The following is a 144,179-nucleotide window of genomic DNA, read 5'->3' on the forward strand; positions in this document are numbered from 1 at the left end:
ATACACAGCAAACCTGCTTAGGCCAAGATTTACTGGGTGATATATAAGACAATGTCTATTGTTGCTAAGATTTTATTTGATTACTTCAGAACATGCTCTATGTCAGTCATAACTCCCCCAAAAAATGGTATTGGGGTTTACTTTTTTTCTCTTTCTATACTATAGGCCTCTTCTCTTGTGGAACAGTGATAGGACTAGAGGGAATGGCCTCAAGTTGTACCAGGGGAGACTCAGGCTGGGCATTAGGAAATGCTGCTTTTCCAAAAGAGTGGTCAGGCACTGGAACGGGCTGCCCAGGGAGTTGGTGGAGTCACTGACCCTAGAGGTGTTCAAGGAACATTTAGACATGTTGAGGGACTTGGTTTAGTGAGATCTGTTGGTGATAGGTGGGCAGTTGGACTGGATGATCTTGATGGTCTTTTCCAACCTTAGTTATTCTATAATCCTCGGCTATAGAAGTAAAGTTAGGTAACTAGTAATTAATTGCCTAAGTGTAAGATCAAACTGCTTGAAAGACAGGGCACATGCACAAAACCTATGACAATGCAATGAATACTTGTGTATATATGCATACATACAATGTATAATTATATGGATTTTAAAAAGTATTTTTCTGGCTAGATACCTGTGCTCAGAGTATTGTATGGAAAAACAAACAAACTAACCTACCACCTCCATGAAGTTTTGCAGAATATTGGGTAGATGAGGACAAAGACCAGATGCAAAAATGCTGAGGTAAAAAGTAACTGTTTTCAGTCTTTGCAGGAACATGGCCAGATTCTCAGGATTTAAAGCAAATCATGAGAGAGATACAGATGATGACAGGAAAAATGAAAAGTAAGAAGAATCTTTATAACAGAGATATGAAGATGGAATTCTCTTAGTTAAAACTGTCTCCTTAAGAACAAACTCATTAACAAGTGGCTGTGTATATGTAAATGAAAGTTACTCTCCACAAAATATGAAAAAAAATACATAAAAAGACTATTGCTTCCACCTGCAGACTGGAAAACTAATATGGGGCAAAGACATGGTGCAAGTTTTCCAATAATTTTTTTTTAATATCAAACCTTAGCAGCATTAGATACCACATTACATAATACCAAAGATGAGTCTGAGAGCAAATGTTTTAAATATATTTTTCACACTTAGAAACATTCCTGTAGTTTTTCAGTTTGTAGTTTCACAAAAACCTGGGTAAATCATGGCTTATAACTGTATAACAAATGATTAAGGACCTTTTACTTGCAAATTTACCATTAAAAACATAACCCGACATAAGTTTCAGTCTCCTTGTTGTTTCAAAAGGGAGAAAAAACAAAATAATAAAAATAATAATGATAATGATAATAATAATAACAATAATAATAAGTCTTCCAGTGTTAAGTTTTTTTAAAGAAAACATTTTATAAGAAAAAGAAAATTAATTCTTCCCAAGGAGGAATAAAATATTTTGAAGGAATGTAACTTATGGGTTTTTGGTAATGAAATAATGTCATGGAGCAAGAGGATAGTCAGATAGTGAGGCACGGCTCAGTAAATTTTATTTAGGGGACAAAAAAGTGGGATAGGCTGTATCAAATAAAAAAATTACACTTGGGCACATGCACATGCAAACATACAATATTAATATATGTAGTTACGTGCATGATTCCCCTCAGTTTCTCATGTCAGATAGTTCAGGTAGCAGAAAAAGCTCTGTCTGGGCACCAGTGCTTCAAGTTACACCTCAGATCCTCTGTTTCTAAACGTGTCAGACGTCCACAAACATGCCAGCTTTCGCCAGTATCTCCTACTGGAGCATTTCACAGCCAGGTGCTGTCTCACGAAGCTCGACAATACCACACTCTGCCTGTTCAGCAGTTTCAGATGTTGTTTTCCTGTCATTTGTTATATCATAGGCCATATGAAGGGTTATCACATTCAGTTCTAGCTTGCATTGTCCTGTTGGCTCTGGCTCATTATGCTCAGTCACCCACTCCTGATCAAGGCAAAGATTATAATGCTCCCATGGCAAATAAAACAGATATTGAAGATGAAAAGGAAATAAAAAATAAATTTTAAAAAGTTGGAAAAGGATGATTAATATAACTTGTGAAAAGGATTTGCTTTCACGCCTCACAAGATATTTTGCCACGACAGCTGTGTAAATTTGCCATAGCACAGAACATGTGAATAATTTGGAGTCTAGTCTTCAGGCGCTTTAGGATTGTCGACACAGGGGTTATAGCCTTAAGAAATACTCTAAGGTCTTCAGGAAAATAGGTATCTGCTGAAGCAAGAGCTAAATCAACTGATGGTGCTTTGAAAGGACACAGTAATAAAGACAGCAAAGATGATTGGTTGCTGGAAGGGATTCTCCAGAGCTCATCAACAAAAAGCTTTCTAATTGCAAGTTCAAGATACTTGCGGGAACTGTATTGATGCTGTCGTGCCTGCAGGACAGCTTGTACGCCTTTCCTAGGACAGAGGTATGCCGGTGGAAGCAGTAGCATATATTCATGAAGTTTTAGTCTCCTTTTAATTTTTTTATCAGCCTCTTTTTGCTTTCTTTTTAACCCATTCTAAAGAGTCAAAATGATAGCTATCACTGGAAAAGATGTCTTTGTTAGACTGGGAAAAAAAAATGCATTTCATCACTGGAACTGCTGATAACTTTGCCACTTCAGTGGAGTCATACAGGAGCATGTATACAATGTTTTAGTGTCATTGCTCCTGTCTCTATGACACTCTAAGTAGCTTCTGTCTCAACTATGCCAATCCCATAATGCCTCAGGTTATCATCCTTTTACCCCACAGATTGTTTGCTCTTGCAGGATGATATGTATGATGGGGGTAGTTTAAAAAACTGTTTTTGAGTCTGGTTTTAAGATTTCACAACGAAGAATACTTTTTTTTTCCAGCATCTCAACAAGTGCTTTTTTAGCTTAGCTGCTTACCAATATGTATAACTATCAGAATGTCTGAGGAGGACACCCCTGTACTGCTTAGAATCAAGCCGCCAATTAATTACATTATTTTATTAGTTCCCTCAACCTCCCCATCTCTCCTTACAAGTCTTACATTGTTAGAGAAACAAACAAAATACATTTGATGTCATGCTAAGTTTACAGTGAAGTGCAACAAAGGACCGAAACAACTACTTCAAGATATGCTCTGGAAGAGGTTGGCCTCAAGGGCCCATATGTAAAATGGTATACTAAAAAGGATTTTGCTATAAGAAGGGACCTCAATTAATATGCATGAATTATTTGGAGAACTTCAGATGAAAGGTGGTATGAATGGTCAAAGCATTCATATTCTAATACATTCCCTGAGACAGTTTGGCCCAAAGTAGGCTTAGCTCTCCTTTTAGCTAGAGGCTGACAGATGCATTTCATGATGAATAATTTGTGCTCGAATAAGCAATTTCAGAAGTGATTCTGATTTTTTAATGTCTTCTGAAGGTGAGCATCTGCAATTCTATTATTATATGGGCGGAGGGGAGAAAAAGTTATATGCATGCATGTGTGTGTCTGACTGAAATTACAAAGCTCTATACTGGAAGGATCTGTAGCTAGGAGACAGCTAAAAATAACTTTATTCAGGACAGATGGGTAATGTAGATGTACGGGTGCTGTTCAACAGTTTTACTGGACTTTTCAACCCTTTGATATGTTTCATTAATCCACTGTCTTTGTTTGTTACAGCATCAAATTTTGTTTGTTATAGCTTCAAATCTCAGAGAGGAAATGTACCTATTTAATGGTTAAAAACATTAAAATTAAATGCCAGAGTGCCCTCTACTGGCCCCCAATATTAAAACCGAGCTAATAAAAAGTATTTGCAACCTGGAATAATAATAATAATAATAATAATAATAATAATAATAATAATAATAATAATAATAATAATAATAATAATAATAATAATAATAATAATAATAATAATAATAATTTATGAAAAGTTTACTAGTTGGGTTTAATTAGAAACATGCTGGACTTGTTAAAAACAAGTCTCTCCCACGTCTTGAAAAGATGGTGGAAACATTCAATGTATGGAGCTTGACTGTCTTTTCCAGTTGCTGCCAACTGCATACTGGTAGAATAAACCACACTCATAATCAAAGAAAGATCTGTATTTATATGTCACTGCCTTAAAAAATACTCTGTGGGGTATGCAAATAGAAAAAAAAAATATGCCTGATTACATTATCTACAGACAGCAGAAGACTATAAGTTCAATAGGGACTGTGAGATTCCTGCAGTCCCTCTCTGCTATTGTTTCCCACACTAGCAATGGCAAGAGAGCTGCTGTCCTATGCTAGGATTAGAAAACAGAGCAATAATTGCTCACTATCAAGAGGGATCTCCTCACTGCAGAGATCGATAAGAAGTTTCTTGCACAAACTGGAAATACTTTCTTAGAGGCAGCAGCAGGTGATTGCTGATTGTCAGGAGGAGATGACTCACATAGGAATAGTAGGGATTTTAACACCTGATTTTACTTAAAGCATCACCTCATGGCAATTTCCAGAAGTGTGTATACAGTGCTACAAGGCAGACCAGCAGACTTATTTCTTCATATGTCTCCAGACTCCATTATTGTAGAGAACAGCAGATATGCATGGGCACTTGTTAAATAAAGCACTGCAGAATTCCAAGAACTTTCCTTTAGACATAAAAAAAGAGAAAAACATGTAAGCTGATGGGAGTATTTTTTACTTTGTGGGCCCAGAAAAATAAAATAAAAATAAGGCTGTAAGTTGGACTAAATTCTGCTTGCAGTACTGTGATATTGCCACGTTGCTTGTCAGTTGCAAAGAGCTGGGTTTTCTCAAGGTTTCTGGGTAAGAAATTCAGGCACTTGAGGAACTTTACAAACAAAACCTGTTATCACCATCAGGTTAAGTGGAAACTCAATGAGCACTTTGAGAAACCAAAGTTAATATACAGGCACTTAAAACAGGTATTAAATCCTTGAAATCTAGCCTAAGCATTTGTGGAATTTTCCTAATGCAATTAACTCAGTGTGACCATGCAATTTGAGTATTGTCATTTCCACCATTAAATACCTCATTGTCCTTCAAGTACTTCATGTTGTCAAGCACTGTACCTCTAACCATTGCACAGAGCCATTACTAGTCTTCATCTCACTAAACTTTGGAAGCAAGCAATAAAGGCCTGTGAACATACGAATATTTTGATGCATAGCATATAGCAGTTAGAGTTCTGTGAATTCATTAATTTCAGTAGATAATAAAAATGTTCTGTCTATCTGTAGCAGGAAAAAAAAGTTTGGAGAATCCACAGCTACAACTTTGATATGTTCAGGACTTCATTGTACATGGCCCTGTATGAACTAATCAAACATCTTCAAAGCAGAAGGTTGGACTAGCCTCCTAGATAACTCTCCAAATCTGTTTTTTTCTTTGTTTCTATGATTTTTTTTTTTTCCAAAAAACTATCATGAAAATAGATGTCAGATGTAAAATTTAAGAAATAGATGTCAAATGTAATATTTAAGAAACCCGCAATAAAGCACTTCTGCAGAGTACATTCAGCTATACATATATAGACAAGTGCTACAGATATACATGTAATTTATTATTTTCTAACCATTCTCAGTCATACAGTGTCTGCAATTTAGCATCCTCATGGGTAAGCTGTTAATATATGTGGATGTGAAAACTAGCTGAATGACTGAATCTACCCCATTGTGAATCAATGGCACAAAGACCAGTAGAAGGCCAGCCAGAAGTGATATACCTCAGCAGTCAAAATTAGGTCCAAGCATGTTCAACATCTTCCCTAGTGGTCTGGGCAATTAGGCAGAGCGCAACCTCTACAACTTCACTAGTGATAAAATGTGGTGAAGAGTGGCTAATATACCAAAGGACTTTGCATCCAGCTAGAAGGGCCTATACAGGCTGGAGAAACTGGCCAATAGAAAATTAACAGGTTTCAACAAAGGGAAATGTCAAGTAATGCTGTCATGCTGTCATGTCTAAAAGGAATATTACCAGCTAAACTCCACCACACTGCTCTCTCATTCTCAATGAGCAAAAAGAAAGAGAAAAAATAAAATGGAAAAGGGCTCAAGGGTCAAGATAAGGACAGGGAGATCACTCAACAATTACTGTTATGGGTAAAACAGACTAAATATAGGGAGACTAATGTAATTTATTACCTATTACTGATAACATAGAGAAGTGAGAACTAAAAGAAATCTAAAAAAAAATGTCCCCCCATTCATCCTATTCTGCCTCCTTCCCCAGTGAAGTACAGGTGGAACTGGAAATGGGAGCTGCAGTCAGAACAGAACACTACATCTCTGCTGCTCCTCCATGGTCACTCTGGCACTGCGGCAAGTGGACTTCCACCATAGGATGATGTGCTTCCCAAACTGATCTCACATGGGCTTCCCACAGGCTGCAACAATCCAAATACTGCTTCAGCACTGCTCCATAACATGTTTCCCCATCCTCCACAAAGTTGCTGCTGCTGCAGAGCATTTTTCTCCATTTCTTATATATGCTCTCCCAGAAGCACAAATGTGTCTCTCACTGTCTAGCAGTGAGTTTTCTAGACAGCTGGAACTGGCTTTTATCTAATATAGGGCAGTTACTGGACTCTTCTCACAGAAGTCACCACTGCAGCTCCTCTGCTACCAAAACCTTGGCACATAAACCCCATATAGTCACTTTGTCAGTGATGGTAACAAGCAAATTACCTCCCTGTATTTATCTTGGCTCACAAGCTTTCTCTTCCCATTTTTCCCCCCAGCCCAAGAGAAGAGACCAAGAGCAAGCCGTTGGGTAGGTGCCTGGTTCTTTGCCAAGGCTAACCCATGATCATATCTGTACAACAAGGAATATAAACCCTATGTAACTCTAATATAAAACCCTCAAAATACTATTACAAGTATGTCTAAGCATTACTTGGTGTTTTTTTTTGAAACACAGCATACTTGAACAGGAACTATCCTGTCTCCACAAGACTGCATGCTGGTCATAATGACATTAACTTTATGTGCTTGATGTTCAGCCTACCCTATTTATGAAGATCATTTTACATATATGGGTTTCAATTCAGAGAAGCCATGCAACAATATAAAAATCTTTTTTTTTTCCACATTTTCAAGTCAGGCTTGAGAAACACATTTTCCAAAACAAAATTCTTGTTAGTCAAAGTTAAGCACAAGAGATTTTTAAAGAATAAAATAATAATTCACAAAATTATTCCAGTTATTCTCTCAGCATTTATTTGAAATATCAATATTCCATGATACAGTTTATATATTAAGCAGTAGGGAATTGTCATCATTTCACATCATCCAGTACTGAAGTGGCACGTTCAAAGCAGCACATTAAACTTCTGAAAGAGAGTCTCTATAGTTTAGATAAATAGAACTCTGGATTACTAAACTAACAGAACTTTTGCATCTGAAAGAAGGCTGAGAAGCTAGGCACAGCACTGTACACACCAAGTGCAGTAAGGAGGAAAAAAAAAGAGTGAACTAAACATATGGGGAAATGTTTTTGCATATACAGCCACATGTCTTTAATTGCTCAACACAAAAAGAAATAAGTTTTATTTAGTCCTCATTGAGGGCAGAATACACACAAATGATGTTCGAAGAACACATGGTAGACAGAAATAAAAGCAGGGAAGATAGTATTTTGGTTGGTTTTCCTCCACAGTGAATGAGTTTAAAAAGACTATCTGGTGCTTAAGCAGCATGATTTTGTGCCAAAACTTGACAACAAACAGTTAACACTAATAACAGTTTTATCCCCCATCTTGCCCTTCTACCGGCATTTTATTGAGCATGCTCAAAGTTTATGAAGGGCAAATTCATGTAGTTTGTGGTTCAAGCTCTTTACTATAGGAATCCCCTTTTTATGGTTCGAAGTTTACCTACAGATGGAAATAGGTCTTTTAATAACAATCAAAAATACAAAAATGAGCAGAGACCAGAAGGGCACGCAGTACAGTGGTTCGCTTTCTGAGAAACCAGAGCGTCTATATTTATACCGTCTCTGTGAGAATAGCAAGCCATTTTGGTCAGAAGATACAATTCTTGTTAGTCATGGTTAGACTCATGTGAACTGTATCATCAGGAAGGGAAAGATGGAATGGCAAGAACTTTTCCCTCTTTTTACAAAGAACTAAGACTGAAAAGTAATACAGTGGTGATAGGCATTATCTTCCCAGTACCACCTTCACTTCCTGCTACTTCACCATGAGTCACCTGTTTGGCTTGCCATCATCTTCCCAACATCATCTCAGCAGTACTCTGGTTACCACGAGGTCAGTGTGGCCAAGTGGTCTAACCCACACTATGTTGGCTCAGAAGATACCACGCATCACCACTACGCAGTATGACAACACATAAACCAAAGATGCTCAGTGGGACTTGACGATTCTAACCACTGCAGTTTGCACTTGTAAGGTGTAAGAAGCAGCATTTTGAAAGCAGTGGTACTGACATTACTATCTGGAACAGAGGTGGTGGATCAGCTATCTTAATTGGGTAAAGGAACTAGAATATCGACATAATTGATGGGGAAGAATCCTGACTGGCCATGAAGCATCCCTTCATACCAGTTTTCATCAATCTGGTTAGTGAGGGTAATGATATCACCCTCTTTAAATCCCAGCTCTCCTTCATTTTCTGGTTCAAAGTCATACAGAGCTCGGCAGCATGGCTGATCCATGTGAGCACCTATGGATAAGAAAGAAAAAGAAATAACATTTTAAAATCTCAGCAGTTATGCTATCATTTTAAACTTTTTACTTCATTTAGATTTTGCTGTTTCCAGTGTATTTCATATGGTGATGGCAGTCCTCTGACAGCATCTAAATCTAGGCAGCTAAACTGTATTAGAAGATAGTTAGCAACTTTTGGAAATTGAGAATACTAAAAGATCTAAACTACATTCAAGCCTACACTTAAAAGAATAACTACTACCAGTCTGGGATCTAATTTTTATCTGTTTACAAAACACAAAAAATGAAGCAAAAGCCCAAACATAGTTCCAGTTTTACTGGCACAGATATGCTTTGCCTGTGTCTCAAGGAAACAGCAAAATGATATCTTAAAACAGCAATGAAAATAAAACTGTGTCTTTATTTGAAATCTTCATTGGTACAACTATTGTGTAAACTGTCCTATATGCTCCTGACCTCATGAATTTTTGTACAAGCTTTCCAAAGAAAACCTTCCTATTCCCATGAAACAACTGATGATTAGAGCAGCATCAGAATTGTTTTGGCACAGTCTGAAATGCAAATCTTTCTAATATGATATTTCATGAATATCTAACCATAAATCATTTAGCATGGTTAACGGGTATTATTATAATTATTAGATTAGATTTTACTTGGTCATATGAAATCTAGAAAAATTATTTCCTCCTTGTGCTCACATCCTTCCCTCAATCCCCAAAGATTCTATAGAGTTAAGCCTACCAAAAGCAGTTCATAGTCAAAATATTTAAGATTTATCAGCATTTATTAAACTTATATCCCTATCTGATTTTCCATTGTAAAAGACTGTGCACTTCTACTGGTCAGAATGAAATGACACATGCATCTAAATCGTGCCAATTCTGGGAATATGTGTGTTTCAGCTTTTTTACATGTACCAGTTCCAGGATGAACTGATTTCACATTCAGACTTTTTAAATATTCATTTGAACTGCTCCCCATAGCTAGAAGATCCATGCTTGAGCTATTTTAGGATAAGAATATTCCTTTTCTATAGATGTCAGTAGAGCAGGATTTAGTGAAAAGAGGAAATCTTTGAATGAATTAGCACAAATCTACATTAAGGAATTTTAAAAGAAGATGTTTCTGTAAAAATAATGAGCCCCTCAAAAGAAAGAACTCCTACTGACGAAAATGTTACATATTGCTCTCTGAGAGAGACAGGAATATCAGTTTGTACAATCTCATCACAAAGAAGTCTTCACAACACCACAAAAATATGAGTGAAGAAGGAAATTGTGGTGGTGTGACATGGAGATTTTTACTGTACAGGACTGAAGCTACACTCGTGCACAAGGAATCCCCAATTTAACCCCCATTCTTTGTGTGCATAATCACAAAATTCCTAGTTTACAAGACCATTTCCACTTGCCAAACAAAGATAAGGTTGCCGCATATATCTGGGAGAATTTTAAACATTCACACTGGGATACTATGAGAAGGAAGAAAATCTGATCCAGTGAAAAGCATTTAATCTTGCAACATAGAGTGTGCAAGCCATTGTCATTGAGGTCAGTTGGAATAGTTGAGGTCAGGGTCTGGGAAGAGGACAACTGTCATGATAATACATATTAGCAGACTGTTACTGTGATGAACAAAAGATAAAGCTTTCATAGTACATGCTGATAGGAAATAAAATACATCTTGAAGATACTAATGATGTACAGTCATGTAAATGTTTCACCTTGTTTATGCTGCTCAGCATTGAACAGACATCATACCTCATTTGCCGCTGTTTCTGGTTTTAGTGATATTTAATTTCAAGTTATACGTACCATAATGCCTGTTTTTTAAAAAGTAGGGTTTGGGGATTACTGAGATTTTCAGTGTTGCAGACTTCTGTATTTCATTGAAAACCTGCAGTCGATCTCTGAGTTTTCTAAATGCCTGTTCTATGATCTGTATTTCAAGAGGAGTTCAGTATGGCAGCAAGTCTTTATAGCTCTAGCACTAAGGACATTTTTGACCCAAAAATGGATGATCCATCTATGTTTTTCTGCCTGAAGAAATTAGTGTTTTACGAAAAATTCTGTACTATGCTTTGCAACCAGCCTAGGTCCTTCAATAGAACAATGTAGTTAATTCAAACAGTTCAAATAGTTCTTCTGCACTATCCTCATTCTCATTTTCCTTACTAAGAAAGAACTACCCTCTAGAAAGAATGTTTGCACTATAGAAAAATTCTGCTAGATTTGGCCTTTTTTAAAATTTTCTCTCACTGCTCCTGCTGTTACCTGCTGGTTTTGGAGTGGTGGCATGGGATATTCCTCCATTGTGCTGGGTATTGTCACCACCAGTTGTGAAATCCAGGCTCATACGAGGTTTGGGCTGGTATTCTCTTTTAGGCTGAGATGATGCCTCTTTTATTCTGTCAAAACATGAAATTAGTCAAATGTCAAGTCTTACTTCTTTGAACAGATGAGATGCACCAAACAACATTTCCAAGGGTAAAACTTAATCTTTGTTAATCAGCCACTCTAAACAAGTTTTGGCACTTTGAGTAATTGTTATTTAACCCATTTATTTAAATTATTACCTGACATGACTATGCCGTTAATTTACTCATTTTTCTTTTCCCTGAATTAGCATTTTGGCCAAGATCCTCTTAACAATAATAAGAGCTCCTAATAAAGAAAACTTTGTGATATGATCTAGCAATACTTAGGGAATAACTCTAATAGATTTTTATCTTGACTGACAGGAGTTATTTTGCTGCTATTGCTGTCAGTCCTTAATCATTCAGCAGTTTAATGCCAACACTTGCCATTTTATGAGGAGATCATGTGAGAACCTATTGACTTCTGCTGCAGACTTTTTCACGTGTAATTGGGACTACTTGCTTCATAGAGACACACATATCCAGTTTTCCTGTCTCTCAGGATAAAAATGTTATGCAACATTCACTTCAATTAACTCTTCAAATTGAGAAATCAATAATTTCTAGCAAAGAGAACCTTTTCAGATTCTTGGATAGATAGAATTCTAGCAATTTATGCAGAACGACTTTCTAATATCATGCAGGTAAGAATACCTGAGTCAAGACCCCTACATTCAAAGTGCAGATTGGCTTGTAAACTGTAGCCAGAAGTAGACTATCCACTTGTAATCTCAAAGAAACTTCAAGAGTTAAAACTGGATCAGGTTTACAGACTACATACTCTGAGAAAATAAATACCAGCAGATCCAGTAGCACCAGAAACAACATATACAGAAGTGACAGAAAGCAGCAAAGAACTATCTGCAACCAAAGTGTGGCTTTCATATAGAATACAAACATAGGGAATCATGGCTAGCTTTTAGGAGTAGCCCTTCAGAAACACAAGGAACCTACATCATGTTTCCTTGAAGGATGTGTAGGAGACTGGTGAACTTTTAAAAAATGTTACTTTCCTCATCTCAAGGACATACAATCTACTTTGTGCTGATAGAAACAAAGCAAAAGAAAACAAAAAAAAAAAAGAAAAGAAAAGAAAAGAAAAGAAAAGAAAATTTAAAAGATACATAAATTCGGCATTCCTAGTTAAGTGGATGGAAGAGGTAAACTCAGTTATGTCTCATCTCAAGAGTGATTTGACTGAAAAAAACAAAACAAAACAAAACAAAACAACCCCTGAAGATTAATTAAAAAGATGGCAATTACACTGTACTGGGAGATCCCCTTCAGGTGAAACAGAATCTACTCTTTTCCTAGCAGTCATTAACATCTCTGAAAAGACCACTTCAGAATTAACATCGGAATGGAAAGGAGAATAAAGTTATATGTACAGCTGGCATCCAGTGCATCTAAACACAAGTATTCAATTAAATTTAATTAATAGCCTTAGTGAACTGAGTTTCTGCCTTCAGCTCAGATCTCACTCAGTCATACTCAGTTGTATTTCTATTTTCAAAATACATAAATCTCAATTTGCAGTTACCTACTCAGGTAGTTTTTTTTTTATACATACAATTAACACATTCAAAAAAACCCCACATTTTTTGCATTCGATTCATAGATTTTCTCCCTCTGCAATGCATAAAAGCCAGTTCAATAAATTAAGAAAAAGAGCATTACCTGTCTTCCAGCTTAGAAGTAACTCGCTGAAGGATCTGTGTGGCCTGCTTGTGGTACTCCAGTTGGGCTTGTACAAGAGCAGAAAGCTGGCTCACTTGTTCAATCTGACGATTGACATGAAAACATATCTTAGGTCACATCATTACACATCAGCAATAGAAAGCAAACACTGTCACACTGAAACTGCAAAGGCAGCTTTACTTTTTTCTCTAGAAATTTTAGTTCTCCTTGCAGTTCATGAATAGTCACATATCAGCTTTATGCATTACCACGTCTGGTTATGACCGGATCAGGGATGATGATCGAAGCTCTTCTCCGTGGATCATCTCTAGTGTCTATCTGCACAAACAAGAGCCTACAGATCTGCTCAATTACAAAAATACTTTCACTTAAAAAGCCAGAATGAGACTAAAATTTTAAGCATAATACAACTTCCCCACTGCAACTTCCTTTGGTGTCTTTGAGGGGCACAAAACCATATGGATCACAGACATGCTTCTTTTGTATTCTGGCCTGTGGAGCTGGCCAAAACTGGAAGATGCAATGCATGTTTGTATATAGGATATCTGTAGTGAAGACAGACAGCATTCTACTTCATAAAGAACAAATCAGCGAAAACTCTTGTGAGGTTGAGCACCGCTCCAATGAACAAAGGCCAAAGGAGATGAGGTTGTTCAGGCTAGAGAAGAGAAGGCCCACGGGAAACCTCACTGTGGTATTTCAGTAAAGGGAGCTTACAAGAACTATGTTGAGAGATTTTTTACAGTTTGATAATGATTAGGCAAAGCGGAACACTTTTAAGCTGAAAGATGATAGATGTAAATAAGATTCTAGGAAGAAATTTTTCACTGTGGAAGCAGTAAGGCATTGGAACAGGTTGTCCAGAGAAACTGTGGTTCCACCATCCCTGGAGGCATTCAAGTTCTGGTTGGATGGGGTCCCATGCGGTGCAATCTGGTGGGTAGAAACTCTGCCTACGGCATGGGGCTTGTAACTGGATGGTCTTTAAGGACCTTCCAACCCAAACCATTCTATGATTTTACTATTTTACAATTCCATGAATGTATTGCTCCATTTGCTGCTGAAACTAGCTTCAGAGTAAGACTGCACTGGGCAAGGGATCTGGAGTAAAAAAGGTCGACATAAAAAAGCTATTTTTCAGGTTTTTTTTTTGAAGCAGCAACAATGCTATGCTTGTGCTGAGGATCTAACAGCTTGTGGGCAGGTTCCTGAGTCAGCAAGGGTGGAGCTAGCACATTAGCAGCACAGTTTAAACACCTACCCTTAGCCTTCACACCTGATAATAGGGTTTAACTAGCTTCAGGGAAGGCAGAAGTTAGCCCTCATAGAGCACACCTGGTGAGTAACCACTGTTGCTGCCCACTAAAAATGGGGAGGTTCAATGAGTAAGCACAGCCTACATTGATAACATGGTGCTGCAGCTATGGAGGGAGGGTAAAGTGGTGAGAATCTTTCCTCTTGGCAGTCTTTGAGACTGCAGGCCTAAATGTGGTCTCCACCAGACAGTGGGTTTATTCCAAGAAGACCATGGTGACCCAGATTGGAGGGGGGGGGGGGGGGGGGGCAATCATTTACTTATACTGAAATATTGAAATTGAGATTCAGTTAACCAGATATCCTGCGCAACAAACTTCAGCTATAATGTTTGTTTGTTTTGTTTTTTTTCTCTCCAGAAGAGGTAGACGTTACATTACTTACAAAGAGAGAATTTAAAAACCCGATACATGTAAAATCCTAAACCAGTTTCTAAGCAAAAATTGAAAAAAAAAAAAAAAAAAAGAAATTTAAAAAAAAAAAAAGAAAAAAAGAAAGCTTCAGAGTCAGGATTCCACAGTCATATTAACTCTGGCTTTCCTAATTGTTATTGCATATGATGAGGGCAGAGATCATGAGGGTTGTGCATTTATCATCTCTGATCTTTACAAGTCTTCTCAGCAGCATACATATTTGAACAAAAGCCTCAGATGTAACTCCATAACTACAGCTAAGTAAAAACCATTATTTACATTTATGTCATTCTAAGAAGGAAGACACTTTGTCTTTCTAAATAATACTGTTTAATTAGGAAGCACAATGGTGTTATAGGGGATTTATCTTCTTTATCACTTATCTATCAAATACCTATTAAATTAGTCTTGCATGTGCGTACTGTATGCTAATATAGCTTCTGAACCTCTCACTGAGTGTAATGAAGTAGGAAGTGCTTTCTCATTTTCAGGTTATTAGAATCTATGGCATCACAGAATTAGAAGATTTAGACAGCTTTAAATTGCCTTCATTGCTGAACCAGCACACTTCCATTCTAAGATTTAGGTCAGAGCATAAACAAGAGGTATCTCACATCCATCTCCAGAAGGTTGAACATGCTTGACTCAGCAATTTCTTTTGATTCATCAAATTTCTCCAGAGCTTGGCGAAGCTCTTCATCAGGGAGCTTGCCCTGTCTTTTCTTCTTGTAATCAAAATCCAGACGTCGACCTTCCATTTTCTTTAGGTGATGCTGAAAAACAAAAATACAAAAGAATAAATAAGAATAAAAAGTGTTTCCCAACTTCTCTTGCTTTTCTCTACCAGGGGCTCTCTGTAATTTAACCGATACACCATGCAAGTTTACAAATATGTGCTGTTTGCTGTACGTCATCCTTTTCTGAGACAGGAAAAGCAGAACAATGAGCTGGTTTTACATCTCTTGAAAGATGCACTGGTGTCCAAATGTGAAAGCTGTTCAGCACCAAAACAGGCCACATACAATGAATAAATACTGTTGATGCTTTAATTAAAGATATGAGAGTTTCTGACATATAACTGCCTTTGGTTTGTGAAACACTTTCATGTGCAAAACAACGTGGAATACACTTTTAATCACTTTCATCAGATCATCAAAGTATCTTAATGCTATCTTTTATTGAAAATTTTCTGATTTAGTAATTGACAGATCACTCTTGACATTCTATTTAGCAGTTGCCATGCGATGCTGGCCAAAAAGTAATGTTGCTAGCCAGAATACTTGTCTTTACTAGTTTAAAAAAAAAACAATTTGTCATCTATTACGATTAACTTTATCAATTTTGTAAATTGTATCAGACTGCCTAAGACATTTTTGTTCTTTCTATATTTAACCATGTGAAAGAATTGTTGATCTCAGAATAGTTATTTATACAGATAAACATTTGCTGAATTAGGAAGCACTTGTACATTCACCGTTATAATATTAGCCTGTGTACATACAAGAATTTGTCCAATGAGATTTTTCTGTGAATAGATTCCGGGTGATCCTTGGACTATGAACCACACAATTTATGCATTTGTGCTCCAAATTCCTGGGAATATTTTGGGCACAATTTTTACACAGACAAAAGAGTTGTGCAAGTCTAGAGGCAACTATCAAAATACATCTGCTTATTTATACACTAGAAAACTGAATGCAAACATCTCTTCATCTAATTACGTGACTTACATGAAACATATTTTCAGATGGTATAATTACAGTACTGTGTTAATGCCTACCAAGGTTATGCTATTCTCAAAAAATTACAGTTTTGGTCTTTCTGATTCTAAAAAAAGGGACAGATGTGAAAAATAATATTCAAAGAAAAAGAGATTAAGTCAGATCATTTGTGAATCTAAGAGTTCTTTTTAAAGTACACAAATAACAGTTTTCATATATATGCACACAGAGTAAATATACAAATACATATATATTTTTAAAGTTGGCATTATGAAAATGCCACATTGTAGGCAGTACCTGTATTTCTCTCAGATCTTTGTCATGGAGATTCTGAAGTGGGTCAATGAAGTTTTGTTTAACTTCCATGTCTAAAGAGTCTTTGACCTCAGAGAGCTCTTTCATTGCTTCTCCCACATCTGCAAGTGCTGGTCCTGAAAAAAGACATCCACTTTATCTTAAAATAACTTGGTTCCCATGCACAAAACTGACTCATGGATACAGTTAGCATTCCATTTTCACCTTCAAGTGAGTATGATGCACCATGTGAAAGGGTAACAAGTATTTTACACTTGTACAGCCCCCAGAACTTATGCTTTGTGACACAGCTGAACTTGAAAACTCGTGTTGCATACAGTCAGTCTGCCTCCACACAAATCTCTTTGTGCATTCATTTGTTGCTGTATTGAAGGAAGTTTTTGAAAATAATCATCTTTATTTTCTCCAGTATGGTCTCAACATTAGGTTTCATATAGAAGTAGTATTAACACAAGTCAAAATCTTCCTATTTGTATCAGTTAAAATGTTGTCAATTTCAAATGTGAAAATAGCTGACCACTGTTTTCTTTTTATTTGATGAAAGATTAATTTGATGAAACTCTCAAGTTCATACACTTAGAAAAGTTCATAAAAGTCAGTAAGAATTAGCAGTCTGAGGTCCACAAAAATTACCGTTCTGGTTTATTTCCTCTAAAAGAAAATAAAATAAAAGCAAGATAAGATAAAAATATACTCTCCTGATTTGAGATGCAAGTTGGTGGAAGAAAGTCTACTTTCAAAGAATACTAAGGGACTGAAAACTTAAAAATGCAAGGAATCAGGAAGAGCTTTGTTTCCCAAGCAGGGGATGGATGCCAGGGATGCTCAGCAAAACTAAAGAGCCTGCCAGATTTGGATGAAGAGTGACAAACATTTATAATATAAGTGATTGGTTAAGAAAGTAAAAATAATTCCTATATCTATTTTTCTGCGTGCTATTGTAATCATTGGAGAATGTAGAGCAATTTGCAGAAATTAAATTCTATTAGTTTTTCATTTTTCCCTTTAAGGATGTATTTGAAAATTAGCAAGTAAGAGGCAACCAATTAAAACAAAACAATTAAGTATCTTTAGTACAAGTAAGTCTACATCTGCCAAGACAGCCAGCTCCTAGTCAACAAGCAAGAAAGTGCCTTTTCTATTGTAGATGTTTTTAAGCTGGAAACAACTTACTATGAAGATTCAAATAGGAAATAATAGAATTTTCAGGATCCTCTTTGTGAGTTCTGAGTGTTATTAAATGAAAATAGCAAGAGAGAAGCCTGCAAAATTATGACAGAGTGATAAGGGAACCGGCTGGAAATGTTACCTCTTCTACTTTGACCCCTACTGTGGATGAACACAATATAAAATCTTGGTATAACATGTCTCACTCAGGCAGCCGTAAACTCATTTGAAGCTTGTGGAAGGGCTTTGCAGATAATTGGTAACTAGTGCCTTAATATATATTAAGATATAATTATATGAAGAGGGCCAGGAAAAAAAAAAAGCCAGAATAATCTGTTAGCCTTAATTCTTCACATGTAATGGAGACAGTAACGAATAATAATTTTTTTCTCTGAGGACAAAAAACATAGGTCACACTGAAAGTAAGGCCTCCTATTTATTTTCATGAAAACTACAATAGATAGCAACGCTATCTGATAGAGAAAATTCTCAGCTACAAAACATTGTTTTTCAAATTAGAAACCACCATTAACTGTGCAGTTTTGCCAGTGATGTACAAGCATCTGCTGTTTAGAACATGGGTTGTCTTTCATGTTGCTGTTGCCACTGCTGAAATATACCATTCACTGCACCACTGTTCTCACATACACTGGCCTCTGCAAACGTTCAACATCAGGGAATGTCAGTGGGTGCCATTTTTTTCCATGTGGAAGAACTCAGTTCCACACCTTTGCTTCAAATGCACTCCCATGTCAGACATCATTTTGTCAGACTGCTGCCATCTATCACATGGCAACAACATGGAATACTGGTGGGAATGTTTAATCTCTACTGCCGTACCACCAACATCCACCTCTGATGCTGTGGGTCATTGTATCAATATAAGAGGCATTATTTTCAGAGCAGCCCTTGTAATTCACAGACAGTAATACAATTTCTGAACATATATATTCTCCATCACAATACAGTCCCTGTAGCATAATCAACAGCAAAGCCTAAAGCTTCAGTATGGTCCTAAGTGGAAACAATTTGATTTTCATCTGTAAGAAAATATCTCTAGTCCAAATCCACAGAGAATACTGGATCCACATAATTTCAACAGACCTAGACCAACCTCAGAAAAGAAGTCTGATGGAGCGGAACATGAGTTTCTTACATAATTTCTTCCTTTATAAAACCATAAGGCTTTAATGATGAAAATTACATTTAATTTTATTATCATTTTTATTTTGGTGTAATGGAAAGAGAAGAGATCAAATTACCGAAGTTGCATTCTTCTCCAAGTTCACGGCCAAATTTCAGCATTGCATCTGCCAGCAAGGCTTCAGCCTGAGGGTAACCCGGTCCCTTTTCCTGTCCTCGAATTTTTGACATAGTGTTGATCATACTGAGTTTAGCTCTGGAAGCTGCAACAGGAAAGTGACAGAGGTTACGCGATATTTTGAGTCCATAGATAGAAATGCTTCAGTTACCTGAAACGTTACCGTGTATATAACTCTTCACCAGCACTCTAAATTTACTTAAGCTTCCTACAATATGTTTGAAAGACATTATCCAAATTTGGGATCAAGTACTGTTTTTCAGGAATGATCTTTGGAGCAAGGAATCAAAATATTGTCAGTCACTGACTTTTTCTTTTGCTAGTAGTCCACAGAAGAGGCTCAGCCCTTGACTTTAATTCAAACAACACAGATAGAAGAACCCCAGATATGATGTCCAAAACCTTGCGAAATATATACATATATTAATGAGATCTTGGATAAATTCCCACATTAATGAATTTTTGAACTCAGTTTAGTTTACCTTTTATTTCTGATAAACAACTACAGATCAGAAGAAAGTACACAGTCATCAACTAATGAAAACAAAGAGAGAAAAAAATAATTTACCTGAATAAAAGCTTTTTTTTTTTTTTTTTTTTTTTTGGTTCAGCTACAGAATGTGAATAGCCTGCAGAGATTAAATTAAGTTGAATTTTACTATAGTTTTTGCCACCTGACTGAAAGCGTGTTTTTCTATCTACAGTATTGTTTTTAGTAAAGAAGGGCTCCTATGAATGCCTCTGCCTTCCTCGTTGAAAGTATTTGTCTTTGGCAGCAGCTCTGATAAGTTAGCATTTCTATTGACAAAGTGTCAAATAGCTAATGTAATTGCTCAAAACTTGCCCTTGGGCACATTTCTGCAACAAAGCAAACCATTAGCAGGGTGCAGTCAACAAGTGTTTTGCTCTTAATTTATTGTTTATTATTTAAAGACTGTTTATTAAGAGACAGTTCTTGCCATTGAATATATTTCACTTAGTGGTATATACATTTATGCACAGATATAGAGATGGTCCATGCACAGAGACAGCAAAATCAGACAAGTCATAGTACTTATTTTGGCCAGGAAACAGCTAGGAAAGGTTAGTATGTTTTTAACAGATACTAACTATGCTTTTGTAAGCTGTCTCAGTACACTTCAGTGCTACCAGATCACACATTTCTGCATTTGAATTTCTTGATGCTTTCTGTTGCCAACCATTGCAAAACAACAGTTGGCAGACTGACTAATAACTATGAGAAACTGAATATTAATGAAGTGTGTGACCATTAAAAATCACATTGAAAGAATAGTGGTAATGGGGAAAAAACACAAGCTCAAGAAAAAAGCTTTGGTATAAACAAAATCAGTAGACTGGGAAATGGAGGAATGGATGCAGTAAGCTGAAATAAAACAGGAACAAATGTGAATATTTTCAGAAACTAAAGCAAAAATATAAGAGGAAAAGTTAAAAAAGGATGTGGCTATGTCCTAGACAGGCTACTAGGAGTAGAAAGGGAAAGAATTAAGAGAATTAAGCAGATTTAAAACAAACAAACAAACAAACAAGAAACAATAGAAACAATAAGGAAAAGGGAAGATAAAGGTAAGAATGAAAAAAATAATATTTCAATGATTCATTTAATCATTAGTACCAAATCCGGTTTCTATACTTAACTTAATTGGAAAGTTTGAGTCCCAGATAATCTAGTTTTAGTAGGAAGTCTTAGAATATATCCACCAGCGGCTTAATTTCTCTGCTTTTAAAGTTGATTCCATTAGCTTCCATGGGAGCTAAGGTAAGTCACTGCTTAGTTGCTCTAAAAATCCCACCCTGACATAAGTTCTATTGCTTTACTATGTTAGTGCCACGTGCTTTCTTTTCTAATTTATGTCTCAGCCTGCATGAAGACTGGCAAAAATTTACAAAACAACACATGCAAATATCTTGATTCTCTTCCCAGCTGCGCTCCTTCTCCTTTGCATTGACATTCCTGGTGTCACTATTGATTTCTCTTAATATCAAGTGTTAACTGACCAACTGCAAAATATACGAATTATTTATTTTCATTCTTTATACTGTCAGTGTCTGATTCTTTTTCTTTTCAAGTTACAGCAATTTACATTTATGTGAAATGTATATGATTTTCCTGATGAGACCCCATCATGATCAATTTTAGCCATTTTTAGATAGCCTTCCCCCCCCCCCCTTTTTTTTTTTCTCCATAATTGGTGAGTCTACAATGCTAATTTTAGCATTCACATAACTTTAGCCCAATAAAGTCAATAAACTTTTCTTCATTCCTTTTCTTTTCCTTCCAGCAACACTCCATTAAGTGTTTAGTGAAGTTGGGCCATGCTTCAGGTCTCCAGTGTTGATCCCTCAGAATCCCATGATTCTGTTTATCTCTATTAGGGCTGTAAATTTATCTCTAATAGGGATGTAAATTATTATCCAAACATACTGCTGTTTTCAGGGTATACTCTACTTCTCAAGGATCATGTGCTGCGCCCCAAATCCTCTTTGTCTTATGAGAAACAGGTAAACTTCTAAACAAAATCATCTGTTAAGTATTGCTGTTATTTTTTTTCACTCTTTTCCAACCCACTCTCTCCAATGTAATGTTTCTATTCTTTATAAAAATGAGAAAGCAATTAGGAAATAGGTTGTTTTGGTGTCCCAAATAACATTTTAGTCAATAGTAACACAGTTGTACAGAGAATCTTTAAAGATCCCCCCCCCTTTTTTTTCCTTTTATTGAATAAAAATGTTATTTTTCCATGAAATTCGTATTGCTAAAGGGAGATTTTCCCCCCCAATTTTGCAATTGACATAAACCAATCTAAGATCAAGTGAAAGCTGAAAGAGGCAGTCCTTCGTTCCTCTTATTCTATCTGCTGCCTTTAGCAAGCTGTGGTATGAACAATGTGATCTCATTTGATATGCAAAAGTATAAATCTTTCTCCTGCCTGTTAGAATTTTAATTTTCTGATATTACTCACATATTCCACAAGCAGATGAAAAAAAAATGGATTGTTAGAATATGGGAACCGCTGTAGCAGCACAATATTACAGTATTATTATTAATCAGCCTCTGGTGGTTGAAATCACACCCTGAGATAATTACAAAGATTTTGCCCTCCACTGTGGTCGTGACCCTCTTTTGTAATTCACAGAAATCATAATCATGCAGATGTATCAGGATGAGAAGCACAAAACAGCCAAAGCTTATTACTCAGTCTATATGATGTTGCACAACAGCAGCTTGACAGTAGTTAAAAATTTTATCACTAACTCCATAATGCCTGTCAATCCTATTTCTTTTCCTGAATAGAGCTTGTTGATGATGAGCAATGAAGCTGTGGACTTGAGTCATAAACAGTATTCCATCTGTTGATATTGAAACTGTTTGACTCATCATTCTTTTCTTTTTAATAGTTCTCATGAATATTCTTCCTCCTTTTTTCAACCCACTGACAGCATCATCATACTGTCCTCCTTTCCTCTGCAGTCTAACACATAAATATCACAAAGTAAGCTATACCAGCAGCAGTCCTTCATCCTACCACACTGGTGGTGAAATACCTCACAGCAGTTTGAATTTGTGTCTAGCTCTTAAAAGATACTGAATGGATTTTGTCTGTACCCCTAAGAAACTCCAAAATACTAATGACAGGCATGCAGCATAGTTTTGCTTTCAGACTAATCTTGCAGTTGCATCACTCCATTGACTCTGTTGGTGAAGCAGGCATTGACACAACCCCCTTACATTCCCATGTTCTGAGTGAGGCCTTGCTCTGCCTTCCTTGTGAAGACCTGCACCTCCAGTTCCAGGGAGCCCCCAATCTCATATGAAGACTGGCAGATAAACACACTCCATTTCTAAGCACATGTTGTATCCTTACCTAAAGTAATAATATAACAGTAAAATCTCCTGAAGCGATCTTCCATTTCCCTGGTAACATAGAACAGAAGCCCATACTCACCTTTGTCTTTTCAACCAATGGAAACCTCTCACTGATTTGGCTTTAATCTCAGCTCTAACATAAGGATGAGATCTGTCAGACTACGCAATGCTGAGAAAAAGCATATTTTCAAAATGTGCTCCAAGTACTGTAAGGTTATAAAATTATATTACCTGGATTGGGCTGAAGATACTCTATTGTCTTCGCCATTATTTCCATAACTGCCCTGCTGGTAACATCCACTTTCTAAAGGACAGAGAGTCAAACAAAAAGAAACATGAAAAGAGATGTCAGATGAGAGGAAAACGTTTTTGTCTCTTCTTTTTGCTCTCGTGAATGCTTTTAACTGTTCTCATCATTATAGTTTTGTGTCCCTGTGAACAACTGTGGAGCAAACCCAGCCCTGGCTCCAGAATGGTGATAATGCCTGAAAAACTACCACAATAAAAGCCCACCATTTCTGCTTGTAGTAGAACCACTCTTTAAGTGAAACTATGACTACAGCATATCTCAAGATAATCCATCAGGAATTCAATGCAATTCATTGTGCTATGCTGATGTTTTTCATTACCCTGGAGAATGTCCATAATAAGGAAATCTATTTGATAGAAAGGTCATTGAAAACTATCTAAAGAATTATTAATCTTCAATCCCATAATAAGTGGCAAACTAATAGAAAACAAATAGATGTAAATCAAAACCAACCACTAAAGAGAAAATGAGCTGTCCACCTCTTTCAGAGGGAGTTCCACTAAAACAGGGATAGAAGTATCCCTCAGTCATTTCTAGAACATTAGCAGCTAGAAGGCATCCACAGTTTATTTCTCCTGCTCACTTCATGAAGAAATATTTTACATTTAGGAACTTAAATAAGGACAACCTTATAGACCCACATATCATTACTTTCTTCTACTGTAGAAGGAATTATTGCTTTCTTAAGTAGTTGGCATCAGTTTATTGGTGCTTATAGGAAAAAATACAACTACACTGTCTCAGAATTAGTCCTCAAAGAAAATGCTGTTTTGGCAGATCTGGGGCTCACCATAATCTATCTTATACTCTGCATTTGAGAAAACACATTGCTCTTCTTTGCAGGGTGGCATGTGTCTTACAGAGTGAGCTTCTTTACTATAATGGTGAATTCCTATTTTTAAAAAGAACACCTGAGATAATTTGTTTGCACCATGCTGTGACTGACCTCCTTCCTGTTTGTTTGGTTTTTTTGTTTTGTTCTGTTTTTATTGCTACTGCCATCTGCCAGGTCTTGCTCTATGCTTTTCACAAAGAAGCAGCAGAGGTCTGCCAGCCCTGGGTGAACAAGTAGCTGAACTGCCTGGTAGGGAGCCCAGAAATGGCAAGAAGGCTGCAGAGAAGTGCGGGGGGGATGGAACAGAAGGCCATGGACAGGCAGAAGGAGCATGTCCAAGTGCCTACAGAAAAGCTGGCAAGGGATCTGGGACCATGGGGAGTTGGGGGGTAGCCAGTGAGTTTACTCTGTTCTGTTCTCAACTCTCTGTGCTCTCATCTTCTAGGCTGCCAACGCATATCTCCCACAAGCACCCTGTGGGACTCCCAGCTGTTGCAGCGTCCTATTTCCAGCTCTAAAGCTAACGTTGGGTTTCTGAATCTTCTTTAACAAATTCCAGTTTTGATGGCAAGGCCTATGGTTGTAGCACCTTCAAAAGGAAGCTGGGGCAAGGTGGAGAAATTCCTTCTCTAATACTTTGTGATGAAGTGCAAAGGATATGCCCTCCTCCTTTGATTTTCATACACAGCTTTTTTCCTCATCTTCCCATACAAATGCACATGTATTTATCTGTTTCTTTTCTATTTCTCTTGATCTGATATCTATTAGATAAAGACTCGACAACCCAAATATCAGTAGTTAGTCTTACAAGATTTGATGGCAACTCCCAACAATGTTAGGGAAAAAAAACACCTGACTAACTATGACAACTAACATATTCTTACTACTACACTGAGCTGTGGCTCTCCTTCTTTCTATGAAGAAGTGCTTCCCAGTGCTACCACTGCCAGCTTCCCTGAGCAGTCCACTGGGGGAAGTTATCTCTAGTCTCCCAAGACACTCTGCCAGCAGAGGATGCATAAGGATATCTCAGAATCTGTGAATGAATATCCCAGCACTACTGCCAACCCTCTTCCTCAGACAGCTGTTGCTCCTTGAGTGATGCTCAAGTGTCTGAGAATCACAGTGGCACATTTTCCACCAAAATAATCATACTTACAGATAGACGCTCTGCTTACAGTGTCCCTCTACAATGATTTAACTGATGGTAATTTGTAGCTGGCATCAGCTCCAATCTCTGAATGAAATCCTGACAGTGTAAATAGTGTCATGTATTATGTACTCCTCCATCAAAAGATAAAAAGGGACAAGAATCAGGAAATTCAGTCTTACTGAACAGAATTTGAGACATTCAAAACTATTCAAATTAGTCAGACATGGAAGCTTTGAAAATCCATCACTAGAAAGGAAAAATTAACAGTAAGAATGAGTGTGTATATCTGTATTAAGACTTACCCTTTCCATTTCTTTGAAGTCATCATCTAGCTTGGTTCCTTCTGCGCCTCCTACTTTTTCACTCACTTTCTGCAGTTAAAAAAGAAAACATTCAGCATTAATAGGGAAGTGTTTCACCATAAGTTGGTACAATGTTCAGACACACTTTTTCTGAAAAATAAATAAATAATCACATTTTACCACAGACAATCAGAAAAAGGAGGAAAAAATGGCTACTTTGTAAGTCTTAGAGACCCAATCCTTTGCTGGTATCAGAAGAGATACATACTAGCACAACTTTGCACTGTCACACCGTTTCTTGTCTGTAAAGTAGACGCCTGCATCTTGAACTTACCAAGCAACTAATCAACAATGTCAGAACTGTATTCAGCAGACAGAAACACCCATGACCATTTGTGCTAGCAAAAAACAAGTTACTTGACAGACTGAACTGAGGAAGGAATCAATGCATAAAAAGCTTTCTAATCACAGCTAAAAAATGGCCCCCAGCTGCATTGTTCAGTACATAAGAATGCAGCACCTAGAATAATTATCATGTATAAACCCAGTCATCCAGAACCCAACAGGCACCTGCACCCTTTAACTCTTAAACACGTTTTGACACAAGCCACAATCAAGCCTTCTGTATTTAAAATCAGGTTTATTAATAAAAGTTACCAAACAAAATGAAACAAAACAAAACTCACACTAAGCAAGAATTTGGGGACCATATGAGTTGCATACGGCCTTTTCAACCTGGCAAAGACCCTGGGGGCCCTTGTCACAATATTCCAGTACACCCAACGGCAGCTAGAAAGAGGATGAAAACACTCTCTTTGCAAGAAGCCACTCTGAGGAGAAAGGGTAGTAATTACAAGTTGCACTGGGAGAAATACTAAATATAGAAAGATATTTTTAAGGTGAGAATAATCACTGAAAAAGCCTCCTCAGCATGGTGGTAGAATCCTCAACACTGGAGGTTTTCAAGATGTGATTAGGCAGGGCTCCCTTTTCCCACTAGAGATCAGACCTGATTACATTTTGAAGGTCCTTCCCACCACAGTCATTGTGTCTGATTCTCTGATTCTGTCATTCCATATACATTACTTAGTTGACAGACCAAAGAACAAAACATTGAACTTTGGCATCATTTTTTTTTTTAGCAAATGTTCTGTTTTGGTTTGTTTGGTTTTTTTAATTGCATCAAATAGTCATCTGGAAAATTAACTGGAAAATAAAACAATGTTATCATTTCATTTCCCTGACTGAAGCTGGAAGACATTCAAGAGAGTTTCCCTCCAAAGTGAGTAGATGAGACAGTAGCGGATTTGAATGATGACTGCTGCACAGTACCAGTCAAAATGGATTTTAGCAATTGTACTGTGACAGATGTATGTTAGTGCTGTAACTCTACAAGTCAGCTTGATGCATGTGACCCAGCGAACATAGCAACCTACTCTTGCAGTATGTTGCTATTTGTCATATAAAATTCATCAGACATATTAGTTTCTGTTTTCTGTGCATTTTCAGTTCTTTGCGCTGAACACTGTTTAATTTTATGAACTTTCCTAGGAGCTTCTGAATCTTCTTTGTGAAGAAGTGTCACAAAGTAAAGTGGTTTCAGCAATACACGGGCAGAAATCAAAGAAAAAACAAACTTTTTTTCTCTTTGTTTCAAATCATGCTAACATAGGTTGAAAGACAACCCACAACAGATAATTTACCTGCTATTAATAAATTACAGACATGATTATTTTTATCATCACTATAGTTCACTCCTAGAAAGCTGCAAGCACAGCGTCATGAAGCAGTTATTGACGTAGACTATTATTATGTTTAGAATAGAAAATGGCTATCAGTTTTGTTTGTTTTCTGTCAGCTCACTGCTAATTAGTACCCAAAATAGTAAGATAGTACTAATTATCACTATAAAAAGTCCCCCTCACCCCCCAAAAAACAAAACAAAACAAAAAAAAGACTACACTTACCCATTCTTCTATATACAATTCAGATAATTCTCTGTGGCCTGTATTACTGAAGTTACCCTTAACAGAGATCAGTGACGTACAGCAAAAACCAAATATTTTAAACTCAGTGCTGTTAGAAACATATCTATGAACAACAAACAGATTAAATAACTGAAAAGGTACTATTCATCAGTAGCATCTACAACAAATAGTAACAAAGAAAGTTTAAAAAAAGACAGAAATTTTCCTCACCAGGCTATGAATAAGTCTTTTGAGAACAGACATCATACTACAGCTGAAATGGCAAAATCTGGACAGAAGCTGCTATCTACCCCAAGGCTTTTAGGTCTCTGAAAATATCAGGCTGCAAATATGCTAGTACTTAAATATTCAAAGCAGATTTTGAATAGATTATATTCATCTCTAAGGATAGAAAGCACCTGAAGGTAATTAAAGCTCCAGCCTCATTTAGGTGTAGCTTTACCTTTAATACCTTCAGAGCTCTTCATAGCTGGGGAGGTTTTGCAAACAAGCTTTATCATCCCCAATGATCCCCTGAAGATCCCATTTCACATCTACAAACATTAGCAACTTCTCTCACTTCATATTCAGCTGAGAAGTGCATGACACTTAACAGTGCAGCTCTGTAGTCAGCTACATTGTATATTTGATAGATTGCAAAGAGGCAGTTTGCCCCCTTCTTCTCAACATGCTTTCCACTTTTGATCCCTTTGTCAAAATCAGTCTCACAGTCCACATAGAAGTCACTCATTTAATGTGGCAAACAAAAGAACCATGTTGGGAGCAGAAAAAAAAAGTTCTAAAGTTCTGGGTAAAGTGCAATTAAAGACAACAGGGACGAGTCACAGGTGAGAAACAAGCCATGTAGCCCTCCTGGAGCTGGGTAACTCTTCTCGTAGGGTTACTTACATCACAGACTTTCAGGGAAGCACTTTCACCTCCATGATCCAGACCAAAATCTAATTTGGAAAAGCACTGTCAGACCATAGGAAAAGAGGAGCTGAACCACAATCCCCTTTGAAAATTTAAATACTGTGTTTTCTTGAAAAGCCAAAATGCTCAGTAGTCAGAGACAGGAAATCAAGTCAGGGATTGAAATTTAAGAGAAAGAAAACCCAAATAGTTCTTCTCTCTTATAGCAGAAGGTTGCAGTTTGCTCAGAAGAAGATATTATGCTTCCATTTCAAGATCATAATCTAAAGTGGTCCTGTGTGAACATGAGAAAGGTAACTGAAACATTTGCAACTGAAGTCACATATATGTCAGCCCATTTGTATCCATCCTCCTAATCAGTTCTTTAAGCATTTAATTACAGCTGTTGTTCCACAGATGCGATAACACTAGACAGGAATCTACGGCAGTTTGCATCAGCTAAGGATCTGCTTGTGCAAGGGATTCAGAAACAGTCAGATACCTGCAAGTTTTCATCTTCTGGAAGCACAGAGGCAGAAGTATCTTCAGGTTTATTAAGGATTTTCAAACAGGTTCTAAAATGCTGTGATACTTTGTTAGCATTGCAAACAAAAGGAAGACATAGCTGGCTTGCAAATTAGTGATAAACATACATTTCAGTGGAAAGATGTCTATGTACACATGCTGATGGTCTGCCAATGCTGTGGGCCTTTCAGGAGAAAACATTTGAAAAAGTACATTTATAAAAAGCACAGTCTCTAATCAAGAGTTTTTTAAATTTATTCTGTCATTTCACATTCTGTTGAGTGTGAAGATACTTGTAGGTTAATATTTCTGCCTGTTTGATTCCCATGCAGGTTTGTACATCAGAATTTGTTACTACTGAAAATGTGATGCTCGAAATTCAAATTTATGGCAACAGTTCTGGTTTTCTGCACTCAGTATGGGATACATCTTGTGGCAAATCACACCCAGCCTTAGCAAGAAGCAAGAGAGAATATTTTCTTGTAATTTCAGTTTAACTATAATATAGAGAAAAGAAAGAATGTATCTAAGAAGAGCAAACAGACCAGCTCTACTTGAGACTTCTCCTTTTCCAAATATCACTGAAATAGAAAAGAGACACCTTTTCCAGGTTAGCTATCTCCAGTGAAACAGGGATGGTTTATATTCAGAAATTCTGTAAGGCTATAGAAAATATCACTGCTGGTGCTCAGTGCCTGATTTTGGACCAGAAAGGAAATCAATATATGATTTCAACTGAGGATGTATTACATTGCTCAAGCCCTTCAGAAACAGCCACCTAGGTGAAGGAATTTCCAGCTTACAAGCCAAATGATCCAAAACCATTGGTCCTGGAAAGCTTCAGGAAACTTAACAGATCTGAAATAGCTCATCAGAAGCCAGAAATGACTGTTTTCCCTAACAAACTATGCCACTCCTTTGTTGGAAAAAAAAATGAGCAAAAACCCCTATATTTTTGTCAAACACAGAAGATTCACAGGAATGGAAAATTTATCACCCTTTCCCTTGCATTTAATAGTACTTGCATTTTATTCTTTTTTTTTTTTCAATATGTAAAAATATATTGTACAAAAGAGGGATTGTCAATAGAACATGGCAAGACAACTTATAACAGCCCACCTCAGTGGTGAAATGCAAACAGGATCCCAACATAATGTATATTTAACACTAACGAGGACAATAAAGCCTATTTACATCGTATTAGCAAATTTCTCAGCTCTGGCAGCCAGAAGAGCAGTCCACAATGCCAGCTGGAGTTCGTCAGCACAGGATCCTCTCTGTGCAAAACTGAGAAGCACAGTGACTCCACCATTACAGCAGAAGCTGTGAGGAACCAAGAAGACAGTGTGAAAAAGGCAAAAGGGTAGAAAAAGAGATATCCAAGAATCTCCAGGAAACTTCTCTGTTTCTGTTCTGTTTGCACTGAGACACTGGTTGCACCACTGGAGCTTTGCTTTCTCCCTGGTAAGAAGAAATGCACTTGCCAACCACAAGGTAAAACTGTGAGAATTAATTGGCACCTGTTACTGCTTGTCAGCACGAGCATATCTAGCAGAAATGCTAGTGATGTAGTTAAGGTAAGCATCTGCCAGGCAAGTCTGAGATTCTCTCTTCTACAATTTGACAGATGTCTTTAATCAGGAAATAATATGACTTCCCTAGTAGCACTGCAGTCACTTTCTCTCTCTACTAAGAGTCTTTTTTCATGGATTTGTTCCACCCAGCAGCACATCATCACAGCTGGGTATATTTACCCTCTCTTAACATTTCCCTCAACTTGATGATTTTAGACACAAAATGAAAACAAAAAGTACACTACCGAAAGATCAGGAACTGAACTGAATTTGGGAGCCACAACAAGAAAAGAGGAGACTAAGACCAGGTCACAAGAAGGCTGCCTTGGCCTTCCACAAAGCAATTCATAAGTACTCTTTAGAAATATGTAATAGCTTGGCCTTGCTGGTGCTCACAGCTGCTTGTAGTAGGTCCCATAGCCTTGCAAAGAGCCCTAAGTGCAGAGATAAGTTAGAACTCCTAGGAAAGAGAAGTAACTCCTGGGAAATAGGCTGTAACATGATGTGCGGAAGAGACAGTAGTTGGCAGTGCCACTGGTGAAGCTTGTCGTGTCACAAGGGAAAATCTTTACAGGACAAGTTTTCCAGCAAGAATCTGGAGCAATGGCAATGTGGCTCCCCAAAACTTCCTCTGAAAGATATCCAGCAAAAGAAACACCCATAGTGAATCTATGCATTTAATCTCATCATTCAAAATCAATTCTTAAATTGGTCTTTTTTTCATTTTCAGTTAAAGCTGAAGGGAGATGGGGATGTCTGAATCAGTGATTACTTTGTCCATTCTAATACAGTGTTTTTCTTTCTGAATGCTGGTAATGGCCACACGGTAGAATTCTGCTAAAGAGTTGTTCGACACTAGCGCACAATATGAAAGTATGCCTGCATCTGTTCAAGCTTCTGCACTGACTGCAGTTACTGCAGAGCTTCTGCTGCAATGCCAGTGCATTATATTGGAGACTGTCCACTGGTGAGAGAAATAAAGCAGTATGAGAGCAAGCGCAGAGCCGTTGAGAAAATGCTGCAGAGTAGCAGCCAGGCTGTATCCCTGCGGCACAAAGGCACCCACAGCAAGACAGCATGTAAGTAATACCACAGGAAAGACACAAAGCGATATCAGTATTACACATTCTAGAGCCAGATGTGTACTTACAACTGAGATGCTGCCACATACCCATGGCAAGTACTGGAATCCATTTCACATACATTTCTGAAGTTTCACATTTGCCCTACACAGGCCTCAGAAATTCAGTTCTCTGTGTGTTAGTGTTCAGCCAGAAAGCTGGTCACAACCTCAGCACCTTTGCTATTCAGGGTGAGCTCAGGAGCTGGCAAAGAGGAGCTGAGAAGCTGGCAAATGCTGCCAGAGAGCTGAGGGCAGTCAGAACACTGTGTGCTTTTTCAGCACTACCTCTCTGTCCCCAGCAGGACACTAGTACCAGCAGCAGAGAAGAAACTGGCATAAAAAAGGTTGTTGTATCAGCTATTTCTATTTATTTATTTATTTATTTTTGCAGTAAGCAGAAGGGACAGAGAATCTACTCCCATATGATATTCCCACTTCTGATGTCAACAGTGTAAGATCTAGGACCTGTAATAGACCTGCAGGCAATAATGTGCTCATGCACTTTCCGCACTTGTGCAAAGCAACCTGGACTCAGACCCACAATCCTTATGAGCTCTCCCCAGAGCAGCAGTAAGAGCTCTGCTGTACACTGTACTGTCATGCAGAAAGCAGACCTCTGTTCCTTATTTCTCAGAGTGCCAAAAAGTATGTTAGCACTGCTTTTTCAAGGTATGTGGTTCATTCAAACTGGCTGGTGATAATGAAACTGTAAGGTAAGGACAAAAATAAAACAAGAATATAGTGGTTTTTGGATTCTGAAATTTATTTCCTGCAGAGGAGAGCATTGCCAGCTTTCTTAAGAAATGTTATCAGCAGGAAGTTCCTGACCCATCATGCTCTGTTAACATAAATAAACAATGTTTTTGTATTTTAGGAGAATGTGAACAACAAAATTATACATTCATTCAATCTGTCATACTTCTTTCATGTCTCCATAGCAACTTTCATGGATTTATAAGGCGAAGATCACAGAACCACAGAATTGTTTGAGCTGGAAAAGACCTTTATAGGTCATCTAGTTGTAGACCTTTATATGTCACCTAGTCTACCTCCGCAGCAATGAAAAGAGACACAGCTTGATCAGGGTGTTCAGAGCCCTGTCCAGCCACTCCAGGGACAGGGCATCCACCACTCCAGACAACCTGTTCCAGTGCCTCACCACACGTATTGTAAAATACTATTTCCTTTTGTCCAGTCTAAATCTCCCCTCTTTTAGTTTAAAACCATTTCCCCTTGTCCTGTCACAAACAGACCCTGCTAAAGAGTCTGTCTTCTTAGTTATATCTCCCTTTTAGACACTGAGAGGCCTCTGTCAAATCTCCAGTGCTCCTTATAAAATTCTTCTGCAGGCAGAATCTAGAATTGCAGCTTTAAATTTTGTTGCTGCATTTTCAGACAGTGGAGCTATGGACAATAAAACTATTACAAAGGCATAAGACAGTACACTGAGCAAAAAAGAGGCTAAGAGAAACAGATCATGTATCTATCCAGTAAGCTGCATTATCTGGAGCTCAGGTACATCATGTTTATGGATCACCTTCTACATCCTCTCAGCTGCACACATTAACACATGCCTGCCCCATCTACATAACTTCTGACTGCAAAAGAAGCAATGATTTCTTCCTTCTCCATGTTTCATTTGACATATGCTTACCTTCCCAAATAGCATACCTCAGATGTACAGGTGACAGGTGAATTAAACCAAGACACCAGATCGCTTGAGCACATCTACTCCATTTCAGTACAAAACTGTGAATAAGTTCCCAATAGTAGTAGATCACATACTGCAATAAAATTGCAGAAATGTAAAGAAATTCTTTACTCAGAGGGTGGTGAGGTACTAACACGTGCTGCCCAGAGAAGCTGTGGGTGCCCCATTCCTGGAGGCCTACATGGTCAGGTTGGATGGGCTCCAGGCAGCTGAGCTTGTGGGTAGCAGTCAATTCACAGCAGGGTGTTGGAACTGGTCCCTTTCAACTCAAGCTGTTCCACAACTCTATGAAATAAGTACTACTGCAGCTCAAGAAGTACCTCTGAACTCCAGGCAGTTGAACAGACATATCTGCACTAAGCACAACTAAGCTGGATCTGCTGCTCTTATGTGGAAATTCTAAGAGATACCAAGGCACACAGAAAAATGCCCATTATATTCCCCTGGAAACAGCTTACAGTACAGCAATGATTTCAGTAACTGGTTCATCGCCACAACTAAGATTCATTGTAAGACAACACAGTTCAGTACAGCAAACTGTGGTTTACATGTGTATAGCAAATACCTAAAGTCAGTTCTTTTGTTTTTCACAGCTCAAAGTATCATGATCACAAAGATAGGCAGCACCTTTTAAAAAGTGGACTACCAAAATAAAATCACTGGTATAAGAAGGGAGTAATTTTCACAGTTCAGAGAGCAGAAATACATGCATGGGAATATATTTCTTAGAACTAAGCACACCTGATGCTTTCAGTAAGTTCATGCAGGTGAAGAGGCATCCTAATTGTGTCCTAGACAGATAGCTGCATACACTTGCCAACTACAGGCAGAGAGCATAGTTTAATTCTGCCTCATCCTGTTCAGAAAGACAGACCACAGCTGTGTTCCACAGGTGATGGAAGTCACCCCAGTGTCCACAGAAGCTGGCTGCCTACAAATCCACAGCCACCCCACTGGAACCTGTTTTCTCCTGACTGAATCAATTTTGCAGTATATAGCTGTCATAAGGCAGCCTGTACAGTCCTTGACACGTGCTCAGGGGCTTTCCAACTACTGTAAAGTAATTGGAGGTTTCTGCCTGCCATCTGCAAAATGAGCAGAAAGGGGATGTGGAAAGAGCAAAACCAGAGAGAGAAATAAAGCAGGTATAGTTTTCAGCTGGTGTTAACAAACAGATCTGCTTCCACTTCACCAGATGTCATCCTAAGTGAAGCTCTATGCTGTCCCTGCTGCTGAAAAGCCCATATCCTTTCTTCTGTTTTATTAAAAACATTTACATCATTGTCATGTGCTGATCTGTTTTCTGCCAGTTTTTATCCCAGAGATACCACATTTCAACACAAGATATCTGCATATTTTGTAAAGTATATTTAAGGGAAATATTGGAAAAAAAAAAAAAAAGTAAAAAAAAAAAAAAGTGTTCAAATGTGTAGGATTTCTCTTCCATTTGAAATAAATATTCAAGTTCCAATTGAAATGCAAAGTGTTTTTAAGAACAGTCACTTTACACAGCAGGTGAAAATAACAGCTTTTCTTCCGTTCTTCCTTGCCATGTTTTCCATAATAGCAACCTTAAAATTTATCTTGGATTTTAATATTTAAATTTCTTGTAGTCTGAGTGGAATTTTTAAGCACGTACGATCATTTACGGGAATCTACTAATTAAATTAATTAGAACATTTATATTCAATACGCAATCTACTATAAATTATTATATAGTGGTAAAAAAGAAAATAAGCAATAGCAAATACAGATTAGGTGAGTTTTTTCCAGTGTCTAAATTCAAACATCAGAATGAACAATAAAAATATAGCACTAGCCTCTTCATGTCGTTTACTTAATTGGCCAGATCATCTGACCTATCCACATGCTCTGTCCTCTGTACAGACAATTACTGCAGTAACATCTTCATTAAAGCCGTACAGTTTTATCTTTTGAGGACATACAGAATAAGTTGATCTGTATTCTTTTACATCCTTCAGATCTGTACTTAGCTATAAAAGAAGAAACACAGCAACAGATAGAATTCTAAATACTTCATTGCCTTAGTCTGCATTATGATCTTCGCAGTGTGACTTAGTCTGAGGAAAGAAATAATTTCTAAAAAATTCTAATCTCAAATGTAATCATTTCTTGCTCTAAAATGCCATGTTTGAATCAGTTTCCATGGGCAACATGCAAGTAGAAATCTTACACTGAGGCTGTTGGTTTGAAGTATGTCAATATACTGTGGTAGACTTGAGCTGTCTTAATGCAGCTTCAAATCTGGAGAAGATCCCAGATTAGCTGGGACAAAAAGGTTGGTGACAGGCAGAAATTCCTGGCATTTGTAACAGTACCACCTATAGGTTATGGGGACACTCAGTGTTCTCAGCTTCTTCAGTTACCTGCTTATGATGATATCTGATATTTTTGTAGCTTTAAAAAATATCTTAAATTAACTTATGCTCACAGAAAGCAAGTAAACAAGGAAGGCATTACAACAAAAACAGCACCTCTACCAACAACTTCAGACACTGCTTTTGCTCATAGGTAGGTCCCAGTTATGCTACAGGCTTTACAGCTTTTTTCCAGCAAAAAAGCATGGCCTATGCCGAGTCATTTAATCCACTTGTGCTCAGATTTCATCCCTCTCTATACCACATCAGTAGCAGGGTGGATTACAGGACTAGGATCACAGTTTCCACAACATTTTTTTTTTTTTTTTTTGCAAAATGCAAATGTTCTTAATGAGCAGGGAGCATAACTTTTTTCTTAGCAAACATACCATAGCGCCCAGAGCTGACCTTTATCCATAGGGACAGGTAGGAAAACTCCCTCTGATCTTACTGACACAGGATCAAGCAAAACAGCAGAAGTGATGGGATTTAAAGCTAACCATTGATACAGTCTGCCCATCAATAATCTAATTTCTAAAACAATCTTAACAATGTCAAAATTCTTCTCATAAGCCACTGATCATTCAAATTTTTCTTCCATGATTCTTGAGTCTTCTGCATTAAAAAAAGACAACTGGAGTTGATAGCATGGTGCTATCCAGATTTCAGAATTACCAGCTCAAAATGGAACAGCAGTGTTTGACATATTTGTAAAGATAAACTTGTACAGAAACTTTGATCTTGTAATGGTTTTACATTTCATTAGTATGAAATTAGTTTGAATCTATATAAGACAATCAATATTAAACAACCATAATGCAATAGCCTACTGTTAAAACCATTATTCCCTTTGTTTTAAGCACTATTTTAACTGATTCATAAGGATACATAAAAGCTTTGCCTACTTTAGGGAGTCTTTTCCAAAAACACCTCCTTTATGGCTAGGAGTATTCAGGCACAGGCATTCAAATCCTGGCAGTATATTGCCGGCAGTCCAAACACAACTACTAACCCTGTTCCGGTTTTCACTATGCAAAGCCAGGTGACCTACCCACATTGGAACTGCCAATCCAATTAGAAACAGTGGAACTCAACCAGGTTCTCAATTACAAGTTATAATACAGCAAGGGTGTCTGAGACTTAAAAGATGGCTGCTGAAATTCAGAAAGCAAAAATGCACAATAACATAGCATAATTCATCATGCTGAATTACACCCATCTTTGCACCCATGGAAGGTGTGAAAAAAGGAATGAGTGAAAATATACCTATATTTTAACTAACAAGATCTTAAACACATGAATGGAAGCATTTTGACCTGTATGCAGGTTGGGTGCAAATGTGGAAGCTGAGAAATTATTTACACAGATTCCAGTGATAACAAGCACCATAACAGCATGCCACCTGCTTCCTAGATGATTCATCCTTAATTCTTAGCTCTACATGATAAAAACATGACAGCATCCAAAAAGGAAAATTTTGTCCTTGTCTTTAAGAATAAGTTACTGTTTGTATCTTAAGCTTCTACACTGCCAGTAATAATTTACTGCTAAATTTGCATTGCAATTGTCCATCGTGAAGTCACATCCAAAACATGAAATATATATGAATACAGGTGAGGTTTTAAATTGTATTGAATTTTGGAAGTCTCTAGGTAAATGCAGAAGTGTAAATATTTTTCACCGTTTGTTAATGGCAATGCATAACAGGATTTTAGATGTGGAAAAGTACCTTGAATTGAAGGTAGGGTGTATGGAGACTGAGAAATTGCAGTGGGTTTTGCAAGATCTCATTTTTCATTCTTCATTTATGCAGAATATGTCACTCATTCTGAAGTTGTGTAGTCTGCTGGACAGTAAATAAGCCATATTTTGAATATTCATTAATCTGTGAATAACATTTTCTGCGTCCCAGTTTTTTAGCTGCCATGTGAGATGATAATACCCAGAATAAACCATTTTTACATCTTTTCCTTAAAGTGTGCATAGGCTGTGATAGCATCCACAAATCAGTTGTGTCTTCTATTTATGATCTGATTAAGTCATATTCTAGCTGCTCCATGCCAATGCAAGCATCAGTAAATGATTTACAAGAGCTCTGAATAGGTAAGATTTGTTAAATATACATTTTTCAAAAGGGAAAAAAATTCATCACACGTCTTAGGACAGACAACAACAGGATCACAGAATGATCAAGGTTGGAAAAGCTGTCTTTATCTTAACCTGTGAGTTCTCTTATCTTTCTGATTCTTTCCCCCATCACAGCTCAGGAGAGTGGGGAAATGAGTGAGTGGCTGTGACAGTGGCTGTAACTCTGCCTACTTTCCAGGGTTAATCCATAAGGGAGACAATAGGAAAAACACCCACAGCTGCTCTTTTTTAAGATGCTAGAAGCATCTCCTGCTTTTCACCAAGAATATGAGGCACTGTCTAGTGGTGGTGATGTCAGAAAAATGGTTTCAAGTTCACACAGCCTCCTGACCACCCAGACATTTACTTTCATTTCCAGTCGACTGGTACCAAACTATAATCTGTCTGTGCATCAGTTCTGCCACAAACTACTCTGATTCAGTATTTTTGTTTGTTTGTTTGTTTCAGCATCAGTGTAACTGGTGTCTTTTACTAAGATAATCCAGCAGCACAATCAATTCTCATGATCACCACCCTATTTCTGTTAGCAGAAAATGAAGAAATTAAAAGCCTTTGCTCCTGAGCAGTTTCAATTTCAACTTCAAGCTTATCTTACCACAGCACAACTAGTCTGAAGGATAATGCAGCTTTAAATTACTGAGGAAATTGGAAAGAACTACCATGCTTAATGCAAAACAGCATTTTGCTCTTGTAATTTGCTCTTGTAATAGACGTTGTCCTAATCTTTTGGAGTAGCTGATAAAGTTTCTACTTCTTTGACAAAGAGAATTGTTTTGTGAAGTTGGTGCTCTTTCAGTTCACTTTAACAAATGAAACTGATTCTGTCAAACAGAGCAAAATAAACAACTAGAATTGCAAATTAGTGTTTCCCTCTCTTGTACTGTAGGGACATCAGTGGAAAAAAAACAACAAACAAACAAAAAAACCAAACCAACAAAGACAACATTTTAAAATAATGACATTTTCAAAAGGTTATTGTATCCTGAATATTTTATCAGCAATAAATTTTACAATCATCACGAAATTTGAAACTGAAAAACCAGACCTAAAACAATGACCCTAAACCAAATCTATTGACAGCAAAACAATTGCTGACCTGACACAGGAAAGTGGACAAAAATTACCTCCAGAGGACTGCAAGGCTGGCAGCAGATGCACTACCCATATAAGCTGACAAAGCTACCAAAGTTTTGAAATGAAGCTGGTTACACTTCTTTGTCACTGATCTTTGCATAAATTGTAGTATCTCCCTTTTCCACTCCTTTTTTCTTCCTTGCCTACTTGAGCTGTATATCTGCCTGGGTAAAATTGGGGTTATTTGTATGCAGAGTACATATACATCATTAAGATGGCTCAGTCAAGACTATGGGCTTGACATTCCCTAGACACTAGTGCTGAGGAGATTTACCTACATTTTGAGATACAAAATTAAATGAAACCTTTCCCCAACCAAACTACCCAAGGAGAAGCCTAAAAGTTCTCACATTCCTCATTACATGAGCTTTATAGCCTCATGAAAACTGCATGCAAACCAATAAAACTGAAGGTATGATGACACATAGGACAGTCAAGCTCTGTTAAAACAGCTCAGATGATGCAGTATGATGATCTCTCATTGTTTCTTGAGATCTCTTCTCTGTAATAGATTCTGATGACTCAGATGCTCTGTGTGAAAACAGTCAGGAACCCAAATGATCAGCATGTTAAATAACTGCAGAAGGACTTCTATAGTTTAGGGCATGGAAATGGTAATCATAAATAGTAATTCTGACAATATGCTCTAGAGTAACTTCAGAGATGCTACACGTTTCTCAGTTTGACAGTTAATGTCACTTGGCCAAGTCGAATATTTTCTCGGCAGAGTTTTAGTGGTTTCAGTATGACTTCAGAAATGATTTCTGCATGAATAGACAGCTATTCTGTTCAAAACCATGCAGAATAAGTCACTCTGGAAAACTTTCTAACTGAAGCTACTAAAATGTGGGTTTCTGACATCTCGAAGACTTATCTGTTCAGCGACAGAAATCATGCTGGCCTAGTTAACATTTGGAGGCAAGGTCTGTTGAGAAGGATCTCACACAATGTGGAGGAGGTCCAAAGGTAGAGAATAAGATCATACTGCTCACAGTCAACTCTCAAATGGACAGTGTGTATATAAGCAAACTACTCTCTGCTTTTTACACAAAAATTCCTCTGCTATCTCAGAACTGTTTTCAGCATCATACATGTTAGCAGATTTTCTGTTGTCTCTAAAAGATTTACGAGATAAATAAATCATACTTTCCGAATCTGATCACTTTGTATCTTATAGAGTTTTTAGGTTCACTGTGTTTTTAACAGACTCTGTGGAAGATACTTCTCTCTGGAGGTCAGTGACAAGTTAGCTGGCCAACTCCATTTCATTCAGGATATTGATGGGGCTGACAACCATTACAGTGCTCCTTACTACATAAGGTAGGAAATGAAGAAGATAGCAGCATAAATACAGAATGTGTGAACTCTCTATTTGTGTAAATCGTAAAACATCAGGCTTGGTTTTCCCTGTGGTGTCAACAGTGAAACTTCTTTAATGTAACTTCTGCTTTAAAAAGACCAGAAATGCTACAATAACTACATGCAAAGGAGAAAAACATCCTTTTCCTCCCCCACCCCCCCACCCCCTTTTTTTTTTTCCACAGCAAATATATCAAGGAAAATTCTTTGTGATCTGTGAATTTAATTATATAACATTGCTTAATTTAATAACCCATTAAAATCCATTATCTATAGCTCTTGAAAAGGGAAATGATCAACTGTACTTGCTCAGGGAAAGGCATTCAGGCAGTCATTACGGAGTTAGCTGCTATAAGACTCAGTAAATCTTTCATTCTTTTTTTATGTAACCACAAGTTATAATCTATGTATTTCTATTGCACGGTAATGAGATGTTTGAATCATTTCATGGTAGCCTGCTGAACCTAATAAAAGGTTTTACTGCATCAGCGTTCACAAGGGATGAAATATGTGCCAATTATTCACAGCAGAATGATCATTTTCCTTTACCTTTGTCATTCTTTCCAGCAGAGAAAATGGTTAGAGTTTTCATACAGGCTTTGCTACTTCGTAGAGGTTTTAGACAAAATACACCAAAATAGTGCACAGAATTGCAAAGGTTTTACCCCAGGTGGTAGATGTAAAATAACTAAGGAAGCAAAACCTCCACTGGTGCCTAAGCATCCTGCTCATGTTTAACCTTCAATTCCATATGCCTAATTACCTCAGGGAAATACAGAGGCACCAAAACTTGCTGATTTTAAGCAAGTTGACAGGGCTGCAAAATCTGTGATTTAGAGTCGTAACAATTCCACTGCAGTGAGAGAGATCATCATTAGTCCTTCTGAGCAGTAGTTGTCCTAGCTCCTCAGAAGTTCAAATTTGATCCTCAAAAGATTGGGACTTGTGCTGAAGTCATTTTCAGAGATAAGATTTGGAGCCCCCATGTCAAAAAGGTTTTGCTACAGTGAGTGTAACTGTGCTTAAATTCTACAGAAATCTGTGCTTCAAGTTTTGTGTCACAGTATGTCCATTTCCCATGCCTTTAGTTGAGTTTATGGATGACTAGCCTTGTTCTTAGGACTACTGAAATTTCTGTAATCTAGGAGTGCTTAGATTTACTGAACAGTGGAAACATCAGTATTTGTAAAACAAGGATGGTGAAGTCCTGGTTTTGAACAAAGAATCACCAAAGTTGTAAGACTTCCAAGATATCCAGTCCAACTGTCCACCTACCACCAGTATTTCTCCACTAAACCATGTCCCTCAGTACAACATGCAAATGTTTCCTGAACACCTGCAGGGATGGTGACTCCACCTCCTTAGGCAGCCTATTCCAGCAACTGGACAGTCTTTTGGAGATCATTATTTTGAAGAAAGATCCTACCAGACTGGATGCACTAGACAGTCTCTGACTAAAACTGGAATAGGATGCATCAGCATCAGAAGAAAGCTCAGGGAAGCTTAAGTAGAGAATACAAACTGGAAAGATCTGAATGTAAAGACATAAGTAGTGCAAATTTACTGTTGTTTATTTATTAAGATAATGTTATAGCTGGATAGCTGTTTTTCTGGGCAAGAAGAAATTACAGCTAGGAGTACGTACATATACCAACTGAAGTCTTTTAACTGAAATTTGCATTTGAGATGTATAAATAATGTATCTGCATCCCTAAATCAATTTTTCTTCATACAGCCATGGAAAGAGAACAAGACTTTCCACATTAAAACAAAGTTTTGATCAACACAATAAATTTGTAAGCTGCAAAGGCAACAGCTTTTGGGGCTAACACATAGTAAACTATATCAGCATAGATGGATGCTCTCTTTATGATAAGTATGCTGGCCATTGCAGAAAACATAACAGAAATATGTACTTAAGCTTCACTCTTTTCCCAGTAGGGAGTTCAGTTGAACACTGTGCAGAAATGCAGCATACCAGATCATATTTGGTTTTATACAATATGAGATAGAATTATTACTTGTTGCTTTCCTTTGGTTTGTGCCTGAATGTAAGAAGAACAGCATGAATATATAAATGCAACCTTAGACTGCACACATTTATAACCATTTTTCTTTTTAAAAATGATCACTAAAGAGATGAAGAATAATGTTCTCATTGTTTTAACTTTTAATTGCTTTCTGCTAAGATGAAAGTTATATCAATATAAGGTGATTCCTGTCAGGTGAGCAGCTGTTACATGCAAATAATGCAAAAACAGATCTAATTTCTTGTCTTCGGCCTCATTAAGCTGACTTCCACAGTAGGCCAATTCAGTAGCAATGCCAGTGGCACAGGTTTCCTAAATTAGCTCTGCTCAAATTAAATATTTAAAGAAGAAAAGCTTCTAAGGCAGCAGGGTATCATTAAGCCACAACTGCCACGCAGAGCTACAGAAGTGTCATCTCAAAATACATGCAGGAAAGAAAATTTGCTGGCTTCAAGGCAGATAATTACCAAAATCCAAAGGCTAATTTTAAGGATTCTAAAACACAGTGCATCATGTTGCACTGACTTACAAACTGTGGATATGTATTTCCTCAAAAATCTCAAATTATGCACATTTAAAGGCTAAGAGAAAGCAAAACAATAACAACAAAATCCACCATGTTTTTAACACTTCACTCACCAATAGTGATGTCTGTTGAAAAATACGGGAGACAACACAGGTCTCTCAAAGCAGTGTATAGAGAACTTCTATGTTGTTTTTCTTAAAGAAGCACTAGTTGTTCCAATAAATGATTACTTCTTACCAAGTAAGGTCACTAAGGCACGTAAATTCACTTATTCAAGGAAAGTAATGGATGTATACTTTACTGTGGAAATCCACGCCACTGATTTCACATACTGAAAACATTTCTGTGTTAGACCTACATTAGAATTCTATATAGAGGAAACAGCATTCACCATGCAGAGGTTTTGTACTATGTCTTTAATATCCATTACTGCACAGAAGTTTGCATAGACAGTTTTGTTTGTAACAACTCAGAAGTAAAATTCCTTTTCATTCAAAACTGATCTTACTTTTTTTCATTACAATTGTATCCTTACTAAAAATTCTCTTTCAGGAAAGAAAAATACTACCAAAATAGTGGAAATGACAGTCCACGTGAAAACAGTTCTCCTTTTGTTCTTTGTTATGCTTTGTTTTGCGAGCACTGTCAGTGGCAGCCAAAAGCAGAAACTTCTCAGTTATGCTACCACTTTTATGACTTTCTGCCCCGTGTTTTAACTTTGAGGGGCATTCTCTGAGGTATTATTTCTCAACCTGAAACAATCTCTCACTTCCTACACAACTAGCATTTATTACTAGCTTTTACAGTCTGTTATCATGCCAGTCATCACTGTTTTATCTGTCATGTTTTTTGTGCACTAATCTACCCACTACTGAAGTAACTGCTGTCCAATTGCAGTACCTGTAACTGCTGTAGTAGTAGGTACTGATGCTTTTAAGAACTCTATGGTAAAATGGAAGACACCAGATAGCAGGTATTATAGTACTATTCAACATTCAGTTCTGTCTATGCCTAAAAAATTCAGCTTTATGTTTGTCCTGGTTCTGTCCATACTGTACCACTAGCCTACAGTTACTTAACAGTCCAGTGTCCAATGACTGTTGAACCCAGTTCTTTCCCCTGAGTTTTTCCTCCTTTTTTACTGCCAAGAATGCTCTTTACAGCCATTGCACTTGCTTCCATTTCCTTTTTGAATCCCAGCATCTTCACTTCTCTATAATTCAGAGGTAATTCTCCCACTCTTCTCCCTTAAATATCTGTAGAGAGATGAGAAACTGTCTGACAGTGATCCCTACTACTGAAATATTTTACTAACTACACCTCTGGTGAACAATCTGCTTCCTGTAGGAAGGAACTCTTAAGAAAGAGATGTCATGTACACTGAAGTTCAACAGGAAATAAATCAATATTTCTAGGGCATAAAAGATGTAGCATGTTAGTCTGATGAGATAAAAGGCTGAACACCTCAGATTGTTCTGCTGTACAGCTTAATAATGTTTAGATATTGTCTGTGTCGTAATAAGTTGCGGAGACACAAGACAATACTTTTTACCAAGTGAGAACTCAAAAGTGAGAGAGCTTTCACAGAAAAGGAAGAATAAATAAGTAAACACTCAAGTGTATATAATCGGTGTAACATCTGAAGCTTTTATATTTTCAATAGGAAACATACTGTAACCAGCAGCCTGAACTATATGGTATATGGTCTATTTTGTATATAGCATAACACTGCAGTTGTTTGCTTCAAACATATCATACTTATCAAAGAATCATAAAAGCTGTAAAAGACCACTAAGATCATCAAGTCCAACAATAAACCCATCACCACCAAACCTACTAAAACATATCTGAGTGCCACATTAACCCTTGTCTTAACCTCCAGGGACAGTGACTCCACCACTTCTCTGGGCAGACTGTTCAGTGCCTAAATACTCTTTCCGAGAATAAATTTTTCCAAACATCCAACCTGAACCTCCACTGGTGCAACTCAAGGCCACTACCTCTCATCCTATTGTTGGTAACCCAGGAGAAGAGGCTGACCTCCATCTCACCACCATCTCTTTTCAGGTTATTGTAGAGAGTGATAAAGTTTCTCCTGAACTTTCTCCAGACAAGATGGCTTCCTCAGCTGCTCCCCATAAGACTTGCACTCTAGGTCCTTCACAGCTTTGTTGCCCTTCTCTAGACACACTCCAGGGCCTCAATATATTTCTGGTAGAGAGGAGCCAAACCTGAACACAGAGCTGGATATACTGCCTCACCAGTTCTCAGTACAGGGGGATGATCACCTCCCTGCTTCTGCTGGCTACACTATTTCTGATACAGTTGAGGATGTCACTGGCCTTCTTGGCCACCTGGGCACACTGCTGTCTCATGTGAACATAGAGGAAAATCAAGAAAGGTACTGTAACATGACAGTGAAAAATTGAATGCCTATTTCTATTCTCAGCCAGTCACTTGCTTTCACTACTTTTCACATATTACTCCTCTCATCTCTCTTGGAATGAGAAATAATACAGCTCCTTTGTACAGTATGTATTCATTTTTAGTGAATTTCTTCTTTGATCTAAGGATCACTATCTACTCTTTGAGAAACAAAAATGCTTTAAAGAATTATACAGAATCACAGAAAATTCTACATGTATTCAGAATTATTCCCAATTTTATAAATTAATGATAAAAGGAAAGTTTCAAATAAAGGCTTTCTCTCTTTTTTACACCATCTTCAGATAGTTTCCTCCCATCTCTACAGGTGCAGTATTACCAGGAAACTGCCAGTACTATAGACTGTTCCTCAAATAACTCTATGTTGATTAAACTTTAAGTCACATAATTCTGGTATGCAGTCTGTGTTGTTGTCATTTTATCTAATTACTATCTACAGGAATATCTCTTAACTATTCACTGATACTCAAAATGATGACACCGAAGATCTATTTTCATAGAATCATAGAATCCTGAATGTTAGACTAGATGACCTTTAGAGGTCCCTGCAATGGACAGGGACACACACAACTAGATCAGGTTGCTAAGAGCCCTGTGCAGCCTTGCCTTGAAAGCCTCCAGGGACAGGGCATCAACCACATCTCTGGCAACTTATTTCAATGCCTCACCATTCTCAATGTAAAAGACCTTTTCCTTATATCTAACCTAAATCAACCCTCTTTAAACTGAAACCATTTCCTCTTGTTGTGTCACAGCAGACTGTGCTGAAGAGTTTGTCCCCTTCTTTCCCGTATTTCCCCTTTAGATACTAAAAGGCTGCTCTCAGGTCAGTTCACTGCCTTCTCTTCTCCAGACTGAACAGCTACAGAGCACTCAGTCTGTCCTCGTAGGAGAGGTGTTATATCCTTTGGATCATTTGTGTGGCCCATTTTCTTAGAGAATGCTACTGTTATGTTAAATTATACATTGTAATTTTAAAGAAACACAGCCATGTTATGCTATTGTTTGCTGCAGATATTAAGAGACATTTTAAAACTTACTGTGTTTCTCTGAAAACTTTCCAAGATGTACCATCTCCCAGTTTCATTTTGCAAAGAACTGCATTCGTATCTGTATTAAGATAATTCTTCAACTGAAAAATTATAAAATCTGCCCCGGAAAGGCAGCTGAGCTTCAGCGACATCAGCAATATGAGCAGTGTTGCTACGACTCGGTGTTTCATAGCCAGGACATAGCTTTCTGCTCATTACAGATGGTGTGTTCTTTCTTTTCTCTCTCTCTCTTTTTTTTTTTTTTTTTTTTTTCCTCTTAGACATTATAATGATTTATTGCTAACATCTATTGCTACAAAACTGAAAACTTTTTTAGAACCTTCTATGGGCTATATAAAGACTTTTCAGAGATCAGCTATTGAACATTAATTAAAACCAGCAGTAGTTACTTAATGTTTGTTCTGTAATAGACAACCAGAGAGCATTTGCAGACTGTGCATGAAAAGACTTCTCCCTGGTTACAGCTTTTTCATAGTTCAGGTGTTTGTGTGCTACACTTTCATTTCAGTGTATAATGTCATATCTTGTTTGACTTACAAAGGAAAATGTGCTTGGTTTCAAGCTTATTTTTGGAGATCACTCACTTAAATCATGAAACTGTTATACAAAGTTAACAATCTCTGTCTAGGAAAAGACCTAAGCTTAGATAGATACGCTGCTGGTGTTGATCATAATCCGGTGCTATCAATCACAGAGGATTCCAAACAAAGACTTCATATGATCTGATTAATGCTCACACTGTCCTTGACGTAGCAATTGTGATCTGAAAGCTCAAAGGCTTTGCAAGAAAAAAGATTTTCAGGTCACTGTTATTAATTGCTAAGCTGCCAAATATTATTATGCTTTTCCCACATGGTAGCCCTTAAAAAAGTAAAAAGTGAGATAAAAGAAAAACCCACAACAAAACAAAAACAAAACAAAACAGAGAGAAAGGAAGAAAAAGTAGAAAGTCAACTTGAAGGTGCAAGAGGTATGAAGCAGCCAGCAAGCTAAAAGCAGTCAGGCAGTAGGACAGATCAGACTCCAACACACACTGAAACAAAGCATGTATTCATTTGTGCGAGAATTACTATTCTTCTAATGCTTCCTCCCTTTCTCCTTTTTTTCTCCACCACAGATTACAATTGCACTTTAGTCTCACTTCTGGAGAAAATGAAGTAGGTCAGAAAAGTTCTCTGTAACTCTTCCTTTCAGATGCTTCAACACTTTGCTCAGTATTGTCTTTGTCAGTTCTCTAAGCAATGTCCCAGGTTAGGTTTAAGGACAGTTCTACAATAGTGTCATACCATAGTGTCATTCTACAAATCTCAAATTGTCAATAAGGTTGCAAACAACAGTGCTTAAGACAAATAGACTTTACTTCTTTCAGGCTTCTCAAATGAAAGACAAATATTGAAAAGCACACATGAAAAACGTGGAACAAAAGAACTGTAAAGTCAAGAAAACATAATATTCAAAGATAAAGATAAAGGTAAAGAAAAACAACTAGTGCCAATCTAATTGATATCATGGAAACAGAAAAATGATGAGAAATTGATAGGTGCAAGAACAAAACAACTTGAACACTTAAATGGAGCACAAGAGATACAAGCAGAGATTTTTCAGCTATACAAATCTGAAATGGAAAATGATACTGCAAACAGCAATGTAAGCATGAAGCTGGCTAGCCTGTATTCAACAGCATCAGAAAAGCCATGACAGATGGTTTGTGCAAGAGGGAGAAGGGAACCAAAACAAGTTAAAAATTACAGCCAACAACAGGTGGTTTTCAGGTAAGGAGGGAATACAAGCAATGCCTCCAATAGTTGAAGAGAATATGCATAACCATCCTTCCAGTGTGGTCTAAATTTGCTTCAGCGACTTCAGTTTTCATTTTGTGACTATGTTAAGGTTCCAGATAGGCACCATCTGAATTAACATAACTTTGTTTGAAATTACATAAGGAAAGGATGTATTCCAATGGGCCATCCTTTATGATATCCTGAATATCCATCTCTTTGATTCACTCTCATTAGTAATCACTGATAACCGCCTACACCAATTTAAATCTAAGCAGTAGCTAAAGTTACTAACCAAGACCTTCAGATAGGTTACTTAATAACCTTAATGAATAATGTGAAAATTTATTCACACATTTTATGTTAACATAGGTTACAGTATTGTTTGATATATATACCTGTTGCTCTTTAGAATCCAAGATCGTCCTTTTAACACAGCTTTCATGACATAATTTTTCCAAATACGTTATCATCTGTTCAATTTAAAGGACCAACTTTACATTCTTGTCCTGTATACAGTTTGCACCTGTTGGTTTTTCAGTGGTGTAAGAATTAGAACAACTGAGCTTTCTTGAAGAAGAAAATAAAGAACAACTCAAATTTGTTCTTACCATTACCTGCATAAAAGAAATAACTTTATGACCATATTCTATTCGGGAAGACCTCTGCCTGCAGACACAAACAGTAACAGTTGATTACATTAAAAATCATTAAAAGGAAAAAAAATATATATATATATATCTTCTACTTTTTCTTTTCCTTTCTCTTCTCTTCTCTTCTCTTCTCTTCTCTTCTCTTCTCTTCTCTTCTCTTCTCTTCTCTTCTCTTCTCTTCTCTTCTCTTCTCTTCTCTTCTCTTCTCTTCTCTTCTCTTCTTTTCTTTTTTCCTTTTTTTTTTTTTTTTAAATAAAAACAGAATTTTGCTTCAGGAAACTATGAGTTTTTGTTCTTGCCTTACAAAATCTTTTTGATGGGTAATAATAACACCATATTCACAATGTCTTTATACTTTGCTTTTTTTCTGGAAAAAAAGTAGGTGATTTTTCATAGCCTGTCTAACTGCACTGAACAAAATACTTCAATCAATTGTGGAGTGCTTTCAAGCTGAGATTCCTGTTTGAAAGGAAAGTCCTGAGACAGCAATTGAAGTCTGGCTATTTCTCAGAATTACTATTGTGATTCATTATTTCCGAGGCTCAGAGTGACCTCCATAAATTCCACTTACACAGAATAGGACTCATCAGTTTCTCACCAGGACCATGAAGTCAGCTCTGATCTCCTCTCTCTCCTGCTGAAGTTCTGAATTAACTTTAAAAGTTGATTGTTTTGTAAGATTATCAGTTGTTTATGTTCCAGATCATGCTTATTTCTTTGCCTGGTTCAAAAGCTTCATACATGGTACATGACAATGTATTAGAATAAACAAATAAAATCTCATTAAGCCAAATTAGCTCAGGCACTGTAACTCCGTGCATTGTGAAAAAAGGAACTTGGATCAAAAAGATAAAAAATTAACACCCCAGGCCTGAACCTACAGTGCACCTCCCAGGCGCTGCAGCACCCCACAAATGGTTAAGCCATTATGAGTCTCAGAAGCAAATCTAAGGACAGATGCTTCATACTTTCAAAGTCAGCATGATGGCAACCAGAGACCACAAGAAGGCAGCTAGCTTTATTGACAAATGTCCCTTAATTTTTAGTTAAGTTGCAATTTCAAAAAATTAAAACCATTTAGCCAGATAATTTTACCTGAATGTTTCAGAAAAGATAACGTGATATACTTGAGACTGTTACTTGTACCACATTGCATATTTCTAGAACAATAGGCAGTTTTTAAAAATGGGTTTTTTAACTCATAACTGATAATCAGTCAATTTCTTATATTCACTATATGGCTTCATAATGAGCATTGAGCAAAGTAGAATATGAAAATATATATATATATAAAACGCAGGCAAATACTTCCAGGAGTAAAGAAGAAAGTATTCCCAAGCAGCTGTAAACTGAAAATAATAATAATAATAATAATAATAATAATAATAATAATAATAATAAATAATGATAATAATAATAAAAGATTAGTGGATATTTTGTGTTACCATAGAATGGCTTGGGTTGGAAGGGATCTCCAGGATCACCAAGTCCCAACCTCCACCACAGGCAGGGCTGCCAGTCGCTAGATCAAGCACCAGATCAGACTGCCCAGGGCCCCATCCAACCTAGCCTTTAACCTCCATGGACAGGGCATCCGCAGCCTCTCTAGGCAGCCTCTTCCAGCACCTCACCACCCTCCCAGAAAAAAAATTCTCCCTGACTTCTAATCTAAGTTTTCCGTCCTTTAGTTTAAAACCTTCCTCCTCATCCTACCATTGTCTACTCACGTAAAAAAGTTGATTTCCTTCCTGTTTATAAACTCCCTTCAAATACTGGAAGACTGAAGCAAGAATTCCCTGCATCCTTCTCTTATCTCTCTTTCTCTTTCAAAAAAGAAGAAGGAAAAAAAAGAGAGAGAGAGAGAGATGCAGTAAAGCTAATCTTCAACATCTGAAGGCCATTCTGGACTGAAATTTATCAGAAATTTCAGAAAAACAAACAAACAAACAAAAATAACACAAAAAGACACAAAAGGATGCTGGTAGTCCTGACAGCTGGTAGTCCTGATTTGAAGTGATCACTGTATTGTGAGCAGTATAGAACATCATGTATTTGCAGAAATATAACAGTGCCAAAGGAAAAGGAACACTTAAATCACAACTGCTACAATTCAAAAGAAAAATCAAAAACTACTATCCTCTGTGACATTAATGCAGCTTTAATATATTCAGTGCTCACCTTATGTATGCCCACATACTGTATGCTAAAACAACTTATTCAAAATTTTCTTCAAATACAGAAATTGTTGATCTGTTCTGCTGGTGTGAAATCAAATGTGTAGAAAAACTTGGCTGTGTACAAGTTCAGTAAAGAAATAAAGGTTATTGCATAAATAAAATATTTATAAATATATTTATAAATATATAATATATTATAAATATATTTATAAATATATAATATAAATAAAATATTTTAAAACTCTATGTTTTAAAATAAGCTTGTTAGTCTGTTGGCACTGTCAAACATAATGCAGCATGTAAATGACTGGCAAGCTCTATAAGGAGGTTCTCCTGATAACAAGGAGTTCTCTCAGGGCCAGATTTCTCTTGTCTAATATTTTGCATGAATAGCTAAAGGGAAAAGAAAACTTTAGTTGAATATGCTGTACCACCAGCAGGATTTTTACCTCTGTGGCTCTTCCTCACAAGAACACAGTTGGATCTGGCTAACAAATAAGCTGGCACTGATGGCTCTTAGTGCAGCCTCACTGCTCCCTCAGTTTCCTTGGGAAGAGGTGTTGGACCTGGGCTCATTTTCTAATATCAGCAAACCTTGCTCCTCTCCAAATCCTTGCCCCAACACCCAAATTTCTGAGGGGCTCTGTCATGGTGCAGGGTGCTTTACCACCCATTATTAGATACTTTTAATTTGGCTTTCTGCATTATTGCATTATGATACAAGGGAAGCTTAGACTGGTTATCAGGAAAACCTTCCTCAGTGAGAGGGTGGTTAAATATTGAGTTGGACTGCTCAGGGAAATGGTGAAGTCTCATCCCTGGAGGCATTTAAGTGCTGTGTGGACATAGCACTGTGGGACATGGAACACTGTTCAGTGACAGCCCTTATGATGCTGAGTTAATGGCTGTAATAGATGATCTTGGAGGCAATTTCATAATTCTTTTATAATCCTCCGCTAGCTTTACACTAGTTACAGCTTCATTATGTTTTTCTCATTGAAGTGTACAAAATGTGCAGCATTATTGTAAAAACATAGCTTTTTAATTTATTCTAGCTCTGTTGTGCAATCTATGGACCATTGGCCTGCTGTAAAACTCTATCCTGCTTTAAAACTAAATTCCTCATAATGGTTCCTTTCCAATCACACTAGATTACAAACTTCTCCCCAATTCTCGCACTCCTCCCCCCCCCTTTTTTTTTTACACTTGCTAATTACAGTTTCTGACATTCTTTTAATCCAGCATTTATAGGTTGAGAGGTTATAATGACTATAAGCCCTAAGCTTACAAGGCTTAAACTCTACTTAAAAAACTAAATATATATATATCCCACTACAGTGGACAGGTGCTTTATAGAAGTTTGACTCAGCCATTTCTAGCTGCTGCTCAGCCATTTCTAACTGCAGAAGGTGCCTGAAAGAACAATATCCATCTAAAGATAGCAAAGGTGAACCACCACAACCTCTTCAATCCTTTCAGAAAACGTGTCCTATTTTAATTCCGAAGTAATGAAAGATGTGCTCTGCAAGATATCTGAATTATTCCAACTGACTTAAGTAGGAATAAAGAAAGAAAGCAATTCAGCAGGAATTAAGCAGCTAAGTGCTAATAATGCAATTATAAAAGCATTTTCATCGCCCAAGCAAGGCTTTTTTATTTATTTATTTTTAAGAGGTTTATTTGTACAGTTTTCACTTAGACTTTAAAATTCACAGGACTGTTTGAAATGCTATCAGTGATGGAAGAAATGTCTTCTTGTGACTCCTATGTAGGACTGAAAATACAGAAGGTACCGTATGTCTTTAAATACAAGACCTACCATTGTACCCTAGCAAGTCCGCTGAAAAAACAACATCAAATTAAGAATTAATTGCATTATGAATTTTTAACTGCAGCAAATTTACCAGTTTCTGGCTTCATGTAATTCCCAATCAGTCTCAACTAAGGAAAACAAACAAACAAACAAAAAACACCCACAAACAAAAGGAGGAAAATAAGAAAGGGAGGCAGAGTGTAATACTCCTTCCAGCATTATTTTCTCAAAGGAAAGAGATGGCAGGTCTTTACCAACCATTTAAATGACTTATAGAACAAACACAGCAGCTTCCTCTTGTTTCCTGAATTGCAGTTTTCTGCTTATTTGTTGCATAACCTGGAAAAAGTCAATCCATTAATGAAATCACAATTATTTTTATTATGTTGAGTAACATTTCATCTAGCTCTCTCCCTATTCTGTCCAGTCACGTACTGAATTACCTTGTACTCCGCTCATTGGAATGAAAGTTGTCATGACAACTACTACTTCAAAAGTCTTGACTTTTTAAGACTAACATTTTATGTTTTAAAATAATGTTACAACAAAGCATAGAACAGAAAAAAAAAAAAACAAAAAACAAAAAAACCCCACCCACTTCTCTATGTAAGGTACTGTACAAAAACAGTTAAAACGCCCTTTTCACTAAATCATTTTAAAATCATACTTTATAAAAGCTAAGCAAATTACTTGAATTTCTTCAGCATGCATTTAGCAAAAGCACTCTTTAATGACTCTAAAAAGACATTTTCTATAATATGAGGAAACTCAGGGTCCAGTTTTAACAAAATGCGGGAAATAGAGAAATTGTCACATTTTTTAAAGATTAAAAGTACTGCACAGCAACTGAGAAAGGCAAGAGCAAGAAAATGTGAGTAAAACAGCTCTACGGACAAGGTCAGTGAAGAAAGAAGGCAGGAATTGCCCCCAAGGCACTGGAGCTAAAGTTCCCGCACAGCGCATGGAAAAACCCATAGTGGAGAAGATGAACACATACAAAGGGAACTACATCACAAAGACTGCAATCCATGGATGTTCCACACAGGAGCAAGCTGGCCAAAACTGCAGCCAGTGAGAAGGAGTTTACTAGAACACTACTCTTGATGGACTATACTCTGTGGAAAGGACAAATGCTAGAATAGTTCTTGAAGGACTGCAGCCCACAGTATCCACAGATCCACACTTGAGCAGCTTGTGAAGAGTATACTATGGTAGGGACTCCCAAATGGAGCAGAAGAATAGCGTGAGAAGGAGTAACAGAGATGAAGTGTTCTGTGCTGACTGCAATTCCCACACCTCATCGCTCTTTGCTGTTTTGAAAAGAAGGAGTAGAAGAGTCAGGAATGAAATCGTGACAAGAAGAAACTTAGGTAGAAGGTAACTTTGCCTTGCTTTTGTTACCCCCTATCCTACTTTGTTAATAATTGGTTATAAACTCCCCAGATTGAATCTGTTTCACCTGTGTCACTAACTAGTGAGCAATATCCTCAACCCACAAGCTTCTAATCCTTTATTTTCCCCATGTCTTGCTAAGGAGGAGGAGTGAGAGAGAAGCTTAGGGGGCACGTGGCAATCATCCATGGTATGTAATGTAATTTTAAATCAACTTAGTTATAATTAATTATAACAAAATGAAAGACACCTTGCTTAAGAAAGAATGTATTCCAGAAACATTATTGTTCTATGGAAAGTTTTTTAAATTTTCTTTTTAATGTTTAACATAATTTGCAGCAAATATCATAATTTTTACTTAGTGTCCCCATATCACAGATACAGATTAGGATATGGAAGTTGCTAGATATCTGCAATAAAGCTGTTATTTTTTTAAGGAAGATGTTAATGGCAGGACAAAATATCAAAGAAAGAGGATTCCCATTTTAAGATGAAAACATGTCATGTGGGGTTAGGATTTTTTAAAATGTGCTAGGTGCATTTTGTTCCTGCTGCGTTTATCTGGTGGTAATGTCAGCTTCAGTCAGCAGGTCCCTCAAGCAGGTAAGACTACTTGTTGACTTTACAGGAAGTCCTATAGACCTCTCTAACTTCAGAGTTAAAACGCTGGAGAGTCAGCTACCCTTCCAAATTTGCAAGGTATAATCTGATGATGCAATATACTTCTTAAAAATGTTTGTATTAGTTGCTTTTTAAACAGGAGTTTGAAGCCATTTTCTCTCCTTTTCTGTGATTTTAGATTAGGGATAAATGTCTCCAAGCACAGAATTAGAGATACATGAAATAAATTATAGAACATCCTGAGTTGGAAGGATAAATAAAGTCCAGCTCCTGGCTCCCCACAGCACAGCCCAAAGCTCAGACTATATGCCTGACAGTACAAATCCTCCTTGAACCCTAGCCATTTGGGGATTTGACCATTGCCCTGGGGAGGTGATCCAGTGCCTCAGCACCCTAAGGTGAAGAACCTTTTCCTCCAACCTGATTCTCCCCTAACGTAGCTCCACCTGGCTCTGGTGAGACTATCCTCATTACAAAGCCCAGACTGGCCTGGTGAACAGAATGGTAAGGTGATGTCTGAGAAACTAGGTCTTGTCCCAGGTGTTCTACTGAAGCATTAAAATACCAGCTGCATTACAAAGCCAACAGGAATGTGGAGAAATTAGGTTCCTCGGGAATTAATAAGTATTTGGCCTATGATGTGCCAAAGGTGGGACTCATATAATCATGAGCAAAGCACTCATAGCCAAACCCACATCTTTGGGATGCAGAATATGACCCGGATGAATAACACTATCACACTATCATCATTTGGAGTAAAGTTTCTGTGTATGAATGAAATACAGAAAATTCACATGGTGATTCTGCAATGGAGATTGATCCTTATGATTCACAATAAAGACCAGTCTTTTTGGTCACACTTTCTGAGCAAAACTGAAAAAAGGGAGGGGAAAAAAAAAATAAAAAAATTAAAAGACACAATTTTAAATTTCTTGTGACCTAATGCTCTTCCTCCTACTGATATTTAAAGAAATCTGCGCTTTTGCCAGTTTAGACTCAAATTATTTCATTTCAAATGTCTTATGAAGACAGAGTGTGCCTTCTCTTAAGTTTTACCTAGTCTCATGACTAAACTATCAATTTTAGCTACCTGTCTATCTACTAGTTTCCTTCTTTGATTTATGTGCACTATGATTTTCCTAGCACACATGCAGTACATAAACAGGTTAGCATACTGCCTCACTGTATTTAATATTTACATGTTAATTACAGGGCACTGCTGCCACATCAATGAGGGACACATATTCTGCTTATGTATACCCACACACCTTGTTTAGGCAGCACTCAGTTCCTGATTCCCCAGAGATATCTATTATACAGTTCCCTCATGTTCTGGTAATAGAGAACTCTAATTTTCTGCAGCCTCTCAGAGATTTAAAAGTATCATGTAACAGATATTAAGAGTTTACATTTAACTGGCTATGAAATCTTTAAAGAGATAAGATAACTAACAAAAAATTAGTTCTACTAATCAACTTCTAAGCAATCACTACAATGACCATGTCAGCTCATAACTGCCGAGGCTGCTGTGAAGCTGGTGGTGGGGTGGGAGTGGGAGAACTGACCACATTTAGTCCATTAAATGTGCATTTTCATTATATACACAGAACTTTCCTTTGGAATGCCTAAATATGTCACTTAGGAGTGACAGTCTAGTTATTTTCCTTATTGAAGGAAAACATCACTTCAAAGCAAAGCAAGGCAGCAGCTTGCATTCACTGCCGGGGGCGGGAAGAGTGCTGTGCAGGGTCATCTAGCAACCCGTAGCCCAGGCAAACTGCTGTCCTCCAAATTTAAATACAGTGTCAGCTTCAAGGGTGCTGACTAACATTCAGCTGAGTTTTTATACAGTCAGCCATTTAAAACACATACTAAGATGTTTCCTGACTATTCTAGTATGCCATCTGCAGCCTGCAGGTCCAAAGCATTGTCTCTCACAGCTACACGGAGACATTACACTGGCATAATTTAGCTACCAGGCATGTTTCACTCTGTTTGGAGAAAAGAATATTGGAATTCATCCCCTCCTCCTTGAAGGAAAAATGATTGAACACAAAAATATCCAATCCGTGATTACTTTTCCTTTGTGCATCCGTATAGAAATACACCATTGATCCTATGGTCAATGTTACCGTAGTTAACTGTAATCAAAGCCAATGCTATACATTTGAACAAAATAATGCACAAAGTAGTGAACTCCCATGTTTGAGAATGATTTAAAACATCAACAAAGTAAGGATACAATTCTTAATTTTGTGGCACACACAAAACCTGTACAAAGTACTTCTCTCTTCATCAGAGAGAGTAGAGATAAGATAAGGGGTAATGCTTTAAAGAAGGATATGTTTAGATTAGATACAAAGAAAGAGTTCTTCACCATGAGCATGGTAAGACACCTGGGGATGTTCAAAACCAGGCTGGATGGGGCTTTGGGCAACATAGTCTAGAGAGAGGTATTGCTGATGTTTAAGGTCCCTTCCAGTCCAAGCCACTCTATGATGGCAAGGTAAAGCAGCAGATGCTCCTTCTGTATTTATTCGCTTACATTTAAAGACAGGGTGAAATATACTTTTACAACTTCCCATTTAACTGTTCAAATTTTCTTTTTTTTCCTTTTCAGTGATCTTTTTCTTTGATTCTGAAATTACACAATCAAAAAACACAAATTAGAAGAAAAATGAGTGTATTCAAGGAAGCACAGTATTACAGCATTAAGTTATTAATATTTTTAGAAGACATATATTTTAATTTTTATTTGGGGAAAAAGAAAAAAAAAAAAAAGCAGATGCAAACTGTTTCTAAGGTCAGGTCCAAAAGAAACAATAGTTCTCAAGTTTCCCTGTCTGCATAACATTAGCTACACACTCCATTCTTCTGCAATATTCTGTGTGCTAGTTACTACATAGAGGGGTTGTTTGTTTGTTTGTTTGTTTTTTAATACTCATCCTTAGAAAAATAAAGTAAAATTTATTTCTGATTACAAGTGTTGATACTGTCATCATCTGAAAAGATTCAGATAATCTTTAGCTACATAGTACGATGCCTCCATCATAAGGTAATTCCTATGATCACTATCTATTGTCACCATGTTTAACAAAAACAGTGCAGTATCTTTAAGGGTAATTATTAATGCTTAACTTGTAAATGACTGCTTTACTAGTGAGTTTTCAGTATCATCATATAGTCAATCTGAGTCCCACTGTTACAGTTGCTGATAACAGAGGGAAAACAGAAGAAAAGGAACAGAGGTCCTCCTGTCACTTCTTGAATAATTGTTTTCATAATACTTTAAGATAAGAATCTACTTCTTTAGCTGTAAATATTGCAAAAAATAATCATAACTGGAGATGATTTACTGCTCCTGTTTGTTATGGATGATACATGAATAGAAAAATAAAAGTCAAGTGCTTTTTTCAACACCAGATATGGAGATACCCAAATGTCAAGAGTCACTCACTGCTCTGGGTCTGTCACAGACCTGGAGTTCTACAAGTACATTTCTTTTTTGCAAGATACTTACGGGGACTACATTCCCTAAGTGATTAAATGTAATAAATGTGAAAACTAATGCAGAGTTTAATTAGCAGACTGATGTTCTTCACACAAGCTGTTCACTTACACACAGCATCTGTTTATCTGGAAGGAGAGCAAGTGCATCTGGAGAGTCTACTGGGGATTTTAACTAATACAGATATAAGTAGCTGTGACATAATCGCACCTCCATTTTTTGTCCTTACATCTCTGTCTCATTCCTCCACAAATAGATTTTATCATGCCTACAAGAGTTTTAAAATAAACTTCAGTTAAAAAGATTCTGACTGGTGTTAATTCCATGCCATTTCACTGAAACACTGACAAATGTGAAGGTGTCTATATGATTATGACAACAGTATTAAAATAGAAAAACAGAAATTAGTATGAGGGAATTAGCATTCTTTATTTCTCTTTCTCAAAATATCACCTTTTCAAACTAAAGGTAGAAACTGTAGACAGAAGTAACTCTTCTTTTTTTTTTTTTTTTCTTTTTTTCTTTTTTTTCTTTTTTTCTTAAGGTTTCACCAATCCAACCTGTACGTGATGGAACTGTTCTACTTTTTAGCTCTGCAGATGAAGCTGTAAGAGCAATAAACACATAAGGTTTTTCTTTGCCCATGTAAGTAAGTAATGCATCATAAGCAATGATATGATGCATCCTTGCCTAGCAAAGGTTGCTTGTTAGAGCTGAAGATTTCTCCTTGCACAGATGGATCTGAGTAATGCTGCATCCAGAACCCTCATAGGAACCTTCATGACCCATTCTCCCACTGCAATCAACAGCAAAACATCACAGTCACAGTATCATAGTCTCGTGCAGGTTGGAAGGGACCTTAGAGATCATCGAGTCCAACCCCCCGGAATTTGAGCCCCTGTGTATCAGAGCGGCACTTCTACCACTTGTGCCACAGGGGGGATTCAAACCCAGGCCTACCGGTGTTGCAACAAGGCATTCCTACCACTGCGCCACCGGGGCACACATGATTTCACTAATGTAAGATGCATGTGCTGTATAAGAGATATTTGCAAAGGATAACTATCCTAGAATTTTACCCATGTTGCCTAGTTTATTACCACAGTTTTCAGACCTCTTACAAAGAGACAAATATATCTGGGATGGTAGTGTAAGAGTGCATGAAAGGATTTGTTAGGATTTGTTCAGCTGCATCTCCCTGTCTAATGCAAAGCCCTTCTCTTTCTCTACAAGCTTTTCTCCTTTCTGAAAGCAACTTTTACAGGAATAATTACATTTTCTAGAAGAGTTTCATATCCACAAATTTTCATGGAAGCAGTGGAAATTATAGGCAGCTTCTTAGTGTAAAGCAAAATGTGGGTGAAGTTAGACTCAACAAATGCTATGCCACAGACATTCCCCTCTGAAAAAGATGAACAGCTGTTGAGTTCTGCTTTGTAGGGCCTAGCTGTAGCAGCATGATGAAAATGTAGCACAGGAATTTCATGCTTGAAGGCATATGAAAAACAGTCAGAGTATCCTTTTAGTCATGATACCTGGATACATCGATGCATATTCTGTAAATCTTTCTCCTACATTTCAGCAGATGTCTCCAAAACATATTTGACCCAGTTACTCAAAATGCACAGAGTTAATTGTAACCAACTGACATAGTAGACATTCAAATACCTTGTGAGGAAGCCAAAACATTAGACTTTTTTTTTTTTTTTTTTTTTTTTTTAATTCTCTCTTCTCTTCTTGTCTTACTGCCATTACTGCTAAAACATGTTTTGCTCTTACAGATGTCAGCAGGTTCTGGTGTCAGGCAGAATGAATTAATGTTCATGATGTTTTGCTGAAAACGCAAACATGCCCATCAACTCATCTGGAGACCATTTAAAGTTCCACTAACATACACACGCACCACAGTGAGCTCAGTTTTCAGTCTTGTTTGTTCTTCATGTTTCACCTTCCTTCCACAGACAGAGTTAGTTCCATTAGCAGTGTTCCAAGTCCTCAGAGAATGGTTAGGGGAAAGGAATAGAGAAAGAAAAGCTTCAATAGCAGCACTTTTCAATGGCTTCAGTTAGGTTCTTGTTACAATGCTAAATTTGAAACTCTTTGGAGAATGTTGGTTAGCATTAAATAAAATTTCAGTATAACAAAAATGATACGGAAGACTTTCAAGCAGAAGCTGTTACAAAGGTTGACTCCCTCACTTTCCCTTTTTCTCTAGATACAAACCTTTCAAATTCCATACAGTAACATAAGGAAGGGGAAAATTGCATCTTAGAGTCATGTTTCCAGTCACTCAGATTAAATCTTCATTTGAAACATCTGTTTTTCAAATTACGTATAGCATCTAAATTTTGGTGACTGAGAAATTTTTAAGTAAAATAGGAGATGGGATACTGAGTCTTAGAAGCCTCAAGAAGAAATCGCCCATTTTCTGGATGAGTGTCTTAAGGCAGGAAGAGGAAGGTGCCTTAAGAGGAATGGTACAATCAATTGACCACAAAAAGAAAGATGTCCATTCCTGCACTGGGTGTGAAATAAAATCTCACCGTGTGGAAAGCAGGAAGCACTGATCTCCTTATGGAAAGCAGAGGAATGAACATCAAATTCCTCAACCCCAGTCTTCCTGTAGAATAAGCAAGGTACTCAATTGCTCCACTGTCTAGAAGCTAAGATTCAGCTGGTTATCCACAAAAACAGAACTAAAGACATAGGGAGATTTTTAAAGTCTATAAAAGTTGGGACACATTCTGGGCTAGGGGCAAGGTAAACAGGATTTGGAACTTTAGAAACAGATTTCAGCTAAATCTTCTTTCAGATCCAAGTGTAAGGACATATGGACTATAAGACATAGATCATTAAAATTTGTATTATAGAAAGGAAACTGCCTAATTTTTATTTCTCGGTTAAGCTTGAAACCTGATATTGTTAAGAAGGATTTGAGATTAAAACAAATAAATAAAAAATAAACATGTAATAAAAGATGTAATTTTGGCTGACTTCCATAGTGAAACTATATGATTGCATAAGCACAGCACTGAAATACAGTACTTCCAACAAGATTTTACTAATTGAGAAGTCATATTATATACAGATAAAATTATGTAGATGAAAAAGACAGTGTACTAAATAATTAACACTTACTAAGTTGTTTTCAAAAATAAAAAATACTAATCAGATGTTGTTGTCTCTCCCTGAGCAAAATGTTCTCCTGTTAATGAAAATATGATAGGCTCAGAAAAATACTAACACTGGTTGTCAGGGAACTCTCACTGACAATTCAGTCTGAAGGAAATAAAAGTAACAGATTTCTACCCAAATGCAGCAACTGCTTGCTGTCTATGAGAAGTGCATTCTGCATTCAAACAGACCAGGAAGAATCAGGGAAATTGAGCTAGTGACTGAGACATACCTATTGTTCTTATATCTTAATATCAGAATGAGATATTTTTCTACCGTAGCTGTATGTATTTCAGGCAAAACTGGACTTACAGTATAGAGCACTCTGTAACTATAAAAATTTTGTTAATCCAACTCAAACTTGACCATTAAGGAGCACTAGGCATGCTCCTTGTAAACCACTAAAAAGTATTCTTTGTACTACTTTCATTTGTCCCTAAAAAGGACTAACATACAACTTTTTTTTTTACTTTTTTTTTTTCATGGCCATGACAATACATCTTCAAGAAAGAAATTCAAACTGCAAAAAGGAGGATATAATAAGCAGAAGAGTGCCAATACAGGTAGGTGATGACTAGGTAAAACAAATTTTAGGTAACATTCAGAGCACATGATTACAAATTGCTTAATATAGCTCTTAGTAAGAAAACTTAATAATTTATAGTGGAAAATTGTTTTCATGTTTTTTATATTTCTTTGTTTTTTATTACATTTCATTGCATTCACCAAACCGCAACCAGATCACTTTCTCTATATCATATATATATATATTGTTAAAACATAGTGTCTTAGAAATCAACTTTGTCTCAGTCTACAGAAAATCAAACTTTGCATAAGAAAACATGGATCCTCTAGTAGAACTGAAATGCGTGGTAAATCACAAAATCAGTTCACAGAGATGCCACTGAGAAAGATTTCTCGTTTTGAAGCACAGAAATCTGATCTGAATGATCAGCGTGTGTCAATGGATTTTCATCCTTGTCATTAATTCAAAGCAAATTTTAGAAAAAATCTGTATGGCAGGAAGTTCAAATATCACAGAAAAGACTGTACTGGGTGATACAACATAATCTGCACACCCCTGCAACAAAAATGTGTCTTTTGACTTTGTTTAACTGATTGATGTTTGAATAAAAGCATATGGAAGAGTGGATCCGTAATAAAACCCCATAAAAAAATCATGAAACTTAAAAGCTCCGAAGAAAACAAAGAAATGATAACAACAAAAAACCTCAACAATGAAAACATTCTTCTGTAGTTGACAGCTCGTATGAAGAAGCCTGGGATGAGTACAATCAGGTATATAAGTAATAAGCTAGAATGACTTACATTACAAGTACTCCATACTGCTGAGACTCTGGTAGTTTCACAGCATCCCCACACTACACTGTGTGAAAAGATTTTTCATTATGATTTCTCCTGGCTATGGTTTTCTCTGCAGAAAGTAGTAATAGACTCACCTAAAGGTCACAGTGGAGGAAATCAAAATAGTAGTACAGTTCCAAGATGAACTATTGGCACACTATTCATTTTCCATGTGGTGAAACTGGGGAAAAGAGCTATTTGTCTTGTACTTGAATATAAAAGTCTAATTTACCTAACTATTAAATACAAATATTTGGTATTACTTGGGTTTCTTTGTCACATGTGCCTGTAAAGAAACAGAGATATGCTTCTTGTGTAGAATTTCAACTCACAGGCTTTGGACACTTTGTTTAAGAAAACAGCACAACTGTACCTGGGAGAGAGGAGTAAGAAACCATGAGAGAACAGCCCTGCAAACCCCAGGGTGCAGAAGGAAGGCAGGAGGTGCTCCAGGCACAGAGCAGTCCAGGAGAGGCCAATGGAGAAGCAGGCTGTCTTCCTGCAGCCCATGGGCAATATGCAGAGCAGATCTCCACATGCAGCCATGTGCACAGTAGTGGATGAGGCCTAAAGGGAGCACTCCAAACTCAAGCTGCTGCTCATGGGGAACAGCTCATGGGGAGGGCTGCGGGAGATGCTGCCTGTGGATAATCTGTGCAGAGAGTGCCTGAAGGGTAGGCCCTATGGAATGGAGTCATATTTGAGAAGTACTCAGAGAGTTGCAGCCCTTGGGAAGCCCATGAAGGATCCATTTGGGAAGGACAGCAATCTGTGGGACTCATGAGGAGCAGGGGCAGAGTGACCATGGGGGAGCAGTAGAGATGGCATGTTACAAACTGATTGCTGCCCCCATTTCCCTGCACTGACTGGAGAGGGGAGGAAGTTTGAAGAGTGTAGATGTGAGAGTTTTTTGTTTGCTTGTAGTTCTTGCTGCTCCAATCTGTTAGCAAAAGGCAACAAATTATATTAATCTCCCTAGACAGTCTCTTTTGCCCATGATGGTTGCTGGTGAGTGATTTCCCTGCCCCTATATTGGAAACCTTGAGCCCTTTTTCACTTTAATACAGGGAGTGAGAGAGTGTTGTGGATGTTTGGCCATCGGGATGAAATCATTTCATAAAAATCTTTCAGAATGGATGCAATCTGGTGTCCTGCCACTGATACAAATCTACACAGACAGCTGGTGTTGTGGCAAACACTGTAGTAAGTCAGTTTTCTGGAGGCTTCTCTTTCATTTATACCCAGAGAATTAAAAATTTATTTATTTATGTATTTCAGAAGTAAGCATCCATTTTGACAGCATAGCTTAGTACATACTTAACTAAAGGTTTAGAAATATTGACCAGTATTTGTGCTGGTTTCCATCTGCTTCACCAAAAGCCACAAATGTTTACTTTGAGAAAGTTTTGGTAGATGACCTACAAAGAAAAGATCCTAGGAGTAATAACACAGTGCATAAAAATTAGAATACAGCTGAATCAACTTCAGATTTCTGATCATCAAACATCAAATGAATACTTGCAGTACGGTAAAGCATGTATCAGAGTTTTACAGTGTCCTGTTCAGTGGAATGGATAATCTCCAGGAAGCTTCTGCCGAGCACATGCTTATTCCAGAAACTGCAGCAGTTAAGTAACAGGCTAAGACAGCTGGGTTCAATTTAGGTTGCGGATTACTCATTCAGTCAAAAGGATAAATACTGTTAGGCCGGTGAAAGCCAGCACTGCTATTAATGAACTCAGTTGCCACATTCAGCTTTTTTCTATTTATTCTATTTCTATAAAACTGTTTCTAATGAGGGGAAAAAAAAATAAAAATTAAAAAATTAAAAAATATATTTCTAAACAACAATTATAACAATTATCTCTAAAAAATAACTACTATATTTATCACCCCGAATTCGTATAAATTTAAGAAATTATAAACACACATACTTGACATTTTTTACTTACCTGAAAACACCTCATACAATCAGTTTCTGCATTTTACTGTGTACTTGATTAATTGATTTGTGATTTTCTACCTGAAATTCTTTACAGAGGGGAGAAAATCTTCAGGGTAGGACTACTTTCACAGATCATGGTAGAATATTCTTATTTAGCTTGTAAATACATTATAGGAAATAGTACTGAGAACCAAGCATGGGTATACTATCTCAGTCAGTCTGTTTTATTTTCCAGCTATCTCAACTTAAATTTCTATCTACATATGTTTTGTCAAAAATATCAGTTGGTTGTTATATACTGACCTGCATAAGCAAAGGCACTACAAGTTTCTCTGTCATATTTTCCATAGGATACCTGAAGAAATATTAATTCTAACTACACATCCTAGGATTCTACACAATACAATTGATATGAGATAGGCTCAAAGTTGAAATCTCTACCTATACTGTGCCTATTTCTGGTTTTAGTAATATTTTTTGAATTGGAATATGGTAACTGATACTAATTTGTGCTAAAATACTTGAAGACAGTTAATGGTGAAATGCATTTGCTGATTACACTCGTGTCTACCACATAAGCATGGTATTTCCCTTGCTTTTTCTAAAATATATTCCAGGGCATAAGACTCATTTCAAGGATAAGCCTTCAGAAACTCTTGACAACGCAGAGAAAGAAAAATGACACAAACTGCTGCAGAAGTATAACGTTGCTTTCTTGCATTATTTAATTACTTCTAGAACATATTGGTGATTTTTCTTTGTGGGTTGGTAGCCTAAATGACCATATCTTTCTCTACAGACAGAGCTGCTTCCTTGATTTCACACCTCCATTCACTGATTACTCATTTTTTATTTCTTCACATACAGAGCAGCTGCTCTGTGAAGTCCTTCTTGTATTCCCACACGTAATCACGATCATTACTTCTGGGATATCTTATCTGTGAATTACATATCTCCCTGATCTTAAGACTTGTATTAACAGTGTCAATTAACAGGTCAGTCCCTCCAGAATCCAGTTGCTTTAAGTATCCAAGACAAGTCAAGAATATCATTTCAATGCAACACTGTGATTTGCAAAGTTGCACTATACTCAAGGATGAAAACAAATATTTCCACTGTTATTTGTTTTCTGGATCTGAACCTGAGAATTAATTAAATTAGTGTCATAATGAGGAGGTGGATGGTGTGCTCCAACAGTGGTGACAGTGACTCGAAAGACAAGCAAAGCTATCACACCATGAAAGAAAGAGCATCTCAGTCAGCTCATTCACATGAATAAACTAATGGTGGTGTTTGTGCTGACACATAGCCTTTTGTAGCTGAGAACTTGCTCTATCAAATAGGGTTATTGTGCTCTTTGTATCTGTTGTAGTTTCCATGGAAATAGATAGGACTCATTACTTTCAGAGCGACCTACTTATTTCACAATATCACCTTGGTAACTAAATTCAAGGCAGTGGAAACTTTTCATACACGCAGCTGTGTCCATTTTCAAAGGAAGATGATGATGTTGGTAAATCTTCTAAGAGTTTGCTTTAACATCCTTAATAAAAGGCCACATAGAATGGAATGGATGTTTCTACAGAAATGGATAAATATGGGACCTTACAATAGCATCACAGCAACGTGCATCCCACGTATCCGTTAAGAGCCAGCCCAAGATAAATGGAGCCCCAAGCCTGCATTTATGAGACATTATGTAACAAACACATAAGCCATATATAGATTATCATAGCATGTGACTCAGTACAGCTTTTGTACCAGGCAGATATAAAGAAGTACTTTACTTGCTGCTTTACTAGCCAATGATAAATCAGTTTAGGAGGCCAGGGGACAATACAGTCCAAGAAGGGCTAGTAAACTGTAATTTCTGTGAATAGATGACCTCAGATATGGGTTCTGCTGCATTTGTCTCTCAGGACACTGTAATAATGGTGTTATGTAAGCACTGTAATACTCTTAAATCAATGGGAAAAGGCCATGCACAGGGCAAAGCATGACTGTCTACCTTGCCCCCCTCCTCCCACAGTGCTATAACTAAAATTAGCTAAGTGAGGGCCTGATCCCATGCTGTGCAGAAGACCATGAAGCGGCTCACAGCTGCCCGTCCAGGGTTCACCTCAGATGCTCCTGTGGCACTGCTCTTACCTCAGGGGAGGCAGCATCCCCAAGCACCAGCCCTGCTCAGCTGAACTTTGTCACAGAATACACAGGATCTCTGTACCTGTCTGCATTGCAAGTGCTCCCAGTACAAGCCAAAGTGAAAAAATGTGTCCAGGAGCAGGAGCACTGAGCATGGATTGTAGCCTTTATAATTACGTTACTCAAACTATGACTATTGCACTGATAGAGTATTCTGCTACCTATAAAAGGACTCATGCAAACAATCAATGTAGTCCTGTGAAGAACAAATTTAAGAGTTCGGCACAGGTGCTTTGAGCTCTGCCAGGAGAGAACGTGTTAATCTGTGCTACTGATACAGCCCCAGCACATTTGACTATTCAGAGATGAGGACGAGGACAAATCCTCTACAGCAAAAACATATTCTAAATGCAGCTTATCTGGTATTGATTGACTTCTGTCAATGGAGGTTTTTTTCTGCTACCATTGTCCCTGGGTTTATTCCAGTTTGAACTAATCATTGATAAAAAGAGAACATGTTTCTCAGAGTTGGATATAAAGATTCAGCTCTGATCCTCTAATGACGTTCTTTCTATCCTCTATCTCTGCAGAATATAAACCAACCATAACCCCAGCCAGTGGGAGTTGGGATTCAAGATTAACCTGAATTCTCTTACACTTCTAGTCATGGATGTTCCTCATTTAGCGCTGAACAGCCAGTCACAATAAGAGATCAGAATTAAACAGGGGCTAGAGCCAAGGTCTCTGACTGAAGCTACAACTTCCTTCACTTATATGCATCCAAAAATGGAATTGACTTCCTTACAATGAAAAAGTGAACTTTTCATTTCAAGATATAGCCTTGAGTGGGAAAGGTGTTCATTTATAGCCAGAAGCAAAGCGAGAGGCAAGGCAAAGCAATATTGCACAGACCTCCATTTTCCCTGGGGAATCCATGTAGGAGTAGTCTTTACTGGACTTTAAATCCCCAAGAACTTCTGCTTCCAAGTTATTAATAGTGAGAAAGTGAAGGAATAGCAAACTCAAGGAACTGCAGCTGTGTTTCCTGCATCCCTAAAACACCATGTCTGAACCACAAAGCTTTATTAATATTTTATTACTTTGCATGGACATGAGGCTTAAGTGGAAAATAATACTGAATAAATACACTGATGACATCTTGGGCAGTCTCAATATAATTCACTATTCAAAGCACTAGCAGCTCTTTCATTCAGCACTGAGAATACATAAAATATTAAGATAATTTTTTCATATAGTAAAACGCCATTTTGCTTTGTTTGTGAGCCATTTTCCAGCTGCTAGAAGATATTCAGATCCCCACGTGCTGTGTCTGTGCTACCAGGCTGTCAAGTTAGAATAGACTGCTAATTCCATGATCTGCCCAGGAAGTCTGGTACTGGAACAAATATTACCTCATTCCTAGCCTGTCCATTCTCAGTCTAACTACACCTGATCCTCCCATCACTCAACTCCATTTCAGTTTTCCACACTGCTTTCAACAAAAGAAGGATTCAGCCCTAAATGGCAGTAGAAGTCATTTTGGTTTTCTGTGTCATCCAATAAGTCAGCTGATGATCCCAAATTACTTAGTTCCAAGAACATACTGAAATTATAGTGAACATGGGCTGACAATAAAGGTGCTATGTTATGCTAATGAACTGATAGGGCTGACAGCTCAAACTCTTTCAGAATCAAAACATAAACTTAAGTTTAAATTATTCTATGATTATACTGAGCTAAGTGACCAGTGTTCTTTGGGCTGCCAGAAAAAGCCTGTTCTAATGCCTTGCATGGTGTGTGAGTGTACAGGATGTCCACAATACAGGAACTCTCACTGGTCTCTCCTACCACTTCAACTCATCAACAGTCTAAAGTCCATTTACTCTAATGAAGTGATTCAGAAGGAGTTAGAATATAGTAAAGAAAAGGAGTTAGAATCTATTACTATAGTATAGTAAAGGAGTTAGAATCTAGTAAAGAAAAACAAAGAAACAAATATTTTTTGCTGCAAATTGTGACAATTTTCTACTACTTCAATATTATAAATTAGTAGAGTCAGCCTGTTTTGTAGTTAAACAATTCTGAGTACTTAGTTTACAAGAAATTTATATTTCCATCAGAAATGAAAATACACTCCACCGGAGATAAAAAGACTAAAGAATGAAGCAGTGAATGCCAAGTTGACAAAAGAAATTCTGGTTTCCATTAAATTTCATTGGACTTCACCATCCTGGCAAAAATTAATCTTAAGTGATAATACTACTACCATGACCAACTTATTGCAACAAGGACATCATTACAAATTCTGAGAGAAAAGCCAGTGTCATAAATCTACCCCACCCCTTCACATGCAGTGCTGCATTCTGTGCTGGTGCCCCTGCCATAGGGACAGAGCTGTTGGACTGGAACAGAGGAGGGCCACAAAGGTGACTGGAGCACTGAAATTACTTTCCTATGAGGAAAGACGGAGGGATTTGGGCTTGCTTAGCTTGGAGAAGAGAAAACACTGGGAAGACCATATAGAAGCCTTCCACTACCTAAAGTACATCAGGGAGTGCAGTAATAGGATAAAAAATAAAGGCTGAAAACTAAAATAAGGTAGGTTCATATTAGATTTTAGGAGGAAATTCTTTACTCAGAGGTGGTGAGTCCCTGGAACAGGTTGCCCAGAGAAGCTGCAGGTGCCCCATCCTTGAAGTTGTTAAAGGCCAGGTTGGATGGGGCTCTGGGCAGCTGAGCTGTTGGGTGGCAGCCCTGCCTATGGCAATGCATTGGAACTGGAAGATCATTAAGGTCCCTTCAACTCAAAGCAATCTATGATTCCACATTGCTACTTCAACAAACACTCTCCTTTCACATATGCTTGTGTCTTTATGCACTGTGAAACTTGCTACAAAAATAGAATCAGATTTGTATTCTGGCAGCTTACTGTGATTTAAGTAAGACAAGACAGTTTTCTCAAAAAGTATGAACTTCTTTTCCATTAGTGTGTGCTGTTAATTTCTGCAATTTTGTATTTATTTCAAGGCCTCTTCAAGATCAACACCAAAAATCACAAGGGGAAAAAGTAACAGATATGTAAGATTTCCTTCAGTCTCTGATTTACAGAAGACATTTAAAATAAGTCTGAATGGAAAAGAGATGTAAACTAAACAGTGTTCCAGTGTAAGAAATGTAAGAGAGGACAGTAGACAGAGTTGCCCAAAAACAGTTTTTTTCCTTAGGCTGAAATGAAATAAAAATAAAGAGCTGAGAATATGGAGAGCTTCTCTTTAAGGAGAAGTCATGTAGGAGTAATGTTCTGGGACACTGCCACATAACACACTCAATGCAGGAAACAAAACACTTGACTAAAAGTACTTTTTGCCAAAACAGGCATCACAGTTCCAATGTCACTGGTCTCTGCAGAAGTAGGAACAGTAGAAAGAACAGAAGAGGACTCAGTTTTCAAATCAGCAGTGTTGTGGGGTTGCCTAGAAGAATCATGACCTTGTACCGTCCCACAGATATGCATCATTAATGGCCTGATGTGAATTTCACATTCAGGCTCAATTTTCTGCTGAACAACTGTATTTCTTGAATTGCCAATACTGAAAATAAAGTTTCATCCATAAGGCCAGCAAATCAGTGAACTTATATTTTACTGTCTAATATGAAAGCATTCTTGACAAATAAACTTTTTTTCATGGACTCATTTAACCTTTAGCTTACTGGTAATTCATCTGTTTTACATAGCAAGTACCTGAATAGAATCATTCAGTTGGAAAGAATCCATAAAGATCAACTAATCCAATTGCCTGACTACTTTAAAGATAAGCTAAAGTTAAAGCAAATTAATGAAGACATTATTTAACTGCCTTTTGAGCATTTGATTGACATGCACAGGGCATCAACCACCTCTCTAGGAATGCTGTTTCAGTGTTTGGCCACCCTGGTGGTAAGAAATTGTTACAATGCCCAGTTTGACCCTCCTCTGGCACAGACCTGTGCTGTTCTCATCCTGCTGCCAGTTCCCAGGAGCAAAGCCCAGCACCTCCCACTGCTTCCCCTCCTCAGGGAGCTGCAGAGAGCAGTGAGGTCGCTTCTCAGCCTCCTCTCTTCCAGACTGAACAACCCTAGTGCATTCAGCCCTCCCTCACTGGATGTGCCTTCCTGCCCTGGTGCCAGCTTTGGTGTCCTCATCCGGATGCTTTCAAGAACCCTGACATTCTTTTTATGTTGTGGAGACTGGAACCAAATACCAACCTCCATGTGAGGCTGTACCAATGCTAAACACAGCCAGAAGAGCTGCATTTGTTCTTGCTGCAGTCTAAATGCGCACAGTACAGGAGTTACCATGGCTTAACTGTGCTGTGGCACTTTTATAAGAAACCTCATGTGAGAGCCTGAGATGTGTCAGAACATCATCCATTGTCATATGATAAAGATGCTTACACATGAACAAAATAAAACTAAAGTGATAATGATTGCTAGGGTCTTGCTGTCACAACTAGGAACTGACCTGACTACCAACACCCAGACCAAGACCTTCAAAACTGGACCAAGACCTCAGTGCTGAGAGAAGCCATTTGCACAAAAACAGCAAAGCCATTTTTCTTCTGTAATTTGTTTTATTTGCATGGGATTCATAGTGGCTTTAATTTAATGACTTTACAGTTTGTCACAGTGGAACTCATTAGTACATAAATATACCACGAGTAGAATAATCTTTGCATGTTGGTATAGTCATCCTCATTTAGTTAGAGCCACCTTCCCCACTATCACTGAACAGCACTCTATAGGCAAATCTGTGGCACATAGGGTTCATTTAGTGAAATATTCTGGAGCCAGCCTTCTCTACTCTGTACAAAACTGGGTTTCAATCCTCCTGCTTTTACAGAGTTGCTCTACTGAGACCAAGATATCACCCTGTGTAAATGGGTTATTGCTGCAGTTGTATACCTGGTGAGCAAAGGGGAAAACTGGAGGAGATGAGATCTAAAGCATTAAGGATTTTCTTGACAGCCTTAAGAACTGATCAAAGAAGTTTTGTGCTCTGCTGGTGTAAAAATAGTTAAAAATATAATATGTGATTGGAAAGATGTGCCATACTTAGCAAAAGGACACAATATCCATCATTTTTCCCAACCAGTTCTGCTTGGATTTGGAAGAATATAATCCTGACAACAGCAATGGAAAGAAAAGGCCATACACTATACTTACTCTATGGGGACAAGTGCTTTATTGATTTTGAAAGTTCTGAGCTCTCAATTACTTTGAAATTTTGCAATTTTATTTAGTATTTTCCGAAAAGCTCCTTACCTTGGAAGCCAATGATAGTTTGAAAAGAAGTGTTTCATAAAATTTTGCAGCGAGCATTTGGTGCCAGAACTTGTTAGAAGCAAACACAAATACCCAAAGGTTCAGATAAAAAACAACGCCAAAGTCCAAAACTATTTTATAAAACTTGCACTTTTCATAGAACTCCTCAGTATTGCAGCAATCCACTTCATCGCTTCAAAATGTTCAATTTTTTGTCTCATTAAACAGTCATAACTTGCAACTTGAACATGTGATATAAAATATTCACCACTGCTTCAGAAATCACTTTCATCCTTTAATTTGTATTGCTCTGCTGAAGTCTGCTCCAAAAAGCCTGCTAATCTTCCTTCTGATACTCTTCAGATTTTGTCCTTCCATTTGTGTTTACAGTGGACACATGTATAACAAAAGCACCACTCTTCCACAAAAGAATCAAATACTGCATTACATCTCAGATATTTTGTGCTGGTCAGATGGGAGCATTAACTTGTAATTTTCCCTTACCTACCACTTCATTTAAAATTCTGCTCAAATTGCAGTCTGCAGATTGCCAGAGATGGAATGTAGTTACCTAAAAATCTCCTGTGCTGCCATGTGAAAAATTGGAAACATATACAAAACTTCATATTCCCTTTGTCTGAGTATAATGTGCTCATCCCCACAGTGAGGAGTGTTTGATACATAAATCATATGCAGATCTGCAGACAGGGGATGCATTGCAGTAATCTCACTGCAAGTTCCACAAGGACGAGTAAAGCAGAGAAACTAGGAATGAAAAAGGCTTGCATGTCTATGGGGAGACACTAATTGGATTCCAGAATTTTAAATCCGTCTCCAAATGAAGAGACGCAAAGAGTGACTCACAGGCATCTCCACAGAGCATGCAGAGGTGAAATCAGCTGGGAAGATGAGGGTATTATGTGTGCAGCAGAACTGGTATAAAAACAAACATTTTTGTAGTGTAAAAAAAACCAAGCAAGTGCAAGTAATGTATTAATAAGGCTCCTAAGAGCTTCATAGCTCCTAAGAGAGGACCAGGACCAGAACAGAGGAACAGTTAATCGTCAAATACAGCAACACCTGTAAAGCAGCTAACTGTCAAAGCATCTGAAATTAGGCAAAGCTGTCAGTCTCAGTGGCACAGCTACTCTTCATGATGTCACTCAAACAATCCAGTGGTAAAACCATGTGTGCCAAGTTAGCAATGCATGAAGGAAATGCCTGGGAAATTTTTACAGTGTTTTCTGCTCTCACAGACAAAGGTTAAGTACTACATGCGTATGTAGGATGGCACTCAGGCATGTCTCACCCTGTATTTATTTCCAGCATGAGACAGAGCAGACTGAGGGCAAAGCAGTCTCTCGGTGGTGTTATCTAGGCACATGTCCTCCCGGGCAGGTCACTTAAGAATTCCACTAAAAAAATACAATACAATTTATTGTGGTTGAGGTCTATGGACACTTCTCCACAAGTGATAATTTAACATTAAAGAGTCAAAGATTAGTTGCAATGATCCCCAGTGATGCCATTAAATCTTACATACAGAAGTTTATAATAGTCCTAAAAACCACAAGTATGCTGAAAGAAGAGAGCTGTCATGAAGGCTATTTACAGAGCTACTGATAAACATTACTTCTGCAGTATGACAATAAAGTAAGTACACCACACATCTGGTATTCAATTTTAAAAAGATTTATCGGGGGAGAACAAAAATCAGAAAACAAAACCACTAGAACTATCCAGCTTGCATGAAAGAACTTTCTGAAAACTTTGAAAGCCTATACAGCCTTTTCAAGCCTTGACATCTGCGTGCCCTTGCCAAGTCTGTAGAGATCACAGTGACTCCACAGACCCAGAGAGACCTGCAGTGAGGGATATTTATATATCTGCTGCAGTTACTCCTATACGCTACATCATCTTTTTATAGGGATACAAGTGACATAAAGAAGGCATCCCATGACACAAAGAAAGAGACATGAGCATTTTTAACCCTGCTTATCAATATGTTCAGGCTCCAGGGCATCCTGAGCTCAGGGAGATAGCATCACCAGTAACAAACTGAAGATAACCAAAGGGCAAGATATCTTACAGATCCATAAAACATATTAACAGCAAACTTATTTTATTGTACCTCAATGCAAGCACAAAAGCCACAGAACTTAAGAAAACCTGTACCAAAAAAAGCACAGATGTGGGGAAAAAAAGAAAAAAAAAAGAGAAAAAGAAAAGAAAAGGAAAAGGAAAAGAAGGGAAGGGAAGGGAAGGGAAGGGAAGGGAAGGGAAGGGAAGGGAAGGGAAGGGAAGGGAAGGGAAGGGAAGGGAAGGGAAGGGAAGGGAAGGGAAGGGAAGGGAAGGGAAGGGAAGGGAAGGGAAGGGAAGGGAAGGGAAGGGAAGGGAAGGGAAGGGAAGGGAAGGGAAGGGAAGGGAAGGGAACTGTTTTAAGTGTTTATGATGTGCCAAAGTAGTAACTCTTTTTCCTCCTGAATTTCATCTCTTTTGGTTTTCATTATTATTTGTAGGTAGACCTTTGTGCATTAAAAGAACTTCAGGCATTAACAGTCATTTCACCTTACATGAATTCATAAAATAATTAATGACTTAAAAAAAAGAAAAGGTTAGCCTGAAATGCATGGTCCTAACACACAACAATAGGTCTGTTGGGACTGCTCTCCTACAAATTCTCTTTTCAACTTCCAGAATTCACAGCTTCAGTTCGAAGATCAGAAATAACAGTATACTTGTGGATAGGTGCAGCAACAGCAACAGCACTGCTGCACTTTGAACAGCAATGGGGGGCAGCACACACATAGAAGAAAGATCCTAGATTCCTTCCACAACTTAATTTTCCCAAGTGATCATAGCCCTCTTAATAGTGCAGAAAAAGTTGGACAGAATGAGTAATATACCAAGAAAACTGCATCCATTTGATTGTAGCAAATGCTATAAACTCAGCCCAACTTCTTAGGGCTTTTCTAAACTCCTCAGCTAACAGCCACACCTAGGGGTACCTGCAGGCATCTCTCACTGTCTTATCAAAACATACTCTTCCTTGCTAGTAGGTCCACAGCACTTGCACAGATAAAATTGAAGATATGCATTTTTCTATTTTTCTAAACCAGAAAATCACACCCATGCATCTCAGGTTCAAGTCTGCTCCAGCAATATGCCTTGCAAATTAAGAAAGTCTGCAAAACAGAAGCAAATTCAGAGAACATCCCGTGGAAAAGCATTAACATCTCTATCTCTCAAGCAAATCCACGACTGAACAGGAGGTACATCAATCTGCATAGAGTATGTCTCACAGTCTATATTAACAGAGCTTTAAGTTCCTTGATAGATTAAAATATTTCTGTTCCCACAAGGAACTTTGGCTATCTAGTGTAGACAAAATCCATCAGGCCTCCCACCCCACTGAACTGGGCAAAATCTTACTTTACATCCCATGGAAAATATCTAACTCTGGTAGAAAACTTGTATTTTTAAAACAGTGTATTTAAAATCAGTAGGAAGAGACAGGAATGGCAGTTTAGCAAATCAGAAATCATATCACAACTCTCTGAAGCAAGGACAGGGTACTCCACTGTACTTACTGTACTGTACTTACAGGGCAAATGCACAGGTTGCATGAGTGCAATGGCTCCATATGGGGGGAATATATATATATATATATGTATATACATAACATAATATATATATATATATGTACATACATAACAGCAATAAAAATCAGGATACAGGCATTCGCCTTTAGGGTCCTATTTTACAATGGTCATCTTTCTTCTTATACTAAGAAATTAGGAATTCATACAGACTCCTCAATAGCTTGCAACTGCTCTTTCAATGTCATAGGTCAGGCCCTGTGACATGTGAGCTCTGATATCTACATTAGTTGGCCTAAGAAACAAAGGATCCTTAATCAGTCTTTTTCTGTGCACCCAGATAAAAGCTGGGCAGTAGATAATCCTAACAACTAACAAATCATAATACCCAACAGCAGCCCAAGCTTTGCTGTGAGTTACTCTTCCTCTTTTGCACTACTTTTGTTGCATTGATATGCCAGAACTGTGTCTGCTGCTGGACTCTCTGGATCCTCTGCACCAGCTGTTCAGGTCTGCAGACCCATGCCTATTTCACTGTATCACTTGTCAATGTAGTCATAGTCTTAGAATTTCAGATCAGCAGATACATCACTCAACATGAAAGAAAGCAAGAGGTAGGAGTACAGTCATGCCTCAGTCAAAGTTCTGGCACATATTTCAAACTGGAACAGCTCCCAGAGGAGATAGGTTGACAGGAGACAAAATGGCTCAAAGGAATTATTGCCAGGTCTTTGCAAAAGTTGTCATCTGCCGCAAAATTCTTAAGATTAGCTTTATCCTTAAAAGAACCTAAGATTTAAACCTTGAAATCATGAGAATTTAGAAAAGAAGAGATAGAGGACAGTATTATTAATTTTAAAATGTCTTGATTATATGCTGTTTTCTTTATGTTTGGTTATATATGCTGAAAAAACACAATTCAGAAAATAGTTCTGCTAAAAGTCACCCCTGAACATCTGAAATGTAATAAGCAAAACAATATAAATTACCGAATTTAGTCAGCCAAGTGATTTTTTTGTTTTTGTTGTTGAGTAAATGTATACTGCACAAACATTAATGATAGCTCACTAGCCTTAGAAGACCAAAATTTGGCAAAAACGTTTCGGATTTTACTATGCATTACTTGTTTCCCTCTAATACTATAAGATCTTTCTCTGCTTTTGTGAATTGATCTGCGTTTTAAATACCATGTTTAAGAATTGATCCATACTGTACTGCTTTATAACCTAGAGCAGCTGCTAAAGACATAACTCTTTTTTTTTTTAAAAAAATAATGAATAAGGTATAAGAACAAACACCAATCTTTCCAGTTGTCAAACCAAATACATTCTTTCAAAAGGGACAAGGAGACATAATTAATTAGTTGCTTCTCTTAAGTTCCAGCTCCTTGGTAACACAGAGATGTCTATAGAGGAAACCAGGTTTCACAAATCCTGCCAAAAATATCAAAGGATGGCACTGAAAGAAGAGGTGAAATTAGCTCTTCTCTCCCTGGTGCTCACTTCGCAGCAGAGACTTGTATGAAAAGGATCACTTGGGAATAAAAAGGTTGCAGAATAGTGCATTGAAGAAAAGTTTCCCCTGTTGGCCAAGCCTAGTGAGAGATGGAGCAGGAAGCAAAGTTGCTGTAACTACAGTTTGTTTCTTTTATCCTTTCCTTTTTTTTCCCTCCTCATCCCTGGGCTTCTGCAATGGGATCAGTTAGAACAGAGATCCTATCTCCTTCCCTGAGGGCTTCCCAACAGCTGAGCACAAGGCATCCAGAAATGGCTGCTACTCTTCTATTCAGTGTGCAGAAGGCAATGCCAGCCACAAAAGTGAAAATGGGGCAACAACACTTCAAAGCATTTCTGACTCTCAGCTGGGAATACAATGGAGCAAGGTTTATTCATAACTCTAAGTTTCAGCATTACATGCCTTATATTTATGACCTCAAAACCACTGTGACTCTCTCAGAGCAATAGTGGAGACATTAAGACAGGAAATGTGAGCCTGAAGATACTGCTGATGTCTAATAGATACCGTCACAGTAAGCTGTCCTACAATGACTGCTTGCCTGATGACACCATAGGAAACAGAAAATGCAATAAAAATTAGAGCATCCCTCATAAACTCTTCTGTAACAGCGTAATGATAATAAGCTTCCTAAATCCCAGAAAGCAAAGGTAAGGTCTGGTCCCACACTCCATCCTTGCTGCCCTGCTACTGCCTTCTCCTTCACACGCTCTCAAAAGCTCAAGGATTCAAGCACACTTTGCCTCCAGTTCAGCGATAGCTCAGGCTTGTTTCTCATACTCCCAATCTGATCTTCATTCTTTCACATAAAGCTTACTTGGTATTCATGGCTTCTCTCTCAGCTGCTTGATTTACCTTCCTAAACTTAATTTTACTGCAATAACATGAATTAAGAATTCAAGGGAAATACGGTTCTCAAAAAATGATTATTTTACAAAGATTTGACAGACATTTCAGGAAGAAATCAAGGAACAAAAAGGTCTACAGCAGTGAATGTGCTTAAGTTCATGCAGATGAAGAAGATTCCCTGGACACAGGTGTAGTTAATCTGCAAACATGTAAGAAAAATATGGAATTGGAATTGAAGCTTCATTAAATTTTCAGTTTTCCCTTACTCCAGTGCACCGAGCATGGAGATATGAAGTCCTTCTCAGGATGAAAGTAAACAAGGTATAACAGCACCACTTCAGCATGTGTCAAGAGAACTTTGCAAACCTGCTTGGGCAGACTGCCTCTTTTTTATCAGAGTTATTACAAATTCTATGTACCTAGTTTTAATGTATGATTTGAGAAGTGCTCTTGATCTCAAAATGAAAGGTGTAAATCAGCTATTACCTTTACAGAGCCCAAAATGACAGCAAAGGAAATGAGACATCACCTAATTTTCTACTATACATTGTCAGATATTTTTAAATTTAAGACCATCAGCATTCTATTTTTCATTTCTTAATATTTTAAGATAATACCAGTAGACACGAATCAGAAACAGAACCCAAGTACAGCCAACTGTATGATTGACCACTGTACTGGCAGTGTGCATCAAGAAACAGAGGAACACCAGCTCATGGAGTTGAGGCTTTCTAGACCATTGATTAACAGGAATATGTGTAAAAGAGGCTAGAGAACTTAGCCATTTATGGTAGGCACCGATTAGCACAGAACAGACGGATAGCTCCTTTTCTAAAGACACAAAGAAATTTTATCTTGGGAGCCTGCACCAACATTTTCTCATACTAAAATAACACAACCTTCTCCCAGTACAAGGGCTATGAAGAAGCAAGAAAAACTGAGACAGTCTTGTCCTGACTCACGCGAAGTCACAGTAGACCAAATAGTGTATTTTGCCTTTGCAGCTTATGCAGGTATTTTCAGTTTCTGGCTGTAAATCTGGCCCACAAACAGATGCTAAGGTATTTCACAGGGCCAAGGGAAAACACTAATGCAGAACAGTTTTGAATTCCACTAATAATTATTAGAATGCATAAAAGATTTCAAGTAGGCACTTTGTTCATCACAAGCTAGCAGAATTTTTGACAGCACTGAGGAAAACTACCGCCCTGTCTGGGACAGCAAACTCACCCCTGGAGAAGGAAGAAGCACAAAAGACACATGAGGTTTACTTTCCGGTGACTGTTCAGAATTTTTTATTATAATGCTATCCAGAGATGATTAGATCTTTTCCATATTCTCTTTGCTTTTCCATATTCTTCCCCCCAGTGAAACGGGAAATTTGGAAGTTATAGGTTTATCATCATAAACAATGCCAGCTTCTCCTTTCTTAGTCATGTTAGATTCCATGTGCACTGACAGACACCATTAAATCCATACTGACCTTTATAACCCACTGGTTATATTCATTTTATTTGTGTGTTTTTGAAATAGTGGCCATCTTGTCTTTTGTGCTGGAACACATACAGTCATAATGCCCAAATGAGGAGCTGATGACACCAGATACAGTGCACTAATGAAGCAGAAAATACCAAACATCAGTTTCATTCACAGCCTGCCATTTCTCCTAACTCCAGTCAGAGTTACCTACACAAATCTGAACAGATTTGCCTCTGCTCAGTTTTTGAAGTTTTCTGTTGATAACTTTACTACTCATTCATCCTCATTCATCTTCATTCCAGGAATCTTACTCCCACCCATCTCCACAGCTAAATAAAAACTACAATACTCTGAAGAGAACAAGCTCTACAATCCATCCCAGTTACCACAATGATGCATTTTTTCTTTCAGCTCTCAAAATGCAGCAATTCTGAAACATGCCAAGCCAGATATTTGAGTAGGAATTTGATGCTTCTGAAAATCACAGGTCCCAAATTACCCTATGTTGAATTATTTTGAATTAAGACACTGCAGAACAAAACAAAAACAAAAGTTATTTGCCATCCAATATCAGGTATCTGTGCTCCTTATTCTAGTAAGAGAATCTCATTCCCAACATGCAAAGATAACTAGGTAAGACAAATTGGTAAAGAAGAAAAAGGTATTTTTCTGCATTTAACAAGTAAAAGGTCAAAGATTTATATTATTTGTTACAAAAGTATCCAAGCTTCTCTCTGCTCTCAGCAATTAAGTCTTCCTTTCCTCCAGAAACTCACATCTTCCCTGTCTGTACTTAAGACATACCACAGGTATGGTTTATCACACCTACTGCCCACAACAACATTATTCTAATAATAAAAGATCTGCCTTTATGTTGTTCAATAGTTTCTAGCACTTTTGTGAAAAGATTTTCCCTCAGACTCAGAACAAAAAAGTCCTATTCTTAAAACAAATAATGAATAACTAAGGCACTATAAGATCCAGCTACCCTTCCTGAAAGACAAACTTTTGCTTGTTTATGCTAACACATAACCCTTTAATTAGACTCCAGTCTAATCAGTAAGCCATGTGCATACATGGTTGTTCTGCATCTTAAGGCATATTCCTACACTCACACTTCCTGGTTTCTAAACAGTATTTGTATATTATTGAAATTTCCTTATGCTGAAGCTGTTTCAAAAGTTCTACCTTCGTTTCAAGCAATAGGATATAAAGCCAAATCTCTTCTGTTCCTGGCCAAAGCAAGAAATGGGATCAGAAAACTTAAAACCCACTTCTATGTTAAAAATAATAATAATAATAATAATAATAATAATAATAATAATAATAATAATAATAATAATAATAATAATAATAATAATAATAATAAAAAAAAAAATCATAAATCATAAAAAACAAAAAAAAAACAAAAAAAAACAAAAAAAAACCCAAAAAACAACAACAACAACAACAAAAAACCAGCTCCTTTTACTTGCCATGGACAGCTTTTGTTTTAGCACCAAGTGTAGCATTCCTAAAGAAACACAAATTCAGCTGGCGAATTAGTTGAGAACAATATACCATTTGGTCATCTCTAATGCCTTGGCCAGTTCAGTGCAAATATTCTGACACCAATGGATGGGGCTTCATTTGCTGTCCTCATTTCCAAACAGTACCAATTAAGTAGAAAAGACTGGCAGGAGGAACTCCAGCCAGCCTGGAGTTATATTTGTAGAACTGCAGCGCTTTAAATCTACTCCTTAGATTATGATGCACTACTTTCCAAGACAGTCTAAGTGACTCATCTGGTAGGACAACCTCTATTTTTGACATTTATGTCTTATGAATTATTAACTGGTTTGCTGCATCTAGACTGACTTTGCATGAAAAGGAATTCTTGGCACATTGCTGAAGACTGAAAATTGAGCAGACTAGAAAAGAACTCAGCAAAAAAATTTCTAATTGGCTAGTGCTGTTTGAAGGACCAAGTCATGTTGGTCTACAAAAGTCACAAGAGATGAAATCTAGAAAAGTTTTCAAGACAATGTACTTTCTAGGCTAAAACAAACAAATACATCCTGCCATTCCGCCACCTGACATGCCATCCCCACCCAAAAAAGTCAAGTCCGACACATGGCTCCACATAGGACCATTCAAAAGTCAAATCCTGCCTCTAAGAGCACTGTATAATCACTTCTTCAACTCTGACTGCTTGGAGTTGTGACCAGTGCCCTGTGGAGCCTACTCCAGTGCCTGACCACCACCTCAACGGAGATCCTTCTCCTAAAATCCAACTTGACCCTCCACTGATGCAGTTTCATGCTGTTCCCTCAGGTCCTGTCACTGTCACCAGAAAGCAGAGCTCAGTGCTGCTCCTCTGATCCCCTGGTAAAGAGATGCCTTCTGGCAGGAAACCTCCCCTCAGTCTCCTCTGCTCTGAGAGCCTTTCTTAGAACACTCTCTAATGGTTTTATGTTTTTCTTATTTTGCAGTGCCCAGAAATACACATCGCTCTTGAGGTGAAGCTGCACCAGAGCAGAGCATCCTTTCTCAACCACTTGGCAGTGCTGATGCATTGCAGAAGAATCTCTACCAGTGTAGGCAAGAGAGATGGAGAAAGTCAGCATTTTTCTCTGTTTAGAACTTCACTTACATATTCAGTGATATCTTAATCTGACAGAGAGATTTCAAATGCCAAAAGAGAGGTGTCCAAAACAGCCCAACATAGATTACAGTAATATTCCAGTTGTTTTGTGGCTAATTAACTCAGCTAGTGATGCCTATCTGTTCTTAAGAAATGCGAATTCACCCTACTACCCTCTCCTGCATGACATGCCTGTTAGCTGAACCAGAACCAGAGACTTAATTTCTCCTTCTTTTAGGAGGTCCTCTGGCATCACCTCAAGCCTCCAGTACATGCTACCACTAGAAAGATTAAATTTTGTTGTGGTTTAGCCCAGCAGGTGGCTGAGTACCACATAGTTTGCTTGATCCCTATTGCCAGTGGGATGAGGGGTAGAACTGGGGGAAAAAAAAAAAATTTAAAAAATATTATTTACTAAGTTTGAGAAAAGGGAAAGGATAATAGTTCTGAATATATATAAATATACATATGAATGTATGTAAGAAATGATGCAGAAGCATTTGCTCACCACCCACCAGCCATTGTCCAGCTACTTCCCTGAGCATCAGATAAGAGAGAGAGATGAACTTCTACTCCCTCCAAAACTCCTTCCTCTTGATTTCATACTGTATGAAATATCCCCATGGACAGTTTAAGCCAGCTGTCCTAACCCATTCCTTCCCAGCTTCTTGGACCCTTCATTGAGAATGGCCTTGGCTCTGTACAACACTGCTTAGCAGAAACTATAAATGTTGGTGTTATCAGCATTGTTTTTCTGCTAGAACCAAAACACAGCACAACAGCAGACACCCTGAAGAAAACAATTTCATCCCAACTGAAACTAAGACACGCTGCTGCCTCAGCATCACCTCTGCTGGGATCAAACAGCACCCTTTATTTAGTGGGGACATGAGGACTTGGAAGGCAGGCGAGAACAAACTATTGCCCCTTGTGTGGCCCATGCTGTGCTGCAACAACTGCTTCAGCCAGCCTCAGCCTAAGTAAGAGAATTATTTTTAAAATGCTATTTAATTGTACTGATATGGCCTCCAGCATGTGCAGAAGAGTGCATCATCTGTATCACAGATATTACAACAACAAATCTATGAATCATCCTGTCTAGGACTGCCACAGTATTTTCCACCTACACACACACACACACACACAAACAGAATTACACTGAATTTCAAAGAGTGGCTTCTTCTCTATTATCTTCCATGAAGACCTACAAGGAAAAAAGGAAAATCTGTGAAAAACACTAACACGGTAAATGTGAGTTTCCATTCTTTTAATCTCCTCACAGGGACAAACAAACAAACAAACAAACAAGAAAAAATAAAGAGAAATTTTAATTCTCATCACTTCTTTGACAAGCTGAGTGGATTCCTGTAAGATCCGCTGTGACCTCGAGTTTAAAAGAAAGCTAGTATTTTTTCTCCAAGATTAAGTGTTGGATTACACAAGCAGTGGAAGGTAATTCTGCTGTGACATAGATCATCATAAGAACACTGTGCTTTGGCTTAGTGCTCTTTCATCTGCATAAAGCCTTACATTTAAGAGATGATCAGCAGCACCACTGTCTATTAGCAGCCAGCAAGAAGAAAATGAGAACAAGAGTCAGAGAAGTTGCCAGAAGGCAACATAAAGCAAGATTCTTTGGTTCAAGAAAAAGGGGTTGGAAGCAAGCTTTGGCTGCCTGTGAACAGAGCCATGGGTCTGCTTAGTTTCAGGTGCTTACCCAGATGCTACCCATTCACAACTCATATTTACTCACAGAGCTGCAAAAGTTCCCTGTGGTCAGCAAACCAGATTTCCAGTGCTCTCCCTCCTGTCAAGATTTTAAGGTCAAAGATTTCACCAGCACACTTATAACATCACAACAGCCCATATTCAGGCTCCTTCAGCTTTCAGTCGCCATTACAATATGCACAGTCACCCTAGCACCTCACTTAAGCAAGTGCTCACAGAGCACTGCAGAATCTTCTGCAGAGTAACCTCTGCAAAGTCCATTTCTACTAAATGTGCATGGGCTGCTTCAGTGCTTTTTATGGAATTCCATTAGCATTCTAGTCACAAGGGCACATTTAAATCTTAAAAACACTGTTGTGCATGGATGACCAAGAACAGCCCACTCTTCCTAATTCACTGCTGTGAAATACTTCCAGTGGAGATGAAATCAAGATAGAAAATACAGTTCCAGTCCAAGTTATGCTTTGAGCATAGCCTCCACAGATAGTTTTGTTTCTAAAGATCAGTGGGAGCGCTGTTAATCAGTGCTCCAGCTTTATTTGTATGAATGTGCAAAAAATAAAAAAATAAAAAAATAAAAAAATAAAAAAATAAAAATGCGAACTGCATACATCAGGTGGAAAAATGCAGTGATGGATGCTTAAGAAATATTTAAAAAAACAACAACAACAACAAAACATTATCTTTTTACATACTAAGCAGCACTGCTTCCTACTAAATTAGAACCAGAGTTAGAAACTGGAGCAGACTGTTTAAGCCATCAACAATTCAGAAAGGTTATACAATAGCCAGACAAAGGGTAATTTAGATTAAGGTCAATTTTTCACTCTTTCAATTACATAATATCAATAAAAGGACACATGGGAATGATACCAAATATGAATACTGTATCTGACAAGCAAGCTACAGTGCACAAATAATAGAAGGAATTTCCCTTTTTGCAGTTGGAAATATTTCTCTCCACAGATAAGTAAATAGTTTTCTCAAAAATATTCTTTATTTCCAATAAAAAAATTGCTCACTCTCCTTGACCTACAAGTGCAACACTCCGAACTGAGAGAAAATAAAGTTCCTATAGTACAGTGCCCTCAAAGAGGTTTCAACATCTCGTTTGAACACAATAGCACACTCACAAAGCCACGACACCTCACAAACATCTCTTTTTCCTCTTTCTTCCATCTGCTCACGTATTACCAAGTTGCAGAAGGTAGAGGCTTCTTAAGTCCAATATAAGCAACACAGAATGCAGCAGCTCCACCAGAAAAAATACAGTACTGTTTGGCTTCTGAAACTTGCCCATCTACTTTTACAGATATGGGAATTGAACTATGAAAATATCATGGGTAACGTTGAGAGGAGACACAGAAAGAGATAAGCAGACACCGTGTGAGTTCAGCCTCAATCAAAGACAGTGGAAAAAGACAGATGAAGTGCCTTCCTTGGAAAGGCCTAGGCTGGTAAGCATGAACAGCTCCTGCTAAACACTCAGGTTTGTATTAGAGAATATGGGTCCGGGTGAGGATTTAGGAAAACAATGAAATTGATATACCACTACCCACTGTCTCTATCAGTAAGAAATAAGTGGTGTAACAACTGGATACTTGCTGTTGAAGAGTTCAACAAGGGAAGAAGATACTTCGTTTCAAGAAAGGCTGTCTTACCCACTGCAGTGAAAATTATTTACGTACTTTACAAGTTCATACGGTTTCACACACTCAGGTTTGCCGCATCTTCCTAATAAGCAGATGCTCTTACAGTACACTTTCAATCCACAGGTTCAGTGTTTTCAAATTCTGCCTCATCACTTGTGAGGTCTTTTTGCAAATGAACCATCATGAAGCAGTGCAGATACCCTCTGAAAGCCAGAACAATTTTGCAATGCATGAATCATAGCAAAGCAGGACAAGAGTCCCAATTGCTCCTTATTAAATGGTAGGGTCAGGCTCACCATGCACTTTACAGGCTGCCTTGTTAAAGAGGGAAGCATTGTACTTTGCACCTAAAAGGCTGATTCTGTCAACTGTGAGTGGTCTAGAAGCAGTTTCTCCAGCTTTTTCTTCTGGAAATAATCCATTTTCTGTATAAAAAATGCACACAAAGGTTATTTCTACCATGGTGTAAATAGAAACCAATATGTGTCACAAATAGCAGAATATTGTAGTGAAAAATAAATCGTATTACTGTCCTTTTTGAACAATTCAGACTATTTGGACAAGCTACTTTAAGGTCAGTTTAATTTATTCACCAGTTGCCAGGGAAACCTAGTGTATGGCCATTCCCAACATTTCTGTTTTTTTCTTTACAAAACCTATGTGGGAACCTGCCTTAGCAGGGGGAGTGAACTACATGACCTCCAGAAATCCCTTCTAACCTCTGCAATTCTGTGATTCCCCATGAAATTATCCCCTTTTTGACCGTCCCTCACAAGTGCCACATTATGCTGTGAAAGCAATCACACAGAACTGAAGCTCATGATATTTTACAACTCTCTTTAATGCCCCAGACTGTCAAATCTCTACCACCTAGAGCCATTCTGGCAGGGTTAACGCTGCTCACAAACCTGCAGGTTGCAACAGCCCCCCCATGCTGGCATAGAGGGATGATGGCAGAGGAATTTGCATGCCTGAAGGAAAGCTGACCATGTAGTGGCACAGCATCTAGCTGCCCATTTCTGGGGAAAAACAATAATGATAATAATAACAACAACAACAACAACAATAGTAATAATAGTAATAATTAAAAATACATTGAGTAATGTTCTTAGTTCAAGGATGTCCAACAGACTTGCAGCAGCACAGTTAATACATAAATGTGGTTCTATTTCTTCCTTAGATGCTCTGTGGGTAATACACATAAGTGTGTAATGTAGCCTGTTCTGTACTTCAACATTTGTCAGCCTCATTTCTTGTAATTTTGAAGGAATTTTATGATTACAGACTCACTTTTGTTTTCACAAACTCAGGAATATTTGTTCTAAACTTTATGATGTTTCACAGAGGTAAAACCATCCATGTTTTTTTCTAAAATCCAAAAGAGGTGAATACGCCATTCACTCCATATGGAGCAAAGCTACCACCTGCTTCCCAATGATGTACTCCTGAAGCAGTTGGCACAAGGAATTTGACAGACATTAAGGTCTTCAATATGATTTCTGTTGTGAAGTGGCATTATTTAATGCAGGTGAGCCTGACCTTTCACAAGTCAAATATGTATTTATATATATATAAAATCAAAACACTTGCTTAGCAATTAAACAATCTAGACATAGGAGTCATACTATTTCAAATTCTGCCAGGGACTTATTGCCAAAAGAGCATTTTTTTTAACATTTAAATAGTGACACAAATCTTTCACAACTGAAAGAGTATTCTGTAATAATAACATTGTATACTCACAATGCACTCGTGTGTAAAAGGACTACTAATTTTACAACATAAAAGGATGAAAGAAACTAAGCCAAAGACTTCCAAATGCTTTACTGAATTAAAAGGAGCATCAGAAATAACTTGAAATTGTTACAGGTGTGACTTAGGACTGCAGTACAACTGTGCATCATACACAAGTTCTTACATGTTTAAGAATGATGGGAAAGATTCAGAGTCTTTAAAACTTCCAGTTTGTTTCATCCCATCTGGGAATCTCCATTCACAGTGGCAATGCCTATCCATACTCCGCCTGGGGATCAATCCATTATCAGAAGGATTCTCCCAGGGGTAAGGACAGCACAACCAAGGCCTGGATTTCTCACTCATGCTTAAAACAAGCCAATAAACAGATCTGTCTTGCAACCTACTTGTGAGTCATTCTCATACATGAATGTGTCTTCATGCCCTGCATACAAACAGTCTGTGAAAGTCACGGCTGGGCCCAAAAATCCCTGGGTCATTTGATAGCAGGCTGCTAAATCTGGCATCAGCAATATACTATTTTGGCTCCAGCCAGCTAAAACTCTTCTTTCCTTCTACATGGCAATACTGCTGACAGTCCATGTGAGCATGTCATCTGAAGGACAGAACAGCACTCACAGACCATTCTCCCTCTAAAAGGGATGTGCACCCTGCTGCTGCAGAGGCACATTCATTAACTTACAATAATGGTGAACTGAGGCACGCTACTAGAAAGTAAACTTCAGATTGCCTATTTCTTAACTCTGGATGACACAGATCCTGCAATTCTTACTTATCAGTGTGAGAACTCAAATAGCAGTGATGATTCCTGGGCTTGATATAGGTAGCAGAGAGTGATAAAATGAAGTAGCAGCAGCAGATGGACACTACAGTATGGGCTCAGGCACACTTAAAAACTCCTTACTGCATCTGTCATGAGAACAGCAGGTTTCTGTGAAGTCTGTTTTACCAATGATGCAACGTAATTTGTTATGAAAGGTGAGACACAATGTCACCCTGCTCCTGCACGGGCCTGTGGAGGACTTGGCACATCCCACCGCATTTCTAGTCAGAATGGGTATGGTATAATTGCAAAGACAGCAAGAACTAAAGTTGGGACTAATTCTTGTGTAAGGGTTCATTCCTTTAGGTGCATCTCTCCACATTGCAGCAACAGATGAGATGAAAGAGAAGAGATGGATGAGAAAGGAAAAAGCGTAGGTGTTGAAAAGCCTAATGGCTGCTGTATCTGCAAGTCTGCACCTAGGGGCTGCTTACAGCAACATACACTGCTACCTGAAGATGTAATGACAGTCAGTGAAAATTACCAGGAGTTCCGTGCTCACTTGCAAAGAAAATAATGGAGCTTCACGCAAGACTTGGACTACAGTCTGTAAATTCAGATAAATTTCCCAGGCTTCTACAAAACCATTTTGGATTTATCCCCAGAACACACCAAGTCTGAGCCCAATTCAGGAACTGTACCCTTACAGACTACAACATACAGACTCTGCATTATGAAACAAATTGCAGCCGGGTGAAACACCCACCCTGACCTCCTTGCAATAACACACCATGCCTAAAGCAACACGACCAAATCTCATTATTCAGATTTTGTCTGTAACCTAAGTGGGTTGGGGGGTGGTGAAGGGAGGGTAGTTGGGGGGGGGGGGGGGGGGGGTGTATAAAAATAATTTAAAAGGTCTGATTCAGAAAGCCAACCTAAAACCGTCCTGATGGAAAACCAGTGCACAGACCGCAGAACGGGTCCGACGCCCACGCGGGCACCTGCCCCAGCAGCCGCTGCGCCAGTCAGTCCCTGCGAGACCGGCACCCGGTGCGGCTGGGGCGGCGGAGCAGCCTGCGGGGCTCTCATTCATGCCCGTGTATTCTCACGCACCGCGCACACACACACACCACGCACACCCGTGCACACTCACACCACGCGCACCCATGCACACGCGCAGCCCACGAGCGCCCGTGCAATCGGATGCGGGCTGGGCAGCCGGACTGAGTCCAGCGCCGCGCATCGGACTGCGCCACGCTGCCGCGCTCCACGCACCCGCGCACGGCCCCAGCGGCGCGGGGGGGACCGAGGCGGTACCTGGGTCGCTTTATGGAACTGCTTCTTGAGCCCGGCCACCGACATGGCGAGGGCGGTGCGATGCAGACGAGAGGAGCCGAGCGGAACCGAGCGGCGCCGAGGAGCGATGGGGCTGGTCCCGCCGCCGAGGAGCTGCTGCTGCCGCTGCCCGCTGCTCGCAGCCCCGCACGCCCGGCGATGGGAGGTGTCAGGCGGCGGCCGCGCTGCGGGGGGGCCCTGACGTCAGGGCTGGCCGCACCGCCTCCCCGCGCAGCCCCGGGCCGCCCCCGCCTCGCCACCGGCCCCGGCGGCGCTGAACGAGAGCAGCCTTGGCGCGGGCGGAGGCGGCGCTGCGGGACCCCGCCGGCATCCTAAGGGCCACTGCCGACGGTCCCTCCTGAGCCGTGTGGACCTCGTCCCGTACAGCCCCACGGGGACGCCGTTCAACCCGCCTCGACTGGGACGGTGGGCAGTGATGGACAGATAGACCTGGGGCCGGGGGATGCGGGTGTCGGCATGCCCGTTTCTTCAGGCCTAGCTGGTCTCAGTGGGATGATGCCAGCTCTGCCTCCTTGTTGGCCCTCAGTATGTGTGTTCTTCTCCCCTTGCAATGCCAGTGACACACGGGCAGCCAAACATACAGCCTGCCCCACTGCTGGCACACTGGTGTGGCTGTTGGCTTGAAGGTAAAGAGCCTCAAACCCAAATAAATGTCAATAATGTGTGCTTTAGCAATTTGGTCAGATGTGCTATAAACACTAGCAGAACAGTAATTAGCAGTAATTATGAGGCTCTGCCAGGAAAAGCCTAAACAATGCAAGCAGTGTGACCCAAATGTAACAGCTCTTCTCTGCAGGCTGGGCCAGTCGCTGTGGATGTGTGCTGCATCTCAGCGCAGCTGGGATGAAAGCTTGCATCTGCTGAAAGCAGCCATGCTGCGCTGGCAGATCCATCCCCGCTAACATCCCACAGCAGCTAGGTAGCACAGATCACAGGAGATGGGATGGAAACATTCTGAGAGATACCTGGAGCTGTTTTTAATCTGCATGTGGACTTACTGTGGTGTAGCACACATGCTTGGTGCACTTAAAGAAAACAGGCACTGTGAGGGCCCACATATCACCTCATACCATGAGGTATAGAATCATAGAATTACCCAGGTTGGAAAAGACCTCGAAGATCATCAAGTATGGGTCAGTGGTGACATCACAGCACCCAACTTTGAAGCACAGTTCTGAAAGGGACTGCAGCAGGAAAAGGACTGTGAATGCAAATCACATTGGTGCTTTCAGAAGTATCACCAGCGTTGCTCAGCATGGAGAGTGGCAAAGAACATCTCTCTGCTTGTGGGGAGCAGACTGGAAGAGCATAATGGCTTCCTCGTGGGCACAGTAGGAGGCATTTGTTTCCGATCTAGTCCTGCACCAACATCAGAACATATCCATTCATTTTAGTTTTAGTATTAGCTTAGAGGATGAACGCTGAGATGATATGGAGTGGAAGGAAGTTTCTTGTGCTAGTCATGGAATCATAGAAGATCTCAAACTAGAAGGGACCCACAAGGATCATCAAGTCCAACTCCTGGCTCCATGCACATCCAAAATTCAGACTATATGTCTGAGAGCATTGACCAGACTCATCTTGAACTCAGGCAGTTCGATGCCATGATCATTGCTTTGGAGAGCAGTCCTCAAAAGACTACATTCCAGTTTGTTAGATGTTTTGCATAGAAACTAAGGGACAACATGGTCTGCCAGATCCAGTTTATTTGTGGTATGCAGACATACATGGCATCACTCTGTAGATATTGTACCCCTGCAGCTCCCACTGCAAGCTGATAGAAATCAGCAGTATGCTGCCCATTTATACATCAGCCCAACTAGTAACTGAAGCCTTGACTAACATTCTATTACTTGTCTTGTATATTTGAATTCTCATGGGTGAATCTAATGCTTCTAATTGTACTCATGCTTTTCATTATAATTCTAAAGAACATCCATATTTCTGAGAGCTGAAAGTACTTTTTTGCCTAAAACACAGTTGATGCCTGTCAGTCTCAGCAGGCTTACAACTGCTTTGACTAAATTAAATGCTGACATTTGTCAAAGAAAACTTTGTTTTCTGACAACTCTACTGCCTATCACTGCATTTGTGACTTCTCTTCAAGAAATCTGTATGAATAATGCTTTGAAGTCAGAAAGCTGAATTCTGTTTTTAATAAATTGTAATGCACAATAACAGGATGTTTGCTTGCAATGTATCACATCTCATTTTGAAGCAAAGAAGAAAACAGGTAAAATAAACATTAGAAAACAAAATAATAAAAGTCCTACTTGATGATCAAAGCAGCAATTAGTTTGACATAGTAGATATGTTAAGCTCCTGTCTGATTTTCAGAACTCTTACAAGTGGACACTGAACTTATTGGGACTGAATGTTATTAAAAATTATACTTTGGCTGTCTGTAGCAGAATGCATAGATTTTCACTTTTTTTCTTCTCTCTCTCTCTCCCTCTTTTCTTTCTTTCTTTCTTTCTTTCTTTCTTTCTTTCTTTCTTTCTTTCTTTCTTTCTTTCTTTCTTTCTTTCTTTCTTTCTTTCTTTCTTTCTTTCTTTCTTTCTTTCTTTCTTTCTTTCTTTCTTTCTTTCTTTCTTTCTTCTTTCTTTCTTTCTTTCTTCCTTCCTTCCTTCCTTCCTTCCTTCCTTCCTTCCTTCCTTCCTTCCTTCCTTCCTTCCTTCCTTCCTTCCTTCCTTCCTTCCTTCCTTCCTTCCTTCCTCCCTCCCTCCCTCCCTCCCTCCCTCCCTCCCTCCCTCCCTCCCTCCCTCCCTCCCTCCCTCCCTCCCTCCCTCCCTCCCTCCCTCCCTCCCTCCCTCCCTCCCTCCCTCCCTCCCTCCCTCCCTCCCTCCCTCCTTCCTTCCTTCCTTCCTTCCTTCCTTCCTTCCTTCCTTCCTTCCTTCCTTCCTTCCTTCCTTCCTTCCTTCCTTCCTTCCTTCCTTCCTTCCTTCCTTCCTTCCTTCCTTCCTTCCTTCCTTCCTTCCTTCCTTCCTTCCTTCCTTCCTTCCTTCCTTCCTTCCTTCCTTCCTTCCTTCCTTCCTTCCTTCCTTCCTTCCTTCCTTCCTTCCTTCCTTCCTTCCTTCCTTCCTTCCTTCCTTCCTTCCTTCCTTCCTTCCTTCCTTCCTTCCTTCCTTCCTTCCTTCCTTCCTTCCTTCCTTCCTTCCTTCCTTCCTTCCTTCCTTCCTTCCTTCCTTCCTTCCTTCCTTCCTTCCTTCCTTCCTTCCTTCCTTCCTTCCTTCCTTCCTTCCTTCCTTCCTTCCTTCCTTCCTTCCTTCCTTCCTTCCTTCCTTCCTTCCTTCCTTCCTTCCTTCCTTCCTTCCTTCCTTCCTTCCTTCCTTCCTTCCTTCCTTCCTTCCTTCCTTCCTTCCTTCCTTCCTTCCTTCCTTCCTTCCTTCCTTCCTTCCTTCCTTCCTTCCTTCCTTCCTTCCTTCCTTCCTTCCTTCCTTCCTTCCTTCCTTCCTTCCTTCCTTCCTTCCTTCCTTCCTTCCTTCCTTCCTTCCTTCCTTCCTTCCTTCCTTCCTTCCTTCCTTCCTTCCTTCCTTCCTTCCTTCCTTCCTTTCCTTTTTCCCCCAAATGTAAGCCATTTAAACTGCAAATATTTTCAGCAAAATATGGTGGGGAAATCCTTTGCAGCTAGCTGTAGAGTATCATTGATTCTTCATAAAATGCAGCTCAGTGGAGTAGAAATCTGAAGTCTCACAGCAGAACAAGAATTCCATTAGGGTTTGAACATGACTATAGATAATATTTTATCCAGCACACATTCTAAGACTTCTTTCCATTCAATTTGCCCTTCGATTTCAGTCTAAATTCATTGGTACTTCATTTGGGTGCAGACAAACTAACACATCCTTCTTTAATTCAAAATCTTCATTTCATTTATTCCTTTGCAGTGCTGTTCTCCACCCATTCTTACCTTAATTCTCAGGTTCTTCCTCATGTTTTACTCCAAGGAACTTAAATCTACTTTATTGTGAGAGGATAAAAGGGAAGGACAGGTAGATCACATGTGGGTTTTGGAGTTTGATCTAATTTCCATTGTCAAGATGCATAGCAGAGTTACTGAAGCCTCTAGAAATATAGAAATCTAGGCATCTCTGGCATGAGAAGAGCATGAGGTAGAGTGTACTGCATGCTCTTCTCATAAGGTAAGACTTTTTGAAGATGCAATCTACTGCACTGGCTCTAAAGCCAGTATGAATTGAATCTGCTTCAGTTAAAAGAAGGAATTTCACCATTGTCTCCTGAGTTTTCATGTAAATGTAAATTTCACATTCAAACTCTGAGCAAGTTTGTGCAAACTCTGTGCAACGTGGTGTAGGGAGCCTGCTTTGGCAGGGGGGTTGGACTCGATGATCTCTAGAGGTCCCTTCCAACTCCTACAATTCTGTGATTCTGTGAAGCTGAACATCTTCTAGAAATTGTCTGTTGCTGCTAAGCAAGGTGATATAGCTAATCCCATTCTGAAGGTCATCATATGAAAGATTTGGAAAAATTCTAATTATTAATAGGAAATCCTGAAGAATTTGACTTCTACATTTTTCTGTCATTGGCTCCACCTTAATGTTTGGTGTTGTTTGTTTTTTGGTGTTTGTTTTATTGTGCTTTTGATCGTTTTCTTAATGGTTTGTTTTTGTTGTTGTTTTTTTTCCTAACCCAAACAGCATTTTCAACAACACAAAAGGATGTAAGGCATAATTAAATCCCTTTATAAGCTGCCTGCAAAAATAAAATAATATTCTAAAAATAAAATAAAAGCATTAGGAAAATGTAATTGAACCAAAGGACTCAAAAATGAATTCCAGGAGAATATACTGTGGCTACATATTATATAGGCTCTTGCAGAATGTTCATTGGAATTGAATCACTCTATTCAACAGATATAAAATAATGCACACCATCTGAAGAAACTTCTGACTCTTTGGACTACAACTCCTGAGAATCAGTGAATAGACAGTTTTTCCAAACTTTCTGCTCACTCTTCATAATTCCTTTCTTTTGAGGAAGCACAGACTGGTTAATAGGGAACAAAATATTCCAGACACATGAAATGAGAATTACAGAAATACAAGATGGAACTGGGGAACACCAAAGGTACTTTAAAGGGGGGGTCACATTGCCAAGGTGAAAATACCTTCAGCCATTCTAAATTACCATTGCAGCCAGCATGAAACAACCACAGTTTCATAGTAAATGATGTAAGAACATGACATTTAAAGGAAATACAGCAGCTTTAGCTTTGTAGTGGTCACTGAAATGATGTGCCATTAGCTCTTAATCTATATCAGAAGAAAAGGCACAGTTTCTTGCCCATATGTGTATGTTTCACAGAATTATCATGGATCAGTTTATGGTTTTGGGTATAGGCTGGTTCTTCTGTGCTGTTGAATGTGCAGTAATAACTGTATTAAGAAAACTTTCTGTCCAGTTGTTCATATACTTATCCATAAGTTGAGAGACCATTCTGTTTGTGCCTCTTTGGTATCCCAAGAAGACTTATCTAGCATCGATGACCCTGATTATTTGTAAAGATCACAGATGTTATAAGCTAGATGTTATAAGCTATTCCCAGAGCTCCTTAATACAGGAATGATAATAAGATACAAATGCAAATATATGGCTCCATAAGCTTGAAAGAATGTTTTAACCTTTGTGCAGAAAGACTGCTTCTGAGATTTATGTCTAGATGTAATAGGCAAGAGAAAGGACATCAGAGTCGTTGAAAGAGTAGATGATATATTCAAAGTGTTCAGCTGAGATAAGACCATCTTGAAACATATTCATTTTGATGGGCCACCTTGTATCCCTCTCTTGCAAGCTTTGTGTTTTTCATGTTCATATACCTGGCTAAGTTCTGAGTCAGACCTCAATGACAAATATAAGCACCTTGAGTATTCAAACCATATTTAAGCTGAGTAGAGACCTCTCCTCTGCAGTCCGCATAGCACTCTGTTAAGTTGAATGTTTTTACATGTACTGGTTTTAGTACTATAAGAGCAATTTTAATACAAGGTTTGGATGCTCCAAGTTCTTTGTCCTGCATTAATTACTCTATTTGAGCAAACTTATCCTTGGAAAGAGAAGATGAAACAGTGTCCAATCCAATGCTTGGCATCAGCCACACAGCTTTCACTTTATAGACTCCTCACTGTCATTTAAGTAACCAGTATACCTCTCTCATATAAGAATATCACTAATGTTGAACTAATGAATCTCCTTATGTCAAAATTTAATATCCAGCTATACTGGGGACTGACATCAGTTTCCACCGATGATTCCAGAGCTGTACCAGTCTCTAACCACATCTTTCTATTATTTTATAGAATAGAATCATACACTCATAGAATCATTTAGGATGGAAAAGACCTCCAACATCAAGTCCAACCAACAACGTTTCCTGCTGAATTCCATCACTAAACCATGTTTATTAGTGCCACAGCCATGTATCTCTTACCATATATCTCAAAGAAAGGGAATTCTGCCACTTCCCTGGGCAGCACATTCCAATGCTTGATCACCCCCTCCATAAAGAAATTCTTCCTTTCAGCCAGTCTATACCTCTCCTGGTACAGCTTGAGGCCTTTTCCTCACATCCCTCACTTGTCACCTGAGAAAAGAAACCAACATTCACCTCGCTGCATCCTTCCTTACATGTAGCTGTAGAGAGCAAAGAGGTTAACCCTCACTCTCCTCCATTCTTTCAGTCACTGTTATAAATCTTTTTTTTCCAGTCACTTTCTTGCTCTTCTCTGCACAGTCTCAAGCAACTCAACACCTTTCTTGTAGTGAGGAGCCCAAAACTGAACTCAGTACTCAAGGAATGGTCTTGCCAGTGCTGTATTCAGAGACAATTTCTCCCCCAGTCCTACTGGCCATGCTATTTCTGACACAAACCAGGATGCCATTGGTCTTCTTGGCCAGCTGGGCACATTACCGGCACATTACAACTTACTGCTGACCAACACCCCTAAGTCCTTCTCTGTCAGGCCAGTGTCCATCTGTTCTTCCCCCAACTCTAAGCAGTGGCTGGGGAAATGGGGAGTAGGGGTTATTGCACGTTAACAATAGTTTGCTTCTGGTGCTCTTTCCTCCTCATACTCCTCAGCTCAAGCATAAAGTCTCTCCAACAACCTACAGTCTTTCACAAAGTGCTTCCATGTGTATCTTTCCCAAGGTCTGCATTTCTTCAAGAGCTGATCCAGCATAAGTCTATATAGTGAGGTCCATCCCTCAGAAAAAATAAAAAACTGCTCCAGCATGGGTCCTCCACAGGCTACAGGTTCCATTCAACTATGTCCATCTGTTCTGCTGCAGGAACAACTCCTAGTCTCTTCTCACAAGAGGCCACATTTGCAGTTTTGCTGCTACCAAAACCTTGCCAGATAAATCTGGTACAGATATGTAAGAGATGGAGAGGTCAGCTATGCCTTGTCAAATGTCAGCTTGCTGATAATGAGGCTCTGGAAGGTCTGAATAAACAGGTGCATTTTGTATGTAGGCATAAGATAAACTCTTTGCTGATTATGAAGACTTGTTATGGAACTTGCTTGCTTTCTAGCCAACGGATAATTAGTGGAAATGTACTAAATATGTGTGTTAGAATATAAAAGGCTTGCTTAGGAAAATAAGCAGGGATACATGAGATGATAGGGATACACATCATGATCACCATCACCACAGCAATAAAGAAATCTTCCTGGCATGAGAACCCTGTGTCATGTTGCTAACTCATGACACAGATATATGCAGAATCTAGATTGTTTCCACTGACTCTCTTTTTAATTAACTAAATAAAATATTTACTTATAGAGTAGAAGTTAAGTGACCTAGCTATCTGTTTTCAGATGGCAAGAACTGACTTTCGGGTGTAGCATTTCTCTAAATGGACTCTAAAAAGTAACAAGATAACCAGCATAAATGTGAATTTTTTTACAATGTATTTGCCTAAAATTAGATGTGATTAATCTCATTCAGTGTCTACATTCTTGAAGATACTGAAATGCAAATGAATGCAGTTTTAAACAAACCACTTCAGCTGAGTCTGTTAATCCATAATTCTTTCTCTGACATTTGGTCAGGCTATAGAGCTGAGAACAATAATAATAAACAAAACAATACAAAACAAACAAACAAACAAAAAATACAAACCTAACCAACCAACCAAACAAACAAACAAAAGATCCTGAATTGAACTTATTCAAGTGTTAAGAACAATTTCTTAAGTTACTTCTTCTAAAGAGCAGAGTCTTGCCTTAGTCCTGCCTGGCATAGAAATGATTTAGATGCACCTTTGTATTTGTTGTTTGATTCATCAGACTCCATTAGGGTCTCTAGAACTGCTCACATTTCTGCTGCCCTGCGCTTGCCTCTTCTGCAGTGCTTTAAAATTCCTGTACTGGAAACTGACCTAGGATAATGCAGCTCTGTACTGTCATCAGACCATGCTTACTAATGTCATTTTAAATATGCTGTCAACATTAGTGCATACAAGACAAAATAGGCCAGCTAAGAGATGGACTGCCAAGAGTCTGAGCTGATAGTCAGAAATGAACAACTGAAGGAAGCACTTACTGTGTTCCCATTCAACATTCAAGACTTCAGGCAGTGCCAGACTATAAATATCCTCAGCTCAAGCTGCTTAAGGTCACTGAACTAACATTAACAATGAACAATCATTTATGCATTAAAAGCTCACATTGCGACAATTAGTGGACCTGCATAGAACGGAAGTATTATAGAGTAACTGTCACCAAGGAATTAAATCCCTCGGTTGTATATCGTGATTTTGCACTCAAAGGAAAAAATAGGCCAAAAATTTTGCTGCTTTGTTCTTATAGCTCTCAGCAGCTTCTTATTTTATGTCACTTCCAAAATCTTGGCATTGTGCTTTCTGGAGTTATTTATAGATTTTGGGAAAGGGCCAAGCACTATTGTTATTCTAAGGAGCCCTTACAAAAAGCCCAAATACGGATCTTCTCTCTTCCTATTCCAAGTGAGCTCTCTGTTGTATTTCTAAAATTGTATTAAATTGTATTAAGCATCCAAGGGAAATTTTGAAGCAGTAACTGACAGTCAGGAAAGCCATCTTTTTTTCTTTATATTTCCTCCTGTTCCTTATTCACTGAACAGATCATTTTGTTACATCCCTTTTTTTCTTACCTGATCATTTGTTCTCTAGATATTTGATCTGGTGGTTACCATGTTATGTGTTGTCTTGGTTTCTCTTCTTGACAGCATTTTACTCTCCAGTGCATGTTAGATTTAACTGTATCTGTGTGCCGTATTCACCCTTTGATCTTCCCAGTTCTTCTCTTCAAATGCAATGATTTGGTAGGAAGTTACCTGCACATGCCAGGAAAGTGACTCTTTGGACAGAGACAAAGGAAACTAGAGAAGCTAATGCCAAAATCTTACCGAAAAATTGGTTAAAAGCAATAGTGTGTGTTTACAGGATCCTTCAGAGTTAAAGCTGGGGGAATTAGACTATCCAAATATGTCATTATCTTCATGTATATGTGCCTGGTTCATATTAGCTCACTAGTAAGACATTCAGACCCTTGCTTCTATCACATAAAGATTACCAGTGTATTTTTCTGCATACGAAATAAAAAAGTGAGTGTATGGAGATCCTTCAGACTGATATTTACCAATTGTCTTACTTAGCAGGTGAAGACGACTGAGAGATTTTGGTTGCTGCAAAAGAGATTCACCAAAGACGAGAAATAGCACGCTACCTATTGAGAAGAGATACAGTTATTTCCAAAGTGGATTTAGAAATCCAGGATGATTTTAAAAGCTGTCTCCACTGGTGCCTGCAGTGGTCTCAATCTGAATGGATTTTCCAAAGGAAAAAAATGTGAATGGTTTTCCAGCTGTGAATTTATTAAGATATAGTTTTCAGTGGATAAGCACTTACGTTTTTCACCTAGAAACAAAGAAAGAGCAAGAAGAGATTTGGGTTTCTCTTTTTGAACAAATATAGAATGAATTGTTTTCCTTCATTTCTACTCCTATACCTTTACAAACTTTGTGGTAGTGTGTTTGGATTTCAAGTTAAAAACCTGGTTTGAGTTAAGAGCAATTTCAGCATCAATAGATAACCTCAAGCTGCTCTCTTTCTCTGTATAGAAGCTTTCGCAATGGGGGCTGTGACTGTTGATAAAGACAACAGCACTACAGTATCTTCATTCAAGGAAATAATTATTTAGGCTTTTTATACTAGCCAATATAAGAATGAAAGAAAAAAAAAATGTTTCAGAGTAAAGGAATCTTTAGTGTGGTGGAGTTAAACTGTGCTGAAACTGTGTCCCATATGAGTTTTGAACAGAACAAGTCTGTTTATCCTTTAAACAAGTCTGAGCACTCAGTATTCTGATGCCTACGGTGCCCACAGAACTGGCTGAAGTTAGGTGCAACTTCATCCAAGGTTTCCCAGAGGCAGATATTTTTCAGTTGGGTTTAAGTAAATTTACTACTCTGTGAATACTTCTGCCTGTATTTAGCAACTCATGAGGTATTTACGAAGAAGAGTAAACTTGGAGATGATACCTGGGGAGCTCCATAGTGCACCTACTAAGCTGTTCCCGTTACAGGAACTGAAAGTCTCTGCACTGCAGGCTTACTAACAAAGCTGGTATCAGAGTTGAAACAATCTGCCTTCCCAAAGTTTAATTTGAAGCTTGTGCTCCTAAAGATCAGTATTTTAACAGTGTGACTACCCTGTTTGCCCATAATACATTGTTCATAGTCACCACAAACTATGTAATTTTCTATGCGTTCCAATCAGTTCTATCTTTGGGATATTCTCCAGCATATGCAATCTCAGCAGGTTGAGATGTATGGTTGCACATAGCAACCAACAGAGACTACACTGGCTTCTGTGTTCCCTAAGTGAAATCTTTATTTCATTTAAATCAGCAGGGAATCTGGCATCTCATGTCAACAAAATTTGACCCATACCTTCATTCCTGTGGCGTAGAGGAAACTGTGTTTAAAAGCTCAGCATTACCTCTGGGCCTGGACAGGCTGCCTAGTTACACAAAGGCTGTTGCAGATGAAGACAAAGTAGATCTTGTGCAAGGAGATTAAACCATCAGCTTAAAGCTGTTGCTGCTTCTTCCTCTTGCCCAGGCTCGTGTTTTTTTCTGCCTTTACTACCATTCTCATGCTGTGTCTGTCTGTATTTCTGCAGCTCTACTGCAAGCTGTGTCAGGAAACTGATACAGCTGAAAACTAACTAAATGTGTGTGTGTGTGGGGGGGCGGGGGGGGGAGGGGGGAGGAGGGGGGAAGGTTCCATTTGCTTTTACCCATAGAAGTAGGCTAAAAGGGTATGCAGCCAAGTCAAGGAGTGATGGAGAGACTGTTACTTTTAAGGGCAAGCTGCAGTTTGTTAGGTCTGGGGTGACAGTAAAACCACAACCTAAGCAATGCCTGGCACCACTTGTTTCTAAGGAAGGAAAGAAATCCTAATGGGGAAGACGAAGCAGTTCAACCTGCGCTATAGTTTGAAGTCATGCAGAAGGGTACTATGCTGGGAAATAAATAATAAAATAAAAAGGAAAACTTCACTTTGTGAGCAGAGAGACAATAATTGGTTTTGAAGTCCACAATAAATTAAACATCTTTTTAGGCCACTTGGGTGCTGGCAACTGAATGGTATGAAATCAAGGAAAGTGACACTCCACATAAGAGAGAAATGGAAAAAGACAGTTCAATTTCAAACAAAGTACAGAGTGAAAATGAAAGTGGAGAAGAGCATGTGGCTAAGCTCACCAAAAAAAAAAAAAAAAAAAGAGATCTTACAGTTAAGGAGGGCTGAACACCTGCTGAGAGAGCAGATCAGGAGCAGATTCAGAGGTGTTACCAGTGCAGGACAAGGAGGAGGGGAATACAATGAATTCCTGTCAAAACAATAAGACTTTTTTCAAGGTCAGGAAGTTAAAGTCTGTTAAGAAGAAAGGTGAGAGTCCAAAGCACTCTGTAACTGAGCATCCAAATACTGAAAGGAACAACATCAGAGGATGACAGCTGTCATGATTTATCCCTGGCAGGCAGAAAAGCAGCACATTGCCACTCATTCCTTCCCTCCAGTGAGATGGGGTAGAGAATTGGAAGGGTAAAAGTGAGAAAACTCATGGGCTGAGAAGAAGACAGTTTAGTAGGTAAAGCAAAAGCTGTATGCACAAGCAAACCAAAACAAGGAATTCATATGATATTTCTTACTGGCAAGCAGATGTTCAGATGCTTTCAGAAAGCTGAGCTTTTAGCACACAGTGTTACTTAGGAAGATAAACACCATCAAATTCATACATCTCCTCTACCTCACTCCTTTCTACTTCTCTTCATACAGCTTTTATTGCTGGTAACATTACATGGTGCCAAATACAGCTTTGGCCAGTTTGAATCAGCTGTCCTAACTCTGTCCTCTCCCAGTTCTTTGTGCATGCTCAGACTCAGCTGGCAGGGCAGTGTGAGGAGCTGAAAAGACCTTGGCACTGTGTAAGCACAGCTCTGCAGCAACTGAACCTCAGTGTTTTGTCAGCACTGTTTTCATCACAAATTCACAGTATAGAGCCATATGAAGAAAATTAACTCTATCCCAGACAAAACCACAAAAAAATATTTGATAGGTAAGATGTATATAAAATACAGAGAAGTGGAGATATATATGGTCAACTCAGCTATTAAGATTCAAGAGAAACAAAGAAGAAATAAAAATCAGAATTTATGTAAATCAGCAAAATATGCTTGCTGTAAAAGGTGACATCAGCAATGTTTTCAGATGAGTTCTTCTGGCAATGGAGTAAACCTGGACAATTGTGGCACTTATGTATCAGATACTGGAGGAAAAAACAGTGTCTTAGCAACGCAGAAAGTGTTATAGAGGAAGTGAACTAACTCCAGAGTGATGATGAGCTTATTCAAATAGAATAATACAATTCAAATTTAAATAAATTCATTTAGTTCTATGAGCTTTTGCCTTCAGAGTCCATTACTTTAAAAACAGGGTCTAAATCCACCCCGTTAATTGGTTAACCACCAAGCAAGGCATCCTAAATAGCTGTTCTTTGGTCATAAACTGTTGCCCAGATTCAAAGACCTCAGCATTATCCCATTCTCAGGGTGAACTGTATCATTTATTTGGTAATTTAAGTTTCACTAGGAATCAACATTTAAGATTGTCATCTTCCTCATTAAAAGCTCTTTTTTTTCCACTTGTTTTGTTGGCTTAAAAATATTAATATAATTATTATTAAATAATGATTACCAAGCTGATCAGAATAATTATACTTATAAAATCCTCTCTAAGAATATTTTTTTTTAGCGATGACATCTGATATTTTTTATGAAGCAGAATTAGGACAAGTATTCTCACTGTATGAAGCCTAGAACATGGCTAATACTTAGAACACATCTAATACCAAGTTTAACACATGTTAGATATCACATGGGCTATACTTTTTCTATCTGGCTTAAGTACAGTCTTAATATAAACATATAATCTCAGCATACAGGTGTAAGTAAGTCATTTGTTACTGCAAATGAAGGCTACAAAAAGAAGATCTCATTAGGAAGAGTCAAGGGTAGACAAGGGAGAACACACACATGTATATTTAATTAACCCAGTAAGAATGATATATAAAACAATGTAATGTCAAAAGCAATTTACAGCTACTCAGGGTTGAAATCTACTAAAAATTTTATGAGCATCGATCAGAATTATTTTGTGGGACCAGATATCTATAGACTTGCTAGAATTTATTTTCCTCCCTGTGTTTTGATGGACTGCTGTATAACCCCCTTAAAGTGCCATTGGATATTTCACAATACGAGAAGTTTGCTTTTCTATCCACCCTCCCTTTCTTTCAAACTGAGACACTGGTTACCGAGGGGACATCGGCAGCTGGTGAAAAGATGGGGCACTTTTCATTTGCCTGTTGGAAAGTCACTGTGTTTTCAGCAGTATTCTAGGATTCATGACTTCAACCTACAGACCATAACAAGAAGTGGGTCCTTTTTGGTTTATACGTGTGTGTAAAATGTCACATATTAGTAGCAAGCAGCATGCAGTAAAGCACAAACAAGACTGTGAGTCACTGCTGTTTTAGCCAGCAGATTTCAGAGCAATGTGGCTTAAAATTGAATAGCCACTTGTCCCTGCTACAAAGTCTTCTTAGAAGTTTGCAGGGATTAGAGAAGAAGTGAATCACTGATATAAGATTTTATTATTGGGCAATATAAATATTATGTTACAATCATTATAGCTTTGCTTCTTTGTCTATATATATATATATATATATATATATATGTTAACATTATAATGTGATATTTTTAAAATCAGAATTGTTTGTAAAAGACCTGGTGTAACTATTAAAAAGTGCTTCTCACTCTATTTCCTTGTTTCAGTTTTTCCATCCTTGTCATATTATTTGCACAGACTTCAAGTTCTTTAACTGTATAAATACAGAATCACAAATCATTTAGCTTTAGTTTTCTGAAATACAACTCAGTGGCACAGGTTGCTGTGCAGCAAAACAGCATGACAGAAAAAAATCTGTCCTGGTTAAGAGAAACACAAAATCTAAAGGGTGACATGTCTGGTTATGATCCTTGATCTGCATATTGTAGCACTGAGAGACAGAGTTATGAATTTTCTGTCTGCCTTGGTCAGTGAGTGATTGATTCCGCATTTCTGGAAGGACCTCGTGCACCTGCCCCCAAATTTCAGTACCTTGTATTCTTTAGATGTAAGACATAACACTAGATGGCTGATTTCTGTATATTAGCTTTTATCACTGAGTTAAGTATTAATTACCAGGCAGCTGCTGATGCTGCTTTGGTTTCAAATGCTGCTGTCTTTTGCCACTCACACTCGGTCATACATTTCTGTAAGAAAGACTTCACTGGTCTCAATAGTTCATGCACAGATGTGCTCTGGAAATCTGTTGAGGAATAGACTTCACATGTAAAGTTAGCTGGGAGGCTTATTTCAGCTAATGATTGTGATAAAAAAATATAAGATGAAAATTATGACTAGGTGTGCCCCGGTGGCGCAGTGGTAGGAATGCCGCGTTGCAACACCAGAGGGTCCGGATTCGAATCCCCCCTGTGGTGCAAGTGGTAGAAGTGCCGCTCTGCTACACAGGGGCTTGTATCCCGGGGGTTGGACTCGATGATATCTAAGGTCCCTTCCAACCCGCACGAGACTGTGATACTGTGATACTGTGTAGACTCTTTATGGGCTGGTTCAGCCCGGTTCCGTGAATAGCAGAGCAGAGGGATTTGCAGATCCACGCCTCCAGAAAGGGGAAACAGGGAACACCAAAAAATTAAAAACAGTGGCAACGGTCTGAGGAGAAACAAACTAATTTACTAACTATGGTATTGGTCCCATCTGTACTGGCCCCAGGGCCATAGCACGGGCTATCTCCTGTTTAATATCCTCAAAAGCCTGCCTCTGTTCAGGGCCACACAAAATTATTCTTCTATGTTACCTGACAAAGGGGGCTTACAATGAGGCTGTAGTTTGGAACATGCATTCTCCAAAAACCCACTATGCCCAGAAAAGACTGTCTCTTTCTTGCTAGTGAGTGGAGATATGTCAGTGATTTTGCTGATCACATCTGTTGGGATGCCACTTTATACTAAGGAACTGAATTTATTGTTTATTGTTAAAGGAACGATTTCTTTTTTGAGCAAGTCTCTAGCCAAATACAGGACCATGCTGTAAGTTAGTGAAAGGGTGAATGAACAGAATCATAGAATCATAGAATCACATAATTGTTTGAGTTGGGAGGAGCCTTCAAACGCCACCCAGTTCAGCTCCTCTGCAGTGAACACCTACAACCTTGTTAAAAGTGTTAAAAACACCTACACCTCAATCAGGTTGCTCAGGTCAACACAGAGCCTTCTCTTCTTGAGGCTCAACATCCCCAGCTCACTCAGCCTGTCTTCATAGTGAAAGTGCTCTGTCCTTTGGATCATTTGTTGCCCTCTCCTCAACACACTCCAACAGGTGTATGTTTCTCTTGTACTGAGGACTCTACATCTGGACACAGTACTCCAGATGTACTCTACCCTCAGCAGCTCAGGGTAGAGGGGCAGGATCACCTTCCTTGCTCTGCTGGCTATACTTCTGATGCAGCTCAGCATGCAGTTGGCTTTCTGGGCTGTGAGGGCACTTTGCTAGCTCATGTTCAGCTTCCCATCCACCAGAATCCACAGGTCCTTTTTGACACTGCTGTGCTCTATCCTTTCATCCCCCAGCTTCTACTTGTAGTGGGAACTGCCACGACCCAGATGCAAGACATTGGCTTTCTTGAATCTACTGAGGCTCTCCTATTCCCATTGATGGAGCCTGACAAGGTCTGTCTGCATCCTAAAGCATTCTGTCTATCAGGTATGTCAACTGCACCACATAGCTTAGTGTCATCTGCAAATTTGGTGAGGGTGCATTTGATCCCATTGTCAGTGTCACAGAATCACAGAATCACAGAATCATCCGGGTTGGAAGGGACCTCAAGGATCATGTAGTTCCAACCCCCTGCCTAGCAGGGCCACCAAACATACACTGAATGTGTATGTATGTATAGTGTCAATGAAGAAGATATTAAAGAGCAGAAAGAACATGAAGATCACACATGCATGGACAAGAGGATAAAACAAACAAACAAACAAACAAAAACACACCAACCAACCAAAAACGACACACACAAAAAAAACCTCATTGTGAATCAGTATAGTTTGAAAAAGAAAAATGAATCAAGACAACACTGCCTAATGGAATTTAGGGGAAAAAAAAGGGGGTGGGGGCGGGGAGGGGAAGTCATGAGAAGGAACCAGGTCATTTCCTATCTCTTTAGCAAACAAGTGGCAAATAGCCAGCTGCAACATGTAAGTTACTTGACACAGTCTCAGACTTGTTCAGAATCTTTTTAGTTCTCTGCAAAGACAAAAATATCTGAACTCCGAAAGTGACAAAAACAAAAAGAAAAGGAAACTTACTTTAAATCAGCACAAACTGGATTGCCTTCTGTAGAGTATACAACAACAGAAGGCAGGAAGGAGGCATTTTCACTCATCTGGCAACTGGTGCCTGCATTGCATTGTCTTTCTTTATTCTTTTAATAACAGAGCCATCAGTTGCCTAGGGCACTTCCATGGTGCTTAACATTCAGGAGATACTCAGTTTCCTCCCCATCTGTGTTTTGTCACTGTAAACCCCTCATGTTCAGGAATACTGACATCTCCCTCTTAAGAGTGCAAATATTCAGTTCTCAGAAAATTTCAGGTACAGTTCTTTAGAGAAGTCAGGACCACATGAGAGCAGACAGAACTCTACTTTGCACTGTAGGTTAGAGTCCTTTGCCTTGAAGTTTAAAGTTAACTTACCAAACCATCACTATGGCAAGTGTCTGCAGAGTTTCTGTCATAATGCCAGGATTAATATTGATTTGGACTTCACCAATGACTTAAAAATCCTCTTTGCATAGCACCTTAAATACAGATGCTATTTTAGAGGAGGATAATACTAGGAAAAGCCTTATCCAGTTAATTCCATGCAAAAAGAAGCCTTATAATGGAACTTAGTCACTTCCTGTAGCCTGCCTGTTTTCATATTATGTACTAGTGCCATCCAGTGTTAGACACAAGGTCATTTACGAAAAAACACAAAAACACTCAGTTTTCAATTCTATTACATATTTCAAACACTAAACATTGAAAGCGAAGAGGATCACAGTGATCTGACAAATTCTGTGCCCCCACAAAACGAAACATTTTTGAATCCTATTTATCTTAGTGGCAGTTCAGACCCATTCCAAACAACAAACTACCTGTTCATTCCTTGCTTGGAGGGAAGGTATGTATAATCTGGAGGACAAGGCTGTCCAGTCCTAAAAGACTGAGAATATAACCTGTAACCACTCCCTTTCATAGGAACTTCCAATGTGTGAAGGATAATATTTTAATGAGAGAATATATTTTTTAATCACTTTTTTTTTTTTTTTTTTTTTTTCCCAATTGAACTTACATACTGAATAAGAGTCAATGGCATTTCATTTAGGTCTCTTACAGATGATGATGATCATCAGTCAGTGCTGCACTAAGGTAATAGATTATTTTCATGAGCACCTTTAGTTCAGAGGCATACACTTTACAGAGCTTTTAATATAGTATGCATTACTCTTGAAATAATATATTAAGATAACAGCAGCTAGGTAAATGAGGCATGAACATCCTTTAACTTCACAGTCACAAAATCCTACCGGTGAAGGCTTGGACAGAAACCAAATTAGGACAAGAGCAGAAACCAGGAAAGTGCAAGTAATCAACCCAGAGGAAAGATATGAGTGAATAAAGAGCCTGAGGAGCGGGAGTGAGAAATGATCTCTGATCTCCAGGAAAAGAAAAGAAAACACTGTCACAGACACAATTTGGGCTGCATTGTCAAGCTTCTTTGATAACCTTTACCCAGCACCCCTGGCTCCAGATCACGAGCCCATGCATGCTGGGGCTCTGGCACTGCCTGGTGTGAGCTATGTCCCAGGGTATCTGTCCCCATATCAGACCTCCTTTAGCCATACACATGGCAGAGCCTGCTGGAATAAGCACAGTGGGGCCCTGCTTTGCAGTGTCTTTGGGATTTCAGGTCATGAAGCTGGGGTCTGCTCTGTCTAAAAGAGATCACAGTTACTGGGGTGAACTCATGCCTTGCTTGTTCCCACTTGTGGCGTCACTTGCTTTTTAGTACTTGGAAAGAAATTCCTGTAGAGGAATTCTTGTCTTGAACCATATCCACACCATTTGAAAGACACAGCAGTGCACATCCAAGACACTTAATTTTCTATAAGTACAGTATTCTGCTATTTTTAGAGGAGTAATAATTATATTTTTAATTTACATCTGCAAGCCTTGTTTTTCACCCTGAGAGGCTATAGATAACAGTTCTGTTGACTACAGTTATTTATGATGCAAGGCAATACACAAAAGAGAATCTCTTGAAATAAACACTTCACTGTGAGTACCCAATGCAAAACAGTGACTAAGTGGCTATGTGCATCCCAGCATAAAAACCTCCAGAAAGACAGAACAGAGAAATAGCACTAACTTAGAAAGATAAGTATCTTCGCTAGAATGTTAAGGTAACAGCCTCACCAAGCTGGATCCTCTGCTTACTTATCTGGCTGTGGAGATGTCTGGGGACAGGCTCTTTTCATATGTCCATCTGATGTCCAGGTTTAATCACTCAGAGCTATCCAAATGCAATGCTTGAATTGCAGCACACAGAAAATGGCTTTTTCTCATGTTCTAATCTTCAGCTAATAGATAATTAAATATTAATTCAATTGTAAAGATGAAACAGAAAAGGCAGTTAACTTAATTAAGTGAATCATGGCCAGAATTAAAATACACGCCTTCCTGACTTCATAACTTCTACGCATTGCTGATGGAAAGAAACAAACCTACACACATGTAGCAGCACAACTGAACTGATTTCTGAATATGTGACTACAGCACAGTTAAGGGAGCATTCCTTACTGACTTGATCTTTCATTATAACCCAGGAGCTTCCAGATCAGGATATTTCAAAAATAAATCCCTATTTTATGTATGATAATAGTGCATAACAAAACTTAATAAAGCACGAAAGTAAATGGATTTGAAGGACTCAAAGATCCAGAGCATTATTTTATTCTACTAGCACTATTACATCTAACTTCAAGACATCCAGAGAAAAACAAGGGTGTAAACAGCTTTATCTTTTTTAGACAGCAAAGACTGAGACATAGCTTGACAACTACACAAACATTTTTATCTGTTCTGAGTTTCTCCTTGAATTACTCTCAACTGTGACCACTTGGTCATACTATATTACTGCAATGTCATATATGTAGGAATTCCTATTACTCTATCCTGCACAGCAAAAGATAATGAGATAATGTAGACAACGGGGAAGCACTGAAGCACATGGGGAGAAATACCTTTTCTAATGACAAATCCTCATGACAGAAACAGATGGGTACCATTAGTCATAAGAGATCTATATTTTGGAAGCTTCATGCCTCTGATTGGTTCCTATCAAGGTAAATCAGGATTTGTGTGGGCTAGACAGATGGCACTAGAGAAACATAAAGTGAGAAGTCATTATTGACAGATGCTGACTTTCATTTTGACATTTTAGAGTACAAAATAAAGATTTTTTGAAATGATTAGAACATTTTCACAACTTTGAAGCTCTGCACAATTCCAAAGTTTTCTTCTCATATACATATATATGCACATATATGCTTGCATATGTTCATATTCATACATATATGTTTTTTAGGAGCAGCCTTCATGTAAATACACACACATATACGTTTGTATATATTTGTGTGTATTTACATGAGGACTGCTCTGAAAGTAATGCCTTCTATTTTATTATGTTCACCCACGGTGTCAGAGGTGGATGTTGGTGGTACAGCAGAAGTTGAACCTTCCCACCAATATTCCATTACACTTTGTTGTTGCATAACCGATGGCAGCAGATGTGCTGACAGAATGATGCTTGACATGGAAGTGCACATGAGGCAAAGGTGTGTCACTGAATCCCTCCATGTGGAAAAAATGGCACCCACTGACATTCACTGATGCTTTCTTAGAGACCAAACAATGGATATGAGCACAGTGAGGTGGTGGGTGGTGCACTTCAGCAATGGCAACAATGACATGGAATCCAAAACACTTTCCAGACAGGCACACACAACTGTTACACCATGAAATAAAGAGTATTTCCATCAACTCATTCATATGAATTGACTAATAGCAGTGACTATATCAACAAATATTGTTTTGCAGCTGAGAATTTGCTCTATCAAATATTATTGTGCTCTCTGTATCTGCAGTAGCTTTCATTGAAATAGATAGGGGCCACTACTATCAGAGCAACCTGCTTACATAAAAGTTGCTATGTAACAGGGATTTGCCTCTGCAACACCTTACATAATGGTTCTAAACAGCCAACATATCTCACATGTTTCAATATAAATTACTATAGCCGGAGCATCAGGTCTTTCTGAAATAGTAATTCAGAGTTTCCATCCTATGTGGGATGCACAGGTGAAGCCACTCACAAGTGTGACCAGAAGTCAATGCTGAACCTATTTTTTGTGAAAGTTTGCCATCTAGAGGTCATATCAGAAATCACCAGGATGTAAAAGAACAGAAACCCAGATACAGTGAATTTTCTGAATGTTCACTGGTAAAGTTAGCCCAAAATACCATCACCTTTTATAGTATTTTAAATTTAGATTTATTGGAAATAGCATCTCAAAAGAGTCAAGTCGATGCTTCTCCTCAAATCAGAATCCGTTCTGCACTAATTTGTAATGTAGCTGTATAATCTGCAGCTGGTCCCTGAGAAAGAAGATATTTTAACTGTTCGGTATTCCTCACTTCTTCAGCAGGCAGGACAAAAATGAACTAAGACGAAAAAATTCATTGCAGAAACAGCATTTATAATTAGTAACAGAGATATGTTAAAAAAAATATGGTTTCTTCCAAATGTGCAATAAATCTTCAGTGTGTGCAGTGCAAGGTGGGATGGTACCTATTAGCCATGTAACGAAAGTCTAGCTAAAGCCCACAGCACTGCGGGGACACTGCTTTCTGAACGTGCTATGCTTACAACATGCTGTACATTACAGTGGAAAGACCAGAACGACACAATCCTGCACTTTTACTGAGAGCTTGCAGTATCTCACAGATGTGACGGTATTTCTCAGGGCCCAGGGAGCTGCTAGACACAGGAGTCAGGGAGGAAGCTGACAGCCCTGGGCTGGAGAGACACTAATGGAAAAATCAGAGGCCAAGCAGGAGAGATAAAGCTGAATGGGGTACCTGATCACAGACCTGATGCCTACACCTGATGCATAAGGGACACTGGGCAGAAGAAAGGACAGGAAACATGCCACAGGTGCTCAGTGAAGGGAGGAACAAGACACTGATCAGCCCCAAATAGCAAGGAGCAGGAGAACTGTGAACAGGGAGCAGCAGAGGCAATCTGCTCCCTAAGTGCTTTTATATTTGTTTGACTTCTCATTACCAAAGTGAATAATTAAAAGCTTGTTAATTAGCAATAAATTAATTTGAGGCAAGTTTGACTACATGGAGTTGTTTCAGTGCCCAAGACAACATAAAAGGTCAAAAGTTTGCTTAAAAGGTTCAGTAAGGACTAGTATTCGATCCTACACATGGGGAGGAATAACCTCACTCATCAGTGCAGGTTAGGGGATGATTTGCAGGAAAGGAGCTCTGTGGACAAGGACCAGTGTGTCCTGGTGGGCAACAGGTTGACCATGAGCCAGCAGTGTGCCCTTGTGGCTAAGAATGTCAGTGGTATTCTGGGGTACATTAAAAAGTGTGTGGCCAGCAGGTCACCCCTCTACTCTTGCTCTGGTGAGGTCACATGTGGAATACTGTGTCCAATTCTGAGTTTCCCAGTTCAAGAAAGACAGGGAACTTATAGAGAGAGTCCAGCAGAGGGGCCTAGAGCATCTCATTTATGAGGAAAAGGCAGAGAGATCTGGGACTGTTTAGCCTGGAGAAGACTGACAGGATCAATACTTGTATCAATACTTATAAATATCTAAAAGGTGGGCATCAAGAGGATGGATCCAGGCTTTTTAGTGGTGCCCAGCTACAGGACAATGGACAATAGCCACAAACTGGAACACGGGAAGGTTCATCTGAGTATAAAAAAGAGCTTTAACTAGTGATAGGGAACTGGAACAGGCTGCCCAGATAGGTTATAGTGTGTCCTTCTCTAGAGACAGCCACAACCTCCCTGGATCCTTCCCTGTGCAACCAAAGTAGTGGCAGGTTCCCTAAGCCACTACTAGAGCAGGGGGTCAGAGTCAATGACTTCAAGAGGTCCCCTCCAGCCTCTGCAATTCTGTGATTCTGTGAAAATGTCCTGTGTATATTTGTGGCACTTGAATGCCCCATCCCCACTTACCTTGGCTGCCAAAGGTGGTGTCACATAAGGAAAGTGAGTTTGTTGGTAGAAAAGGCCTCTCATCAAAACCAGGCACAGAAAAGCTTTAAATGAGCAAACTTGTGAGACTCAAAACAAGATACTCATTCACGAAAAAACATTTTTTAAAATGCTCTTTAGCATTTAGCTCTTTTAAGAGCTAAATATCAGTAAAACATGAGGAGTTCAGGAATCTTTATCTTTCCTTTTTTTTTCATGTAGGATGGTTGAGAAGAATATAAAATGTTATCAAGGAAGGAGGAATCATTTAGTACCAGCATAGAAATCTTGGTGGAAAAAAAGAAAACTCTATCCCATTTTTCCAAACAGAGTGAGAGCTTGCAGTTTGATATTAGCTGAGAAAGAACTGAGACTCCAATGGAACTACTAACGGGAAAAAAAAATCCATGTTGGAAATAACTTTATTGCATTGAACTTTTAAAAACACAATTAAAACACAAAACTCACTGCACACGGTGCCATCCTACTTAGAAGAAAATACAACTTTTCTGAGGATTATTACTCTGCATTGTTTAGTTTTTCCTCTACAGTCATTCATTTACTGACAGAGAGAGTGCATATAATTTCATGTGGCATATATAGTAAAGTTGGGATTTATAAAGAAGCCAAAATAAGGTGTTCAAAATGTCAATTACATTCTCATATCCTTTGTAAATCCTAGTTCTACCATTCTGACTACATTCAGTAGTTTCTTGGCTGTTTTCTGTATTTACTGAATTGTACACATTTGTTTTGGTTATATAAAAAACATCCTCTCTCTACAAAGCTCATGCTGCTGTGCGCTGCCAAAGCACTTAAAGGAAATTCATGTTTAACTTTGTATTGACGTGCAGCAATTTTTGTCTCCAAGAATGAAACACTACACTTCTTCGCAAAGAGGAACATAACTAATTCCTCTTGTTCAACAATTAATTAGTTCACAGCTTCTTCTTATGTATTGAATGTGCCTATTGACAGTTCTTTATGTGAAGAGGTAAGACGATGTAAGACAGCACATATTTTAGTCACCCTTTTTGAAGATTCCTATGTTACACTGTGCTTCATGAGGGAACTATACTCTTCTGCAAGTTTCTTCTTCTCATTTAATTTTGCCAGTATGGCATCCAGTAAGTACGAGGCAAAAGGAAACTGAAAAAGAAACACAGCAAGAAAAACGGTCATTTAACTTTATTTTCTTCGTGTTAAAAACATGTATTAAATTTCTTCTAGCTGTTAGATTATTCTTAGTTCTGACAACTACCATATGCACACAGATCTTGAACTTTAAAGTTCACCTGTCTGGTTAGTGCCCAGAACTTTGCGCACTACCATAAAAATGATAAAAGAACAGAGTAAAATGAAAAAAAGATAAACGCCTTATTGAACAATTCATGCTTTACTGGTCATGTTAATGATGTAAACTGCAGTAATAGCATCTGTGTCATTTATCTTCAACCAGCTGATCAATAAGGGGTTACAGTCATCTCTAGGGCATGCAGAAGTGGTAGTGCATGTTCCCTGCTCTCAGGAGGGTGAGACAGAACTACCATGATGGCCCTCAATGTTGTGGCAACTGCAGCAACTTAAGACTCATACATGAAAACCTGTAAATAAAACCAAACCAAAGCCCCAAACCCCAGAAGCTCCAACAGTATTGATAAGCACAACAGACAAAAACTTTCTCCTCTGAAATAAGGTAGGAAAGATTTGCATTTACATACCTACAGGAAAAAAAAAATAAAAAACCTCTTTGATATCTCTGCTGGTATAAAAGATTTGCACAGCGTCTTCCAAGAAAGTGACTGGGTATATTTTCCCCCACCACAGCTTTAATGCTGTCTGCATGAGCATGTGGTGTGTTGGGAAGTACTGGTGGAGGGTGTATATAATGCTCCTCCATGCAGTTCCTCCAACAGAGGGGACAGCACTGTGCCAGAGCAAAACCCAACAGTTTTAGTGCATTGCCTCAGAGAGCTGCCAGCCTTCTTGAAATCCTAGTGAGACCAGTGGTGATAGAAAAAGAAACTGCTGCCATTCCTATCAGAAACAGAACTAATTTTATTTTAATAAGACACAATGTCGTCAGACAAGGAAGCACATATGAGACAAAGGTGTGTCACTGAATTCTGCCGTGCAGAAAAACTCGCACCCACTGACATTCATTGATGCTTGCTGAATGTCTATGGAGCCCAGACAGTGTATGTGAGCTCAGTGAGGTGATGGGTGGTGCATTTCAACAGTGGTGACAGCAACATTAGGTCACTCCTGCTGGTGCAGACTTTGATGAGCGTGGCATGTGGGCTCTAGTTCATCACTAGCAAAAATGAATAGCTAATGGTGGAGACTATGTTGAGAATGTATTTTGTATTTGAAAATCTGCTCTATCAAAAAGCACTAATGTGCTATTTGTATCTGTTGTAGTTTCCATGGAAACAAATAGGAGGCATTACTTTCAGAGTGACCTATCTGAACAGAATCTCAGTCTACTAATATTTATTGCCGCTAACAAGTTAGGAAAATAAAAAATAAAAAAATTAAAGTGTTAGCAAGGAAATACTTGTTAATAGCAAGTATCTGTCATGAACTGATTATAACAGGACATAGAGCAATCCTGTGTTCTGTTCAACAGTCACTTTGCAGTCACAGAAAAAGGCTGGTAATATGCATTATTACTCTCTCCTATTGGACAGGGTATTCTGTAGGGCTGGTACCTACTGACCAGATGTGCCTCCATCTGTCATAAATAACTGCTGTCTGTGATAAGAATTTCCTAGTATTCATCTAGAGCTGTCAGCCATCTCCACCTTTTGTGGTGACTTTTTGGGGAATAGAAGGATCCAACTCACTAAGCACCCAGAGTAACAAGACCTAATCTTATTTGAAATTCCATGACACTTACTCGCTACTGTGCTTTGAAAGCACTGACCCCAGCATCCTGTTCACTCTAATTGCTCTCCTTCCTTGTCTAAATGTGTTTTTACGAAAACACAATACCATTACCTCAAAGTCCCTAATTCTTCTTCCTAGCTTGAGTATATTCATTTTTGATACATCTTACCTCCTTAATGTTCTGTCCAAGATGAATGCTTTCTTATTGATGTCTCTGGTTCATATCATTCTAGCTACATTTCACTTGCTGCTCACTACTCTCTGTGGCCTCCATGTCATAGCAAACTGATTTTTAAAGAAGTCTTTCCATTTAAATCATTCATTTAAATCAAGAGCATTTGAAAGTTGAATGTTATGTCATTATTTCACATTTATTGGTTTCAGAGAAAGTGCTGTACTTTTTTATCTGGGTTTATTTCCATGCCGACACCCAGAGCTGGATGATCTCTACAGTCTTCATCTTTAATAGAAGCCTGTCAGGTTTACTTTTAATGATGACTCTGTAACTATCCTGGGAAGCTTCCTTCTACATTTCTCCCCAGAACTTCAGAACTGTTGAAGATGTCTCTACTCCAAAGTATTTACCCCAGTTTGCAAACTTGCCATATGCTTTGGGAAGGCTCTGGGAGTTCAGTGAGTGCTAAGTGCACACCTAAGGAGTGAAATCTTGTTTATACCAGTGATAATTATGTACAGAATGATACTTCCTTCAAGTGCTTTTCAGTTATCTGTGCCACAGGCAATTTATCCAAACACTGAGTACTGACAATGATAGCACTCCTAAATCAGTACATTATGGTAGGCTTTAGGAGAAGCAGTATTTAACTGTTGTTTCGGTTTTTTTTTAAAATAATAAAAAAATAAAAAAAAAAAAAAGATGGAAAGCTTACCTGGATTTAAAGATTTTTTGTTTATTTACCATTATCAAAATAACAGATTTATTTCCTGGGACAAGAAAAAGCCATATGGATGAAGCAGGAAATTTCTTAAACATCTGAGAGATATTTTGGTATCTTGTAATATGATCCTGAAGAGTCAGGCATGCTGGTAGTTACTTCTGTTTCTCTCACCTATTTATTCCTTCTTTGAATACGCTTCTTTCAAAGATCCCTTTTGAAAAAAAGATACCAGCTACGTCTGTTGACTTTAGACTATACTGCTGAGTCTCACACAACACATGTGTGCACAACCACACAGCCTCCTGATCTGCTAGTGAAAAGACTGGTAATGAGAGCAAGGCAATGTTACTCCAATGAGGCATAACATCTCAATTCATGGACTGCAACATTATTTGACCTCTGTCTCACAAACTCTAAAATGTGCTAACATACATAGATACAATGGCATTTTATTTCTGGAATACACAAATTAGTAGTTACTGCTATTCTAAATCTCCCCACAAGGATCACGAGTGTAATAAATTTCCTCAACAAAGCCATCCAAACATGCTGAAAAACTGCCTGAACTTGAATTGTGTGAACCACAAAGAATGATCTCAAGCAAAACTGAAGAAATGCCAATTTTTAATGACCCAAACTTCCTAATTTTACTGTAACTATAAGACAGTAGAATAGAATACTGAGATATGCTTCATTTCATTATTTTTCTTTGCTCGCTCCCCTCTGGGACAGCTGTACATACGTGATGTTAACAGTATCCAGTGAGAGATTTGATCTGCACTGCTGCTGCTTTCTAACGTGCAGGTTATGTAAAACACCGTGTGGTGGTGACTGGTCGGTGTGTGTGCAAGACAATGTGCGTATGTGCATGTGAGCAGACAACAGGCAAGAGCAGAGACCTATTCAAAGAGAAGGGGTAAGAGATGCAGGCTGGAGAGAGACCAAGAAAAGTGGAACAGGTGAGTCCCAACCAGAAAATTAGAAAGGAAATAACCATGGTGGCTGGTGTACATTTGCAGATGAGACCAGACAAAGTCTGCATTTAAAATCCAGTGCAAATCCTGAAAACTGGTTAGAGAAAATCCTTACTGATGAGGAGTGAATATACTGCTCCAAGTCTGTGTTCTAGAGACAGATAATACAGATACCTACAGAGAGCCCAAAGAACAAAGGGGAGGGAGTTTTTCTGGAAGTTTTAACTACTGGAATATGATTTGTATACTAATAATGAGGTCATGAGAGGAAAGATTTAATTAGGCAGCTTCATATGAGATGTGATATCCTGAGGAGTACAGAAAGAGGGAGGGAAGACAAGAGCTGCTCTGTATCTGATAAGGGACCTGATAAATCAATTCTGACATTTGGTACAATGCTTGGAAGAGTTAGGCAAATGATTTGTATTTTACTAAAAAAAAAAAATAGCTCTCAGAGACTTCAGGTAGGAATCTAGACTGGGGTTAACATGTTGTACTCATTCACAGAATTAATAACTGATTGTTCAGAGATGCCCTTCCTTACAATCAATCACAATGAAGGAAAGCCTTGAGTGGTAAGAGAAATCTTGTCTAAGCTGTGAAAAGAAGTCATCCTTTCAATCTGATTACAGAAAAAGCTAGAGAAGTTTTTTTTCTTGATAATAAACAGAGAATGCTACTACACTGTGTGGGGCTCAAATAACAAGACATACACAAACAGGTGACACAGTAGAAAAATACCCCACGTGAGTTGAAGCCTCATGCAAACTATCAACACCACTATATATCAAGATGTCCATGGTTGTACCTTCCTTCCACAAACACCACAAACTCCCAGATACCCAATACTCTTTAATGCAATACATCGCCCGGGTTCTCTCTCCCGTGCCCAATCTCAAGGAGCTCAATGTTCCTACACATGGCTCAGGGACACTGGGTATCTACATGCGCTCCTGTCACAGCCCCTCTGTAAGGGGAGTTCTTCAAAGGCAAAATCCAGAATCTCCTAACTCATCCAAACATCAGTTATTACGATGCTTCATTTTTATACTTTAGTGACAGCACTGTAGTCCTTGGGTGTAACAGTATGAATACAAAAACTAGAGAAAGCACCTGTTGGCCATTCAGGATGTACGTTTAGACAGTCAATGATTTTTACTGGCTCTGCAGAATTCAGAACATGGGTGTACTTTCAGATTAGATGATCCTTACATACATAACAACATCCTGAAGCAGAGATGTCTCTATCAGATTTTAAGTTTCTTCCTATACGGTTCTGCAGTGGTCAGTAAAGTAGCTACAAAAATTCTGACTGGGGACATTCATGAATGCAAAAATATTTAGCACTGAATTATTAACATTTTTGTAAAGCTGATGGAAATTACACTTTTTAAAGTCATATGTGTGCAGCGAATAAAGATACAGATGAGGTGTAAAACAAAGGTGTGCTATCCTTTATGATTACACTTTAGGGGAATCTATAAAATGACAGTAAAAAGCAACTAGTCCTGCCCCAGTCCCCCCCAAAAAACTCATGCAGCAGTAAAATGGCGTATGTCAGTAATAAAAATAAAATGTCTATGACATTTTAAATGTTATCATACTGTCATGGTGGAATAAAATTAGCTTGAAGAATGATCTAAAGGGATATGATGCAGTTCATTATGTATAACAGCAACAGCAGCAGTTTCCCAGTGTTCATAAAGGTTTCTCCATTAAATTTACCTCCAGTCAATAATTAGGAGTCCACAAATAAACCTAGGCAATTAAATCAATACTGCCGGGCAATTATGTTCCAAAGTCCTGGCTCAATGGCACAAAAAGACACTATATCAAACTGCAATATTAAGTGATCTGATGCAATTTCCATTTGAACATTTTCTCAGAATAAGAGTAAAGAGCAACCCTGCACCTTTTTTTCAGCACACAGAGGGGTTCACAGTTTGTCAGCTTGCACCATGAAGCAGTCTGTTCTGAACAAAGTCCTAACAGAAAGCTTTAATTCCACCATGAGCTTGAGTTTTCTGATCAGAAATACTACCAGTGTCTAAAAAAGGAAACCACATCCAATCTTTGGACAAGACATGAGTTAAGCAGTTAAAAAGGGCACAAACCTGTTCTGAGAGCTGCTCCGAAATTAAGAAATCTATGCATTTTCCATCCATGTGAATTAGCAAGGACAGAAAGGAAAAGCAGAGCCAGCTGCACCTAAAAGAGCATTAATTCCTTTGTGATCCTAAAGATGATTGATTTGCTGAGAATTACTTTTACCTTCGGAGCTCCTCCAGAGGAACCCCACAAGATGGAGCAAAAACCACTGAAAACCACTATGAACTTGTACACAAACAGATGTGGCTAAGTGCAGTGAGCTCCCACAGCTTTCGTTAAGATTTGGTTACACGGTCAATAACCTCCCCCCCCCCCCCCCCCCCCCTCCACGCCCTGGCTCTGTCTGTCTCTCTGTGCTGAAAGAGAACTGATAAAATTCTGTTTAGGATTTTTTAACAATCTGCCAAAGAATAACAACAAAAATACAACCAGAATTCCTCATCGTATTCCTCATCTCATTTATATTTTGAAGCCAATAATATGAGTGCAATATTGAAATAGAGAGGTTTAAAACAAACAACAAAAATTACAATGAAAGTAATTTCACGAATAGGAGTAGTTCTGTATTTATTTCCGAGTTTCACGTAACACTACAAAGTATTTAAATTAAAATGCTGATAGTTCTGACCAAGCTAGTAAAAGTAAACTGATATTTCCCTCTCTGCTGCATTAAGTCTTAATGGCACAAAGTTTGTATAATGACAGAGGAAAAACCTGCCATTTCTTTAAAAAATCCTGTTGCAGGACGCAATCTAGGCACAAAAGCTGTCAGTGATAAAACATTTCAACCTGAAAGAGATTGTTCCCTTGAAATGATTATCAAAATATTTTCAATCATCCACATTCCTAATAGAACTGAATGGCACCACAAATGGACTCACGCTAGTGAATATGCATTAGGAACAGTGGATTTATAAATCAAACTTTCTTTCATTTCAGATATCAGCTACACATTGTCTGAATAAAGGAGACAACTAAAGCATAATGGAAAAGTTTCAAGAGTCGGTGTATGTTGTCAGTGATGTCCAAACAAAAGCTGACTATGGCTAGAAAAGCAGGGCTCTCACCTGCCAATAAACTGCCCTTGATCACTTACAAGAGGGGAGCATCCCAGCAGACTCTGTGTGTATTAAAAAAAAGACTTGAAAGAGAAGAAGAAGTATCACACAGGTCACAGCGGCAGTCTCAATGGACCCCTCAGGGATTTCTGCTAGTCTCAGCCTTGTCATCCTCTATGCAGCTTTCCTCTCTGCCCAGAAAATGTCGATAGGAAAATGTTTGAGGGGCCTCTGGTGGAAATTTTTTCATTCTTTCTGCATTGACAGGATGCCAAATCAATATTTACTTCCCACTAACAAGCTGCTCGAGGTCTCAGTAGAAAATATTGTAGAGAATGCGGGAAGACACGATAATAAACAGCTGTCTGGCTATGAGGAAAACATGAATTGACTGGAAACAGGTCCACAGTAAAAGGTCATCGAAACCCATGAACTCCTCAGGTGTCCATATCAAATACTAACTTTAAAGGCACATAGTAAAAAATCTCTTTTTCCTAAGAGGTATGAGAGGATGGATCCTTTCCACTGTCTCAATAATTTAATTAATGCATTTGCCAAGATCTGTGCTGGTTTTCTCCAGCATTGTTTCAGCTTTCAGCTGTTAAGTTAGCCACAGCAAACTGTAGGTTAGCATCTCTTCAGTTATCTCCACTAACTCTTAAGATTTCTTAAGAGAAATAAAAGGGAAATGCTAATAAAACAAGGATATTATGTTACCTTATCTCAGTTAGTGGTGGCATAATTGCAAAGACTGGCATAAATACAGTGGATACATTGCAACCTAAAAACACTTATCTATTCAGAGTAGAAAGCTGTAATTTGTTAAAGGAAATAAATAAATTTATAACCTGAGCTTCAGGAAGTTTCTGTATAGAGAGCAGCCATTCTTTGTCTTTTTCAGACTCCATTTTTGCCTTTGCAGTTTCCTAGAAGTACAGAGACATAATATTTTGACATCATCTGGAAGTAGGAATGATGCTTTCAGAACCAGTTATCTGAAGTGTGTCCACTCAATATGAGGGCTCTATTAAATTTATAAATCTATGTTTGTGCATGTCTTGAATTGCATGTTCTTTTCCCATGAATATACAGGTACATATGTACTCCATATGGAAATCTTTTGTGTTCTATTTTCTCACACAGCAATAAATGGAATAGGTATTTAAAATTTATTTAGTGAAATCTCATCACCTACATTGAGTATATTTGTGTGTTTTACACATATATTCCCAATATTGCTTAAGAGAAATAGGATATAGGAGTTGCTTTGAGAAGCAGGCAAGTAGACAATTCTGCCAAAGCCAGCCACTCTACAAGGGTATATAAGAGTGATAGGGTTTACAAGGGTGCATAAACAGGGAAAGGATCAGTCCATAACATTTATATTCATGGATGCAACCTGTACCTGCATACACATAAAAAGGGCATTTATTTAACTCATCTGAATACTCCCATTTATAATTTGTGAAATATAAAGCTCCATTAAGGCTAAGGGAAGACTAAGTCATCACTGAAATACAGTTACTGCTCAATGACGATCAACTGCTAGACATTTCTTAAATGTAAGTGCAGAGGCTATTTCATGTATTACTTGATCAGGCCTCAATATATCTGGATAAGGATAATTCCTATTACTGTATTTATTTCATAGAAGGTGATTTATGAAACACCCAAATATTTCACAGTAAAACAGAAAAACATATTATAGAATCATTAGAAAAAGGCAATGGATTCCCCTCCAAAAATATTTATCTACTACAAGTACTTTTAATAAGTATGGCAATTCAAGAAAGTAATCATCAACGGAATCAATTTGGCACAGCAAGATACATTCTAATTTTGTTTTCATTAATGCAAAAGTCTGTTTAAAATGTATAACGCTGCCAAATATTCTCACAAAAAAAGGAAAGTACTAAGGATTTTCAAGTAATGCTCTACATCTGCATGCTCAAAACAGTATATTCATATTTTATTTATGTATGTCCGAAGTCTTGACACCTTAGGAATCTCTAATTTGACCTTTTAATTTAAATTCAACAATTCTATTCTTTATTTGTGCTGGATACTGCACAATAAAATTCAAGTCTTTGACTTGAAATTCTCTTCCAATAAGAATGGAAAATTAAAATAACTTACCTCATCATCTTCTACTTCTAATATCTCCTCAAGATCCGCTGTTGAAACATTGAGGATAGATGCTGCCAACTGAAAAGACTCTTGGGAAAGGCCTTTTTTACATGCCCTTGCTTCTTCTATTTTTTTTGCCTGTTTGACTTTTATTCTCAGCTCCTGCATGCTATGGTGTATCTCTCTGGTTAAAGCCTGGAAGACAAAAGCAGAAAACACAGCAATTTTTCTTAAACACCATGGAAAAAAAATAAAATAGTGTCATTTACACTAAATTCTTTTATTTAGGAACTAAACTTCAGTCCGTGTTACTGATTGAATAGAATACACTCTTCAATATGAAATAATGTGTTCAGAAAACAAAGTATGAAATAATACACTGAAGCATAAAACATCCTTAAATACAGGTGCATATTTTATTGATTTTAGCAAATTAAGTGTACTCATAATGCCATATGACAAAGCAGCTTCTGTAGTATCAATTAAAAATCATTTTCTGATTCAATCTACTAGAATTTATTTCTGTAGTGTGGTCTGTACTGCTAAGCCAGAAAGATAGTTGCAGCTTAAAAAAAAGTCCAGAAAAATAAGAGAAAACTGACTGGTAAAGGGCAGCTGTTTGAAAGGTTTAAGTGATAAGACATGAGCACCATTATCTGGAATAGAAAAAAGGGGATACTGGGATTTAACAATCCTGATGTTACCTTGGAAAAAAGAGATGACTGCACAAAAAATGTATGGTCTCAGAAGAAACCCAGTGGAATGAGGCCCCTGTCTTTACTTAAAACTAGAATAAAAGATACAGCACAAAGCGTCCTGCTGAAGAGGCTGCTTGAACTTGAATGAGAGCTGAACGGGATTCAAACTAGATTTTGTTTTTTTGTTCCACAGCACCACACAGGTACTGAGCTTGAGTAATATCTTCCAAAGCTGAACATGTGCAAACTGCATAGCAAAGAACTGATGCTCAAGTTCGTACATATCCTATGCCTAAATTTCTCTGATTCAGTGAATTAACACAAAGCGTTAGCATAAAACATCAATTATATCACTGGAGCTGCTCTGTTTCAACATTCATGCAAGAAAGATTTTGTAAAACACATGATGAGACAATTTTATTTTAAAACTGTTGGCTGAGAGACAAGAGCAGCATCTTCTCCACGTCAGAAGATCCTTATAATGTATTTAATGAGTCAAGATGAACAGTGACTGTCAACACAGACACACCCGAGCTGTTTAAAATGAGAGAAAAAATTTTTTTTCCAATTGTTATATGTGTGGCTTTTCTTGTTGAACTATCTCTCATTGTAGAGCTGATAAAGTCCTAAAAAATATTTTGCTGCAGAATGCCTTTCTCTCTAGAAAGTAACCACAGGATTATGAAGATGGTTTATTGGAATTTGAGGTCAAACACTCTACAGCATCCTCTGGGCCAAAACTTTCCACAGCCTCCAGTGTATTCAAAATATGGTCATTACTGAGCACTTGATAATAACTTTCAAAGAAATTACAAGATTCATTTGATTCCAACACTTGCTTGTTTGTATTTCACTTTTTAACATTTTGCTCTACTTTTCTAAAATTTAATTAATGAAAGAGAAGTTATCCTACCATGAACCTGAGAAGGTACAATGAAATTTCATTTGTCTGATTCAAGCACAAGTCCCTCCTTCCACAGTATTTCTAACAGAATACCACGTACACAGTCTTGTCTGCAACCAGAGAGCTGACAGGAATGAAGAAACATGCAATGCTTTACAAGCAGCGAGCTAAGGCCATTTGGACAAAGTTCACAGAACAAAACAGACAAAGAAAGAACACAGCCCCAAGTAGAAAAGCTGCTGTTATTAAAGAAAATTACAGATCCACCATTACGTGGTTTTTTTTTTTACATTATGGACTTCAGATTGAATACTGAGAGGTCAGCTATTTTTGAATATGACTTCTTCACACTGTCATGTAGTAGTAATAATGTTTTGATATATACTTTTCTTGGGAAGTGACTTAACAAATGGGAACTTGCTTGTGATTTAATTTGCTTCCTCTGTTGACATCTTTTTCATCATAAACAAATAGATCCTTGTACTAAATAGCTTACTTCTTAGTTTTTTAATTCATATGCCAGTTTATTACAGATGTGTTTAATGTCAGAGGTATTAACTGTGTTAGGAAGAACCATTTCCAATTTGAAAACGACATAAACCCAGGAGTTAACCAATTTTAGCAGCTTTTATTGGTGAATGTTCTGAAGTCAGTATAATACCATTCTTTGGTTAAGAAATTGATCTAGTGCATTCTAGAGCTAAGTACAGGATTTTAAACTACAACATTTCTCACTTTGTCTTTCAGAATTGCTTCTTTTTAAACTTTTAAGCATACGTAGGTGATACAAACTGCCTGCAATGAAATCAATACAGAATATGAGTTCAATGCTGTATTGATGCATGGTAACATTGATGTTGTTACTACTAGCAATACTATGATTTTTCTTTTTGTTTTTCTTTGGTGTGAAATCTAGGGGATGTTTTCTTGCTAAAGCCATTCACCCAACGTAGCTGTTACCAGCAGCTATTCCTGTGGGTCACACTTAGCCTCCACCAGCCAATGAGAATCCTGTTTTATCAGGAATCCCTGATTAATTTCTGAAAACAAATCTACAACACATCTTGTCACATCAGTGCAATTGCTGCTGGCCCAACTAGAACAAAAGTAAGCTTAAAATTCTGATTGTAGGTTTAAAGTCTTTTTAATTAGTAGCAACTGTTGTATTATCTCCTGCTTTGGTGGACAAAGGAAGAGCAAAAGATGTCCTCTATTTGGATGTGTGCAAGGCCTGTGGGCATGGTCTCATATCACATCACATCCTCACTGCTCCTTCCTAGTACTCAAAGTACATCTAAACAGGATGGAGACTGACTTTTTACATATTTTGATAGCGATAGAAAGAGGGAGAATGGCTTTAAACTAAAAGATGGAAGATTTAAGTTAGATGTTTGGAAGAAATTCTTTACCAAGAGAGTGGTGAGTCCCTGGCACAGGCTGCCCAGAGAAACTGTGGCTGCCCCATCCCTGGAGGCCATAATGGACAGGTTGGATGGGGACCTGGGCAGCCTGAGCTGGTGGGGGCAGCTGTGCCCTTGTCAGGGGATTAGAGCTTAATGATTTTTAAAGTCCCTTCTGACTGGAGCCATTCTATGATTGTGCAGCTCCAAAAGCTATATAGTATTTATTATGTCTAGTGAGTTGCATAAAACTCTAAAAACACCTCCCTCATAAGCTGCATTTTTACAACCCAAACTAATCATTCATAAGATAAGTCTTCAACTTCTGTTTCAGCAAGCAAACAAACATTTTTTAAAAACATAATTCTGCTATGTTTGAAATCTACAAAATTGAAGGTCTTTTTTTTTTTTTGTTTTGTTTTTATTAGTTCAAAAGGTGAGATTTATGTAAATGCTCAAGGAAGTTGTAGTAACTTATAGACAGCAAGAACTCACTTTTAATGTTGTCTTTATATCCCCAGAAGCTTTCGAATTGACAGAAATCAATTAGTGAGCCCCCACATGCTACAAGAGCAAAACAATTCCTAAAATTATTCTTATAATTTCTGTGTTAATTTACACATACTATTGTTATAGTTTGTAGTATAATCAAACTTAAAGGACACAAGACAAACAGAAGTTTGTCCTGCTGGGAGGGAGGAGTGGGCAAGTGGCCTTGTTTACTTAACTGCTGTCCAAAATCAACTTACTGCAAAACAACAGAACAGTATAATATATGCAACAAATCTCATATCTGTTGTATTTTATGAATGAATAGTCATTATGAAAGCTTGTGCCTAAAATGCACCAACAGTACATCCTTGGAGGCTGCAGTGGTGTAAGTTTATGACTCTTACATCATTACACCAAAATGAAAATCTTTTCTGAAACAAGGTTAATTTCCAAAAGAACAAAAAGTATTGTGAAGATGTAGCAGCTATCTGAGGAATGAAATCTAAATTTCATAGAGGAATGGTGAGTTTAAAGAAATTCTCCAGCAACAGAAAAATTATTGCCAACCATGTGGTCCGTTTCCTCTCTAAAACTGACTTTGAAAGTACTCTGAATACTAATGTTTAGGCATGATGAAAGAAAATCAAACCTGCCCTACAGCAATTTCTTTTAAATAAGTTTCCTCATATACCTTCTTCACTTAAACAAGTATACCTCCTAGCAACTGAGCCACTTATTTGTTTGTTTGTTTATTGATTGATTGGGAAAGGGACAAGAGTGTAGATGAGAAATAAAGACAAGACAGACCACTGCAACAGATTTGTCTGGGCAAGGGCTATAACAAGTATCACTCCAACCCCTGGGAATCAGTTAGCCTCGGGAGGTTCAATTAATTCTTATGATCCCCAGAGATCACATGCTATTTCAGAAAGTCTAGCAGATGCCCTGACAGCAATGAAACTGTGTACAGAAGATACAGACTCATCTCATCTTCCTCTACAAAGTTCAGTATTCTGAGAATGCTACTATCAGGTTATCACCTTATAGTAGTAATAGTAACACCCTTTTACTAATGTCACAGTGATCTCATTTGTAACATGTTTTATTTTCATTTACCTGTCTTTGGAATAACTGCTGTCACAGTTTCTGCTGTCATTCCAACATTTACAAAGACAGATGTTTAAGCTATATGATTCAGCTCTTAGATCTATCTGCGAAGGCTTGGAGGAATTAAAGTAGACTTTGTCTATCTTTTCTATGAAGACAAAAATAAATAAATGTTGACAAGATGTGGAATGTTTTAAAACCCAAACAAACAAACAAACAAAAGATACACTCAAAGGAATGTCACAGCGACAAGATTCTTTAAAAGTTAACATAGCTTAAGTGTTTCAAAGGCTAATTCATTAAAGAGCTGACATGGACAAATACGTCTACCAAAGCTAGGTATCTGATTGAAATATATGGTTTTAAAGGAACAATCTTATGTTGATTATCCCTGACAATAGTACTCACAACTTCTGAGAGACAGGGAAAGATGAAAGCACACATTGCCTGGAAGAAATGTCTCTCACCTGATTAATCCTAAGAGCTCCATTTTAAATAAAGATTGAGAAAATGCACTATATACCTACAGAATAATGTAATACTAGAGCTGCATCCTCAAAATTTTCTACTTTCATTAACTCAAGTAAGTCTGAATACACATTATAGTAATTAAGGACCTAAAAGATGATATCTGAAAGGTTAACAAAATACTACCAGCCTCTTCTACCCCTGGGACAAGACCTATCTCCAGTTTGCAGTCCAACAAGTCCAGCAATCTAGTACAGTCCTGTCTTCTTTGTGGACATGAGCAATAAATGATGGACAGTGAACCAGAAAAAGTGAATTCAGTAGTACCCCAAAACCAATTACAGCAACAAAATCTGGAAAAGTGGACAGATTTGTACAGTATTTATTTTCAGAGTTAAATCCACCACAGGTTTCCCGACTAAGATTTTGAGTAACGCAAACTGAGAAGGGCCTCAAGATTTCATTATTTGAACATACAACTCAGCTACCTAGCATTTAGGATTGTAGGACTGAAAAAAATCCATTAAAATGGAAAAATGAAGAAGAATATTAAGACACAAAGACAGAAATGATAATCTGCGTTGACTAAAATCTTGCAATCTCAGCACACTGCAAATATGATTGGATTTTGTGCAATGTGATGGTTAAAGTTGCTTATTCCAAAGCTGAGTTGTTCCTGCTTGCCATTAGAACAGAAAAGAGAACATCTCAGTTGCTAACTTTTAAATACTGTTTTTATTCACATTTTTCCAAAATATCCTTGCTACCAGTCTCATTCTACATCTTCTTCCTATGTACCGTTCCATGTTGATTCAAACTCAAGCAACTCTTTTTACATTCAAAATTGAAAGTATTCTTTTGACTTAATTCTATTAAACAGTCCTAGATGTCAAAAAGGCTAAGGCTAGGTTGGATGAGCAACCTGGTCTAGTGGGCTGGCATCCTTACCCGTGGTGGAGGAGTTGGACCAAGGTCCCTTCCAGCCCAAACCATTCCATGATGATATGAAAACCACAGGAAAAAAGATTCAAATATATCAATTTGACACATTTGAGGAAAGTAAATTGAATACATAATGCTATTTCCCAAAATTTAGTATAATGTATCTATAAACAAACAAACAAACAAAAAGACCTAGGTTACAACCAACTTTTAATTTTAGATTGTTTTCAAAACAAACCGTATTTTATACAATGATGGAGAGGACTTATTCTGGACAATTACAATTGAGTTTGCCTTTTAGTAGAGAAATAGTGCATAATATTTAAAATGACTAATTTTACTACTTCCAAAGACAATCCCTTTGTAATCCAAAGTTTAGTTCTGTATAACTATTTAGCTATTTTTTCTTTTCTAATCATCTTTTGATAAATGTCTACTTATCACCCTTCCATTTATGCCTAAGATCTTGCACTAAACTCAGCTTCTTTTTGGAAGATTTTTCATAACATGACTTAATGTGGAATGAAGTCTCTCTTTTTATAGCATGTGGGCACTTCACTGATAGGCCACACCAGCAATACTGGTAGAGAATGAGTTGAAATTTGTATAATCAGTGTAGTGTGACAGGCAGAATATTTCTGTCAAACTATACTGGTTTCTAAAACTGTATTTTTGTGAAATGGGAAATAATAATAATTTAAAGTGCTATTTATATCAGCATTTAAGTCCCACCTCATTCACATGATTCTTTTTTCCTACTGTAAATTCTTTGTTTTCAACAGAATTATCTCTAATTTACACGGGTGTTAGCAAAACAAGCATCATTTATTTATATTTTCATATATTAGAGTTATTTACACAGTGGAAAAAAAACAAAACAAAAAAAGTGGTGCTGACAGAGACTGGAGATTTGCACACATTGTAAGAGATGGCTGGGATCTCAGAGAACTTATTACCTGAAAAGTCAGGACAGATAAAGACATCACAGTTCTACCAGCCAGGGCACACAAAGAATATTCAGGGCAGACCAAGAAAGACCAAGGTGAAGCAACCTTCCAAAGGTCATATTGAGGGTCAGTGACGAAGATGTGAAAAACACCGAGATTTTCCTGACTTAGTTCGATGTCTGAACTCATGCTGCCTTTCTGCACAGTCAAAAACAAAGCATAAGGAATCTAAAGCAAATGCCCCGTGTAAGACCACTGCACTGCTGAAACAAACATGTTTGAAACCTAATTTAAGAGGTCAGCTCGAGCACTTCTTACACTCCGTAAGACATTCCTCATGTCTGTTGGCCGCTTATGAAATGTGTTTTCTTAAAACACTGTCACTGCTTTGTACAGTTCTCCTCCCTAGAGCTATTATACCTCTCTGGTAGCCCTTTCGATGTGCGCTTTGGGGAACTCCTCAATTCTCACCTTTCTAAATTACTGAAGACTTCACAAGGCTGTGCCTTCTGTTTGTTCTACTCTCTCACAGTAATCTGATCAACATTCATTGAACAATTATTTCTACATGAACCGTTAAATCAATCATTACTGGAGACCTTTCTCCTCCTTTTCAAGTTCTATTTTTCCTGTCATTTTCTCAGTAAGTTTTCCTATCTGTTCAAATTCAGAGTATCACACCTATCTATCTCCCACATTTTCCAGTTACAAAAACTGTTTCTATCTCTCAGACCGTGAACTCATCATTACCTTTAAAATGGGCTTCCTTCAGTATCTCCAAATTAGACACCGAGCTAAATATCAGATTTTAGAAAGTAGTCTCTCCAAGTGATTTAAAGGAGGTACAGGTGGACCCATATCCTTCCAGGGATTGCACAGCAGAAGTCTCCAAGTAGCTCCCAGCTGAGCCTGCTGGAGCCCCGTTCTCTCCAAAATTTAAAAGAAGTTCTTTTCCCCTGAGGTAGAATAGGAAGGCATTCACAGGCTGCTGAAAATAGTTCCCTGTTCAGTTTTAGTTTTTTGGATCTGATTGCATACTGACTAGTATTAGTGGGTCATGGTCTGTGAGAATGCTTTGCAAGCACTGTAACAAGAACGAAACTTGCACTAATATCAATAAGATTATCCACGTGAATCAGACATGCACCTCAGCTTTTCAGGAGACATACATGCAGTTACATTGGTTGCATCATTTAACCATTTCCTTAAGCTGATAAGACAAAGGGGTATATACAAATACACTCTGCAAAATATTTTAAGCCATATCCGTTATCATCCTTCCCTATCACAGTCATAGAAAACAAAGGAAAATGGCATCCTTTTAAAACTAAGAAGTGAAGAAAAACAGTATGGAAAACCTTTCTAAAATTTTTCCATTTATTCTTCATTTTTAGTAATCGAGTTTTTATCTATTAAGACATCCACATTATATTCTGTTCCTGGCAAACTGTATGCATCACTTCCCATATGCCTTCTGTAAACTAGAAGAGTTCAGCCATTCACTTCATTCATTAAAATTCACAGAGCCTATTATTCTGTTTACAGTCTAATAGATATTCACTGTCACTATTCAGGCCTCTGATTCAATTTGCCTAAATCCCAGATGCAGAGTAATCCTGATGGAGATTAGCTTAATTTATCACCAATTTCTTTGCAGAACCAAGAAAGGTTGGTATTTCATAATAAAAGCTGTGGTTCGCTGTGGTTCGCTGTGGTTCTCCTTTTTTTTTTTTTTTTTCCCCCTAAAGCAGTCTGCATAGTGAAAAAGAAGAGTCTGTTTTTTTAAGGGTAAGATTTTTCAGTTTTGCTTTGCATGTCAAGACACTTTCTCTTAAAGGTGTGTATTCTACAGATAAGAAGACTAGTTCTCATCAAACTAGAATGCTTTCCTACAACCATATATTATGCTGATTTTGCCTGGCCACAGATTGGCAGACTCATTGTTTACTCCAGACAATACAAAATAATCACCCTGGGTATACTTTCCTAGGTAAAGCATTGACAGTTTGAAGAGTAATAAATGAATTATACTTACTTTTTCACTGCTAAAGATTCCCAGTGCGGAACATTTTCTAGCAACGTGAAGTCATGTGAAAGGTGCCCACTTTCAAAGCAAAACTGACAGTGTTGATTTATGATAGTGATGTTGTCTGCTGTCATTTGCAAAATGTCCCAGTGACCCACTGTGGAAACCTTTGGTCAGACAACACTTCTAACTTGGCAGGTTTCATGTACAGTTGTGTGAACAACTCAAAATAAACCAATTTTCATCTGCACAGTTCAGTTCTATTCTAATGAAAATTTAGTCCATTTCTTCCAATTATAAGATTTTACAGTTACCTATTATGCTTAGCATTTTTGAATGAAGGAACAAAACATCAAGGCTCAAATAATAGCATCCTGTGTCTTATCCAGGTAGCCCTATAAAAACCACTTCTTCACAGCCTGTGACCACTTTAGAGCAATAATACTGCCAGGGAAATTGAAGCCACAGATTTTTAGAATACAGTGGAAATGTCCTATGAAGAATATTTCTTACTGTTGCACTGTAACTAGAGAACTCTGAGAGTCTGCTGCAAGGACTAACTTCTGTCAAAAGAACTGACTTTGTAGTTGGAGGTACAGTCAGAAGCAGTGTACTTACACTGCTCTCTTGTTGGAAAGAAATTGATCATAAAGCCATGGAACATTTCCCAAATACTTGAATATCCCAATGAAAAATACGTATCATCCCTATTTCTTCTCTTCCTTCCTTTCTCTTTCTGAGATAAAGAACAAACAGGACATCATCTACACATCAACATTCTGAGAAGAACGTGTTTCCTGGCAATGCTCTCTCCCAACACAGAACAGTTAAGGAGAAAATGACTATGATTGTAAATAATAGGAATTTGCCAAATGGCAGGATTTTTTTAACAAGAAAGCAGTGAGTCATTAATTAGGTCCATTATTTGTAACAGGATTCTAGTTTCACATGACATTTTCAATTACAAGTACAACTGAAAAAGGCAGCCTCAACATCTCTATTGTCATGTAAAGCTGTCCCTGTTCTGCCCTGTGTGGGGTGCACTAAAGCTGTTGCTCTGGGTTTTCAGAAGGTTAACTTAAATTGGTGCCTTCTCCTGAGAGCTCAGTTAACCCATGCAGTGCCCTCAAGGGAGGGCATTTCACTTGGGCAGGAAAAAAAGCAGTAGGAGTCATCCACAGGTGGAACTTTTTAACAGAAGTGTTAATAGTTGACTACTGCAGTAAACTGACATGCCATAGTTAACTGTATATTAAACTGTATCCCATGACAGCAGTGAGAAAAATATGCCATGGAAAAAATAGATGCCAAAATAAAGGCAAACTGCAGAAAGGTTAAGAGAGATTAACACATACTAAGATATAAGGTAAGCTGACTGCACCAAGGAGCGGTAGAAGGCGGCTTTGGACACGTATGTGGCCACAAAGCAGAGATACACCTAGCTTAAGACCTGCTCTGAGTAGAAGAAATGAGGGCAGATGTCTTAGGAGGGTGAGAATTAGATCTCCAAGTAGATCCACTAAGCTTGCCAAGCAAACTGCTGTGGGTCTTGATTTTGGCAGTCAATTTTATCAGATGGTTATACTGGAGACCTATCAAGAACAATGCCAGAACAGACCAGATGTGAACTGTGCTTCTGTGGGTATCCTCAACGGAGGGCACACACCTCCCAAACCACAGAGGCATTATGGAAGTGAGAAACGCACTAAGCTGACTTTAAAGCATTTGGCTGCCATCACCTACTTATTACTGCAGTACTTGAATATAGGTGCCTTCTCAGAATTTTGGAACATCTTCCTCAAGGTCAGAGGAGTTCTGAGATGCTCATGCAGATGTCATCAATGCAGACTAACATTGCTTTCTTCTACTTTTTTTTTTTTTTTTTTAAAATATATATAATAAATGGGTTTTGATACCGTACACTTGAGTAGGACACATAATGTCACCAAGTATTACTGAGCCTTGCTATTTCAGGAAGAATCTTTGGCAGCCAATATGTAGTAAACCCTCATGTGAGATTAGAAAAAAAACAACAAAAAAACACACAATAATGAAGGAAAACAATTAGGGAAGGTTTTGGACTGTTTCAAACTGTTTGGACTCTCCAAACCAGTACACTGCATCCTGTATTCACCCAGCCAAGTAGTCTAACGACAGAGTTTTAACTTTGTCCAGCAGCTGTTTTCTGTGTGTGTAGTTGCAGGCGCTACAAAGACAACAAAGAACATTTTGCTCTGATTGTTGTGCTGCACATAGCTTGCAAGATCCACCTGAGGATCCCCTACTGCAATGTAAGATATAGGAAATATTGAACAATGGTATACTGTAGAAACTGAATGGTACAAAGAGAATTTATGGTGCTGGTAGATTCTGGATGGGATGAAAAGATGTGGCTTTACAAAAAGAATCTAAAATCCTCTCGGGGTGACTAGCAGCTTTCTATAGGTGGCTTGTACTCTTCCGTAATAAAGGTATGTTTCATTATGCCTAGATTACATTATACTTATAGCCTTACCTTCAGTATTATTTATCTTAAATGCCATTGATAAATTTTATCAGGATTTGATATCTAGCTGTGAAAATGTTTTACAATCAAGTTTAGCTCTCATCTTCACAGAAATCTAGAAGCATCTAAATCTTATGAATTACTTTTCAATACAACCACTCAGGCAATTTTTAATCTATTTAACATATTATTGACATTGCATAGCGTAAATTTTTTATCCGAACACCTCAGAGAGCTAGATCATATATCTTAAAAAACAGTACCTTAAAATGAACAGTAACGTTTGTCAACTGACTTGCATTTCCTTAAAGGAAAGAAAGCAGGTTTATTCAATGCAAATTATTTCACATGAAGCCATTCTAAGAAGTATAACTATGCCTCTACGGTTTAATACTTAAATAATTGAATTTCATATTAGATTTTCATTATTTTAGCCAGAAATGAGGTCAGACTAAGTGACCTAAAAATGTCTATCCTGACTGCCTTTTCTGAATGTCAACTCTATATTAACATTTTTAAATTACTCCAATGCTCATGTCAGTTTTAGAGTACATATTTATTTTGAACTCTTACTCAAAATGAGGATTAGCAAGAAACAAATTCCTTAAAAAGCCCCGTAACAGTGTTAAGACATAACATTTCTCAGTTTAAAATACTTCTTACTTAAATTGTTTACAAGTCTCCACCGATCACAATCAGTGGAGACTTGTTATGTTAGATTTGGGTGTGTTTCATCATCATTTATGTCAGTCTACTACCTTTCAGGTACAGAACAGAAATGCAACATTTCTGTCTTTACACTGTTGCACAGTTGCTCTGTCTAATACTAGGTTATATACAGCCTGTAGTATCAGTCTTATTACTAGCATATTTTCAAATCCTGCTCTTCACGCTTTGGCATGGCTAACCATTTTGACCATCTTCAGTCTCTTCTCCATCCTCAATAACAACTTTGGAGAATGTGCTACTCTGACCAACAGTTACGTACGTCAACCTATTACAGGTGCCACTTTGGTCTCAGTGAATGTAATTTAGGACAGAACACCTGATATCCATAACACACGTCAGCAAAAATATGCTGAAAAATGGCTTAGAACATATTTGGTAGCTTCTGTTGGCAATTGCACCTTACACAGTTTTTAGAAACTAGATTTTATAATCTAGCAATTTTTGTTACATGCTTACAAGTTCCTGATCTGGGCTCCCAACAGCAGTACTTTATTGTATATTACAGATATCTGATTAACTCATCAAATGCTGTAATTTGAACCAGTGCTGTTTAACAAACTCCTACCAGAAATGTCTCCCTCAGATTTTGTGACTTTGCACACTGATACAAATGCACTCAAGATTCCATCATTCTGAGTTGTCAGTAACTCCAAAGCCAATTGTCCTTTAGTTCAGAATCACAGTACCCTCCCCTGCTCTCCCTCCCAACTTGTAAACACCTTTGTTGTACATTTTGTCTAATAGTAAAAGCCTTCCTGAATGGAAAATTAGTGTAACAGTACAAATATATGCAAGAAATGTTTGCAATAAAATGATGCATTATCATCCCACTATGTGTATGTTGGCTGTTACGACTTCTAACTTCTCTTCATATATCAAGTTTACTTATCTACTTTTCTTGTACAGACTTTTTACATTTTAGTAAATAAAACCCTTTATTTTCTCTTCACACTCTTTGCTAGACAAGTCAGATTGCTTGTTATGGCCTACATGAGACTTAAAACAACAACAACAAAAACCTGTTAAAAAAAATTTACATCTGATGTTTCGTAGTTTGCAGGTAGCCTTCTAATTACTAGTTAAACATCACGCGCAGATTATTCTTTTTACGAATTTTCCTGTACCATTAGAATGAGGCTCAGTGTTTCATAACACCAAAGCCTTTAGCTTTACCTCTCTTGCACACCTAACTGTCAATATTAGCATGAGGGCTGCTCTGAAAGTAATGCCTGTTTTATTATGTTGTCCTACAATGTCAGGGGTGGATGCTGGTGTTACAACAGTAGAGGTTGAACCTTCCCACCAATATTCCATTACATGCTGTTCTTGCGTGATAGATGGCAGTAGAGGGGCACTCTGACACAATGGCATCTGACACGGAAGTGTGCCTGAAGCATCGCTGTGGAATTGAATTCATCCATAAGGAAAAAACTGCATATACTGACATTCACTGATGCTTGCTCAATGTTTATGGAGACCAAAAAGTGATGTGAGCACAGTGAAATTGTGGGTGTGTTTTGGGACAGCAGCAGTGGGTCACCTCCACTGGTGCAGTTTCTTATGTGTCTGGCAAAAATGCATAGCTAATGATGGTGGTGCTGATCTTTGGTGCTTTGTAGCTGAGGATTTTCTGTATGAAATGGTGTTATTATGCTATTGTATCTGTTAGAATTTCCATGGAAATAGACATGAGATGTAACTTCTGCAGTGACCTGTGTACACTCAGTCTTTTTCTCTTGCAGAGGCTGGCAGAATGCAGAGCACTCCTCTGCATTTTGTGCAATACAAGTATTCATAATTCTTGAAAGGATTTGATCCATTTGGCAAAAAGGAAATGCTTCTCGATTCTTGCCCTTTTATGGGTCACATACCTACAGACCACTTGGCAGTTTTGCCTGTAGATGATCCCTGAATGGCTCATATTTATATTAAATTAAATTAAATTAAATTAATTTTATATTTATATTAAATGGCTACATATTTATATTTTTTCTGTGTATGGTATGATCATATACATGCTAATGAATACTTGTGTTATTAGAAAAGCTACAGTCATTCATCAAAGAATTAAGTACATAGTTGCTGGTATGTAACTTGTGTCATTACTGCTGCTTCTACTTCCTCACTTGCTAATTTTTGTTAAAGTCTTTCATTGTAGGAATATGTAAAGTATCTGTATGGCAAACAATTGTTTATCTCCTTTTTCAGTAATTGCCACTACTGCATTTTATTCAATGAAGTCACTCCACTGATGAGGGAACTCTGGTCCTGTTGTGAATAATATAGGGTGTTTTATTGAAACAACTAATATACATTAGGTTAGTTTATGTTTTCCCAAACTTAGCCACCAGCAACTATGTAGCTATGGAAAGAGAACGTGTTTCTTTCTCCCCAAATAGAATTCTCTATTAGAAGAAAGCACATCCTTCCCCATGAAAAAGAAGTTTCAAAAGCGTATCTTGTGGGAAATGAGGTAATACAGAGTAATCAGCAGATATTAATATTATCCATGGTTTTGGTGAAATCTTTCCTGCAGAGTGATTTATTGTACAACTATGCCCTTTTTTTGTGTGTATGAAAAAAAATTTAAAAAGTACACTGGCAGCCATATACAAAAGGGTACAAATATGAATGACTGTTATTCTCCAGAAGCCTAGAGGAGAGACCTACAGCCACCGGCTCTCTCCTTCCTATTCAGACCAGTTCATAGCTGACACCCAGCCAGTGCAAGAGCTTCAAAGACTCTTCCAGTTCACAAAATGTGGCACAGACTAGGTCTTAACCCTTTATACTTTCACCCAAGACTACCTTTATTTATCTGAACACCTGATAGAAAATCAAAATTCAAACCTTCACAAACGTCATGAACTCGTCTATTTTGTCATTGGCAAGCAGTAGCTTCCTTTGAACAGTCTCCAAAGCTTGCCCACTCTGTCTAGCCAATCCGTGTAGTTGCTGAGATGCTGCAGACTCGAGTTCAGTCATAGCATATTCGGTCTCAATCACTTTGCTCTCTAGATTGGACAGCTTGAGCACCTGGAACACAACACAGGGACACAGCAGTGATATGATAAAAGCTGACAGGCAGGCGTGGTAGTTCACAATCAAACAAACCTACCACAAAATGATAAATAGCACAGAACAAGTAAAAATACTTTCATAGGGAAAAGAAACATCATTTGCAGTCACTGAGTCCATGTTTCAGCATCTAAATTCCAGTGAGCAAATAAAAACAGTGAAACATGTTACTATGATTCATTTTTTCCTTTATGTATTTTAAACATCTTAGATGATGACTTTGCAACTTTTCATTTAAACGTAAGGCATGAAAAAGTTCCACAGTAAACTCAACACAAAGCTAATATACCTTTTTCTCCAGCTCATCTTTAGCCTTGTGGTACATCTGCTCATAATGAGACTTCTCTTTTGTAGCTACATTAAGTCTTTGTTTCAGTGAGTCAATGGAGGTTTTTTTGTTTGCACAGTCTTCAGACAGTGACTTCACCTGAAACAAAAGTGAAATTTGATTATTAGAAAGATATAAAACATAAAAGTAAAATTCAAGCCTATTCACACTGCAACATACCTCCCTGCTTTACATAAATTATTTTACTAAAGCAACTTCTGAAATAACAAAGACTATTATTGCTGATCACCTAGCAGAGATCAGTTTCCATACACATTCCTGTTATACAAAGCCTTGTACTAAATGTAAAGAAAACTCTTCATTTGCAAGTCTGCAATGTCACAGTGGATGTAAAAGTGAATAAACCACAGCTTTCACTCATTTATTCAATCAGCTGTAACCCACATCAATCAAAACCAAGTTGAGGAAATAATAATTGTTAAGAAGCTAATAGTCTCTACAGCATCTTAGGTAATTATTATAATTTTGCCATACAATGCAAACACTGGTTCTGTGTAAAATGAAAGAGGCCAACGCTCCTAGAATATCATTCATGTTCAACTGACAGTATTAATCACAAAGTTGTCCAGGCAGTATCGAGTAACACGGAATTTCTTTGATCTTCTGCTGAAGTTAGTGTAAAATTTATGAAGCTGATTTTCCATATGGAATAACCAAAGTAATGGATGGAATGTGAAAATTGCAGCATTTATAATACTCAAAAACAGGATTAAAGTACGTCCTTCCATTCTAAATATTTTTTCAAAAAACAAAACCAGGTATTTCTTTCACATTTTTTGTTTGTTTGTTTGTTTGTTTGTTTTCAAAAAACAAAACCAGGTATTTCTTTCACACTTAAACTCCCTTGCTTACTTATGCTTTCACTCTCTGGCTGAGCGTCTCTTAATAGCACCTCATCTTTGGCATGGAGGGTAAGAGAGTAGCTCTCTAGAGCTGAAAGCACTTAATGACTTTAAGCAGAGGTAGTGTCTACAGTATGCAGCAAGCACCTGCATTCTATGATAAAAAAAGGCAAACAGGTAAATTGTTTATTTCTATCTTGAGGTCATATGCCACAAAACCTCACAGACATCCAAATGTCACAATCTTTTTTGGGAATTAAAGACTAACGTGCAATATACTGCTTGGATAATAATGGAAAAATGCCAAGACATATAGAAGTTCTTATACTTGTATAAGAATTTCACGTCAGTGAAACTGTCCTAGAATTTTGTTGGGTAAATCTAGTTTAGAAATTAAGCTTCACCTATTCAGATAGAACTACTGTTAAGTGTTAAAAGCTGGTAAATGTGAATCGTTCATAATACTCCAGTACAATACAAATTAACATATTAAACCATTTAAATACTGCACTCAAGAGATGTGCAAGGACCTCATTAGCATGTGTCAGGTAAAATCATCCTTGCTTCAGGTCTGCTGCTTTTAAAGAACCTGGACTGTATAAAACAAAATCATGCTACTTAACAGCATGTCTTTGCAATTCAGTGTCCTGAATACTTCAGATTTTAGTTACCTCAAGATCAGACATTAAACTATGCTGAATTTGTCCAAACTATCATATACTGATAGTTTGATATACTGTATACTGATTTCATACAAACTAAAGTGGAGGGAGTTATATGTTTAAATTAACTGTATGTCACATGCTTAAAGCAATGTATGGTTTTTGTATGCATAGCATATTAAAATAACTTCTTCAAACACATTAGCTCACACATTGGCATTCTCAAAACTGTAGATAGCAAAAAGTACCTTTCTATCAAGACTTTCTAGTGTTTCGTTACAGGCTTTCTCATTCTCTTGGTTTGCTTTTATACGAGACCTTAAGTCTTCTATCAAATGTCTTTTCATATTAAGGTCCCTCTCCAATCGAGAAATCCTGAAAGGGAAGAAGTCACACTGCATGCTAGTAAGAAAATACTACTGATACGCAACTGATTTAAACAATTAAAAAAAAGATCTGCAGTAGAAAAACTATCATTCCATAGTTTACAAATTTTTTTGGAATAAAAGTTGATTCCAATCTTGAAGCTTACCTCACTCTTAACCATAAATACACACCAATGGATAATTTTTAAATACATTAATTATTTTGTGATTTGCTTTTTAATGTGTTTTGTGCTCTAAACTGCATTATTTCATCTCATAATAATACTTTCTAAGATATCACTAAAAAGAAAAGAAGGAATTCAGATTAATTAAAATTTGATATTTTGAAGAATATATCTTTCAAAAATTATTTTGTACAAAATTATTCTATTATGTATATAGTTTTTTTAAAAGAAAGTGAAGGGGGGAATTATTTTCCTTTTATCCAACTCAGCAATGAGCAGAAATACAAGAAAAAAAGCTCCAAAGATTGGAATAAAATTGTCACTTTTCAGAAATTTCTCATCCAAAAAAATTCTCATGTGCTACAAGATGATCTCTGTTTAATGAGAAAATCGTGTCTCAAGCAATGCATCTGCAGTTGTCACACACATTCAGTGTAAACACAAGCAACACCCAGGCTCCGGAAATCCAGACATCTGGATTTCTATTTATGAAAGTAAAAATGACAATCTATTCAGGAATAAAATATTGTTGGTACCATGTCAGTATCATATTAAAAGTCTATTAAATCTTAAAATTTCTTCCATCTATTTCACATTCATGCTACTGTTTTTTTGTAGATTAAATCTTAAAGTTTATGAAAAAACAGAATCTATTCTATGAAGGAAGCACCACCACCAGTAACTCTATTTTAAAGTTAAGCTTAAACACTGTGGTAGAAGACACCAGTTTTATTTGGGAACCAAAAATACACTGTACATGACTCAACGATTCTAAAAGTCCTCTATATGTGAAATGAAAAACAGTCAGATAAGTAAACTGCGTTCTTTCTATAGATATAAAAAAATACGATGGTTAGAAGAGTTAACCTTTGCAATGGGCAAGAAATTCACAGAAACACTAATAGGTTACGTTTATAAAGCAGTATAACTGAAGAACTGTATTACATCAGTCCAAGTAAGTGGGCAGAATAAAAATCTCAGATGCACACTTCAAACCAATACATGTGAATTTCAAAATGAGTGGTAAACCTTAATCAATTCAAATAGAAAGAAATACAACTGTCCTTTTGAACTTTTATGAATGTAAGACTGGATAGTTAATCTTCTTTAAGCATCTGAACCTTGACATGTCTCCTAGCCCCTAGGCAAAGAATTACAGTATTTGAAAGACGGTACTTAACAGTGCTGAGGAATTCATTTAGACTTACATCAAGGATAAAAAAATGTCCACTCTAGGGTCTGAGTTCTGATTTAAGGCATTCTTACTGCAACATAGAGATGCCTATTGCGTAACAGTTTAAATAACATGCGATTTTATCATGTTCATCTTGATTTTCTTAAAATCAAAACAAACCACAAAAACACAGACACACAGACACAAATCCGTAATAGCCCACGAGATCGTAAGAGGAATCCAATGCTCAGTTATTGCCGTACCGACTGCACAGCTGCCGCTGGGTGGCACCAAACACAATGGATAAAAAAGTGAACATACTTAGCCTGGAGTTCCCGAACCTGGTCTTCTTTTTCCTGGACTTCGTTTTTCAGTGACTTAATGGTCGCTGATTGCTTAGTGATTTCAGCATTCGAATTCTGTGTTGGAGAATATCAGAACAGAAATAAATCCGATTCAATGCTACCTCAGTCAACAGCAAATCTGTTTGAAATAATGGTCCGTGTAAACTTCTGCATACTACAAGACTGTATTAAACACTAATGAGAATTGGTTACACTGTACAAAAGGAATATTTTTACTTTCTAGCAACACTTAAACAAAAATGCTTTCATCAGAAAATATTCTCGAAGCCAGTAGTCTTCCAGTGGTACAAAAATGCATGATTAATAGATATTCATCAAAACACCTGCAAGCCGAGTGCCCTAACAGGACCAAATTTTCCCATGCATAGCAAACAGAGAAAAGAAACAAAACCTAGTCTTTATCTGAACCATATTCTTACATGGTTCTAATGCACAAGAGCCTACAGAGAATGGTTTCCAACAGTCCCTTTCATGTTGCAGTTTGGGAATGCCAAAAAATCCTACAACAGCAGTTGTTACCTTTGTATGCCTTGGAACTCAAAGCAAAAGACAAAAAGTTCCTAGTCAGCCACACTAACAAAAATCCTGTTTTTCTCTAATGAAAAAGTACAGTCTCAGTGTTTATGCATATTCCCAAAGAGGAATTCTGTGGTGTTTGTCTATATAGTAGAAAGCAAAAAAACCAAAACAAACCACAACAATCACCACAACTAAAACCCCTTCAACTTCTCCATGGAACTCACAGATAATCTAAGATTCCAAGATTTAAACACAGTATTATTAAATTGCTTTGCAGAAACAAAAACAAAAAAACAAACAAAAAAACCCCCACTGTAGTAGCCATCTTAGCAATCTGAGCATACACTCTGAATGCCATTGCTGAAAATGGCAGCACAGACATACTGCATGTCAAGATTTCAGAACTCCAAGAGGTGTTGCCAAGAGATACATATCTGTGAAGTGTTTGCACAAAATGTATGCATGCCTTTTCGCGGGTTCAGCCAATGTGCTAAAGCGCTTTACTCACTGTGTATACACAGTAAGTGAGGAGATCAGACATGTTATAAACAAAGATTCTTAAGGAGAATTTGTCTGCGCAGTGCAGGCTGTAACACCTATTAACATTAATGGGAGCATTGTACCTAACTCTGTGCAACACCAGTGGAATCTATATTCTTGTGTGCACAGTTAGAAGTAAAATATTGTTCTTAATAACTTCTCTAGTCTGTTTGCTATTATTATAATGTGAGGTACTACAGAAAATTGTTAAGACGATATATGATAATGGAATATAACTTGAGACTTATTTGTTGGGGTTGAACTTTGCTAGCACGAAGCTCAACATCCAGTTACACAGTTTACACATCAGATAGATATGCTCTTGACTATTTCTGTGGAGCCTTGCACAGCTTTTAGAGGCAAAGACATTTGCTTACGGAATTTTGCTTCCAAACTCATCAGCTACACCTAGAATGGTCCTTGTTGGCAAAGTAACAAGGAATCAATATGTACAACATAAACACCTCATAGTAAGCTCTGATAAAAGAACTAACAAAATCAGGTAATTTGAGATTCTGAGCAGCAGCAAAAGCTTTTGCAGCTCATGCCTTCAGACATTCAGAAGAGTAACTGTATACCTTCTTTAAATGTGGTTAACCTGGAACAACAGCTGAAAACTTCTGTAAACTTCTGCTAAAAAAGACTTTCAAAACACTTCTTTTTTCCCTTTCTTTTCCAAATGATCAGGTCAAAATAAGGCTAACAATTTCAGTAACCCACATAAAAAGCTTGTGATGCCCTCACAGTCAAAATACTCATCCAATTCAACCACCAGTGAAGACACAGAATCATAGAATCGTTGTATCCCAAGTTGGAAGGACCCACAGGGGTCATCGATTCCAATGCATGGACACTTGACTATCCTGCAATTGGGATCAAATACTATGTTTATTTTAAACGTGTTTTTATTTGGTTATTTATTTATTTATTTAACATTTAGAATGCAAGGCTTCTTTAAGATGGAATTAAACATTGTGTTAATATTTTTTACATCAGATTCATATAAGGGTGTTAGGACACTCTGTTGTACATACACTGCCTTCACTGAGAAGAGAGGAGGAAGCACTACGATCCAGGCATATAGAATATTGAAAAAGCTCTCAGAGGCATCAATGAAGTCTAGAATCTACATTGTTCACACAAAAAGTCATTGGAGACTGAAAAATGAAATAATC

At 38.0% G+C, this 144,179-nt stretch overlaps 2 protein-coding genes across 22 annotated transcripts in view; both read right to left on the bottom strand.

Moving 5' to 3' along the window:
• Nucleotides 1-7,219: 7,219 nt before the first annotated feature.
• On the bottom strand, nucleotides 7,220-89,780 carry SH3GL2 (SH3 domain containing GRB2 like 2, endophilin A1). 4 transcript variants are annotated; one of them, XM_032441322.2, is made up of 9 exons: nucleotides 89,602-89,780; nucleotides 25,566-25,634; nucleotides 23,197-23,269; nucleotides 19,018-19,161; nucleotides 16,571-16,704; nucleotides 15,167-15,325; nucleotides 12,805-12,908; nucleotides 10,985-11,118; nucleotides 7,220-8,706 (listed from the first exon to the last, which is right to left on the bottom strand). In XM_032441322.2, the coding sequence occupies exons 1-9, from the start codon at nucleotides 89,644-89,646 to the stop codon at nucleotides 8,507-8,509; spliced, it is 1,062 nt and encodes a 353-aa protein (XP_032297213.1). In that variant the 5' UTR covers nucleotides 89,647-89,780; the 3' UTR covers nucleotides 7,220-8,506. The 4 variants fall into 4 exon arrangements, with proteins under 4 accessions (XP_032297213.1, XP_085385566.1, XP_015704592.1 ...); XM_085529440.1 differs by lacking the exon at nucleotides 89,602-89,780 and adding an exon at nucleotides 73,628-73,717; XM_015849106.3 differs by lacking the exon at nucleotides 89,602-89,780 and adding an exon at nucleotides 27,764-27,814.
• Nucleotides 89,781-113,054: 23,274 nt separating this feature from the next.
• Nucleotides 113,055-144,179, bottom strand: part of CNTLN (centlein) — a 177,211-nt gene continuing 146,086 nt past the window's right edge. For 10 of the 18 annotated variants that reach the window (XM_085528301.1, XM_085528300.1, XM_085528297.1 and 7 more), the window contains 8 exons: nucleotides 141,902-141,999; nucleotides 140,105-140,231; nucleotides 138,293-138,430; nucleotides 137,776-137,961; nucleotides 122,716-122,901; nucleotides 121,428-121,505; nucleotides 119,527-119,620; nucleotides 113,055-113,799 (listed from right to left, as the gene is read on the bottom strand). In XM_085528301.1, the coding sequence (XP_085384427.1) occupies nucleotides 113,750-113,799; nucleotides 119,527-119,620; nucleotides 121,428-121,505; nucleotides 122,716-122,901; nucleotides 137,776-137,961; nucleotides 138,293-138,430; nucleotides 140,105-140,231; nucleotides 141,902-141,999 (957 nt within the window). In that variant the 3' untranslated portion in view covers nucleotides 113,055-113,749. Of the gene's footprint in view, nucleotides 113,800-119,526; nucleotides 119,621-121,427; nucleotides 121,506-122,715; nucleotides 122,902-137,775; nucleotides 137,962-138,292; nucleotides 138,431-140,104; nucleotides 140,232-141,901; nucleotides 142,000-144,179 lie in introns of those variants that run through there. The other 8 variants (XR_014939174.1, XM_085528298.1, XM_085528295.1 and 5 more) reach the window with 4 other exon arrangements.

This window comes from Coturnix japonica, chromosome Z (genome assembly GCF_054131305.1).
Source record: "Coturnix japonica strain WE chromosome Z, WE-NBRP24, whole genome shotgun sequence".
Taxonomy (NCBI): domain Eukaryota; kingdom Metazoa; phylum Chordata; class Aves; order Galliformes; family Phasianidae; genus Coturnix; species Coturnix japonica.

Excerpts from the sequence above, each read along its gene's own strand:
- SH3GL2 (XM_085529440.1), bottom strand. The coding sequence starts at position 73,702 with ATGTGCCTAGATAACACCACCGAGAGACTGCTTTGCCCTCAGTCTGCT. Across the intron at positions 16,705-19,017 it reads TGGAGAAGAATGCAACTTCG|GACCAGCACTTGCAGATGTG; the intron begins GTAATTTGATCT and ends GTCTTTTTTCAG. Across the intron at positions 11,119-12,804 it reads ACTTCTAAGCTGGAAGACAG|AATAAAAGAGGCATCATCTC; the intron begins GTAATGCTCTTT and ends ATGTTTTGACAG.